Genomic DNA, 144,179 nt, shown 5'->3' on the forward strand with positions numbered 1-144,179 from the left:
TTTTCTATATCAGGGCTAGATATATTATTCTGAACCTTCTCCATGTTGTTATTTTCAATTTTAGTGGGGGGGGGGGGGATGCATATGGAATTCTTGCGAATTTGGATTCCAAAGATCTGATCTCGGGTTCCATCGATCTATTGCAGCTTGAGCATACGATTGCGCAGCCGATCATGATTCGTGATTCAAGCTAGCATAGAAACAAGACGATGATTAACGATCGATGGAACCTAAGACTTTATTTATATTTATATTTTACATCACAAAGGGCTAATCCAAGAAACTGGTAAGCTGATTATATTCTTGAGTTGTTTTCATTCACATACTCTGTTTTGTCTGTCAAAAAGGTAATCATTTCTCCATAGTCCTATGTAGTTTAGCGTCGTGCGAAGCACGAGCATGCACTAAAAATCTATAGCCAGCATCCGTTTGTGTAGAAGGCCAAGGAGGACCCCCAAAATTCAGAAAATAGTCAATAACTCATCCAAAACAGCGGATAACTTCACTCATCCGCTATGACTGATTAACCTAGTCCGAATGATTCATAGTTCTGCGAAAAGAGCGGGGCAGGGTATTACTAACTTACTTCAAGGATACTGCCCAACACCCGTAAATTTGTTATAGTACATGTATATCAGAGATCAAACAAGCAGGGGTTTAAATTTGTTTTGTCTTATCTTTCTGTTAATACCCACAATCATTATTTATATTGATTATTATGGCATATGAACATCAAGATTGACTTGACCTGAATTTTGCTAGGACCAGCAGGTGCAATACACCGGATAAACACCCTTATGGCCTACTCTTTGACGAATTGGTTTTAACATGCATAGGCTGTGACTCTCCAATACACAGGACCAACATTTGTGTCCTTTGCGATGGACGAGTTTTTTCCAACTGCATTCACACCTGCACTGAATACAGTGGCGAGGCATGCTTACACACAATGCAATAATAATTATACTTGCTTATATAGTGCTTAATACTTACTTTGTCAGAAGTCTCTAAGCGCTCTACAGTATATGCAGCATAATTACCCTGGCTTTAGCAGTGCAGCTGTTACGCGCGCTGCGTTTAAAATAAAAATTCTTGCGAGGTACCCATTTACCTCACCTGGGTTGAGTGCAGCACATTGTGGATCAATTTCTTGCTGAAGGAAATTACGCCATGGTTGGGATTCGAACCCACGACCCTCTGATTCAGAGTCCTGAGACTAATCCATTGGGCCACAACGCTCCACAATAGGCCCCTAGCATCAGATTTTTTAATATTATAGATGCCTGTTGAGAGCGTGCATAAAATAATTAAAAATTAAGAATAATTTTAGATATATTACAATTAGTGAATTTGCTGATTACAATTGCACAACTGCACTAGCATGTAAAGATTTTAAAGCCCTGGCTTGGGCCCCATGTTTTGAATTAATTTGAAATATATAGTCACGTATTGTATTACTGGACACTTATGATTCCGAACGCGCATATTACTGTGTACTAAAACAATTTCGTATCATTAGACTTCCGCAGTTCAATTTCACAGAGCAATAGGCTACATAGACCAAGACAAGGCGAAAAATCCCAATTTTACCTTACTCATCTCTAAACAGAAAATAAAGTATCAAATCAAATAACAGATTTGCATGATTTGCACAATCAATATATTTTCTGACAGAAATATGGGCCTGATTTGCCAAATTTTAATCTCCTCCGCTCCTCCTTCTGATGTTGAGGTGTGGTGTATTGTGGGTGATCGTCGACGGCTAGTTCTCGACTAGGTATTAGTATGCGCGAGGTTTACCTAGTTTAGATTTTCTACTATTCTAGAACTAGCGGTCAACGATCCAGAGCGCATCAATAAAACTTTGAGCATCACGATACGAATGAGCATAATAATATTAATATTGGAAAGTGCCATGGAACATGCAGAGAAACGCAGACTTTGCTGTGAAAACAAAAAATAAAATAAAAAATCTCGTTAGCAAACAAAGTCATTCCAACATCTGCTCAGATTCAATATAAAAAAGCAAACAAAAACTTAGAATTTATTCATATGAAGAAAAAATCACATCAATTCTTTCTCACATCATGATTGAATTATAATCAAGAAGAATATCTTCACCTGCGCACGTCCGGAATCATTGTTGTAGGACCCTAACTTTTCACGCACGAAAATAATTCTATTATTGTTTTTGGTGGAGGGGCATGAGGGGTATGCAGTCCTAGTATGCAGCAAGTGCGATGCAAAGAAAACGACTGGTAAATAGAATTATAACATAATCATGATTTTCATAATATTTGGAATAGTAAGTGCGAATTTTTCTTTATTGTATTTTCTCTAGTTGTCATTTCAAAGCACTGTGAAATAAAGCCCGGTGTCCGGCAGTATGCCGGTTGCCAACGCGAGTCATTGACTGACCGGGCCGGTCAGGCTTTGGCGTCCCAAACTCCCCCGCCGAAACGGCGGAGCTCCCTTATTCGGTCCTGTTGAATGATTGTGAGATGACAATTCAAAGCAGTGAGAGTGATCGGACTTTAACGAAATAACGAAGCAAAACTTTACCTAATGCAAGTGTAGCGAGGCATACTTGAATTGCAGTTGCTAGCCAAGAAAGCAGAAAGAAGAACCACATTTTTAATTCGTTAGTAGTTTGTTAAAATGAAGTTTTTTCTCAGCGAAATTGAAAAAGACAAATCCAATTTCGTCTACGTCGTCTTTGCTGACAAACTGTGGTGTCTTCAAGTCGAAGATTTAAAAAAAAAGCCATGTGAAAGGATAGGGTGATAAACGATGATCATCGAAAATATCGGGATGAACAACTTGAGATGATAGAGACCAACGGAGACAGGCCGAGGAAGCGGGGGGGGGGGGGGGGGGGGGGGGGGCTTCAGCCCCCAACTTTTTTCCAAAACCGTGTATAAAAATGTAAAAATGACCATATGATTGTGATTTTTTGCATGGTCAGCCCCCCTACTTTTGGCTCAGCCCTCCACTTAAAAAAACGTTCCGCGGCCCCTGGGAGAGACATTATGTACATGCAATTAGAGATACAAATTTATGTTCTAGTCTCCGAAATCAAACTCTGCTTTATGCGCCATGCAAAAAAACACTTATATTAAAGGATAAGTCCACCCCCACAAAAAAACTTGATTTGAATACATGGGCTGTGGAAAAGAGGTGGGGAGGGGCTTCAGCCCCCACTCTTCTACAAAACCCCAACTTTAAAATGACCATCTGATTGTGGTTGTTTGCATGGTACATGCACTTTAGCCCACCCCCTCCCTATTCGAAACTGTTCTGCGGCCCTTGGAATAAAGCGAGAAAAATAAAACAAACAAGCACGACCGTACCAGAAAATTTTTGTCAAAAATGGTAATAAGAATTATAATATATTTCAAGGTTTTGCTTAATTTCACAAAGCAATTTATATGAACATCCTGGAAGGTAGGTAAATGAGGGGACCAATATCACCCACCACTCACTATATAGTTCTTTTATATTTTTACATATGAAAAATGATATATTTTAATTTTCTCCTCAGTGTAAAACAAAGTTATTTATTTATTTATCCTTGAGTTTGGAGAATTAAACGTATCTTTGAAGATTGATACTCAAATAATGAAAATTAAAGTGCTTAAAATGTCTATATATAGTTATCATGACGGAATATTAAAAAAAATTAAGCTCGCTCTTCGCACTAGCATTAATTGGTGAGATATCATCTTCATGAGTCACTGCAAAATTCCTACGGTCCCTAATTCATTTGTAAATTTTGTGATTTATTTTAATTTGCTATAATAAAAACAGAAAAAAAACATTCCTACGGTCCCTTTTGGGGTAAGTACAAATTTAGCTCGCGACTTGCCTGATTTTGTGAAACATGCTTTAACAAGTCCGTCTTCGCTCCAACCTTGCCCTATTACCATGACATAATAATTCTTCATAAGTCTATTTCTCGCCTAATAGAATAAAAATGGTTTATCAAACATACGGCCAAGGCCAAATTGCAGATATTCATATAGACATAGTAAACATTAATAAACAACGAAATCACATGCATGAGAACACAATTGTCTGAAATAATAGCATCATAAGGTAACATCATCATCATCATTACTGTAATTATTCAAAAATTGATATAAGTATTGGACATAATTATATATTGGACATTATTATTATTACATCAACATAATATCTTATATTAAGTCGACTTGATCGACAAGAAAACAAATTCTTGCCATCAGTCTCAGCTATCTATCTATCTATCTTAAAATGTCTTTTTTTGGGGGGGGGTGGGAAGGGTGGATATATTTTTGGATTTATTTTAGGATGGTTTGTTTTGTCCTATACAAACTATATTTTTTGATATCTTCGTATTTTATATTTTGTGAGTATTTCTCTCTCATTTATTTTTTTTCTCATTTGATTACATATGTCTGTATTTGTACTCTGTTAATGGTTTTGTTATCTATTTTTGAGGGGCCCACATTGTACAAGCATTGCTTTTTAGTGGGTCCCTCCATTTCCATCTTAATTTAATTTCTATTGAAAAATAGTATACTTATTTTAAACCTCCAATGTGTTGCCCAAATCGTGTAAGTTTTTTTTTCACAACATATGTATTATTATTTTTGTTTCTTTGCAATGGATACAAATACTTATTTTTTATATATATGGTATACAATTTGTTTTTGTTTGATGGAAGTGAAATAAATAACATTGAATTGAAAAAAATTGAATATCTATCTATCTATCTATCTATCTATCTATCTGTCTGTCTGTCTGTCTGTCTATCTATCTATCTATATATCTATCTATCTACATTTGTATACATTGATTTACCTTTATGTTGGGCAAGTCCTGAAAGTAATATTATTTGCCACTTTGCTTCATCTTTGAACTTGTCAGCAAATAGTTTGGCAAAGTATGTACTGGTTTTATGAATTGAAAGGTACATGGAGATGAAACTGGCGTCGGGTAGCCTACGATTATTGACCCATACCCAACTTTTTATTTTTTTTTGCATCATCACCCCGCCGCCCCCTCAACAAATTTGGCCAAAATATTACGTAATGACCTTTCGCACGTGTAATTTCTTGTTTATGTTTCAAGCGCCCTCCCCGTTGACCGAATTATATGTCCAATAGAATTTGACGTCAGAAATGCGATTTGGCCACATGACAGAAAACTGACCAATCGCGAAAAGTGTCTTTTATTAGCAGCGGTAGCAGACTGACGACAGAAGCTTCGCCAGAAATCTGCATACTTCTTACTTACTAATTAGAGGCTTTTGACTGATTTTCTTCCCATGTTAACTACATTATAGGTATGTATACAGCTCATGGTTATTTTGATGTCATATTTTAATCAAAATTCTGGAGTGCATCAAGGTAGATATTCAATCCAAAATGTGTTTCACAAGACAAGCGAACGATCGCGAGCTGAAGCCCCGCCACTGCACTGGCCACTGCATGCACGCTGCGGTGCCCTTTACCTGCATATGCATGCACAGCACAGCTTTAACTTAACTTAACTAGGCCTGGGGTCCGTTGCAGAAAGAGTTGTATTTAAACGCATTTTAAAAGAATCAGTCGCATGTCCCAAATGTGCGCTGTTGATAATCAAGTTGCGCATGATTTAGAGTAGACAGCTAGCAGCTGGCAGCCGTCTGTTTCGAGGAGTTTTTTAACATTTTTTTTTTGGCAGTGTATACAGCCACACGCGTGTGTCTTTACCATCCAGCCACACGCGTGTGGTTATATCCAGAACACCTATCTGTGGATACCGCCACACGCTGCCAGTAATAACAGTAAAACGCGTATGTAGGTCTGACCGTCTATATCACGATCAAAATAACCTCATTTCTTCATTAAATTCTTACATTCTAAACCACTCTGATTTCTTTAAATCGTTTCAATTTCATTCTCACCGTCTTCTTTCCTTGCTTTTCTTGTCTTGTTACAAAAGGCCGCCTGAATAAATAGCAAATTTCCACACTTTTTCTACTTGTGTCGATTCTCTTCTGACTCTAGGCTATGTGCGTGTACGTGCGTACGTACGAAACTCGGGATTCGTGCATGCTTAACGCTTGGTACGAAAATTATTTGTACCAAACGTAAACGTAACCCAAACTGTGTATGTCTACTGCGCTGCGCTAACGCTGTATGGGTCTGCCACCGTACCGCGAAGGAAGCCAGAATCGACACAAGTAGAAAAAGAGAATTTGCTGTTAAACAGACGACCGTTTGTAACAAGACAAGAAAAGCAAGGAGAGAAGACGGTGAGAATGAAATTGAAATGATCTAAGGATATCAAAGGGGTTTAGAATGAAAGAATTTAATGAAGAAATGAGGTTATTTTGATCGTGATATAGACGGTCAGACCTACATACGTGTTTTACTGTTATTACTGGCGGCGTGTGGCGGTATCCACAGATAGGTGTTCTGGATATAACCACACGCGTGTGGCTGGATGGTAAAGACACACGCGTGTGGCTGTATACACTGCCTTTTTTTTTTTTATTTCTCCTCGTACACAGACGGCTCGCTATCGTGCAGCCACGATTAGGGGACTTGCAATGCAAAATCCCCCCGTCGGGGCTCTTCAATTTTTGTCTTTAATGAATAAAAATTTTGAAAATTAATGCGACCAAAATGCAAATTTATATTTCCTCTTGGCAGTAATTGCCCCAAAACAGAGAAAAATGAAGTTAAAACTTTAAAGGAACAAAAACAGTGACTTACCTCGGCTGTCGCGCAAATTCTTCCCCGTTTTATCCGATCTTAAGTACATAAACATATGGCCATTGAGTCCCCTGCACAGATCGCGCTAGAACTTCGGTCTCTGTATTTGGTGAGTGAAGCCAATGGAGTTCAGCTGAACTTGCAACCAACAAAACAGAGACCGAAGCTTTTGGTCTAGATTTAGAGTTGCGATCGATTGTAACTCTTTCTGCAACGGGCACCTGGTCACACCGCCCGAGCATTGTTGGAGCGGTCGTGGAGCGGAGAGAAAAAAAATCATCACCGCTTGCTACCGTTGGCCTCCGTTAAGACAACACCGAATACGCTCGGCCACCGCTGATGGTCCCTCCTACCGCTCCAAAAGTTTTGAGCTGCTCAAAAGAGCGGTGAGGAGCGGGCAATTTTCCGCTCCAGCAAAGTTGACTACCACTCTAACAACGCCCAGTCAAAGTTTGGCACCGCTAGACGAAAGTTCGTGAACGCTTGGGTCTGCTAGGCCAACGCAGAAATCTTGAACGCTGGACAAGCCGTTGCCCGGCCGATGATACGTGATTAAACGGTTCACAAACTTTGGTGGAGCGGTTGTAAGCGTTTTCCGAGTGGACACAGGATTCCTGGAACGGTGCATTCATCCATTCATTGTTAAATAATAATATCAAAGTTTTGTCTACCAGAGTAATTGTGGCGAGTACAATGAGTAGCTGCATAAATAGTACACTCTCTTTGTCATCATGATCATAGTGTTAAACCCCGTCGAGCCGACGCCCGCATGCGCAGAATGCCGTTCTCTAACAACGCTCGAGTCACCGCTAAACCAACGCTCGCCACCGTTAAACCAACGCTAAAGCTATGTTGGCAACGCCCATGTTTTCGATTTTTTCCCCAATTTTGTGAGTGGTGAAGAGAGTTGTTGAAATTCGACCCTCTCTCCCTACCGCTCCACGACCGCTCCAACAACACTCGGGTGGTGTGACCAGGCCTTTAACAGAGCAGTGTAGTGACTCGCCAATTGCACCAAAGGGTCTTTCCAAGGACCGTCATTCGTTTCGCCCATCTTTATGATGAGCTGTATGTGGGATATTTCTGAAATGTATGATAAACAAATAAAATTTGTTAGCTAGCAATTAAATCAATTCATATACAAACTCATGATATATCACATCATTTTATAAAAAATGTTTGCAGGTAAAATGCGTTTCACATGTATGGCGCATCATAGTAATGGGCGGACATGAAAGACGATTCTCGCAAAGACCCTTTCCTGCAATCAGCCCCTGGTTACATACATGTACTAGATGACTAATGTTACAGACTACAGTGCGTCCCCCCCAAAAAATATACACTATTGAAATGGCTGCCAAATAAAAAGTATATCACTTTAAGGAAAAAGACTTATATAATATGAAAAGCCAATCTTTCAAATGACACCAAAATGTTGGAAAATTATTCATGCTTGAGTGAGCACTACCCACTTAAACAAAGGGTGTGAAAATTAGGGTGAGCAGGAATTAGCCTTTCGGTTTCTTTCAGTTTTTGAGAGGCTAGTCCATTGGAACTTGCAAACTTGAGGGTGTTGTAATGCATTAATGGCCATTGATTATCAATTTAAATTGTTAGAGCAAATTTCAAGAATTATCAAATTGAAATTCCATGCGTGAGTAAGCGTGAATTGCAATCTTTATAGACTGTGGGATGGACAAGGAAAATGTCTCTAGTTTTTCATTTCCGTGGGGCGGCAAATACAACCACGGTTCTTGGACATGATAATATGTAAAATATTATGAGTGAATACATGCACAATGTTGCCATCGGTAAATTCTGCTCCTGACCTCAAAATTAAAATAATAATATGCAAAATCGTACCATTGATTCGACTGGAAATTCCGCCATTCACCCCGTGTGTTAAGGACTTCCGTGAACGCGCGCAAGCGTGCACACTGCATGTAACCTCGTTCGCGTTTTATTTTTTTTATTCGCTGTACAATACAGAATGTACGATGGCGGATAAGATGTCGTCGTCTTCGTCGTGTTTTGACAGCGAAAATGACGATTTATCACTAGCAAATATATGCTACATGCACGTCTTACCCAAGGAAAGAGGGCCAGTAAATTCCTTTCAAGTAAAGAGCTAGAACAAATTTAAGCCTTTGCTGCATTTGTTGATGTAGACTACCTGGGACTTCAGAATAAAAATAGCTATTCGTGCAGCAGAGAAGTTTGCGATTGACTTGCATGCAACCCGGCCCATCCCAGGGAGCAGTGGCTTAACAGTGCAGGGGGGGGCAAGCTATCCCCCCTGGCGGAGTTCACCGGGAACTTAAAGGGGAAAAAAGAAAAGGGGGAGAATGAAAGGGGAAAAAAGAAAAGGGGGAGAATGAAAGGGAAAAAAGAGGAACTGGAAAAGGAAAGAAAGAAGAACAGATAGATTGTCATGAAAAGGTGATTTTATTTTTTTTTAAATAAGCATGCAAAATCATAAACAAAATCTTGTTTACCGTGGCGTACAGACCAAGAAAAAAAAAGGAAAAGGAAAGAGAGAAGGGTGAAAAATATGTTATCTTCTTTAACATTATGTCAAAATCTGAAATTGGATTTTTGTAATAAAAATGTATAATTTTTTGCTCACTCGCATTGTTTTTTTTACCCGATACACCATATCGCCCCTCAAAATGTTGCCTCATGACGCCATTGCCTGCCCCCCCCCCCCCTTTTGAGAAGCAAAATACTAAAATTTGTAATGTAAATATGCCATTAAAACAAAGGTGTGCCCCCTCTTGAAATTGAAGACCCTTTTTTTTCGTGTACGAAATATACTTCATTTGTGGGTGAAAACCTTTATTTTTTTTTTTTTTGCTTGTCAATTGGTTGAAAAACCTTTTTTTGGGGGGGGGGGGCTGGTCGAAACTTTCCTCTGAAAAATTAGCCCCCTTTTGGAAAATCATGGATCTGCCCCTGATAAGACCGGAGATTTTTTTGCTCTTGCCCCTCCTGCATGGCCACCGACCCGTTACGCTCCTGCCCAGCCCGACCAGCGTTGCAGCAAGATCCGAATGGATCAAACTAACGTTATAGATGTAACGCGTTACATCTTGCTCAGAGCCAGGTCAAACATCGTTCGTATCACCAGCATTCCAGCAATCGAAGGTGAAAAAGATACAGAGGATGATTTTGAGATGGTGATCCTTGTTATAGCGATCTTTGTCCATGCCAAAATTGTTTCACTTTGTGCTTTTGCATTTCATTCTCTGCAAAAGTGAAGCAGTACAAGCTTTGATGATTTTTGTATAGGTCTAGATTTCTTAATTGAATCGATACATAATGTGACTCATGTCATGACTTACTTCACCGCCACATTTACAAGCCTATGAATAGAAGACGAAGTAAGTCATGAGTCACATTATTCATCGACTCAATTAAGAAATCTAGATGTAGACCTATACAAAAATCATCAAAGTTTGCACCGCTTCACTTTTGCAGAGAGTGAAATGCAAGAGCACAAAGTGAAAACAAATTACCTTCGATCGCTTGATTGCTCAATGCTGGTGATATACGAACGATGTTTGACCTGGCTCTGGGCAAGATGTAAACGCGGTAGGCCTACATCGAACATCTATATTTATTTTGATCCATTCGGATCTTGCTGAAATGCTGGTCGGACGTCGGGCTGGTCTCCCGGGGCCGGGCTGCATGCAAGTCAATCGCAAACTTCTCTGCTGCACGAATAGCTATTTTTATTCTGAAGTCCCAGGTAGTCTACATCAACAAATGCAGCAAAGGCTTAAATTTGTTCTAGCTCTTTACTTGAAAGGAATTTACTGGCCCTCTTTCCTTGGGTAAGACGTGCGTGTAGCATATATTGGCTAGTGATAAATCGTCATTTTCGCTGTCAAAACACGACGAAGACGACGACATCTTATCCGCCATCGTACATTCTGTATTGTACAGCGAATAAAAAAAATAAAACGCGAACGAGGTTACATGCATTGTGCACGCTTGCGCGCGTTCACGGAAGTCCTTAACACACGGGGTGAATGGCGGAATTTCCAGTCGAATCAATGGTACGATTTTGCATATTATTATTTTAATTTTGAGGTCAGGAGCAAAATTTACCGATGGCAACATTGTGCATGTATTCACTAATAATATTTTACATATTATCATGTACAAGAACCGTGGTTGTATTTGCCGCCCCACGGAAAGTCACAATTTTAGCGACCATCCCACAGTCTATTAGTGCAGCATTTTACAATGTGGGTCTCAGTAGTGTGTTCATTGGAGTCAGGGGAATAGGGGTAAGAAATGACTAAAGTGGGTGAAGTAAGCTGATGAGAAAAAGATCAACAGAACGTTTAGCCTCCCTCCTACAGGTCCGTCCCTCCCCCCTCTGTTGAGATTGATGCTGATTTTTGTCTCACCTGCGAAGCAGAGTGAGACTATAGGCGCCGCTTTTCCGGCGGCGGCGTCAACATCAAATCTTAACCTGAGGTTAAGTTTTTGAAATGACGTCATAACTTAGAAAGTATATGGACCTAGTTAATAAAACTTGGTCATAAGGTTAATCAAGTATTACTGAACATCCTATTAGAGTTTCATGTCACATGACCAAGGTCAAAGGTCATTTAGGGTCAATGAACTTAGACCATTTTGGAGGGATCAACATCGAAATCTTAACCTGAGGTTAAGTTTTTGAAATGTCATCATAACTTAGAAAATATGTAGACCTAGTTCATGAAACTTGGACATAAGGTTCATCAAGTATCACTGAACATCCTGCACGAGTTTCACGTCACATGACCAATGTCAAAGGTCATTTAGGGTCAATGAACTTTGGCCGAATTGGGGATATCTGTTGAATTCCCATCATAACTTTGAAAGTTTATGGATCTGATTCATGAAACTTGGACATAATAGTAATTAAGCATCACTGAACATTTTGTGCAAGTTTCAGGTCTCATGATTAAGGTCAAAGGTCATTTAGGGTCAATGAACTTTGGCCGAATCGGGGGTATCTGTTGAATTACCATCATAACTTTGAAAGTTTATTGGTTTAGTACATTAAACTTGGACATTAGAGTAATCAAGTATCTCTAAACATCCTGTGCGCGTTTCAGGTCACATGACCAAGGTCAAAGGTCAATGAACTTTGGCCGAATTGGGTGTATCTGTTGAATTACCATCATAACTTTGAAAGTTTATGGATCTTATTCATGAAACTTGTACATAAGAGTAATCAAGTATCACTGAACATCCTGTGCGAGTTTCAGGTCACATGATCAAGGTCAAAGGTCATTTAAGGTCAATGAACTTTGGCCATGTTGGGGTTTTTTGTTGAATAACCATCATATCTCTGTAAGTTTATTGGTTTAGTTCATAAAAAGTGGACATAAGAGTAACCATGTTTCACTGAACATCTTGTGCGAGTTAGAGTAGTATTCAAAGTCAGCACTGCTGCTATATTGAACCGCGTGATGCAGGTGAGACGGCCAGAGGCATTCCACTTGTTATTATATTTTTAGTACACATGATTTTTCGTACACATTAACTGCAGAGCGGACTGTCGATTTGATAATAAATTCTAAAAATTGGGTCATCAACTTTTACCTATCAATCATTCAATCAACAATCTGTTAGTAAATCAACTCAGTCAATGTGATCAATCAAAATATTCACCTTTTTCAATGAATTATCAATTAAACATTCAGCTTTTTTCAAGAAATCATAAATTTCATAAATCAACATAATTAGTCAAGCTCCTAATAATCATTTACAGGAAAAGAAAGACTCATCAACCATAAGTCACTTGGCATTTAAGTTTTAAGGACCATCCAGGAGAAAGAAAGGGGGTGGAGGGTGGGGTTAAGTACATGACATGTAATTTGTAAGAGAACACAAAGAAGAATACCCCTTTAACCCAGTCTTACCCTATTTCACCCCCTTGCATTTAACAGGTACCATCACATTACTCTGACTCTCACAAGCACACTTGCTAAGATCCACATAATAAACTAAAAATGCTACTCTAAAATTACAATTCCCGTTTACTCATGCATTACATTTTGATTTAGTAACTCATGAAATTTGCTTTTAAAGGAGAATGAAACCACATAATATCATTGTAAGTAAATGATAATCAAAATTAATCCACTTATACCAATTCCGATTTCCCAGAGTGGAGTACATGTACCATTTCTTCAAAGTTAGGCTTCTTCACGTTCAAAGTCTCAGAATGGAGATCGCCATTGTTGCGAGGTTCGATCAAAATTGTGACGTCGGCGACGAACAACTGCTCTCGGTACTAACTTCCATGTGCAGCAAGTCACAGGGTGAAACCAACCCCGAGTTTGCATAATATAGATACTTTTTTACAAGAAATAAATATGATATGCAAATAAAACACTTGAAAATATCAAAAAGCTATTCAAATTATTTTATGGTTTAAAAGCTATTCAAATTATTTTATGGTTTTAAAACTTATTGGACGTTTTTATTGAAATAGAACTTAGTTAGAAGGCCTGAGAGCCTACGACTTCGAGCCCCAATACTCAGCTGAAGAAATCGGTAAAATGCTCGCTACGAACAACATCATTCCTTGTGAATTTGGAAGAATTGTTGTATATCTCCACCTCTAGTGCAGCCACTCATATTTTAAAGAGATTCTTGGCCTCTTCTGCGGAGCAGGAATTTGGCAAAAGCTGCATTTTGTGCCCCTTTCTGACTAATTTTCAGCAGCCAGATCCACTCTGGCCCATGTATTTTATGCTAGCAATCATAGGCGAGTGCCGAGATCGGACACACCAAGTTGTATGTTGCTGACGTCACAACCCCTTACGGAGATATAGGGAGTATGAGCAAAATGGCGATCTCCTCGGGTCTTTCAAATATCAAAATATTGATAACTTTGACTTGGCATATCATGGGAAATAGGAAACCGTTCTTCCTCATTTTAATTTTATTTTAATCAGTGAAATGTAATCACTTTCTGACCAGATAATAAATCTATCCTTTCATTTTCCTTTAAGAAACCAAAACTGATCTCAATTCATCAGTAATTTAGCATAACACCCTTAACTTTGCAAGTTCCAAAGGACTCACCTCTAAAAAATGGAAGGATGGGTGGGGGGGGGGGTAAGTGTTCTGTTAACCCATATCCCATCAACCTACTTCCCCCACCTCAGTCCTATCCCTATTCTGACTTCCATGAACACATTGCTGAGATCCACTTGAAAGAGTGAAAATTGTATTTCAGGTTCACTCATGTATTAAATATTTAATATTTAATAATTCTTGAAATTTGCTCTGAAAGCCTAAATTGATAATAATAATAATAGACAGTTCTTGTATAGCGCATAACACATTATAAATAACGTCTCTATGCGCTTCCAAAGGACTTGGATATTATTACCCTGGCTTTAGCCCCGCAGCCTTTTTTACAGCGCGGTGGCATTTCAAGGAATAAATTCCTGCCAGGTACCCATTCACCTCACCTGGGTTGAGTGCAGCACAATGTGGATAAATTTCTTGCTGAAGGAAACTACGCCATGGCTGGGATTTGAACCCACGACCCTCTGTTTCAAAGTCCGGAGACTAATCCACTGGGCCACAACGCTCCACATAATGATAATGCTTGATAATTGATTTATCAAAACACCGTCAACTTTGCAAGTTCCAAGGGACTCGCATCTCAAAAAATGAAAGAAACTGGAAGGCTAATAATTCCTGCCCACCCTAATTTTTGTGCCCTTTGTTTCAGTGGGCAGTGCTCGCTCAAGCATGGATAGTTTTCCAACTTTTTGGTGTCATTTGAAAGTTGACTTTATTGGCTTCCATATAAGTAAGTGTATTCCCCCAAAGTGATATATTTTTATTTGGCAGCCATTTCAAAAGTGTATAGTTTTTTTTGGGGACGCACTGTAGTGCGAGGTTAGATCTAGTCAAACCGATAAATAGGTATATTTCTGTCAGATATATTATGAAGTTCCTTTTGTGGTAGACAGCTGGCATCTGTCTATTTTGAGGAGTTTTTTAACATTTCAAATTTTTTTAATTTCTCCTCGTACACAGACGGCTCACTATCGTGCAGCCACCATTGGGGGATTAACATTGCAATTCCCTCCAACGGGGCTCATTGATTTTTGTTGTTATTCCATAAAATATATAAATAAAGAACTGTACCAAAATATAGATTATTCCGTTTTTGCCTGAAATGCATCAAAACGGGGAAAAAGTAGTGACTTCGGCTGTCGTGCAACTTCCCTGTTTTTTTCTGAACTTAACACATAAAAATATAGCCATTGAGTCCCTGTACAGATCGAGCTAGAACTTTGGTCTCTGTATTTGGTAAGAGGAGCCAACTGAGTTCAGCGGAAAAACCAACATAACAGAGACCGAAGCTTTTGGTCTACTTTTTCGGCAACTACCCAAAATTGAAAATAAAAATATGGAGAAGTCGGGAAGGTTCATAAAAATAATGACATCAAAACTCACACTAAGTAGACCTTGCCAAAGTAGTTATTCTAGGTAGGATCACGATTAGGACTAGCCAGGGCATGAGGCTCCTGTAAAATCATTTACTAAGGTATGCTTACTCTCCAAGGAGCTAGGGATTGCGTCCCATACATGTGTGTGAACCGCGAAAAAAACTGAAACTTTCGCCCCCCGAGATTTCTACTTTCCTTCTAAAAGATGTTCTCTAAAATATGTTAATGGGATACAACTTCATTTCTGACATTTCTACGATATTGATTTCATTTTTAAACAAGAATTTATAAAAAAAAAAATTATGAAAAGACGGGGAAAACTTGCTGCAACGTTTACGTCGCCATCTTGTTTCCTTTTGTTCTTTGCCAACGTTATAAGACACATATTGAGTTCAGGTCGCATGACCTTTGGCTATGTTTGGGGTATATTTGGAATTGCCATCCACAACTTTGAAAGTTTATGGATCTAGTTAATTAAATGTGGACATAAGGGTAATCAAGTATCAGTGATCGTCTTGCCTACATGTCAGTCTTACATGTACATGTAGGTCTCCTGATCAAGGTCAAATGTTTTTTAGGGTCAATCAACATAGTATTTTATTATCATATGAATAATATTTTTGTGAATGATATTCTAGTCATTTTCAAAGTCAGCGCTGCTGTAATGTTGAATTGTGTAATGCAGGTGAGATTGCCAGAGGTGTTACTTGTTTCGATATCCTCCTAGCCATTTCTAGGTAGGTTTCTTCGAGGGTTACCGTACTTAGTTTGTTAATATATAAATGAAGTTGTGAAATAAACATTATTTGATATTTTTTTAAATTTAAATGTTCAATCTGATTCTGTGGTAATATATTTTACTTTGTAAAACCATTTTTTTTATGTAGGCATGTCATGATGAACACTGTACCAAAGTTACCAACCACTCCTGATCCCAAGGCTCTATTCAAGGACCTTGGAAGGCCCACGCTCAGGGGTGTCAGGAAGTGCCCCAACTGTGGAATCTACAATGGCATACGTGGCCTCAGCTGCAAGAATAAAGATTGTAACATTGTCCTTAGGGGTAAGGGAAGAAAGGGGAACCAAAGTCCTGATGCAATCAGAATCATCACAGGATCGTCTGCTATGGTTTATTCTGTCCGATTGCGTGATAGGGGGCCTGAGTATAGAGGATTTGTGGAGCTGCCGATTAGCGGAGAGATTGTCCTTCAGGGGCCTGATTCTGAGACTATGACCCTTGTGGATGTACCCCATTGCTATATTGGATCGTGTCAAAAGTTGACTGCACAAGAAAGTAACCAGGTGTTATGCCAGCATGTTGAGCTTGCCCAAAAGTGCACGACAGAGGCCCAACCGCTAACTCTGAAGAATTCGGTACTCAATAGTTTACCGGTGTCAAACGAAATGAAGCAAGCGATCTGGCTCCTCGCCACCGAGACCACCGGTCCTCTAGTGCAGCGTGTGTCTAAGAATATCATGGTTGTCAAGTGCAAGCCCCAGCAGACAAATCACCTAGGTTTCCTTCATTTTTCCTTCTCGGAGTCTCCAAAGAGGAAGGGCTGTGTGGAACATAGGTTTTATTGCTCATGCAGACTGTTCAAGAATTTCAAGCATGCACATGAAGAAAACAAGAAGAAGTGTGTCCACTTTTATGCTTGTATCTGTGCGTTTGCAAGTGATGATGTACTAGCCAAGGAATTTGAATACTTCATTAATATGGATGAGGAGAAAAAGGGTAAGTATAAAAATTAGTTCAAGCATTCATTAGCTCCAAACGTACATGTATAATGAATTCTTAATTCATTGAGAATTATAAGCGAGATGCAAGCTGAGGTTATCACATTAATGAAACAGTTGTTGGCTAAGGGCCCCTTTGTTTTTTAAACTCCATTTATTGGTCATTGTTAATCAATATTTGGCATAATCAGTAAAGATGTGAAGTTCAAGTAGGATCTTGTCGAAAGTTAACAGCGCAAGAAAGTAACCAAGTATTAATAATGATAACCAGGCGCAACGGCTAACACTGAAGAACTCGGTACTCAATAATATCCAAGTGCAACGGCTAACGCTGAAGAATTCGGTACTCAACTAAATACATGCTATTAACTTGTTTTGATGTGACTTTAATACATAAACAGCATAATAATAGTTTATGATCACTTATGAATGGAATCAAACACAGTTATACAATTATAACACAAGGAAAAAAGAGGAAGTACTACCCTGGGTACGAGTATAGTTCTGAATTCTGTAATACACATGAAGCCAGACTGCAACAAACTGATTGATAGACAAAATATTGGCTACATGTAAAGTAGCCAACAGTGTGGAGTACACCCCACCCCCTGCATTACATGCATGATTGAAACATAATAAAATAAAGTTTGTGTCTTTCTCCGGTCATTAAAAACATGAGAGAAAAAGAAGTATCTATGTTATGAACATAAATGTGAACAATATCATACATTTGAATTTTAACAGTCGTAAGCCTATAGTTATTTCAGGTTGCCATTCAATTATAATCACTGCACTTGAAAAAAAAGAGAAGCCAAACATGTGTGCTGTAAAATAAACCTAAGAAAGCCTGAAATGGGAAGCTGTCCTCTGATATCCAAGTGAAGACTGGTAACCCCATGGGAATAGAGAGAGAAGGGGGGGGGGTAGTACTTGTTACTTTTTTTCAGTTTTGTTTACTGTACATGTATTCTTGTCTTATATGCTCAAATAGACAGTTTGAAACTTTTTTGAGAGCTAACAATGGTCGCATCTTATGTTGCATTTTCAAGTGTAATCCACTCTGCACCTCATTAGCCCTACATGTACATATATAGCCAGAGCTATTTTGAAATTGCATAGCCTGGCAGCGGAGGCACAATATTTTTGCATTAAAGATTTATATAAAAAAAAATTGAGCCCCCCCCCCCGGGAAAGAGTATTAAACCACATTAAGACAACAGCTTCAGCAAAATCCTCTGTTCAGAATCCAGGCAATTGAGATTTGATCTTGTTTGCTCTTTTTTTTCAGTAGCAGCAGACATTCCTGTATCTCCTCTTGGCGCTGTTCAAATAACCATTATTGATGGTCAAGTGACTGATACATCATCAGAGGCGGTTTCCATGGCAATCGCAGTGCCTGGTGCGCAGGGGAAGAAGAGGAGGAAAGATGACACACTTGGTAAAGATCAGGCACCATTTGATTTTTTTTTGTTAACTCCTTATGGAATCAGATTTACACTGTATGTTTTTCCAGTGTATAATCAATATTGACTGAAACACAGCTGACAGACCAGTCAGTCTGCAACACATGGAGACAATTTTGTACGTATGCCTGAAGGATCGGGTATACCTGTCGCAATATGATTTTTCTTTTATGTGTGTATCTTAATGAATGGACATTGAGCTAGAAGGCTCTAGGGGATTCTTCTTTAACTTTAATTAACTGAAAGGAGCTGGAACCGTACATGTAGTTTTGAATCAGAGTCCTAGACAGGTTACTAATTGCCTAGAATCCTTTTAGTTTATTGAAATTTTATGTGATGACTGTTCATCCCCATCCCCTCCAATCCCAGCCTAGGCCAGCAGTGATTCGATCCTCTCATGAGGGGGCCAAATCCCCTATCAAGGAGACATCATCATCTATTACTTGATTTTGAATCCTGGTTGAAGATATTGCCTGGAAGCATTGCAATGTATAAAGAATTAAACCTTACTTGATGATGATTATTCTTCCCCCCCCCCACCAGCCCAGGCCAGCAGTGCTCTGTTGACGCTCCAAGAGGGAGCAACATCCCCTGTTAAGAAGACACCACCTAGGAGAAACACCGGTCCTACATTGGACCCTGAACTGTCCTTCAACAAGGGGATTCCCCAGCCCCCAACAGAGGCACTGGAAGGACCCACAGTCTCTTTCAATCACTGGTTGGGGAGCGTGACGGAGAGGATCAATCAAACCATGCATTATCAGTTTGAAGGTACATGTAGGAACTAATGATCAGTACTGACCCGTTGTGCTCACCAGGGGGAATAGAACAGTTGTCTGTATGGGGGATGTTTTTGCTACTGGTGTTCATTGAAATCATATTCAGTGTTGAGCCAAACAGCACATTACGATAATGGAATTTGGGTGCAAATTCCCATTTTCCCCAGTGGATTTTGTTTGGCTGGCTCTCACAGATGATAATGTATGCAAATGAATTTAGCTATTACATGTACAATACATCTCAAAAAAAGCAAAATAAATTGATGTATATCAAATGAAATTTTATTATAACAAGGTCTTGCCTCCAAATCCTCTTGATTTAGAAGGAATCTTGCATTATGAAATGTTATTATCAATAATATTTGTAATCTCTTGAGAATTAATGATAATGTTCTGAATATAAGTGAATAGATTGGAAAATATTTATTTAATCCCTTTCCCGCATTGGTGGATCTCCGGGGGGGGGGGGGGTTCAAATAATGACCTACATTTTGAAGCCAACCCCAAATTACCTTTACCTTCATTTTACAGTGAACCTTTTTTTTTTCTTGCTTGTAAAAAAAAATTTAGGTACCAATAGGTACCAATATGCATTTGGTTCATTTGGAGTAAAACCCTTTTTTTTTGCTTGTCTAATTTCTCGGTACCAAAATGACCTTTATCTTGTATTGAAGTCCCCCTCCCCTTTTTTTTTAGCTTGTCAAATTTCTCTTTCAAACTTCCTCCTTGGAAAAAAGCTGGTTCCGTGCTGTCCCACTAAGCTCCCATTTGGTGAGCTGAATATCTAAACCCATTAATCTAACATTTGGATTAGTTACCAATGCCATATTTTGTTTGGGAGTGAAAAAGCTATTCCAAATTCTCATAAATTTCTTGAAAAGCAAACAAACCACCCTCACAACGTGGTAAATGTATATGGTAATGAATATTGAAATCACTCATGCATGCAATTCAATCAGCAAAATACAATAGTTATCACGATGAATGCAAGGTTGATGACTTTGGCATTCCACGATGGACAAATAAAACCTTGGCAGCGCAAGGTCAAAGATACTAAAACATTAATTTTCATATTGAAACATGGAGTTGAAAACACTATGGTGCTGCAGGGCATTGACATTATTTTGATTGAAAATTGAAATTTATTTGATGGGCATTTTAATTAATGAAGGCAGGGACTGGAAGTAGCAGTGTATTCTGCTGTACGATTGCCTTTAAAAATAGTGAATTCTGATAGCTGTTCTGACTCTAAACTTATGCATCTCATGGCAGGTTGTATATGATAAATTTCAATGCAAAATGAAACATCAGACAATAAATTTGATTCATTCAAGGAGATCTCCTTGATTCATTGATGTTGTCGTATATGACATGGGGTACTCTTCTTTAGGCCCAACTTACATATTCATCGTGCTTGGAGATACATTTATGTCAGGCAAGACATCATTGTATTGCATTGAATTCCTTCACTTAAGTCATGCACATGACATTGTAAAATTTCCTTTCTTGCAGGTACTCCTGAGCCTCTGGTGTTTCACATACCCCAGGTTTTCTTTGATATCCTCCAACAGCGGATATCATCAGGATCTCGCAAGAAGAGACTCCCTAACTCTACGGTGGCATTCATCCGTAAAGATGCCCTTCCTCTAGGGACGTTTACCAAGTACACCTGGCAGCTGACCAGCATCATCCAAGTCAAGCAGATATTTGATACAATGGAGGTACATGTTTTGGCTGTTTGCATTTCAATATAATACAAATAATGCACAGGTGTAAGTGTGTTAATGGCAATGTGTTGTACCGGAAGGTATTTACAATGTGTGACAATTTGCATTACATTGTTAATACGCACAATTCCTGCAGTGCCGCCAACATGAATTCAACCTGTGCATTATGTGTTTTATGTAACGAGTTGGAAGTATGAATTTTTAGAGGAAAGTTCATTCAAGTCCCTCCAATTTTGAAGAGGCTATGTCTGCCTTCTATGACATCACAGGCGTATCCAGTTAAGTGTTGTATTTGTTGTTCCTGTCATGGTTAAAAATTTTCTATTTCAATTAAGATGTAAGAAAATTCAGGTCATTGTAATACAGAGTAATCAGATGCAGGGACTTACATATAAGTAGGTAATACAGTATTTCAATGAACTCCTTTCCAAGATACTCTATGAATTCCCTATCATCCAACATCTTACAGATGCCTCTTGAGGTGACAAGAAGCTTTGTAGAGAACAAAGATGGGACGTTCTCACGTTATTCTCCCAAGGTAGATGTACAGCATGTAGGAGAGGCTTACGGGAGAGCAGCAGGACAGATTCCAATCAAGCCATTTGAGCTTAAAACTTTCCTCAAAGTTGGTGAGTACCCACCTCTTTCACCTCTAGCGTACACTATGTAAATGTGTGATTCTCGGAATCAGACTTGCAAGATCGCAAGCATGAGGGCATACTTGCGACATTCATGCTTCAGTTGGTGCCTTTCTGTGGAAGACAGTGATTTGGACAAGAAATTTAAGAAGTATTAAATGCTTACTGTACTTACTCTGCTTCCATGGTCCGCTTGATGAGGGTTCAGAACTCAGTGTTCAATATGTATGATATAGATGAAGAATTTTAGTTGTTAGAACATGAAAGTTAAGTATTCCAGAATTTTTTAATGTTATCCAGTTCTTGAAGCGCATTTATCGAAATACTGGTTTCTGACTGGCAGGACTTCATTGGAGACAGAAAAGAAACATTTCTGACTTGACTCGGCCTGAATTTCCATATGAATTCCCTTTTTCATGTTTCTTAAATTGTTCCGTTCTCACAGGAAACACTGCAGCGGATCAGAAGGAGCCGACACCTTTCATTATCGAGTGGATCCCTGATATCTTGCCCAAGTCTCGCATCGGTGAGCTCCGCATCAAGTTTGAGTATGGTCACCAGCGAAATGGACACGTTGAGAAAAGATTGGATGAGTTACATGCTGCAATAGAACATGTTGTGTAAAGATAGAGTTGGAGAACCTTGAATTCAAACTCTACAGGCCGAGTAGAACCCTGTGGATTGTTGTCAAGTTGAACATCGGAATGTGTTCATTGGATCAAGGACATTTGAAAAGGCTGAAAGCGTTGAATGGGATGTCAGTGACACCGAATCACGTGTGGACCCAGGATTTTACTGAAGATGAGAGACAGAAATCTCTTGACAATTTTCTAGCACAAGAAAAGACTCCTCACAAGGAATACCATGAAGTTGCCCTTCCCCTACTACTACTACTACTGAGGGGAGAGAGCACTTCTGATGCAAGTCATATTCTGTATTTTCCCATTGAGTGCAGACCCCGATTGTTGTGCTCTCATACTAGTTTGTTCTTGTTAAGTAGCCAGATGAACAATGCTAGTAAAAGTTCCTCTACAAAAAATATGTGTGGCTAAAAACTGAAGGGGCTTACCACAGCCTCCTTTGCTGCACCTCCTGGTTGAAAGACTCAAGGAAGGTGCTGGGAGTGAGTTCCATATTCCGATTGCATCGGGATGAAATGTCCCCTGATATGCTTGGGTTCTGGCACAGTGTTCAGTATATAGGATAGATTCTACAAAGCTAAATGTATGTTGGAGTGCTTACAAGTTTGCATTTGACCATGTGTAAATGCAGAGCTCTACAAAGTAGGGGTTACAAAATTCAATTCAATTTCCTTAAATTGTCCACATGGAAATTTGTTTTGCTCACATTTTGAATATTTGTAAGAAAACGATACATCACTTACTTGCATAAATGCAATTATACAGAATGACAGTAGAAAGTGACAAATACTTGTACAAGAGAAATTCTCCAGGATAATGTTTTTCCAATAAAGATGTTGAAGTAAAGACTACAGAAGATTGCCCAGTCTTCAGGTGGTGAAATTAATGTATGTGCGGATGGAGACAGGAACAAAGGAATTTAGGAAACGTTGCGTGCGATAGTTTAGTGACTGAAGTCATTAATTGGAAAAGCATCAGTGATTTTTGTTTTCAGTATTTGTTGTATTTCTAGAAGAATATTTTTTTTGCAGGCATCATTTAAATTTTGGTTTTAACTGGTGATCTATTCTGCTTGTTTGGTGATTCTCTCAATTTTCCTGAATTCCTTCTTTTGACAACCCTTGTACCAGACAACGTACCCCTTCGTCTTAAAAAGTTTAAATACAATCAATTATGTCAACAGTTTTAAGAGTTGATTTAATTTTTATTTTGCTTGTTGAGGCAGAAGTTTGGAGAAGTATTTCCAGTGCTGCAAGTCTTTTTCATTTTTTAGTTATTTATTTTAGATTTCAATTTTTAAATGAATTTTTTATGTTTCCATGTGCCATAGGTGGTTGCTGAAAGCTTTATGTTTTTATTATCATAAATTTTTTATTTCTATTTATTTATTTATTTTTTTATTTATTTTTTTTTGGGGGGGGGTATTGGGTGTCTGGCCATCATATCATTTATGATGGATCAACATCAAACTTGTTCCAAGTAGTCATGTGTGAGTGACAATGATTTCATTAGACTTTGGGGTCACAAAGTCCCAAGGTCAGGTGAATAGTCTTTATATAGGTCATTATATATTGTATTCCTAAAAAATACCTTTCTCACCATGACTTAACTGTTCATCCTCAAAGACTAGCACATAAAGAGAGCCTTCAGTACACGAATCATTGTACATATAGGCCTTTCAGACTAGGTGAACGTTTTGTGCTCTGTCAGATTCTCAATAATTTGTATGTCCATTAAAAATGGAATGTTACCAAGTATTCTGGTATAAAGTTTGTTAGTAAGATCTGATATAGAATCTTAGAAAGTTTTTTCCAATTGTGTAAAAAATTAGGAAGATTTTTGGTATCTTATTAAGCACAAGAACGGGTCAGCAGTCACATGTGAAGTCGGATGTAACTTAATGGACAGCTGTATGAAATGGTTCCCTGATAACATAGGAATCTGGACTTCTGCATTTCCTTTTTTTGGGTTTCCATTTTCAAGAAAAAAATTGGTTTATTGGAGAATATCTTCTTAATAATAAACGTGAGGTACATGTATCCTGTATTATACATATTAGCAACGCAACTACATGTACTGTAGTGCTTATGGAGTTTGACTTATCCGCACTGATGCAAAATACATGTACTACTGTAAAAGTAGTTCTCATTAAATGGGGAAGGGAAGTGAATGATTTCTAGATGCTTAATAATACTATTACTCTAAAATCATCATTAAGTGAAGATTGTGATAACTTATTTTAAGATATTACACAATTTGTTCAATATTTTGTACAAGTATCGACTTACCTATAACGTGTATGAGCAGCTTTGTTTTGGATTATTTTCCTCTGAAATATACTGTGTTACTCATTTACACATGTACTACATTTACATGTATGTATGTCAACATATTTTTACTAGGCTGCTCAAAAGAAATCTTTTCCTATTAAATGATATATTTTTCAGGAATTGTATGTACAGATAATAGATATTTCAAATACATTGTTTAAAGGTTCACGAAAGTGCTGTACAAAATATACATGTAAATATTTGTGCTGGCTATATCTACACATTTGTACAATACATAGATGTATTACTTTTTGTTTTTATTTATATTTTGTTAGCATGAAGTGCTGTGACTAGAGAAATATTTATTGCTGCATTCAAATGAATTCAGTTTTAATTCAAGTTGTTCATTTCCCGACAGTATTACTTGAATTTAGTTTTTTCATGAAAATTTTCCCAAAATATCAAAATAAAGTGGGCAAGAAAGTATAGGTTTCTAGAGATTTGTTTGTGTGTTGTTAACAACTGAAAAAAGAGAGAATAGAACCGACAATATGCAGAGTACCAACATGTGACAACATCAATCTTTTTATGCATTTCAGAATTTTCATGGACCAAATTTGGGATTTGGGTGTTTTTCATCGTGCTCCATGGAGATATGGTATCAAACATGCTGAAATGCAAAAATAAAGAGTTTCTGTGATGTTTTCACTTTGGAACACTGCAACCTTTATCAGAAAAAGTTGAAAAGTATTTGTAATCAAAGATGCGATGAAAACTTGATGAAAGAATCAATCCCTCATGGTATGATACCAGGAGGGCAGTTCATAAAATAAATGATTTTCAATGACCGATGTTACAAGCTACTGAAAATCCTTACATCTGATTGGTTGCGAGCACATTAGTCAGTGAAACTCTGAAAACACTCCTCAGATCCAGATGTTGGCAACAATGACCTATATTTCTCTATGTACTTGATATGCCACAAAGGATCAATAACATTGGTTCTTTGCTGCATATATGAAGTCTTAATGAAGTTATATTAGAAACACCCAATCTCTAAATCTATCCCGGTGCGTGTTTGATTACAAAAGCAAAGGAACAGATCACATTAAAACATCTGGCGCAGGCAGATTTCAGAAGCCTATGGCAATTTCTCTCAGCCAATCACATTGCTTGCTTGATTTGAGCATGAGCTTGCAACTTTCTTTAGCTCCAAAAACTCTTGAAACAGTTTCTTGAATTGTGGGAAAAGAAATGAAAGAAAACTTTTTTTAATTGTAATTTTGGCAGATGAACCCTGGGTTTTTGTAAAGGTTGGTTTGATTATAGAGTACCAAATTTGATGCAAAGGAAAAGGATGTTTTGGTGTGACTTTACAGTGCATTTCTAATAACCTTGAATAGCTTTTGACAAAAATGTACCAGTTTGCATATTAAATTTAAATTAGAATGCCATCACCTGTATAGTTTAATCCTAATTGATGTGATTGAAATTGCTTGACAAGTCCATATTTCAGTCTTGCTAACTTCACACACTGTTTTGTGAAACACTGCAATAATCTGTAAGTGGACATTCAATCACAACATACAGCAAACACAAGGGAACATTTGATATATTTCAAATTTTAATCAAAGCAGACTTCAGCCATATTGAATAAGGCAAAATCATACATGTAGCAAGCATTTTATTGCACATTATTAATAATATTTTTACAAACCTTTTTATACAACACTGCAACAATTTGTAAGTGAACATTAAATCACCACCTTCAGCAAACACAAGGGGAAAATTTGATATATTTCAAGTTGTAATCCAAGCAAGCTTCAGACATACTGGATAAAGGCACTATTATTGGAAGCATTTAATTGCACAGTTCTCCATAGAAAAGTGAATACATATTGCATAGACCAATGCTTTTCACGAGGCAAGAAAATGAGTGATTGCAAAAAGTAAAATAATGATACATATTGCACTACTTTAAACATAGCAAGAAATACATTTCATTAAACCTCACATAGAAAACTTTACATGTTGATGTGTAACATTGATAACTATTATTAGTTATTATTTGACAATATTAGTAATTTACTCTGTTTAGTTTTTCAAGAATTTTTTCAAAGATATTTTAATACTTCAAAGATGTATAAACCATAAAATTTGTTATTTTGTTCCATGATTTATCATGATTTCTACATAAGTTGCTGCAAAATATATCAATTCTTTAATCGAGAAGGGAAAAATCAAGTAGTACTAATGCAACAATAACTGGTCTGATATGTTAATCTTATCAGCAACTCATTAAGCACCAAAATAGAATGATAAAGGACTGTCATATTCAACAAATAAAAAATCAAAATAATACATAAAATCACTACATGCACATCATAGGCTACAGTAATATACAAAACAAAATAAACAACTTAAAAGGCAATAAAGAACATAGAAAACATAACTCAGAATCATGTAATGAAAGGATGCAAGTTGTTACTGTAGTAGACAGAAGACATAATTTTGTGCACTTACAGACAATGACACTTTAATACCTTATAAGTGTTATTATAATTAAAACTTTGAAAAAAGGTATATAATACACCATCAAACAAATATACAAATATTTTGGAATAACAAATTTGACAAAATTGAAAAGAAAATCTACAGGTAAATTGCTGTCATAGGTCAAGCATTCTATTCACATGAAGAGTTCTCTTATTTGTGCTACCTCAATAATGCTTAGTTCAAATTAATGAAACAAGATACTAGGATACTTGGACCTACATGTAAAAAGAGATGGACATTTATTAGTTACTAAGACACTAACATGTGAATATCATTGTCATGGATAATATTCTCTTCATAAAAGTCTCCTTTGATTCTATAATGGTCACCATCACTTACATGTAGGCCATTGGTTGAAAGAACCATTTAATGATGAGACACTGATATTGCACAAACTGTATACAAAGAAAAAAAGCACTTAAATCCTTAGAAATCAATGTGCAGTTCTTAACTACATCTAAATAGTTCCATGTGTATTACTTGAAAAATGTACAAATATCATACGGTATAGTAAATGAAATTATGATTATCATTTATAATCGCATTTTTCCAAGTTTCCTCCAATATTCCAGAGGTACATAGTACGTAGAGAGTGTGTATCTCTTGATGTTACCGTGGTCATTATGTGTGTGCAGAATTTTGCAGATCGAGTAATAACAAATTTTATATCACGTAAATTGGCTGCTTCTCAATTTTGCCACTCCAAATCTGAAGCATGTAGATTGAAAGGCATATATATTCTGAGACAGGATATCAGCTAACAAAACCAAGACCAGGAAAACTGTTCGTTTGTAAATGATCAGATATGCCATATGGTTCTCGTCATACATTATGTTCTCATTAAGATGCACATAATCAGGTAGTGATTATCATTGCATCAAAAAAATGTTCACAATAATCGTCTATCTCTTTGTAGGTCCATGGCATACTTGCCAACATTTGAAATCTAAAAAGAGGGACAAATTTGGCCGGGCGGCCCCCTGGACCCCCGGCCGGCCGGGGGTTCAGGGGGCCGCTTAGCTTAGGCTCCCGACTTGGTTCAGGGGCAGCGCCCCAATTGGGGCCTCAAGGGGGCGTTGCCCCTTGAGGCTGAAAGAAAAATAGCACTATGGAGGGCCATTAGATGCTTAAAATGATACCAGAATCACATAATATATATATTAATAGACACTCTACACACATGCCCCAGTTCTGTAGTTCAGTATCCATGATCTTGAAAATATTCTCCCCTGTTGATCTGTCAGAGCACTGTTGCAGTGACAAAAGTTCACATGCTACCTGACCAATATTATCGTCATAAGTTTTCAGGAGTATTGGGTACAGTTTCACGGCTCCTTGATCGGTACTGCCATCTGTAGTCTGTAAGGCTGATGCTTGACTTTACTGACCAAAGCTTTCGCATAGCTGTCTGCTAGGGTACAAAGGATGTTACTTGTTTTTGTCCGAGCAGCACTGTAACCCTTAGCAATTTTTGAGTCGGGAAAAACTTGTCTGATTCTGAACAAATCACCAGCAGGCAGCATGCCATGGTCAGAAACATCAATGTTATGTTCCACGAACTTCCACCAAAAATCAGTAAATCTTACCTCGGCTCCAATGACAGAGGTATCCTCTTTGGGCATAAAGGAAGATATTTTGGACATGCGAGTCGCATCGAGATCCGCCTTTTCATTGTCGATGTGTTTTTTCTTCTCGGCGTGCCTTCTTATTTGTTATATCATTAGCTCCTCCACTCGAGTCGAGATTTCAATTTTATGTCCTGCCGGCAACACATGCAAAATGCAAATTCAACGCCTTTCGTGCTTGGCTTTATGACATGAAATCGTTGTTTGTACTCCCCTTTAAATTTCTGCAACCGTTTTCCACTCATTTTGATCAAATCCTCTCTAGTTTTGCGAAATAATCCCGTTAAATCCACGATCGTCGCATACCCCGTGAACAGCTCAGCAAGCGTTAATACATGTCCCACATATAGAGATCGGTGCTGTGCATACATGCGTTGTGCACAAGTACATGGGCACTCCGCATCGCATGCAAACAAACCACGTTTTCGCAGTCTAGTCAGTCGCATGTGTACACCGGTCACACAGCGGAAAATCGACTTGGGAGAGCGATCGAAACTTGACATACCGTACACATGACCGTACATGTACCATCGGTCAGTGTCGTTGGTGGGTCTGTAACATTACGTGTATCGATAGCTCAAACCCGGAAGTCATAGACAATACTGTACATTTCGTAATATTGAACACGCGCAAACACTTTTTTCTCTTGTTTTCTTTATTGATTTTTTTTTGTCTAGGCTCAAAAATCGGAACATTCCGATTTTTCTGCTCTACAAAATTTTAAAAACGGGACAATTCCGATAAAAACGGGACAGTTGGGAAGTGTAGGTCCATGGTATAATAAACATATTTGAATGATGAAAAGTACTGAATATGCCAAAATTTCCAAAATTCAAATTTGTGAGGAATAATTTAATGTTTTTGGCAATTCCTGTATACAGCATCATTCAGATGAGACAATGATAAATCACACCATTTATTGACATAAACAAATAATTTACCCTTCAAGTTTTAAAGATAGTCCAAAGATGTTCAGTAAAACCTACTCTGGTGTTCTGACTCGAGCCATATGATGTCATAATGATGTCATTATAATATTGATCATAGTGAATGATGTCAGCAGTTTGTGCACTGAATTCTGGACAAATTACTTCATGCATACCAATTTAATTTTCATTATACTTTTTAGATTGTTCCAGTTTGTTGTCTCCTCCAAAAAAATACTGTCATTTGTATCTAATACATTTTTTTAAAAACTGGGATCCATTTTTAACAATCATATGTGACATGGACTTCATGAAGGAAAGGTTTATGCGAAGGTTAGATTGGCATTTCCAGCATATCATTTTGTCAATACAAAGATACACATAAGCGCCAAACAATTGCAAAATCAAATAAACATTGTTGGCATATCAAAAAATAAAATTATACCATATGAATTGCAATTGTAAATGCAAATCAAATTACAGTTTCGTTCAAATAACTTAGACCCACTGCATTGGATATTGCACAATATTTATAGTTCCAAGTTTAATGTTCATAATGAATACAATTTGTGAAACACACCATCGTTGCACACATGATTGAATAAGAATTCAAAGTAAAATGATTTTATCATTCACAATGTACTTAATTAATAATGACATTATGAAGTAGTGAATTTTAAAATGTTCTGTCTTAAAGTTTACTTTTCACACAACTGACATCTTGTAGCTTATAGCATAATCATAAAATATGTTTAGTGCATAGTTGAATTTAAATTGTCTTTTTTCTATTACCCGGTAAATAAAATCTTCTTTTGACTAAGGGTGGACGTGCACTTCTAATTAAAGCAGTATGCATTATTTAATACACAGTGTCGTTGCATTTCTGAAAAACGTTTCAATAGGAATTATTGAATACATGTATGTCCCAATAAACAAATAGTTGCAGTGTATTGGCAACTTGGCATTCATCAACACACAGAACTGATTACTTGGCATACAGAGTAAACCACAAATGATGTAATGCCTTATCTTTTGAAAGTAGCTGTTTACATTTTACATGTCACAATCTTACTGATCTACATTGAATACATATGTTTTGTACAGATTTTTTTTTTCTTTTTAGTGATCTTATGTAACAATTAATGCATGCAAATGATAACTTTATTCTGATTTTCATGTTCTGTTCTAATCTTCACTGTTCAATAATGATACCTGTAGTTGACATTATTGATCTTATGTATAAAGTTAGCTGTCGAAAAGTATACTTAAATTCTTAAGTAAAACATAATTTGTTTACTATTATTGGCATTAGATGTATCAAAGAAAGGAAATAGGCATTGTGATCATTGTCCCCATTCATTGTCATGATTGTCGCACCGATCGTACGACCGTGATCACCATGACAACAATGTAACTGTACACTATTACAACACGAGATGGCGCTGCACAATGCTGTACCCCGGGGTACTACGGTACCCCGGTGTACGGCGTGGTGCATCACATATAAAGATGTACATTTTTGTCCATCTATCTTGTTATTATTTGGTACAAATCTACAACACACAATTGTTCACGTCACTTATCATGATATGTGGCCAGAAAAATGGAGTTTATAACAAAAGCATAGTGCCTAATCATAGGGCTGATACTATGCTTGATTAAATTGATCATTACATACAATCAGTCGTATTAAAATCAACTGCATGATCAATCGCTAACCTTTTTTGTTACCGGGCACAGAGTGTTGCTTATAGTCACTGATCTCTTTCAGTCAGAAAAACAAACAAGGGCCAACCAGCGACCCTCCATCACATGTCCATCTTGACCTCCACCTCCGGGAATGGAAGGTCAAGCTTCCCTTTGACCATGACCCTCTTCTCACCGTACAAATTAACGCAATCACCGATCAAATCCAGAAGCTTCATCAGCCGACGGTCAATGGCTTCCAAGTGAGTTTCATGGATGACCGGATCGATCAGATCCTTGACCAGCGTGTGCTTCATGTGGTCACTCAACTTCTCCCGACTTCCGTTGACTTTTAAGAGATATTTGAAAGTGGAATCACGAATTCTAGAAAAAAGAAGGATAGGTGGAAAAGTGACATTGAAGTATGTTCAAACTAGTCCATCTTTACTGGTGAGGGATATGTATCAGAATTTATTTTCTTTATATATTCGACTTAGTTTATTGACCATGTCAGAGATCTTTCTCCTCATCACTAATATCAAATTGAGACAGAATTGAAAATATGTTTAAAAGCCTAAAAACTTCTCTTAATCTTAATTATTTACATCCTGAAAAGGAGACTGGCCATTTTGCAAGACTTGCAATATCTAGGTATGTTTGGTGTAAGGCTGTAAGCAGTACCATTTCATTTTGTCTATATTCATGATGAGATCAAAATGGTCCCTATACATAGCCTATTGTAATTCGAGAATTCAGTAGTTAATGGGTTAAGATGGCACTGCATGACAATGTTATTTACGTATAAGACTGGGAAAGGGGTAGTGCGTATGGTACTTCTACACAACACTATATTGATGGGTGGCAAATTGGAAATGTTGTGTAAATGTGTTTATAAATGTTATGTTTATTCAGGGCTGGATTTGATGTGTTACGTCCTTGTCTCTTTGTGCGCATATACAATCTTTTGGCATTACATGAAAATTTTAATGTAAACTGTTCCTGTTTTGAACTTTAATCTAAACATTTTTCAAACCATCTACATGTATATAGCCTCAAAATAAGAGTTGTATGTGAAAACAGTCTATTTTCCTAAATATTGACAATTGTTATTTCTTATACTTGTCATACTTAAGAAAAGTCAAATATGGGTATATCATGAGCACAAATTAGTACTAATCTAAAAAAAAATAATGAAAAGTCTCCACTTTGCACTTTCAAAGTGATCCCTATTAAAATCATATTGCATGTGTGATTGCTAGCATTTAAGATAAAGATAAACAGCAAAAGTGTCTCCGAAAAGGTCACTGTTAGAGAAGGAAACTTCGACATCATCAACTGATACTTACATACAGCACTGAGCTAAAGGCCCGAGAAGATTGAGGTCATCCAAAAAAGGGTTTCCGAAACCCTTCCCGTTATCAAGAGCAACTACAAAGCCTTTCGAACCATACTTATGGAGCATGTGAAAATGGTGCCTATCGTAATTCACTGAAAAATGTAAGAAAAGGAAAACCAAGAAATGCTCAAATCAAATAAATTCATGAATATTGATTTTAAAATCAAGGCACAAGTAAGTGGCGATTGAAATGCTCATTGAAATATGAATGAATGTACTTAAAGGGATGGTCCAGGCTGAAAGTATGTATAGGTTAATAAATAGAGTAGAATTCGCTGAGCAAAATGCAGAAAATTTCATCAAAATCAGATAACAATTAATAACAAAGTTACTGAATTTTAAAGTTAAGCAATATTTTGTGAAAACAGTTGTCATGAATATTCATTAGGTGGGCTGATGATGTCACATCTCCACTTGTTCTTTTGTATTTTTTTATATGAAATTAGGTTTATTCAAAATTTTTCCTCCAAGAACTAGAAAAATCAGATTGACAACTGATTTAGTGCATTAAATATTCATTGCTGCAACTTATTTCATTGTAAGGAAAACATATTATTCACACTAGTATGAAATTATGAAAAAATTATGATTTTATGTAATAACATAAGAAAACGGAAAGTGGAGATGTGACATCATCAGCCCACCTAATGAATATTGTGACGACTGTTTTCACAAAATATTCAAACTTCGATAAAATTATTATTTGTTATTCAATCTTGATGAAATTTTTGTCATTTTGGTAGGTGAATTCTACTCTATATTAAGATATAAATATTTTCAGCCCGGACCATCCCTTTAAAGCGTTCATCTTCTGCCATGTTTTATTGTGAAGTCAGGCGATAAAATATTACATTCAATAAAGTTTGTTTCTCTGGGCTCGCCAAACATTCAACACTCAGCCTGAAGGAGTGCATTAGGTGGTCGGGTTCACTAACTTTTGAGCACAACTTTATATATTCTGAATGTAACCTATTTCCGAAAGAAAAAAAGTGCAGTTGAAAATTCCAATGTACAAAATTTTTGGGAATCAAATCCAAATTGAATTAAAATTTCACAGAATTGTTCTGTTTATGATTTTAGATGAAATAGGATACAGTAACATGAAAGACCCATCTTATAATACTCCAAAGTTTACTATGACCACACGATTCGACCATACCCTCTTTAAAACTCATGTATTTGTGTTTAATTCACTAACACAGTAATAATTATGCAACAGTTATCATGATGGCTACTCTACAAAGTGGATTTGACTAATTTAAGTGACCTTTATGTCACTTTGTATATATCTGCATGTATGTGTTTTAAAAGGGACATATTGTGACTTCTTTCCCCACATATACAGTGCGTATCAAATAAAAGTTTACACTTTGAAAAAGCCCTGGGAATTAAAAAATATACAACATGTGGGTAATTTTTTCACATATAATCTTGGGTTTGGGTCTCATCTATCTAATGCAAGTAAAAGTTTTGACTGAAAGTTACACTTGAGTGAGCACTGTCCATTTTTGCAAAGCTCGCAGAAATCTGTTTGCGCAGAAATGCTCGTTTTCACGCTTTGTGAAGGAGAAAGGGCGAAATCAAACTAACCCTGCGAAACATTTCTCATCCATTTCCCTTGCACTTTCAGTCAATTGAAATGAAACAGATACATTCAAGCATTCTGTAACAAATTTGCCACCAAAATTGAAATTTCAACACTTAATAAGAACAACTTTTACCCTTTTGTGCCAGCTGGATCTGAGGACATAACTGAATCTCAACAAAAGTTTATATCAGACATCTCCAACATTTTTTCACTAAGTTTGTATCATTCAAAGTGGGTTTACAATTACATTTCATTTTTCATTTATTACCCGTTTCTCCATAATTTTCCCAAGCTTGAAAATGATGAACAAAATGAAAATGAAGCCTAAGCCATTTCATGTAAATCACAGCTCAGTGTAAAGCAAATATCGTCACGATGGCCTCGGTGTGTGGGGGAGTGGGGTGGGGCGCAATGCACTCTTTGAAGTGTTTTTGGCAAGGAAATAAGTTAAAAAAGGTAAAATATGTAATCAAATCAATTTTACTAGCTAATTTCCTCGTGTTCTTCATGATTAAGGTCTACTTTTATTCGCATAACAATTTCAGAGTTCTGCGCAAATCAATTTTCACTAACTTTTCAAAAGTAAGTGTTGCTCACTCAAGCGGAAATATTTTTCGACAGTTATATCGTTATTTGCTTAAGTGGATCTGTACCAATGCTAAAATGTGGAAAATCTTTAGGATATTACAAACATATAATTTTACAAGATTTTTTCTAAGTGTAAACTTTTTTTTGATACGCACTGTAGAGTTATCACAAGCAGATACGAAAATAGATTCAGAAACAGATTTCCAGTAGTGGAAGTATATTTCCAAAAAGGAATGTAAAGTTGAACCCGAGTAACAAGGTATAGATGGAAATTAGCTGAGGATACTCACACATAAGAAAGTCAAAAATAGATTGCTCGACGAGATCCAACAGGAACCTGCCCTCTGCATTGGCTGAATTCTATGAATAAACATTTAAAGGGGATAGTCAACCCTTGAAAATTGATGACCAATTCTCTTCAATTTACCCACAAATTGCAAACATCCTTCAAAGAGGGCAGGGGTTCAAGTATCATCCATTTTAATGCAAAATCTTTTTGAATAGGAAATTTAATTTGATCAATCATATGATCAGATGAATGACCTATCAATAAAAGTCAAACCTGATTGGTTTATAATCAATAATGCACCTCGCAGAAAAGTCATCGTTTAAAACTGAAAAGTTCACAATGGAGTTTGTATCTAAAGAGGGCCACAATTCCGAAATCAAGATCTAGTTGCAACATAGCGTTCTCTTCTAAAATTTAATTAAGAAAATTCTGTCGCTATATGGCTATGAGTTCTGTTAATGCTTCACTAAATGAACAGAAAATATCAATAAATATTGCATATTAATCTGGTAGTAGTAACATTGGTAAGACAGCTTATAATGGGTGGTTACTAGAATGTATATCAATTTTTATCATCAAAATCAAATATAAAATATGTTGAGTGTTAAGTGAGAATTTTAGTCTCGAATAGAGAACTTTTTCAGAAAATATGTAAAATATTTCATTGTTCTAAAATATCCTTCAACGACAATCAACCCACTACATCAATGACTTGAACACATTGACAAGTTGCAAAACTTAAATATGTTTTAAAGTTAACAAATCTAACCCTAACAAACACAATTCTCAAGGTTCACAAAAAACTTAAGTTTGAATATATGAGATGATCAAAGAACTACAAGTATCAACCATAATATAATATTTTTTAAATTATTTGTCATGCAAAAAAAATATTATCTAACAACCACAATGTGTTGCCACAATTCCCCTGTACAAACATATGGTCCTGATTAGAACAATATAAAACATTGAACAGAATTTAAATTGGATTATTGGATAGGGCATGCAAAATGGGGCATTCTATTTCAGTCTACGTCAACAGTGCAGAGTATATTCATTGGAGGAATTCTGGTGACTTTTCCCCCTACAAAATACAATTTGTCATGCTTTGTTTGTTAAACAGATTGACGAAAGAACTGACGACTGAACCGAAGGATGATAACAACAGGAAACGGTAATAATCAGAGGGAAGTTCAAATAGAAAAGAATATTCTTGAATGATAATGTAACTGAGCACATAACCCTCCCCCTCCCGGGCATTCAACAATATGAAATAAGATAACTGAGAACAACCCCCCCAAAAAAAAGGAATAAATGAAAAATAAAGAAACAAAATGAAATAAACAATATAGATACATAAATTAAAAAAAATGAAATGAAATAAAGTGTCATAGTTAAAAACAATTCTAACAAAAATAACTATCAATGATAATGAAATTTGATGATAAAAAATAATGGTCCCCATACCTTTAAAATGGAAATTGAGTTTGTGCAAAGGTAAAGGACTATATATCAGAGGAAGAAAGTTAATGGAATAAGATGAAATGATAAAGATGCACTGAAAATCTTTCTTCCTGTCCTTCACCACACACTAAATACAGAAGGAAGTCAGTGGTAAAACCTTATAAGCCATATTGACCTTTTTTGTCTGGGTTTCTTGTAGTTCTGATTCATTGATGAACCTATGATTCAAGAGGGTTGTCTTCTCAAAAGGAACACACGCTGACACTTAACTTTGAAATTTGAAATATGAAGGTACATATTTATACAATTTCTTGTCCACTGCCCAATTAGCAGGGGTTTTCTTCTTTTTTTTAAAAATAAATTTATCGATGACAGGGTAGAAAGAATATGGAAAAGGATTATTTACTCACTTTTAAGATTTCTTCACAAATATTTTGTTCTTGCCATCTGTTGTACAATGAAAATGAAACACAGATGGAGTATAATATTAGTTTATACTCTTTAAATGATAAAGCATTGTACATCCTGCTGTGGAAATCAACTGAAAATAAAAGTCATTTAACCAATCTGTAAGCAAAATTAACATACAAACCTTAAACTTGTGTGAGAAAATAAGATAGCCTCCTTAAAAACATACGGATTGACAAGAGAGGCAAGAAAAAATATTTTATTCAAAAGTTATTGGTGCAAAAATGGAAAAATCTAGCAATGGGAAATAGACATGTAATTCAGAAAGTCCTGTTCAGTTGATCAAACTGTGAGTTTTGACATGAAACCACACCTTTTCCTTTAACTTAAAAGTTATATATTCACTTGGAAACGAAAGAAATCTTTGAGAGGGACTTATATCACCTGCCACATGCACCTTATCTTTCTAACAGTCTGCCAAATACCTTGCTGCTGTCGTAATTCATATGCCTACGCAGGCTAGGAAACAGTGAGGTGCCAAGGTTAGTGTATAATTAAGCCCAGTGCACACTTTTGAACAAATGAAATTGTATGAAAATCCCTTGAAGTATTACTTGTTCATATATAAGACAGCAAATTAATATAATAAACACCTTGTACAAGATGTTTGAACAGATATTAGCTAGAACTACAATGAATAAAATTAGTTGTACAAGACCCATATTGCCCTGATTTTTTTTTTTTTGGGGGGGGGTGGGTTAGGGGTTCCAATCTCATTTTGTCATCAATTGGAACAATATAATCTAATTGGCAATACCACTGGGATTGAATGCAGAACACCATCAAAATCTAGAACAAAACATACGGACATGACTCAAGTGTTACTCTGATTCTGAATATATTAGATCCTGTACTATATGTGACTATACTGTATGCGACACAGATATACAGTACACCTGTTTAAGATATCAACCTAAATTTCCTTAGACCAGTCTCAGTCAGCACTGGCCAAATGTTGTTATTGTAATTAATAGCATTACTAACCCCTTGTTAGGAAACTGTACAGTAAATTACAGGGATTCAATATAAATCCTGATAGGCTGTGTATAGTCACCACTGGAATTCCAGATTTAGATTTAAATCCTTTAAGTTTAATACTTTTTTAATCTGAATCTCAGGTATACACTATAATCTGCTCAAATTATTCAGATAGATACGTGTACCTTATTGGGAGGGGGGGGGGGACTTATAAGGCAATTCTATTCAAGAATGAAAAGTTCCTCATCTAGAAGACAAGTATTCTGTCATTAAATCAAATGAAATCTATTCATTCTGTCAAGAATTTTCTATCTTAAAAAAAATTAATGCCCCTCTGGTAAGCAACTTGTTTGGCAACTTTTACTGAATTTGAATCTGGGGGGGGGGGGGTACTTTCATTGATGAATGGATACCATGTGCGACCATTGGGTCTCAAAAAGCACCCTAAACATTTATTTTCCATATTCTGGAAATGCACCCCTTAACAAGAATAGTGTGTGAAACCGTACCCTTAATATGTATTGGAAACAAAACGATACTATTGGCAAGTATTTCCTGAATCAAACCCCTAAACAAGTACAGCGATATTTCAATTGTTATGTCACGGACTTCGGTCGTCGGTTTTACCTTTACCTACATCATTAGTACAGCCCCACCTCCCACACCTCGCACAAATCGTACTCTAAACACGTAGTGTTGACTCTTGGGGCAAAAAGTACATCCTTTATAAAACATATTAGTCTTAATTTTTTACACCCTTGCAAATTTGACGCTAAACACGTAGCTTTTCTAGCAAAAATGGATACCCTCTTTTCATTATTTTAGGGTTTTTGACAGCTTTCGAATCAAATTCATTTTAAATGCCAAAAAAAAAGAAAACAAGAGTTATGATAAACTTACATTTGAGCCTCCCGGATTCCATGACTCCATGGGTTGGGTCTATCGAAAATGGGATCCTCGTTGCCATGGTAAAATGGTATCATGACACACAGGGAGACCTCCAGCATCTCGCCCCGCCCACAAACAGGATGATCCTTGTTGCAAAACCATGGAGCACACTTCCCTTCAAAGCATGTGTTTCCCCCTGCAATACATATAACAAAATCATTTTGTTCTGATATCATATGTTGTCCCCCACAAAAGAAGACAATGAATGAGTGATGATAGAGGCATATGTTTCCATTAATTCATACATGTAAGTTATATATTTAAATACTGATGAGAGAATAATTGACAATACAGCCATGCATAATTCCTTAAACTATCAAGTTGATTTGCTTTTGGCTAAATAATATCATATGATATAATGAAAGACCACCACTCCCCCCCCCATAAAAAACGAGGCTGTTCTGATGGTTAGTGAGAGACAGATAGCAAACTCTGTATAGTCTGGAATATTGAAATTCTATCTTTTATATACGGACTTGTATATTTATCCAACATACATGTACATGACGCCCATCAATAGAGGCATTTTTTCGCTCTCTTAAAGGAGGACATGGCTATTAATTTATCTAATTGTTTAATATCATCATTGTTATCATCATCGTCATCATCATCACCCTCATCATCGTCATCCTCCTCCTCCTCACCATCATGTAATGCATCATGAAACATTGTTGCATTTTTGTAAGGAAAAAATAGGCTCTGTTCTATGCATATTTCAAATATTCATGATTTCCATCCTTCGTAAAAATGTTACCATTCCCCAAAGCAATCACGAAATTGCTACAAAAATGTGCTTCAATGTAGGAAAAAGGGTAATCCATGTGTATGATTTTCATGTTTTCAGAAAGGAAACAGGGCTATAATACTCTGATTAATAAGCCAGAGACAATTATAACAGGGAGAAAGGAACAACTAAAGCACCAAAAGCCGAGGACAATAGTGGTTATTACTTCGTGGAAACAGGGTTGATTGGTCCCTTTAACAATGGGTTCATGACTATTGGTGGGGGTAATAAGAGGACTTCCTCCATCCTTACAAAGAACTTTACAGACACCTACACTCTACCAATCTTCACCCCCTACTTTCATAGGACATATCTTTAAAATATACAATGAATTGAACATTATGAAGATGTCGAAGTTTTATGAATTAGGTCTAAATGTATATACTTTCTAAGTTATGATGACATTTCAAAAACTTAACCTTGGTTAAGATTTCAATATTGACGCAGCTGCCACCGTCGGAAAAGTGGCGCCTGTAGACTCACTTTGCTATGCAGGCAAAACAAAAACTACATCCAACATATGATTATTGAACCTAACATGAACCTATCCGTGTTATCCAAACTCTCATTGGGGTATCAAAATGAAATTTAGGCCTACTAATATGCATAATCAACTTAATCTAAGAAATTATAAGAAGAACAGATTATTACTAGTATTACAATATCTTTGTCACTTTCATAGTTCTGCATGTTTACCATTCGGGTAATAGACATGGTATAATTTATTTCTAATTTGCAGTATATGATTCCAAACATACAATATATTGCAAAATACAGAAAATAGACACATGCATGATGTAACATTTTTCTAGAATGCAGTATAAACTCACCATCACGAAAGAAGGAATTTAACAAATCTTTGTCTTTAGTTTTCATCTTTATATCAGCAGTGATATTGAGAACACGTCCAGCACATGGAGGAGACCTGCGGAAATTTAATATTCTGGGGAAGAAAAAAAAGTTTCAGAAAGTTTTCAAAGTTTTTTTTTTTAGTTCTAACAAAGAGAATAGGCCTTGAAGTGCAAAAATACATCCTGGATATATGCAAGTAACTGTAGGAAAGGATGCGAGAAATAATAGAAATTGAGCGTAAAATGATCTTCTGAGACAATCTTATATACCGTAACCAAATTGAATAAGATAACTTATTTCCACCTAAATTATGCACAACTAAACTAAAGAAGAATACACAATGAAATATGAACAGTCAAATTTCATTGTGGGGGAGCCCCCCCCCCCAATTTTTTTCCAAATCTGGTGCCAAACATGATTAAATGTTGCTGTACTGTACACATGTATCCACACCCAAATGAAGTATGATCAAATTAAAGTCTACAACTAAAGAGAGAAATATGAAAAAGACAAAATCAAAATTAACACAAAAAAAATATAAGTTGAATATTAATATTCAACCTTTTGGGAATAAAGAAAAAGAGATCATGCTCAATTTATTTGATTTTTTTTTTGGGGGGGTGTGTACTTAGTCATTGGAGGAAAGAGTTTTTACTGCTGTATACTGGACAAAAGAGTCCTAAATAATAGGCCAAATAAATTTAACAACATTTGGCATTCAATTTGCCAAACTTAATTTGCAACATGTATGACCAGTACATGAACTTTTCAGTATCAAGCACTATCCATTGGTAGCACACATCAGAGGCCTCTTGCTTACTGCCTTGATGAATATACGCTCTACTTTACCGTGCACACATGCTTGAGTCATACATCCCCCATCCTACAAGCTTTAAATTGTTTTTATTATTTATGTCCCTGAATATATCCCCCTAAGGTACGCAGTAGATTCAGATTACTTACAACTTGCATAAACAACAAGCAGCTACATGTAGTTATTACAAGTACATATTTACTGAGTGAATATTGTTTATTTTTTTGAAGATATTGTGAGAAGTTGTTAGGAAAGAAGACTGATAAAATACTGTAGTAGAATGTCAAGAAATATATCACCTGTCACTAACTGCCATTAACTAATTTGATAATCATGTACAACTCTTTTTGCTTTTCATCAAATCAATATAAATCACAAAATTAAATTTGAACTTTTTATAGCGCAACCATGAATGCAAATTTGTCAAAATAATGATGACAGTGGTTGACAGTATGTAGGCCTTCATGTATTGAGAAAGTATGGCTAACCATAATGCATAATTTTATACTGATTGTCTTTTTTTCTTCATTTTTTTAACGAGTAACAAGGAACAACCATCTACTCGATTTGAGTGACTGTTATGAAGTTAAATGACATGTATACACATTCTTGATTTTACCAAATTTAGGTAAAAGAAAAACAAAACAAAATACATTATTGTGGGCTACATGTACCTTGTGCTCCAAGTGGAAATAATTAAAGATCTTCTACGTTTAAAGGTCAAGACCACCTCAGAAAAATGTTGATTTGAATCAATGGAGAAAAATCAGACAACCATAATGATGAAAATTTCATCAAAATCGGATGTAAAATAAGAAAGTTCTGATATTCTAAACTTTCGCTTATTTTTAACAAATATGCACAATTTAGTCACATTCAAATAAAAGAATTGATGATGTCCCTCACTATTTCTTTTGTGTTTATTGTTTGAATTACACAATATCTCAATTTTTTACAGATTTGACAATGAGGACCAACTTAACTGAACAATAAAATGTTAAACAATGGTAATTCCACATGTTCAGGGAGAAACAAAACTTTGTTTCACAGGACAATGAGGAGAAAATTAGAATATTTCATATAATTAAATATATAAGAAATAGTGAGTGAGTGATGTCATCAGTTCCCTCATTTGTATATCGACCGGAATGTGCATAATTATATATAACAGTTTTGTGAAATAAAGGGAAACTTCAAAATGTCATAACTTTCTTATTTTACATTCGATTTCGATGAAATTTTCTGTGTTATTCTTGCTGGATTTTTCTCTTTTTATTCAATCAACTTTTTGTTGGGGTGGACCTGTCCTTTAAGGTAAGCTGTTTAGCACAAAACACTGACTTTTCACATTGACTGTCTCTACACATTACATTCATAATTTGATTTGGTAACATTGGTTTTACTGTGAGTGGTCAAACCAAGTTCCCCACTCTAGATCTGTCCATATGTACTCAACATGGCAGTAAGTAAAAAATAAATATTAGTTTATTCTAAGATAAAGAGGGACCTCCTGCTTGCACTAAATATTTCAGACTAACACACACACACACCTATAGCCTATATCAAGCTTGGGGAGAATCGATCTTAATGCCCAAATTGATCAATTAGTCATTAGTGTAATGCATAGCATTGGAATGAAGATATTGGTACCATATCTATGAATGGAAATGAACAAGTTACGTATTTACAGGATTACTACATGTACCACTAAGAGAAACATTATTTTTGGATGTACAAAAATATTTACAGAAGAGAATGATTAGAATGAACTACGAGTAACCTATTTGAAATGAAATGATGATTAAAGTCCACAATACTACATATCAAAGCTATTAAAATGAAAGGCAGAATTTATGCCAGAAATTACTTTAGTTATTTTAGTACATTTCCAAAGGAAAAAACAACAACTAATGAACCTCTTCATGGAATATCAAAATTACATGCAGTTTAACCAGCAGTTTGTAGATATTAATATTTTGAACTAAATTACGGTATTAGGTTGGCTAATGCATGATTTTATGAGAGTGTAGGCCTACATACTGTACCTCATTAATGTACCAGTACTCTAAAATAAGTTTACTACCAGAAAATTGGAAAGCTTACCTGTCCAGATGAAATGCAGCTATTTCTGCGTTATGTCTCTCAATATCTAACCAAAATGGCTGTTCTTCATCATAATTATATACTAGACTCCTTGGAGTTCTGAGGAAATAAATGAGATGTTTAAATAACATTTAATATCACACTGCTGAAAATCACAAAGGCTTACATCCTCTGTCTTCTTTATATTGAAGTATCACTTTACATCCAAAATTGACTGCTACCTTCAGACTCGGTCCAATGCTATTCAAGAGAGAATTTCAGGAAGAAAGCCTGGCCTTACTATCATATTGACTTTAGGCAAGTGACCAAAAGTTCAGTCAGGTCTATAGTGAGACCACATGGCTACTAACATCACAGCTTAACCGGGGAGGGGGGGGGGAGGGGGAGAGAAAATAACAAGGGAATTATTAAAATGATCCAACTAGGGATAATGTGTTACTACAAACTTTAAATGATAATGTCTGCATTCCTCATTGTAACATTGACAAGCAATATCCAGCTTTGGGAATAGCACTTAAAAATACAAGACACTGGATATGGTTGTGGCTCAGTTGTGGAGTGATGGGTTCAATCACTTCTATTAAGAAATGATGTTAATAAAACTTCAGAATGTAACAGAAGACCAGATAATAAAGCTGGAATTGCAAATGAGAGTTATTTGTTCATGATTCGAGCAAATTATATTATGTTTCTTCAAAGAATACATTTTGAAAAGTTTATGAAACAGTTTTGAAATAAAAGACAAATAAGAATACTTCCAACTGGAGGTTAAAGTAAAGAATCAACTACCAACTTTTACCTCATTGGTTTTAGCATTGCATAATTCCCATCAGCCAATTTAACATGAAGTTTAAGTTGACTCCCACCGTGGAACAAACCCACATCTACAATCTCTGTAGTGGCCAAGCTCTCGAGTAGATCATTCATGTATGGAGCATTGCGGCTATACATCTGATTCTCGTTGATATCTGCATGAAATTTTTGCCATGGTAACAGATGTGTCCTACAGGTCGAGATTTAAATACATAAGAGAGAAGGTTTTAGGATCGCACATTGACTTCAATGCAAAATGTAGATGAAATCACACTCTGTGATTCTCTATGACATTATTTATCACTGGTTCTTGGTAAGAATTTAAATATTTTTTTTAGCACACAAGATTCAGTTAGCTCACAAAATCAACAGAAGAAACACAAAGAGAAATGTAATTTTACATCAATTTAAGACTAATCTAAAGTCACTGATTGGGTTATAGCTACCTATTTGCTCATATCAATTTGTTTGCGCTCCTTTTTTGCAGTGCGTAGCGTGTTAAATTATTTCCCTATGGAGAATAATAGAAAATACGCCGTTTTTGAGGAATTTGAGCAAAGATATCTCCCAAACGCGTCAACAAGGTGATCTATCAAAACAGAATAGAATAGAGCAGATTCTCACCTTGAACATGATATGATTTTCATTTAATTTTAGTCAAATTAAGTTCTGTCACTTTTGAGGTTTTTGGAACCTTTCTTGATGATTTTGGAAATCCATTTGTACATGAGCCAATGGGCAAGTGAGGGAAACGAAACGTTTGGTGCGACTTCACATTGTTGTAAAAAAATATATACGTCACAATAGACCCTATAAAAAAAAGACATTTTGCAGAAAATGCTGTAGATTGCGAATACCTAAGAATGATTTTGATTGGATAAAAAAACCTCTGTCACTTTTCACATTTGCAAAAGCTTTTGCAATAATTGGTCACTATAGTTTGGCGGGTTCAGCCGATGGCATTGTGTGTACACAGTATAGTACACAGTACACACGCATAGCTAGGCAACGCAGCGCGTGAAGAATTTTGCACGTTTTCATTATTCGTACAGCGACGACTTGAGTGTATGTTGGATAGGACCGTACCATTTTTGACCGGGGGGTGTGCCAATGAATGCAAGTGATCAAGAGTTACAAAACTGAAGGGAGTGAGAAAACAAGGAAAGTGAGAGGGAAATTTATGAAAACAAGTAATGCGAGGAAAAATGACAAGAAAAGGAGAGAAAGGAGAAGAAGTGAAAACACGCAGCTGAGTGCGCTCACGATATGTAAGTTGAACACCCCTGCACCGCAATGTAGCAGCCCGCCACTATACACGTAGACTGCCTGCACGATGCGAAGACAGCGGCGCGTATTAGTGACTGTGCGTTAAACGTCCCATTTCTATGCCTTATAAGAGGAGCGTTTTTTGTACACAACAAATTGATATGTATATCATTAAAAAATTGAGGAAAAATGAGAAAAGGCCCAAACCCCTCATAACAACAATACATGCAATTACATAGTTACAAACAGTTTAGAAGTATACAATGTGTGCATTGTTTACTGATTTCCTTTCGTTTTCAGTCTGTACATGTAATATATATCTATATTCCTTTTCAGAGTTCAATGATTCCTTGACAAATATATGTAATTCTTAAAAATGCACATAAACTTCAGATGATCTAAGGTAGATCTAAACCAATTAGCAAAGAAAATTTCATTTTTGCAAAATCACAATTGACCTTTCTGTAAAAACAGGAGTTTGACAAACTATATGGTAGTAAAATTATCACTAATGAGATTTTGATGGTTTTTACACAAATTTTAAAGGCTGAAAGTACAACAAAACATAAAAGTGACAAAATCGTGATGTAAAATTCACCTGCCACTTCATCAGATTATTTTGAAAACTAATCACATAGACTATTTTAAAGGATTCCTGACGTTTAATGAATTCATTAGAGACTATTCTTGCTTTGATCAGTTTAAACATTTGCTCTTATTTTAGAGGGGAACTGTGGAATAAAAGCAAAAGAATGAAAGATGAATTTAGTCCTGAAAATTGTATAAAAAAATTAGGCATAAAAGTAGAAGTTATGCCTAACATTCTCATATTTATTAGAAAAGCTATATATATATATATATATATATAAATAATAATAATAATAATATGTCCATTTATATAGCGCAGTTACTATGTGCATATACTCAACTGCGCATTGATACTTGGTATCATATTATTACCCCGGCTGTAGCTGAGCCGCCATATTAATAGGCGCTAAAGCGTTCAAGGAAAAATCCTACCGGGTACCCATTCACCTCACCTGGGTCGAGTGCAGCACAATGTGTGCAGCACAATATATATATATATATATATATATATATTAATGAGGCAAAGTGGTAATGCATTGTACTAATAGTTCCAACTGAGTTTATTTTGAACTCCAAATTTATATATATATATATATATATATATATATATATATATATATATATATATATATATACACAGTCAATGAAATAACAAAGTATGTCACCCATCACAGAAAGAAAACAACAATAATCAAACTAAATGAAGAATAGTCAAAGAATGCTCAATTATTTCACTTTAACTAGTTTCGTCTTTAATTCTTCAGATATATACATATATGCACATCCTGTGGTGAAATTATATTACAGGCACGTCAACCAATAAATATTCATTTTGTATTTCATTATATGATAATCAAAGAATCAAACTTAATTCATATAACTGAGGAAAGAACAGAAGTATATCCTTTTTCATAACAAAATACAAAATAAATGTGTGATGTCATAAAGACATTATGTGCAACAATGAAGTAAAAAAATATATACAGACCTACAGACGCTGATACAATTATAATACAGGGATTTGATTGATGATGAACATGATGATAATGTAGTAGTAGTAATAATGATAATATTTAATAATAATAATGATGATAATAATAATAATAATAAAATAATTAAATTATAATAATAACCATAAAAATAGTATTAGTAATAATAATACTGATAACAATACTCAATAAATAATAATAGTAACAAAATGAATACTACTTCTCCTTATAAACTTCCACTAGGTTTTTTTTCAGTCATAATAAGAATAATAACAATAATATACAGACTAATAATGATAATAACAATAACGATAACATTTGTAATAAAGAGCTGGATAGTTAACATTTCTAGATATTGCATTGTTTGACATTGACTTTTAATGGATTTGAATGTAACATTCAGAACATTAATTTTTAAAGGATCGGGAGCAAGGGTGTGGCTCTATTCTAAGGGTACGTGCACTCACCCATTTTTCTTATCTTTGGATCCACTGGACACCCAATTTGGCCTTTCTCTCCTTTTTCCTGCAACCCACGCGTCGTAGGTACTAGCATTCTGATGGTCTCGAACTGCCCTTTCTTTGCTGGTTAGCAGATTTATTCCGTCCATAATACTGGTATTTTCTAAGGTCTTCTTGAAATTCCGATGGATACTTTCCATTCTTGCGGCAACAGGGGCTCCAACCTCTCGGAGCACTGCGAATATTGTCATCAAAGTCGTGCAACACACGAAAATTGTTCCCCAAAACATAAACCGCCATCGTAATTTCATTTTGATTATTGTAGAGTCTTCATCCACTACTTAGAAGCCTGCTAAGAAAGCAACGAAGGTTTACACTTTATTCCATCTCTTGGTAATTCAAAGGAAGACTTACAAACTTTTTCAACAAAGTCACTGTTGATCCTTTTCAGTGTATCGTTTATCCATTCCGGGCATGCAAAGTTAGTAAATTCCTCTGAATGCATTTAATGCGGTTTTAGCTCCGCTCGCGATCCGAGCTGAGCTCATTCAGTGAGCGCGAGCTGTACTGTTGAAGTCGCGTGGTTCGAGATTTCGTTTTGTACCATACCATGTGAATTAATAAATGCTCCTTCATTTTCTGCGCCTAGAAAGAGACTAGAGCCCAAAGATCATACAAACTTTCAGAAGTTTACTATAAATTGCTGTAATATTAAGTGTGTTCCTTGTATGATTGAATAGGCACTAAGGTATAAATCAACTCCATTATACTTTTAGAGAACCATAATATTTTATGGATAGTAAATACACAAAATGTGTTGATTTTGTTTTACAAAAAATGCCGGCAAAAATGTCGATCAGTATCTTTCGGACTGCATTAATAATAATTGCCCTTTTTTGTGTAAGTCATCTACTGAGTGCTTCAATTCATGCTTTCGTTATGTGCCATTTTGATTTATGTAATAGTTTGCTTTATAGTCTTCCGTCTAGTCTAATTCATATTATTATTATTGTTATTATTATTATCATCATCATTATTACTACCATTTTCATCATCATTTATCAGCGGAGCCGCGTGAAGCCTGTCGGGAGGGACAAAAAGGGTGGCATTCAGGGGTCTTTTTACTGAAAAAGAAAGAACAAAAAATTTTAACTGTAAAAAAAAGCACCAACGTTTTGGAATGTTAGAACGTTTTAGACCAGTTCCACTGGCGTATAGATGGGGAGGGGCGGGGGGCCTTAGATCCCCCAAAAGTGTACACAAACATGAAAATAGGAGAAAATAAAGGAAAGGGAAAAGGGTAAATATGACATCATTCTCTTAACATTAGGCCAAAATCTATTACAAAATTATATTAGATAAATAAATGTCATAAATTTTGCTCGCTTGCTTCACTCTCGCAGTTTTATTAGAAATTTGCCCAAAATGCCATGCCTTGTCCCCTAATTTTGTTTGGCTCACTATGCCGCTGCCCATTTCAACGAATAATAAGTTTCTTTAAATTAATCTAGGCTTAAATGTACTTTAAACTCAGTAATAACTGAACAATAGTCAGCAGGTCAGTGCATTGAATTTCCAAAAGAAAAAATGTTTTCCCCAAATATACTTAGGACTATACTCCAATACACATTTATACTTTTATTCAACCTCACAAAGCGCAAATTGTCAACTTTAATGTGTCAAAAGTACTCTGGTATATGCTTGTGAAATACTTCCATTTTGTACGTGATATCAGCTCATTAGTAATATCCTTTTCTTTTCCTGAACAAAAAGTGAATACAGCACTAGGGGAATGGAACATGAGATAAAGTGAAGGAAGAATATAGTGGAAGAAAGAAAGAGGAGAAATAGAGGGTTGTGATGGATAAAGAATTTCAGTTATTCAATTAGAAAAAAAAAACACTACTTCATTGATACACACTTTTACGTGCAAACTGCAAACTGTCCACAGTTTCCCTGATCGGTTGCTCGAAGACAGGTAAGAGCTTTTTTCTTAAAGTGCCGCCGGGGGGCGGGGGCCAACTTTTTTCCAAAATCGTGTAGAAAAACGTAAAAATGACAATATGATTGTGTTTTTTGCATGGTCAGCCTCCCCTCACTTTGAAAACCATTCCGCGGCCCGTGGGAGGTATAGTCTATACTTTAGGTTAAGTATATTTTTAGCTCTTTCTTGCAAACCTGCATGAGATATCTCATATGTTCTAACTATGCGAGCACCAAGCGCAAGCTGAATTATTTTTAAAGATCTTTAATTGAAAAAAGCCTTTTTTTTTTATGAAGACGAATACGATCGCGAAGCGCGAGCTTATAATTTTTGAGGGCCTAAATACTGATAAGAAGGGAGGGGGTATTTTAAGCACTGTTTACCAGAAAATTTGGTATTTCTTATTTTGATGGATAAGTCCCGAGAATGGAATCGCTTTTTTTTAAATAATGTACAGACGCTTGCATGGGCCTTATCATCCGAGCGCAAAGATCTGAATGCAAACTCGATATGATTGTCCAATATTGAGCCCATTGTGGCATTTAAAAAACGAACTCTTCTTTGTCCCATCTTAAAACACTTTGTCACATTTATTGAGAGGAAGAGGAGATTAACCAAAGCCTTGATCTTGGTTCCCTCGCCTCTATCTCTTTGTTCAAAACAAGTTGACCACTATACCTCGAGCCAGCTGACGGCCCGTTCTTATTGACTAATCCTCCAATAACAGGAATAAAGGAGTGGAAGTGAGGTTTATGGCGAGGCATATTGATCTAGCTAGTGCTTAAACATAATTACTTGTAATATACAAGTTCATCCATCCCGCATGGTCCCTTTGTTTCGAGGACAAGCGGCACGCGCCCATTGTAGCCAATATTCTTTTGATCGGGAGGCATAATTCTGATTACGTAACTATCTGTGGTAATGGAACATGCTGTGTCTAGCCGTGGGCTTACCATCTCTGTCCATTTTTTGTCAAACAAAGACATGAAAACAACGAGTTTAGTTTAAACACAAATCAAATGAAAATTAATAGAAGAGCATATCTTATTCCATATCATATACTTTTAGAGAGAGAAAGAGAAAAGGGAGGAGGGATTGATGCTGATGACGTAACTTACATTTAGAGGAAAATACGTTTTCATATTTAGAAAAATCTGATTATGCCGTTGTCTTTCGATCATTTGTAGTATTACGGGATATGATGCAATGGGATAATAAATGCGTGTCATCTAACCTCACCCTTTCCTATTGGAGGACCACCGTGGACTAGGGGGGGGGGGGGGGGGATTACCGGGTACATGATCAGGACAAAACAATGAAAAATGTCAAAATCGCGTATTTTTTTTATAGTCATCCGAAAATAACAAAATTCAGTGCATGGGTGAATGCGATTTTGTCCCCTTTTCAGGTCGTTTTTTTAATAAACATTCTTTTCATTCTTCCCAAGTGAATCTGTTTATTTCTTCGAACAAAAAGGAATAAGGCGATGTACAATAAAAAATATTTTGAATAAAATTATCTTATCAATGGCGGGGAAATTTACTGCTGTTTTATTTATTTGTTTGGGGGCGGGGGCGTCTGATCCTGGGTCGTCTACATTCAGATATGCTTATCAATATTCCTTGACTTGGAATTCTGTATTTATAACTTTACAATCTTCACCTGAAATTGGGGAACAAGTTAACACCAAAAAACCCGAACCAAATAGCAACAAAATTTGATCATTCTCTGTAAAGTCGCTTTTTTAATTTTTTTTTAGAAAAGATAACCATGTAGTGTGTGGAAAATAATTGCGTTACCGGCATTTCGTGGGCGTGTGAGTGTGTGTGTATTTGTGTGTGCGCCATTTACGCTGTAGTGTCGTACGTGATTGAATGCGATTTGCCTGGACCTCCTGTCCGCGAAATAATCCTGATGCCGGGTGCTGGCGAACGAACAACTGCACCTACACCGAGCTCGTCATATTACAGCGAACATTAGGGTAAGGTAGACGCTGGATCTCCCCCGAGCGCGTTCGGCGTATATGTGCTGGATTCCCGTATATTGCCTTTGGAATTTGGGTTTGACGGCGGAGGATTGAGCCAGAAAGACGACATTAATGCGACATCTATAAAGATCTCAGTCGGTAGGAGACCAAAAGACACAAGGGTGAGACTATCCTGCTGTCTTTTTTTCTGCATTAGATGGGGGATATAACCAGATACGACATTGAAATTCCGTATTCGAGAACTTTATCACCACCGGAATTGTATTCGAATCTGGACAAGCTGTCTTTGTATTCTCCAGGCTCTCCTACGATGCAAGATGACATGTTGCTTGACAAGAGTGCAGGAAAACTGCCTATGCAGCAGCTATCTCCCAACCCTGACCAAAGTTCAGATAACTCAGAAGATTATTCACAAAGTTCCAAGACAAAGTCCGGAGACTCGAGTCCTCTAACTGTACCAGATAAGAGTCGAGCACACCCGCAAATTGATCACACATCAATAACATCTGCTTTGTTACAGCAGCAGCATCACCATCAACTTCAGCAGCAGCAACAGCGGCAACAACAACAACATCAACAACAACAGCAGCAACAACAACAGCAACAACAACAGCAGCAGCAACAACAACAGCATCTTGGTCTTCATCCTCACCAACCTGTCAGTTTGAGCCAGTTGCACCAACAAGAATCAGCCAACAGTGTTATCAGCAGTAACACAGCTGCAGTTTCCAGTGTATTCAATACCCCCAGTTTTTGGTCAACTGCAAATAATTCAGATGAAACTTTCTTTCAGAACATCCCTGCAATGAATGGGGCTATGCACCAGTTTCAGAATTTCCCTCTTAATTCTTCTCCCTTATTCAGTCCGACACTTTCTCCTCAAGCCCAGCTCAACATGCAGCAGGCGGCTCATAGACGCAGTCTACCGCCTCAGCCTAGCACTCCCCAGCAGAACCTGTTCCCCACATCAAGCCAGCTTCAGCAGGCACAGTTACAAGCTGGAAACCTCCTTCTGGCAAACAAGCATTTGAGTTGGAATGCTGGTCAACCAACATCTTGGAACACTGCCGCACAACAGAGCTTGCAGCAGCAACAGTCCAACCCATGGGGCACGGTCGGTTCACCTTCGTCAGCTGCCCAGAACCATCATCGTCGATCGATGCCACCACTTTCAACCCCAACTGTTAGCCAGTCAACACCAAGCCCCAACTCTCTTGGGTTATCACCAAACAAGATAAAGGCCACCAGCAACCCCATCATCTCTCCTCCCAAGTTCCATCGCAGTACTTCTCTCCCTGGAAAGAGCTTCTCACAGCCTCATCTGCCTTCAACTGCAGGATCTCACCCCACCCATCAGGGACAGCAGCAGCAGAGGCAAAGCTATGACTTTGGCAGAGATGTCGGAGGAGATGCTACTCAGGCAACCCAGAATGGCACTCAGAATGGAACTCACCATCTCTCGAATAGCACACTGTTTCCATTCCAGGTGAGGTTTTGTTTTTGTTGCTTCCAGTTTTCTCATTGCTAATTGTTTTATGTTTGTTTTTCATTTTGATTTCTTTTTTCTTTCTTTTTAATTGATGGATTGACAATGACAATTTCCTGCTTGATGGCTCCATTGTAATTGTTAATGTTAATGTTATTTTTTTCTGATAATTGATTTGTTTGTGATGATTGGGCACTTCATATGCATTCCAGTATTACAAACAAAGGGAGTACCTTTAGAATCCTATGTCATAATCGATTATGAGAACATGGATACTAAAACTAACTGTAGTATTACTATTAGAATGAGGCATCACACAATGAGACATTATCACATCTGTAATCAATGAATGACATTGGATTCTAAAGGTAAGCCCCCAAAAGGGACCACTTTTCCTTAAAAAAATAAATTTCAAATAACATGGGGATATGATCTGACACTGTTGATTTCAGAAATTTCATGAAAAGCAATATCTTTAGAGACATGGAAAAATACATGAATTATAGAGAGTTTAATATTTATCTAAAACTGCCATTTTGAAGCAACATTGCCAATTTGAGGAGCACCATGGAAAATAAAATTCAGACTTTTTCACAATTTCACTACTTTCTATTTTATTATATTTTGGGTAGTTTGAGCGAGTACAGTAGTGTGTAGCATTAGCAGATGTATTGACCTACTCTGTACATGTAGGCCTGTGTTTACATGACTTGAGTCGTAGAAAATTACAAACTGGTGGAGACTTTGAGAGAAGGGTAAACAGTGCAATCAAGCAACAGAAAGTGAAAAGAAATCCATTTTCTGCACTTTCATCCATACTATTTCTCTGATTTAATGATGAGTTTCATTTCCTGTCTTGCAATAAATAGCCCTACAATACAGCCCTACAATACAATTTGTACAAGCATATGGTCATCTTCTCATCCATTCAATCATGTAGCCTACCTTGTAATGTATGCAGATTAAATCTGCACCTATGTAGTTACATGTACCTGGGCATTTTGAAATTGCTTTACAATCCAAAGGACCTGATATTCGAGAAAAGTCTTCATTGTATAGGCATACATGTATGTACTGCAATGTAAACCAGTCTATACATGTACATACACTGTACATGTACCTGTACATACTAGAACTACATTGTGCAGAAAATACTCTAGGACTAGGTGCATTGTAGGCTCATAATAGTTAACAATGTGCATGGTAAACAAAGCTTGCAACAATATGTTTGTATTGTATGGGTTATTATGCAATTTAGGGTTCCCTTTTAATACCAGCAGGTTTTTTTTTGGGGGGTTTTTGTTAAAACACCCTTTTGTTTACCAAGTTCCTGTGTCCTGTGGTGAGCTCTTTGTTTCAACACATGTGAACAAAAACAGATGATAATTTTCCCAAGGGTTTTTCTTATTTCAAAGATCGAGATGCAGTGCATACATGTACATGTATAATATGGGCCTTAATAGTTAAAGGGAAGATACATGTACATGTCAATGTAGCAAAATATTTTAGGGTTATAGCCTTATAGGGGGAGGGAAATTCTGCATGGGAGTGAATAAAAATTGTCACAATGAGTTGAAGTACATAATTATATGGATATATCCATGATATGGAAAAAAATCCTATAAAATATGCTTCCACAAGTTCCAGTCACATATTCTGATTAAATTTCTGATACCGGACTAAAGACCAGCATTTTCTATGAATTGGATAGTGATTTTCAAAATATTGCTATAAAGTACTATTTTGATTGATGGATAGTTACCATTTTCCAGCATTTATGATCAACCATGCAAAACTCTATTGACAGTTCACTAAGTAAAGTCCCAGTTTGAAACTTTTTAACCAGGTAGTGCATGCAGAAATGAATACCAGGCCTATGCTTTGCCAGTGCATTCCTTGTGCATTCTTTTTGTGCAGTGTGCTGTTTGCTTGTCAGGGGTTTTCAACTACAACAAGGCACACATCTCTTTGCTTAGACGAATACCAAGACAAGCATCCAGAGAATGTAACATTCCAAGCAAGCTTTCATTTTGGCATTTGAGGACAACTACTGAGCTAGAAATTCAGTTATACTCCTGCCCAGCATCTTCTGTTGCCCATGTGTACAAAGAAACTTTGCTTTGTTAGATTTGAACAAAGCATATTTTCATTTTGGCCTACATAGCTCTAAATTCAGTTTTTGTATAAAAAACTCTTACACAAATCAATCCAATTTTCATCAATAAAATCTTCCCATAGAATTGTCAAACTTGTTCCCAGCATTTCTTTTGTAGTCATCTCTATATATGGTTTGATTTTACCTTCCATGTTTTGACTTCATGATTTTGCTCAACTTTCTATACATTGATATCATTCTAATTTGCAGGCTACTTATTTTCTGGGCAACATATTGTACATGTAGATCTATGTTTGCTCATGTATGCTTTTGGTTGGTGGCCATCATGGCTAATTACTAGATTAACCAGATTCAGCAAACCTATCACTATCCTGTTTGGCTTGTGATTTATTTCCGAAACACGAAGCAATGCCTCTGTAAACCCCTGAATCCAATTTTCCTTGCATGATTTCTGGGAAAGTAACGTGGGAGTTGCAATGAGAGGGCAAAGTTGCAATAAGCAATTGAAAGGGAGCAAAGGAAACACAGTCATATAAGTAAAGTTGGAGTGATTAACATCTAAACAGAATGCATCATGAGTTAGTTGTTGAGGATGTACCTCATAATGAGGGGACATATAAAGGGGAAAGAAGGATAATACATTTTGTATTGGGAGCTTACAATTTTCATCAGGTTTGAGGGCAAGGCAGGATGAGCTATTTATAATGAACAAGACAAAGCAGTTTACCTTCCCCAAAGATGCAAAGTCCCTATAGAGTATACATGTAGATAAATGATAAACAAAAAAGTACACTTTGGTCTGTACTATAGTCCCACATGCACACCTACATGTATGTACATGTATCTGTAGACCTGAAAAGTAACCAAGGTGCAGACAATGAAGGTAAAATGAGAAGTCAAACTCATTTGATCTGACAATTGTAAGGGCACCCTGAGCATTGCAACAGTGGAGAGGAACAAACTCAGGGGACTTCCCATTCCCAAAATTAGAAATAAATGAATAAACAACAAATACATGTAGATTTAAACAAAAAATAGATATCAGAAATAAATACAGTTAACCTTTGAATCCTAAATTAATTGGGATGGTCATGACTATCATTCTGAATATTTGGGCATTATCGGCAAAAATGAAAGAACAGATGACATTTGAATAAATGACCTACATGTACATGTATTCTCATGATTCGAGCCTAGCCATGTCAGCGACACCTCACACTGCTTGTACCTGGCCCAGCTGATGTTGTTTAGCTTCCTGTACTAATGATATTCTCAAATTTTGTCTCAAATTACTGCTTTGATGGAAGTAAAATTCATACATGTACGCCTTGCCGTGTATTATCGCACAAGCCTCCTTGGTAGGGTAGTATATTTTGGTCATTTTTTATGCTAAAATGAAAGCCAATAATTGACAAAATTATAAGCTGAAGTTATTGACTGAATATCTCTAAAAGGACGTCATTTTTAAAGTAGAAATATATTGAAAATCGTAAAAATGGAGAATCATATATCACAATAAAGGAGAAAATAAGGAGAACACGATGGTGTACATCATTTATCATGGAGACCGATGAAACTCAGTTAATTGATAGTTTAAAGTTCTCTCTCTGAATGCTTCAAACACGCAGAATTACGTCCGCGAAATTGGGGATTTTTTTATGACGTCACTGTCTGTACGAGAGGCGTGATTGGCTCTCCCACGTGAAGCTCCACTTGCATGCAAAACCTGTTGCAAGGGTACATTTTCTCCACATTGTCACTGAATACTTCGATCCCGAAATGAAAGAAAACCCAGAATTTTATCTAGATTTGGATTTTCAAATTGATGATTTTGAGATGAAGAGAATGATGATGAAGTGAACAACACAGTGACGTAGTTGGAGGTAAATTGGGGGAATTACGCCGATGATCATGATGATGATGAAAATTCAACTTGCAACATGATCACAAGTGAAGTCATGTACATGCCGATTCGCTACCAATTCATGCTGCTGGAAGTGCTAGCTACACCGCGCGGGCCAAATTGAATTCATGCTGAACATGAATAACCACATCCAGACAGAATCTATCATAAGAAGGAAAATGATATAAGTGTATACTTACAAACAAGTGAATAATCCGAACCTGAAGGCAAATCAACTCAACGAATAGCAGCAGACGATATGCACCGACGATAAACTTCATGTGGCTGGGATAGATTGTCACTCGTTCTGTTAGATGTAATTTGTAACTCATTAATTTGACAAAATTACAAAACTCGGGGAATTATTTATCTATGTAAAAATATAGTAACATCTCTTATCACTTTTTGAATTACAAATAAAACCTGTTTTGAAGGAAAACGTTGAGGTAAATTAAAATTAGATGTAAAAGATCATCCCATCATGCGTAGCATTATGTGATCGTAAACAAACCATCACAACAACACATGCCGTATTGTTTGCTCGCCTTGGCTGAGACTGAGAGAATAGATCTATACACGTGTTGCACAGCTCTCAATCAGCAAGGCGAGCAAGGAAGGAATACGTGCATGTTTGAGATTGTTTGCAATGACATACAAGCTACGCATGTTGGGGGATGATCTTTTACATGTAATTTTAGTTTACCTCAACGTTTTCCTTCAAAACAGGTTTTATCGTAATACAAAAAATAATAAGAGATGTTACTATATTTTTATATATATAAATAATTCCCCGAGTTTCGTAATTTTGTCAAATTAATGAGTTACAAATTACATCTAACAGAACGAGTGACAATCTATCCCAGCCACATGAAGTTTATCGTCGGTGCATATCGTCTGCTGCTATTCGTTGAGTTGATTTGCTTTCAGGTTCGGATTATTCACTTGTTTGTAAGTACAGTTATATCATTATTTTCCTTCTTATGATAGACTCTGTCTGGATGTGGTTATTCATTTTCATGGATTTAATTTGGCCCGTGCGGTGTAGCTACCACTTGTAGCAGCAGCTGCATGAGTTGGTAGCGAATCGGCATGTACATGACTTGTGATCGTCAGGCAAGTTGAATTTTCATCATCATCATCGGCATAGTTCCCCCAATTTACCTCCAACTACGTCACTGTGTTGTTCACTTCATCATCATTCTCTTCATCTTTAAAATCATCAATTTGAAAATCCAAATCTAGATAAAATTCTGGGTTTTCTTTCATTTCGTGATAGAAATTATTTAGTGACAGTGTGGAGGAAACGTACCCACGCAACAGGTTTTGCATGCAAGTGGAGCTTCACGTGGGAGAGCCAATCACGCCTCTCATACAGACAGTGACGTCATCAAATTCCAGTCAATTCAGAGACCGATGCGAGGCATATTTCGGAGGGGCATTTTAGCGTTTTTTAATCGGCGATTTTCACCTTTTTGTATTATTTTCGGTATTTTTGAATGACCCACTGATGATCCCCACATCATTACCTTTCCATTGATATATAATAAGACCACATTCATAATCAATATATTTCTCCTTTAAAGGTCACCGGACCTCTCAAACCATTGCTTTTCGAATCACATGACTTGAAGCCGGTTTTCCGGATTTTCGGGTATACACTGTATACACGATTTACAATAAAGCCGGCCGGCTTTTCGGGTTCAAAGGGTTAGACATTCACTTTTAATACACCTAGTACATGTGATTCATGATCATTTAAATTTCACTGTTTTTGCACATGTATCTATTCACTTTGTCGATTATTGAAATGCATTGAATGTACGTCTAGATGAACTTTTGATTAATTCCCTTTTTTTCGTATTCGTTCAATTATTTTGTAATCTATCACGGTATCTGTAATTTTCATTTGTATAGGATAATCCTGGTCATCAGACACAGAACACTGGCATGGACCATTTGAAACTGGCCTCCCTGGAACATCAGCTATTTGACATCATGCGTGGCACAGACCAACCTTCAATGGAATTCAATGCACGTGGTACATGTGAGTATCTGCCCAGTTGCGTGTGGTGTTGCTCCTTGGTCCTGCACATTTGTTTACATCTCGGCTTTATACAGTATATGTACAGATATTTAAACTGTACATGTACAGTACAACTATTGAAATGGTGGAATGCATGTTAGTTGATATCTGAAGCGTTAATAAACTTACATGTTCATGTACACTGTAGCATGCTATTAAATCTCTGAAGTGTGAGTGACAGTGTACATGTACTCCAAGCATGTTAGCATGCATCGCAAATTGGTCTACTCTCAAATCACAGAGAAGTGGAAAAGCACAGTGTGTATACATTGTAAATGTACACACTTAGATATACAGGTCACTATTTCTATGAAGTGCCCATGGTGGCAAGAATTGATGACAATTAGAGGCCGTTCTCATTACGCTTTCTAAAAGTAGTTTACTGGAAGCCGATTCAGGAAATCAGTTTGGAAGATCGCCTTGCTAGCGTTCCCACTTGATCACATGAAAGTGGTTTTCAAAATAAATTCACGTGAAGCGCTCTTGTTGCTATGGAATCGCTCTCAGTGGGGTGACATGTTTCGTGCGAAATTCGAAACCGCAGCATGGTCATTCTACACCTGTCGTGTGGAGTAGCACGCTCAAAATGTGCGAAGATCGCTTCCCGAAGAACGGTTGTGTCCTCATTTACGCTAAAATCAGTTTAACGAGGCAAAGCGATCTTGAAAACTACATCGCGAGGTGGTTTTCCAAACTGATCGCTTCCAAGACCGCTTCGACCGTTCTCACTACACGTTAAAGTAGTTTCCAGTAAACTAGTTTTAGGAGCATAATGAGAACAGCCTCATACATGAAGAAACAAATATTTTGTAACCCGGTCGGAATTGTTGATCTGAATTGTTGGTTATCACCAAACAGGTAATGGCAATTTCCATATTGTTGTAAACTACTTGAAAACTACATGATAAAAATGCACAATTTGAATCTGTTGGTATGTTTTGTTTGTCCTCGCCACCTTACCATTGGGATGCATCATTTGTACGTTAGTCTGAGAGTTGCACGTGCCAGACAATTTACCACTTTCCTGTGCCCTTAATGATTGCTTCTGCCTACTCATATTTAGTCACAGGAATGAGGGGGGGTTTAGGTACTGTGGTAGGTTTTTCCTGGGATAGAAATGGAGCAACAAACCATGCAGTACACAGGCCCAATGGGCCCATTTCCATCAGACAGAGTTGGCAATTTATCCTGCTATTTCTTGTGAAAACATTTCAAATCTCATGATGTTACTCTTGAATATCTATGCCTTATTGTGGGAAATTTCATGTATTTCATCAGGAGCAGCCCATGCTGTACATGTACATCTTCAGGAAAGCGACATGATAGTTGTGCAACGGGCAATTTAGATGGACACCCAAAGCAATCACAATACCTGTAGGTGGTTTCAAACTGCATTGATCACAAGAATCCTGTTAAATTACGAGAACTTTTTTCAGGTTAAAAAAATACCAAAAATTTATTTTTGCATTCACACCGTCCTGAATCATACCCTAGGGGGAAAGTTCTTGAAGTTAGGAACATGCACAGTATGGTCTGATAAGCAGGCAAGGCGCGAGATTAAAAAATTGCTAGCTCTGCAGCAACCCACAGGGCCCGCGTCCAGCACATGCTGGGCTTAGAAAGTTCCTGTAATATGCTTTCATACTACCGAAATACCTGCGACCTTGGGAAAATCCCTGTGCAAGTTCTCGTAATTTTGAAAATTACCTACTACAATGTACATGTATTTAGCAGGTATTTTCTCTTGGGGACATTACGCATAATTTCCTTTCTCACTGCTAAAATACCTGGAACTGACAAACTTTGAGCCGGTCTGAAACCATTCATTGCCCTTGGTACATGTAGATGCGGGCCCTGACTGAAGCCGGAGTCAAACTGGGATTTTTTTTTCCAGTAACTTGCAGTTTAGTGACCTACAAGTAATTCAACTTCACAACCATTGCATGCATACATGTATCAATGGGCCCAAAGGCCAAGGGCCTACTATGCTCAGACCAGAAGTCCGTGGACACTCACCTTTGCAAAATTTAATTCTCTATAAAATCCTTTGATAAAAAAATTATAGAGGGCACTAGTTATCCCCCCTTTCAAACAACCAAAACAAAAACCCAGAGAATCAACATGAATTGCATGGCTACTGCATTTATGTTATATTGGATCATGTAAATATGTGATTGACCCTTTGACCTTTAACAAAGCTATGTACCAGTTGGCTTTTGAAGGAGGTTTGATATGTAAAGATACATGCATGAACTGATGAAAAGCAGCCTTTGAAGGAAAACCCTCCAAATGGAAAAGGAGCCCCTGAAACTAAAGTTTGAAATTAGCCCCAGATAATAAGTTTAAATTGAGCCCTAGAAAATAAAATGTTCAAAGTGGGGTTTCTTGATTCATCTCAAGTTTAATCCAAAAGAATGCATATTAGGCTAGATTTCCAAGATTGAGCATACATGTAACTGAGGCTGATGGAGAAGCACCTCATCAGATGTGATTGACTCATTGAACTTGCCACATTACTCTCACTACACTATGCTATTGTCACACATCCAATAGTAAGCATAGCTATCTCTCCATGGAATACCCCTGGTACACCTGTAGGTTTGATAATTCTGAAAATAACTTGATGAAAGAGTCCTGATTACTAGATTTAAAAGTTTATAAATACATGCTGGAAATGCATGTTCTCTTGCATAACTTGCATATTGCATGTATGTCTATACATGTGCTCTTTTATTATAAGGCCAGAAATCATATAAATACAGCCAACTTTAGGCTAAATTTATTAAGTTGACCCAACATACTCATTAAAGTGGACATGTAGGCCTACATTATGGTACAAGTTCAAGTATACGTGCTATGTTTACTTTTCATAGGCGTTCAGTGTTTTTACTCAATAGTTTTCTACTAGTACTTTCTAAAAGTGATGGTTACCACCATTTTCATATGAACACCTGAAAAGGTCCTTTTCTTTGAATACGGGTCACTCATCTTTTTCGACATTTAAATTTTCCTCTAAATCGTGATTTGAAAGACGTTTACTTATACAACTGGGATTAGAGGACACTGAACACAGTCAACACACCTTTTTGTTTAACTCATGATATTGCATTTTGTTATAGCTTTTGCAATCATGATTCAAGTTGCTGTTAAAATTTGGAAACTGACATAGAACACACCCTCAGTAACTGGAAGAATATGTAATGACCGATATTCAAAAATCTAAAGTTGTGTTTGCATCATGTTACTTTTGAATAATTTCTTAACTGTTAAACAGCTCTATGGTCTGTCTGAAGAAAGTCATCTGTTGTTTGTCAAATCAATATTATTTATTGAATATGACTCTATCTATTCTTATTTCTCTGCCAAATACAGGGCATGGTGATCTTCTTTGTTTATGTTCAATTATCAAGGGGGTTTTCAACGGGCGTGTGGTTTGCATTTTGTTATGTTCTGCAAGGTTTGTGTATTGTAATTTACAGACATTATTGATCTAATGTATGTTCACTGTACCTAGTCAAATGTCCAAACAAGTATGCCCATGGATATGGCTTTGTGATTGATTATGTGCATGGACATACTGCTACATGTAAAGAAGATCACATATGGACCCTTGGCTGGGTCCTGGCCTTTGAGCAGCCTGAAAGAGTGACAGCAGGGTGTGAATTATATTGTAGTGGTCATTATTGATTGGTTGGGTTGTTTTGCTCCAAGAGCTTTCAATTAAATATCACATTTTACTACACTAGGATTAAAATGTTTGTCACTTTATTATTTTAACTGAATATACTGTGTGTACAGTATATGTACATGTATGTTGACTGTTGATGGGGGGGGGGGGGGAGGAGGGGTGCCGCAGTAAACCTCCCATTGTTTATGACTAAATGAGGAGTACCGAAATGTGACGTCATCAATATTTCAATTTTGTATTTCAGCATTTTTTATACCATATTTTTGTAAAGCATGAAGAAATATCTCCACCTACAATATTTGGTGCGAATTGGTCCATGGGGACTGAGATATGACCTCATGAATACATTATTAGCCCCATTGAAGTCAATGTATTATTGGCCTGGTTCCTAACATTTAGAACCAGGCCAATATTATATGTTGACTTCAATGGGGCTAATTATGTATTCTTGAGGTCATATCTCAGGCCCCCATGGACCGATTCGCACCAAATTTTGGAAGTGGACGTACAGTACATGCATTTCATCATGCTCTACCAAAATGTGGTATCAAATATGCTGAAATGCATAAAAGGTTTGCTGTGATGTCATCACCTCGGCACTCTACAAAAAATTCTGTTACAAAAATTAATGCAATGATATACATGTACACAACCACAGGGTACATGAAATACATAAATGTAGTTTTTGTTTCTTAGCATACATGTAGGTATGAATTCTGGGGGTATTTCTGGCATTTGAAGGAGAAGGGCTACAGTTTTGTGCAATGTACATGTATGTGGTACATCATTCTGCTGTATGTAGGATAGTTATTCTCTAATTTTGTTCTAAAATGTTATTTGCGAGAGATCTTGGTTCAGCTCTTAAAAGATGGTTGCCCCCTTCTACTGCCCTTACATGTAGCAATCCATTTGGGGATTTTGAGGGCTGAATTGGGCAGTGATAAGGGGTAAATTGCAGCACTCTATAGTCTATACTACAATGTATCTCCTAGGTCCCTGTAGGATGTACAATACATTTAAATCTTATGTTGTACACAGATGTGTGTAGTTGGATGGTTTTTCTTTCATGCCTAATTACAGTGTAGTTAACTACCGTTAAGAAATAATCAAGTGCACTGTAGTCAACACACTGTACTGTACAGGTACCGTGTACAAGTAGGCCTGTATCACATGCTTGGCAGATCATCATGGACACTAAATCACATATTTACACTTCATTTATCATGCAGTTGACATTGTAAACCACTGGCATTGCATTTATTAACATTTTATCATTTCTATGATAATTTGTAATCCATCGCATTGGGATTCCATACATCGTATTTGTGTAATGAATACAGTGGAGCGTTCATTGACGTCATCCACTCATTAGATGACATGCATGCATACATCAATCATGTCTGGTTGGAAGTGCTCCTTGCTTCCACAAACATTGCTCTCATACATTATCTTGTGATGAGAGAGATGGGATGCCATGTTTTAATTACGTTCTACATGTACATGTATATGAGCCTAAAATTGTGTATTCCAGTAGCAGAAACATTTGTGTGTGCATACATGTACTAATGTATATTCTACTTAAACATACATGTACATGTACACGTATGCCTTTTAAGGCCAAATGTTGATTACATTGTGCTGATGAATTATGAAAATCTTAATTTCAAAAGTGGATAAATTGTTCAATTTTAAATAGATGTTTGATACTAAGCCATGCAATGTTTTCGGTGCTCAACCTCTAATGTACTGTGTTTTATTTTGAAACAAGAATTGAGACTTCTTGTGTGAACCCTTAGCAAATTGTTAACTAGAAAACTTATGTCTTATTAAAGTCATGTATTAAATTGGATTGATTAGGCCTGTGAGATAAAGCTCTTACTATTTGTACCTGTACATGATAGTTCATGAAAATTCCATAATAGCTATACATTTAATGTTGAAGTGCATATATACATGTAGTTTGTAAAAGGGGTACTCCTGGCTGAAAATATTTATATCTAAATAAATAGAGTAGAATTCACAGTGCAAAATGCTGAAAATTTCATCAAAATAGGATAACAAATATTTAAGAAGTAATTAAATTTAAAGTTTAGCAATGTTTTGTGAAAATAGTTATATGAACATCATCATGAATACATGTAGGTGGGCTGATGATGTCACATCCCCACTTTCCTTTTTCTTTTGTTATTACATGTACATGAAATCATAATGATTTCATTCTTTCATGTACATGTGTTAATAATGTGTCCTTTTTATAATAAAATGAGTTGCAGCAGCAGTGAATATCTACATGTAATCCACTAAATCAGTTGTCAATCCATTTTTGTCTCACCTGCGAAGCAGAGTGAGACTATAGGCGCCGCTTTTCCGACGGCGGCGGCGGCGGCGGCGTCAACATCAAATCTTAACCTGAGGTTAAGTTTTTGAAATGACATCATAACTTAGAAAGTATATGGACCTAGTTCATGAAACTTGGCCATAAGGTTAATCAAGTATTACTGAACATCCTATTAAAGTTTCATGTCACATGACCAAGGTCAAAGGTCATTTAGGGTCAATGAACTTTGGCCGAATTGGGGATATCTGTTGAATTCCCATCATAACTTTGAAAGTTTATGGATCTGATTCATGAAACTTGAACATAATAGTAATCAAGCATCACTGAATATTTTGTGCAAGTTTCAGGTCTCATGATTAAGGTCAAAGGTCATTTAGGGTCAATGAACTTTGGCCAAATCGGGGGTATCTGTTGAATTACCATCATAACTTTGAAAGTTTATTAGTCTAGTTCATTAAACTTGGACATATGAGTAATCAAATATCACTGAACATCCTGTGCGCGTTTCAGGTCACATGACCAAGGTCAAAGGTCAATGAACTTTGGCCGAAGTGGGTGTATCAGTTGAATTACCATCAAAACTTTGAAAGTTTATGGATCTGATTCATGAAACTTGTACATAAGAGTAATCAAGTATCACTGAACATCCTGTGCGAGTTTCAGGTCACATGATCAAGGTCAAAGGTCATGTAAGGTCAATGAACTTTGGCCATGTTGGGGTTTTTTGTTGAATAACCATCATATCTCTGTAAGTTTATTGGTCTAGTTCATAAAAAGTGGACATAAGAGTAACCATGTATCACTGAACATCTTGTGCGAGTTAGAGTAGTATTCAAAGTCAGCACTGCTGCTATATTGAACCGCGTGATGCAGGTGAGACGGCCAGAGGCATTCCACTTGTTTTCAGTTCTTGGCAGAAAAAAATTGAATATACCTAATTTCAAATAATAAAAAACAAAAGAATAAGTGGGGATATGACATCATTAAGTTGCTCATTGAATATTAAAGAAGACATAACTAGAACTGTTTCACTGGAATAATGCAAATCTTTAAAATGCCATATTAGTCTTTATTATTCCGATTTTAATCAAATTTTCAGCGTTTTGTTTGTTTGATTTTTCTTTATCTGTTAAATCATTTTATTCTTGCCCCGGAGCATCCCTTTGATATCACAATAGAAGGTGCAAGATGAGTTTTATTCTGTATCCCTACAGGGCATCGAAGATGATTAAAGATAATTAAGATAGTTTTCATGTTTTTATTTTCTTTCTTCAAAATTACTTTGATCTGTAGGGAGCTCCGCTCTGTTCCCAGGCTCAGATAATCTCCTGGATGATGGGCGTCATGATCAGATTGTTCCTTCTCTCAACTCACCGGGTCACATCTCTCCCCGCTCTGTAGACTACCCTGGAGAGAGGTACTCAAGAAAGGTGTTTGTTGGGGGACTTCCACCTGATATTGATGAAGGTAAGAAGATTGGTGGTAAGCATGATGACGATGGTGATTATGATAGTAATGATGGTGATGGTGGTGGTGGTGGTGGTGATGATAGTGATGGTGGTGATGATGGGGTGATGATGGGGTGATGGTTGTGGTGGTGACAGCAATGATGATAATAATTACCAATGATATGAAAATCATGATGTTGATGATTTTAGTCATTTTATTAACAGTGATGATAATAGTATTAATTTATGCAATTTTCTATGGTAAATTGCCAATTTCTTTTAACGACCAATTGGTCCAATCATCACTTCGTCTAATCACCTGTTTGTCTATGACCATTTTGTCTCCTGACCAGTTAGTCTAATAGCTCCTTTATTTTCATTCATTTCGCCCAATTAATACTTAAATGTAGGTCATTCCGACCAAGTTCTGGCTATTGGACTAACTGGTTTGTAGACAAAATAGTGAGTGGACGAAACAGCTGGTAGACCAAATGATAGTAGATGTTGGTAATTGGACGAATTGGCATTAGACCTACTGAAAATAACCCTTTCTACATGTAGCTCTGTGAATATTTTTTTTGCAGCATTGTGCTTTCAGTGTGCAGCACTGTGCATATTGGGTGCATCACTTGCCCCAAATTATTTTTTGTTATGATTTGAGGACCATACATGTAGTCTATGCATAGGATAAAAGATAACAAAATATGATATTGTCAGGCTGTCTTGCATTGAATCTGCAATTTACAGCATGTAGGCCTACATGTTCATATTTAAAGTCTTGATATTAGTGAAAGTTTCAATTAAATGAAAATGTCAGTCTCTGTGTACACCTCTGTAAGTGTCATTTTGAAAGGGGTCCTGAAACTTCACACTCATTTTCATGCAATAGAGTGCAGTATCTTTCAAAAATTTCTTTAAAATACAAATCTTGCCATCTACATGTATTAAGTGTAATAAAAAAAACAATTGGGATTACCAATATAAAAATGTGAATCTTTTCTCTGAATATTTGCCCCAGTGGAATTTCTCATATAGACAAAATATGTTGTAAGCAAAGTCCCTCTTTTATTGTGTTTCAGTTGCACTTTAGAAAATATGAATAAAGAATCAGAAAATGACTAGGAAATCTCAAATTTTCACAGTTTCCCTTCTTGGTTTGTTCATGTTTGAAATGTAAAAGAAATTTACTACTATGTAGGCCGTATTGCCTTTGCTTGTTCCTTTCTGCAAGAGGCAAGTTCACTGATAATACCCTATGCACATTGAACCTTGAGATACAAAGAAATTAATTTAACATATTATTCTCTGCATAGTGTTTGCTATTATGTAGTCAAGGGCATTAACAGTGTTTTCAAGAGCAGCTCAATGTCATATAAAATGTGGCCGACCCACTGGGCGTGGAGGGCTGAATACCTGGTGTAAATAAAAAAGCTACTGGGGTATTTTGGGACTACATGTACTTGTATGGAATGGAATGCTATTTTGAGTAATCAAATGATTTTTGTGGACATAGTTAAGATCAGAGATTCACACTGAAGAGCATCATGAAGTGATAAAAATCAACTAGTCAATAGGCCTAAATGCTGAAAGGGGTATCAAATTAAAAGAAACATTTGAAATGTGATCTTTATTTATTAAAAGTGGTTGCATTGATTGCATTTCTTTTTGGGGGTGTCACTTTTAAAGATTCTACGAGGTGGGACTAGAAAAAGTATTTAGTTGTTGAATAACTGCATGTAAAGGTGCGTGTGTGGTTTAGCTTGGGGATTTGGCAATCAAATAAAAACAAAATTGTTTTTTGCCGGCTAAAACTTGTTTAAAGTGAAGGCATACACTGTAAGTTGCATAGATTTTGGTTGGAAAAAGCTTGATCGAGATAGAAAAGGGGTGTGAAAGTCAAGGGTAGTTTATGGACAGTCTAAGTTATGAAATACTCAACAACCCTTCTTGATTGATGGACAAGCTAAAAACTGTTGGTCCACTGTAGGCCATCCACCACCCCCTTGAGTAAATGTTTGTTGATCCAACTCCAATATTCATTATTTTGTGTTCAAGTAAATATGGATTTTTCCTACAGCCATACAAAAAGAAAGGAATGTCGATTCGCAAAGGAGTTTGAACAGCTTTTTCAAATCTGAAGGTGTTTCAAAATGCTGTTGTAAAATTACACACGGCTTAAACAACTGAAATATCAAATGAGAAAATGTAAGTCTAGTGACTGTATTTTCAATTATTTTACATGTATCTCAATTAAGGTGAATGATATAATTTGCCCTAAAATATATATAACAGCAGAAATAATCATATTTTGAATTTATTTATTTATTTTGGTTGTATGTTATTTATATTTTCAGTGTGTATATATAAGTTTGTTCTCATTTTGTTCTTTTTTATTGAATTTGGAAATAAATACTGAATTGAATAATCACATTGTGATTTTAAATTAATATTTTTTACATTGGATGCCTTCTAAAAGTGCTTTTCAGAATATTTTGTGTTATCCTAGCGTATATCAAAGAAATTACGTTCGTGATCTTCAGGCGGTGTTGACCTCACCTTTTTATTTTTGCTGTAAACACGATCATGGTTGCCCTCTTTACAATGTTCGCCTTGGATTGAGGATTCAACACTCAAGCCGAGTCACTATGTAAAGATGGTATTGGAGGTCTGATATTACTGGTACTTGCATTGCACTGGGTGTGTACAGAGTCATTGCTGTGGTGCTAAGACAAACATGAATTACCTGTAGCACAAATATGAACTCTGAACTCTACCTAGATCAATTCTCATTGGGTTAAGAGTACTGTTGCTCTAGATAAAACACTGGAATCAAATTGCCTAGTCACCTCATGCAAGCATCGCTTCTTGAGGAGATTATCTATTCTTTTGCCTTGATCTTGGAACAATTACAATATACTGTTGTACACACATATAATGTGAATGCAGGTCTAGCCATTCTAGATGTCACAGAAACATTCATAAAAGAATGCATTGCATTTAGAAACGAAAGATGAAAATGCAAGATTAATGCAGGCCTACATATTCATGTAGCAGAAATATATATAATATTGACTGGCCTTGAGGGGGACATCAAATAAATTGCCCACAATAGAATTATATTGGCCTGAGTCTTCAGACGAAGGGCAATATATTTTATGTTCCCTGAAAAAAAAAAGCCAGTCCCTATTTTCATTATTATAATCAGACATTTAGAGCAAAAATCGTGAAATTTTAGATATTTACTCCTTTTAAAAAACTATTTTATCATGTTGAGCAGACTGGGCCTCTGAACTAAACCATTGTGACGTAGTTGAAATGTTGCGTCCCTGGCCTGGGGATGCAGTATTCAGCGTTGTCTCATCTTGATTAACATTTTGATGTATATTGTTGCTGCATGATTCTATAGGATGCATAGAAATCTCGGATTTAGCTCTGCCTTACCCACTACATTTCAATGCATTTTCTCATTGACTTTTATATTGAGCGGTCAATAATTTGAGTCCGTGGATAAACAAGTGGAAACTTTACCCACCATTTGATCACAGTCATAAGCAGGCAATAATTTATTAAAGTTCCCTGCTCAGATGTCCGTATCAGACATCTGAGCTGGTCATGTACAAAACCGTATTGCCCTACATTTTCTGGATATCGGGAAGGGATAGGTAGGCCTATATTTGTATTTTCCTTGATCTCAGTGCGTGTACAGGTATTTACTTTGCATGCAGAGACAACGCAAAATTGTATTTTCCCCAGTCTGACATTGAGGCATTTGAGGATGTAAGAGATTCACTTCATAATGATCCGTGCACCAATATACGTCATAATAAAGACAACGCTGGATCTGGCGTTTGCAAGTACAGTGTACATGTTCGTCATACTGGTATAAAAGTGCAGAATCTAGACCCTGATATTAACATGACATAATATATCTCTAAAATTAAAAAAAGAAATATCACCATTATCATGATTTTGCTCTAGATATCTGATTTGGAAGATAATAAAAATATTGACTGGCTCTTGTTCTTTTGTTGGCAATATATTTGATGTTCCCCTCAATACATGATGTAATCATAAATTTATTTATTGATTCTTGTACGATTATTCACAGAAAATGAATACTATAGATGGCACTTATCAAATGCATTTTCTTATTAATTTCTTATTAATCAGTTTTTGCCCAATGCTCTTGATACTTGACACACACAATGTTCTTGGAGTTAAAGATAAATACCAGTTTTGGTAATGATCTCAAAATGAGTTTGAACGGAATCCAATAAAATTACCACCCAAGTGTTCATATGTATGTAAGAATAATACATATGTGCCAAGTGGCTCTGGAAGAAATGTGTAATTACTTAGAAATTAGCAAAATAAGCATGGAATTCCATTAAATGTCGGGTATTTTTCTGAGTGATATTAATACACTGTCCCACATATGCTTTCCTGTGTTAGTGATCATCAGAATTATCGGTTTTTAGCTAAAATTTCATGATTTCACAAAAATACCAGATCTATATGTAGATCTATGTATGATAATATTTTATCTTCCTGTATTTCTAAATCCCTATCCAGATGAAATAACTGCCAGTTTCAGACGTTTTGGAAGCCTGGTTGTCGATTGGCCTCACAAGGCAGAGAGCAAATCGTACTTTCCTCCAAAAGGTTAGTGTATGATGGTTTGGTTTTCATTACTCTCTGTCTCTGTTTGTCTCTTCTGTCTGTCTCTTTGTCCTTCTGTCAGTTAATCTATTCTCTGTGTGTATTTACCCTTTTTTCATTTACATGTAGATGTTCTTTGAAAATTAATTGTTATTTCAGTTTGACTGCCAATGAATCAGTAATTACATTGCATGCCTGCTCATTCCCCTGCCTCTCTTTCATCACTACCGAACCGTAACGTTCATTCATGAATTCAGGTTCTGGTAATACATGTACATGTAAATGTATTACACTAATTAGATCGGCACTTTCAACGTGAGATTCTGGTGAAGGGATGCTCTGTGTTTTAATTGGATCCCTATCTCGTCCGTGTCAGAGTCAGAAGGATGCGTGCATGTATTCCAGTATACATGTATGGTCTAATGCCCTTTTGCGCTGACTGCCGAAATGACTATCTGATATCAACAGGGTGACTGGCATTTTGAGTGACCCTAGTTGGTATGCTTATGCCCTTTTTACACAGGATTTTCTTAACCCCGGACTATCGCTAACCCCGTACTATCCTTAACCCCGTACTATTTTTTTTTCCTTTTCACACATGCCAAATTGTTATTGCCAACCCCGGATAAGGAATGCTTGCTTTTCACACACGAAACTCACTAACCCCGGACTAGTGGTTTGTATCGATCATTCGTAGTACATGTACTTCACTCGTACCGCTACAATTTCCTTAACCCCATACTATAGGTGGGGCCAAATTGCCATTTAGCCCCACCTATAGTACGGGGTTAAGCTTAGCCCACTTTCGTTTTACACATGCGATCTTAACCCCGTACTATTGCTCTTAGCACCGCAATTGGTGGGACAACCCTGCTTTTTTGCAGGGCCTAATCCGTACTATAGGTGGGGTTAGCCCACTTTGCAAAAATGCTGTGTAAAAAGAAAGTGGGCTAAGCTTAACCCCGTACTATAGGTGGAGCTAAATTGCCATTTAGCCCCACCTATAGTACGGGGTTAAGGAAATTTTAGCCTGTGTAAAAAGGGTATTAATGTAGTTTGGTTGAGACCGCAGTCCAGACAATAAAATGCCTGTCCATTAAAAGCACTTACAATGTACATTAAAGCAAGGCGCATATGCCTTTATGACATTTTGGCTTTGACAAGATTATCAGGATTATCCCATTAGTGTCTGTTTTTCCTTTGTGCTGTAAAATGGATTACTCTCTATGATGTCTGTTATTATAAGTAATAAAACAGAGATTTTGGTTAAAGTCAAATTGAAACACTGGTGTAGGCCTACATTTTCATGTTTATCATTAAAGGTTAATGTCTAACTGTGCACACATAAACGTGCCAATGTCCCTCGGCTGCTCCACTGCTCGTACAAGGGAATTATGGTGTTTTGATCCATTTTATGTTAAGTTTTTGCCTCACCTGCGAAGCAAAGTGAGACTATAGGCGCCGCTTTTCCGACGGCGGCGGCGGCGACGGCGGCGGCGGCGGCGTCAACATCAAATCTTAACCTGAGGTTAAGTTTTTGAAATGATGTCATAACTTAGAAAGTATATGGACCTAGTTAATAAAACTTGGCCATAAGGTTAATCAAGTATTACTGAACATCCTATTAGAGTTTCATGTCACATGACCAAGGTCAAAGGTCATTTAGGGTCAATGAACTTAGACCATGTTGGAGGAATCAGCATCGAAATCTTAACCTGAGGTTAAGTTTTTGAAATGTCATCATAACTTAGAAAATATATGGACCTAGTTCATGAAACTTGGACATAAGGTTAATCAAGTATCACTGAACATCCTGCATGAGTTTCACGTCACATGACCAAGGTCAAAGGTCATTTAGGGTCAATGAACTTTGGCCGAATTGGGGATATCTGTTGAATTCCCATCATAACTTTGAAAGTTTATGGATCTGATTCATGAAACTTGGACATAATAGTAATCAAGCATCACTGAAAATTTTGTGCAAGTTTCAGGTCTCATGATTAAGGTCAAAGGTCATTTAGGGTCAATAAACTTTGGCCGAATCGGGGGTATCTGTTGAATTACCATCATAACTTTGAAAGTTTATTGGTCTAGTTCATTAAACTTGGACATTAGAGTAATCAAGTATCACTGAACATCCTGTGCGCGTTTCAGGTCACATGACCAAGGTCAAAGGTCAATGAACTTTGGCCGAATTGGGTGTATCTGTTGAATTACCATCATAACTTTGAAAGTTTATGGATCTGATTCATGAAACTTGTACATAAGAGTAATCAAGTATCACTGAACATCCTGTTCGAGCTTCAGGTCACATGATCAAGGTCAAAGGTCATGTAAGGTCAATGAACTTTGGCCATGTTGGGTTTTTTGTTGAATAACCATCATATCTCTGTAAGTTTATTGGTCTAGTTCATAAAAAGTGGACATAAGAGTAACCATGTATCATTGAACATCTTGTGCGAGTTAGAGTAGTATTCAAAGTCAGCACTGCTGCTATATTGAACCGCGTGATGCAGGTGAGACGGCCAGAGGCATTCCACTTGTTTGATTTACTGACCAAAATAATTTACTACATAGATGCAAAAGGAAAATTACAAATTCATGGCTTGAGGGTGTATGAATATTACAATCCCTGGTCTCACATCGTTACCCTGGCTTGGCCAATGTGACACATTATGTGTTGAGTTTTTCAATCAGTCAGACAAAATATGCATTTAAATCTTGTCTCCAAAGTGCCTCATTCAGGTAAAAATGTGTGATGGACATGAGAAATTTTGTATGAAAATATCAAACAAACAAATATTGTTTGTTGAAGCATACAATCACAGAAAAATAGAACTGTCATCCAGATTCAATTACAGTCATCGGGAAAACCCTTTGACCGATAATGCATGCCTTTGGTGTATAAGAACATCATTAAGAGTCCCATTAACCTCTTCCAATTGTTTCCCATTCCTCTTTATCACCATCATACAAGCATATCTAACAGTTGCACAATCACTGCAGGAACCTCAGCAGAATAGATAAATCTTTGTTCAATAAGTTTTGTCAATATACAACTGACCCACATTGATAAGCTTCTGTACAGAGAGTGCTTGCAAAGTACACAAGTTATTGATACGCACCTTTACAACTTTAATGGAGTATGAAACCTTTGGAACAAATAGCCTTGTGTAGAAACAGAAAAATCAAAGAATAAGAATAAAGAAAGTTTGAGAAAAATCGGACAAATAATGAGAAAGTTATGAGCATTTGAATATTGCAATCACTAATGCTATGGAGATCCTCCCATTGGCAATGCGACAAGGATGTGTGATGTCACTGATGAACAACTTTCCCTTTGGTGGACTATAAAATACCCTCAAAATGTCTCTTTTTGCTTTTTCTTACAATGATACAAACTCTTTATCCATTATGTATTCTTAAGAAATATGTATTACATGTCCTCATGTAGAAAGAACACATGATCTATGGATAGATGTGATGAAAGAGGCAATTCAAGTGAAATATATACTAAAGTAATGGGGAGAGTTGTTCATCAGTGACATCACACATCTTTGTCGCATTGCCAATTTGCTATCTCCATAGCAATAGTGATCGCAATATTCAAATGCTCATAACTTTCTCATTATTTGTCCGATTTTTCTCAAACTTTTGTTGATCTGTTTCTTTGATTTTTCTGTTTTCAAACAAGCTATCTTGTTCCAGTGGTTTTATTCTCCTTTAATGAAATATTACCCTTGCTGTTATATAGGTATCCTTCAAAGATTATGTCAACAAAAGATTAGATGTACATTGTATTCTTGAATGTTTACTTTAATTTAGTTATACAACTGTAAATATGAAATAAGGTACAAGTACAATGTAAATATTGTTATTATTTTCAAACCTGTATGTAATATACACTTGGAAATAAATACATTACTAAGATGGGAAGTTCAAGAGTATATGTAGCTTGCCTGTTTTTGTGTGATGTTGAAATTCTATAAAATGCATTTATTTAAAAAAAAAAGAAAAATGAAAGAATCCAATATGTGTATCTCTCTTTTCAATATATCTTCAGACACATTTTAGACATAAAATGAGAAAAAATATTTCCAGAACTGATGAACCATTACATGGGACTTTATATTGATAGGGCCTATTTTCGTGTCACCTCACAAAACAATAAAAAAAAATTAAGTCTTATTTTTTTTATATGGATTTTCATCATACCTTAACTCTAGTAAATTTTCTGTTGTATTAAAATGCTACTTAAAATTGTTCTGGTAAAGTGAGAAAATCATTTCAGTTTAATTTTTTGTACTAGTTTTAGGAGGTGTTGTTATGCACCAGTGCAAAAGTGAAATAAAATACAGGCGATATACATGTGTATACGAAGCAGACTTTTGTATTCCAGAATGTCCATGTTTGGGCATCCATAAAAGCAAAGAAATCCAGGCATTGCTGTCAGACTGGTATGCTTTTGTGTGAAGATGTGTCATCTTCAGTTTATGCAGTACATGTAGCTTGCATTGTGTATACATGTATATTGTCTTCTTTTTCTTTTTTTCCTTTTTATTCCATACATTTGATATGACATTGAAATATCATTTAAACCTGGATGTGTGTATTATAAATCATATTATTTAAAAAAAAACCACATGGACTGGGGCTGCGTTTATGCGACCTCGACCCAGAATCATGATTAGAATCATGATTTGAATCATGATTCAAAACAGCAGCATGAATCACGATCCGACAGAATCAGCGTTTATACGACCATCTTTCTAAAGCTGTTTCTCCCTGAATTCGGGCCGATCCAGGGCGCATCACAGTGCGCAGTTTGACCCAGGAAGTATAGGTCAACATTTTCGCACGTGTTTCTAACTTCACGTCGGCTGCTAGATTTTTGCTGCCGCCGGAGCTAACGCGCGATCGTTTGTGCAAGTGCAACGCTTACTCGGCTTCCGAAAAATAAATCTTTTACTTCCAGAATTCCGTGTATTGTACCTCGTATTGTTTTTGATCGGGAACCAGAAGGGGTCATCATCCTCCCTCCCACCTTCCGATCGATTTTTCTTGTCTATGATGGTCCTGTACTGGGCACGAATTCTGTTAATTTTGTCTCGACAGGCGGTGCCACATCTCCGTTGAAATCCCTCCCTCGCAAGCGCCGCTGAAAGGGATCGTCTTATTTCTGTGAAACCCGGTAAGGGATGCTTGTGCTTCAGGCTGAGCCCAAAGCACAAGCAGAGCCCTGAGTTCATCGTCAGTCCAATTTGTGCCTTTGGAACTTGAAGAAATGATTGATGAAAACAATGAAATATAGAAATGACGCTACAGTACAACCCCGGGGGTACAATACACAGATGATAATTCCTAAATGCTGGCAATACTGCTACACGAAAATTAACCTGCACGAAACACAGCGCGCGCCTTTGAGTCGAACCCGGAAGAAGCACGACACAATGACGTCATAGAATCATGATTCAAATCACGATATCGTTTATACGACCATTTTCGTTCGTGATTCTACAGAAACGTCTTTCCAAACGCCCCTTTTTTCGTGTTTCATGTTTGTGATTCTAATCATGATTATATTCAATTTCGACTAAACGCAATCGTGATTCTGCAGAATCGTGATTTGAATCATGATTCTAATCATGATTCTAGGGTAAAAAAGTGTCGAATAAACGCACCCTGGAAGGGTCCATGCATGGACGTATATGTGCCTCATATTCATTGACGATCTTCAAGCTGAGTTAGTACAGTATTTAAATAGTTTTTTTGTGTCCATGTACTATCAGCTACAGAGTCAAGTAAAGGTCAGAAGAGTTAAATCCAATTTAAGATAAGAACAAGATAGGCCTACTTGGGCTATTATCTCTTGTGCTTCAGGATTTGCTGATGTTTGTTAAGTGTAGATGCAGTCCTACAGAATTACAAATCGGGATCCTCAGATGAACTCTGATGCCATAAAGATACCCTTCCAAGTACAGGACAAACAAATCTGGATTGCCTTTTAAAGATTCTTCTAACCTGCACTGTTATCTCAACCTTTAGGCCCTCTATTGAGTTATGTCTGCTGAAACTATCCTGTGTTGCCAAACAAGGGTAATAGGCCAGACAAATATAGTCATGTCTTTTTGTAATTTGTATCATAGGCCTTTTTGTTCTGTTAAAACATTCTTGAGATGCTTGTTTCCAAACAATGAAAAGAAGGCATCTAATTGGAGTTGTAATACCATGGCATGTAGATGAGAAGAATATCATAAAAATAGCCCTTTCTTTTCTACTAATATTAACAGTTAACACAGGTTTCAACGCAGGAATGACAAAATTTTATACTTTGAAATGCATGTGTGCTACATGTATAATTGTAAGCCATGGTGGCTTTTAATGAGTACCGTAATGATAATAATTAGCATACGCCCTGTGCAGAGTTGATACATGTATGTGTGCTTTCATCATCATCATCATCATCATTGTATGGAAATTGGAAACAAGATGAACAAAATTAACCCCCCCAGAATACACGCTTTTGAAAAAATGAGAGATATGATTGGTCATTAGGTTTTATCAAAACTTGAAGTATAATTTGCAGTATGATTTGAAGAAATTAACATTCCTCTCTTGGTTTTGACTGCCAACATTAATCTTATTAGATTGAAATTCTTTCTTTAATTTCTTTTTTTGATTTTCAACTGTATCATAAAATTGTTATCCTTTTTTATATGCAATGGTGTTTATGATATGAAGGTTTTGTAGAATGTGATATGAACCAGAGATTTCAGACTTTTTGCGACAAATTCTGTATGATTTCCTGTGAATAACCAGCTACTTCTTCTATCAGGTTATCTTTGAGAGATTCTAATTTCTGTGAAAGGTGCCCATTTAAATATTTTTTGAGAACACAAATTACTAACCTTCCTTCTTTTTTTTGGTCACCAGGTTATGCATTCCTGTTGTTCCAAGATGAGAGGTCAGTACAGGCATTGATAGATGCATGTATCAAGGAAGAAGACAAGCTATATCTCTGTGTATCAAGCCCAACCATCAAAGACAAACCAGTGAGTACTCACCATTGAATAAACAATGGAAAAGACCCCTTGTAATTCTAATTGGCAAAAGAGCCACATCAAACTTGCCAGCCCCCCCCCCCCCAAGAAAGTCATATTAGTAGTCAAAAATATAAAGTAGAATTTTCTGTAGTGAAATATAAGAAATCCTCCCCAGTGAGTCATGTGTTTGTAGGTTTACCATTTCCTTCCAAATCTTATTACAATTTTTTTTATTACAGATAGATAATTATTAGCATTTTGTGCAGTCTGTTTGCGTACAAGTCTACAGCTCTACATATCAATTTTAATCTTATACAGACAATTATGGAATCCCAGATAGGGGATGACCTTAAAAATAACAAATTCATTACAAAAAAAAATCATCAATTTGAAATTAATTGATTTTGGCTTGCTTACTTTGCTGAAACACAAATTAGCCAAATTGTTGACATCGCCCTTAAACTTATTTGCCTGTTTTCACTGATAGTTCTGGATTGCAATAAAAAAGAGATTGGCGATTACCAAAATTGGTTGACCAACTTGACCCCGTATTACCTTTAACCTTTTGTGACACAAACTTAGTGCCAAATAATCAAAAGTATTGGGTAACTGTACAAGGGCAGATTTTATAGAATTTAGATTCTGATATAATGATATCTACCTTTGTTCTCTCTTTGTGTGTGATAAGGTCCAAATTCGACCTTGGAACCTTGCTGATAGTGACTTTGTATTAGATGGATCCCAGCCCTTAGACCCAAGGAAGACAATTTTTGTAGGAGGTGTTCCAAGGCCTCTCAGAGCTGGTATGTATTTTTTGTTTATATATCTATAGATATCTTGGTTGCCATATTTGTTTATTTTTGTCTTCTTTGTAGTTTCTCCCTTTTTTTATTGCTTCTGTATATCTTATAGGTTGTTAAAAATTGTTGAATTTGTCTGTTTGTTTTTACATTGTGTATTATTTCAGTGTTTATTTTTATTTTATAAGATACACCATTTTTATTTGCTTCTTTTATTCAGTCATGCATTTATACTTTCCTTTGAATGAATAATTTTTTCTCTCTTGTTTGGAGGGGGAGATGCTGATGGCTGGGGCTTTTTCATGTTCATGTACTTACTATAATGTACTCACCTGTGTATGACTTGAAATATAGAAACGGTTAATAATGATATTAAAAGAAACTGAAAATATAACAAGCAAAAATTTGGAAGTAGTTTAAAGATGTAATTTATCATGTTACTAAGCGAGGAAGATTTTCTATTAAACTACCCAACCTCAGACGACAACAAAAGGGGCAAGCAATATGCTGTACAAATGTATTACCATAACAAAGTATGTCAGGAGGCACATGTAAAACATATTTGAAAATTGATATTTTCTTTGCTTAGGTTTAAAATCCAATACACATTTTGCGCTGTAATTTTCAGGCCAGCTCTGTGCTGCTGGTACACACTACCACATGTGTTGTTGCCTGTTGTTTTAGTTAGACTAATGCTATGGTTACACGTACATCCTGTCTTTCAACAAACAAGCCAGCTAGCGTGTTTCTGGCCTGCCCTTCTCTATGGGAGGATGGTATGTAGAAGAAACACAGGCTCTCATCCGGCCTAGAATGACTATGGAGAAGGAGCCAAAAGATTGCTTGGCCTTGCCAACATCCTGTGTTGTGATTTCAAGATTTTCCTTCATAGGAGAAGGGGATAATTAGCTCACTTTGAACTTTCATACTTGAGAACAATTAGTGGTCAATTTCAAGATTTTCAGAAGGGGATAATTACACTGTAGCTCATGTTGAACTTGCGTACATGAGAACAATAATATTTGAAGATTATATAAAGTTTGTTGGAATGATGGGAATATTCATTGCGAGCTATAAATCAAATTATGTTTATGGTATTTAGGAAGAATATCATTATAAAACTGCAAAAGATTCCTCTTCAAATGCCCTCGCATTCAAAATACAGAGCTGAATCTGTTTGCAGACAATTGGATGTAATCTCATGCATGCAGCTACCTGCAGCGTATGTGGCCTTCAGAAGAATGGAGTCAATTTGTTTAATTTGTTATCATTTTGGTGATTTCATTGTTTTACAGTGAACAACAGTTCCTGGTGCTTTATAAACAGCTTTTTCACAATCACATTGTTTATTATGCACATTGTTTACATTCACAATCTGTTATACTTTATCTTGATGAATTTATGTTTGCTATTAATTGAGGGGTTTTTAGTTACAAGCTTCCAAAAGGGTGCCATTGTTTCATGTTCTACACTGAATGAAATGCAAAAAAAAAAAAAAATGGCTGGTCTTCATGTTAACCTGATTAAATATATGTTATTAATAAACTTCTTCAAAATATCCATGCCATAACTACATGTATTTATTCATGAAGATATTGAACACATTTTTGGTACTACAGTGTATTCAACAGATGTTTTTACTATTTAAGTTGTATAGAAAATAGTTACAAAAATCAACATTGAAATTGACCCTTCACCATGGTAAAATGGTTTTAGAAAATGGAGAGGAAATTGATGGTTGAAGGGTAAGGGGGTATTTTGAAAGGATGATAATAATTTGTAGACAAAGAGAGAGAAAGATTAGATTTGAACTTTGAGGGAACCCCACTCCTTTTAATAACATCCTTTGTGTGCAGTCATGTTGTATAAAAGAATAAAGAATTATAAGGGTTATTTTAACAAGTGGTCAAGAGTGTGTTTGGTGAAAGTGAATTGTGCTGCCTACCAATGTCAGAGTCATAGGAAGTTCCAATTACCAACTTCCTTCCACCCTCTCATGCATTCCCAAATGAACTTCGAAGGAAAATCACAAGATCATTAGTCTCACAAAACGGCTTGAAATCACATAAAACTGGAGCCAACGTGCTCATTTAGAGGTGCTTTGTTTTGTATTTCAGTTAATCTTATGAATACATATAACCTATGATCATTATGATATTCTTTAAAAAAAATTCTTAAAAATCAATAGAATAATTTAGAACAGTAACCTTTGTGTTGATGTACATGTGCATTTATACACCATCTTGTACCTGTATCACATTTGATTTTTGTAGCATTATCATAAAGTGCATCTACAGTAGGGCTCCATCATGAGGCATGCATGTAGTTGCTGCACATGTTGTGCACATCGCTGTCTTTCATGTGAAATTAATGAATTAATCATCATCATTTCCATCATATCCTGACAGTGTTCATTCTCTGGAGATTTTTTTTTATTGTTGTTGTTGAGACTGTCTCCTTATTGCTACCCGCCCCACCCCCTCTCTAGGAATCCCCTCCTGTATTTCTCCTAGCTTCCACACATTATACACTACCATATATTCCCTGATACATGTATATCTTCCCTAGACTGAAGTTCAACTTCGCTCTCTTTCTTCTTTCAAATTCCTTTATTTCTCATCTTCCCCTTGATTTCATGTTTTCATCTGATAACGACCTTTTGTATGAAGATATTTTTTTCTTCATTTTTTATCAATTCACTATCATGAAGGCAATATTCATTTTATTTGTTGTCATTGCGAGTCCTGGAGAAATTTATCAAACAATTAGAGAAATTATCCAATACTTGAATGGTCATATACTGTTAATATTTACTGTTCATTGTACACAAAGGGCAGTGTTATACATGTCTATACATGCTTCCATTAAAACCTGGCTTAAGATACTTTGCATTGTGAAATATATTTGAGATTGCACACATATCCCTTCTGCCGTTATAGTGCTATTGCTACTTAAAAGTATAACTCGCATCCTATATAAAGCCTGTACAGTGTGCATGGTGTCTACGAAAGCAATTTTGTTAAAAGCTTGTGAGTAGATGAGGCACCCATGGGAGACTCGTCTTGCTCATCCGTGCAAGCAGGTGGTATTACCTTCATACGATCTTCTGATCATAGTAATGGAAATAGAAGACAGTCGTGTACACATGTACATGTATCCTCATTGCCAAGCTAATAGATCATGCCTTGTATATGCACACCAATAGTTGCCATTAACCTCTGTGAGTACTATGGTGTCTCCAATGATGCCTGTATTGTATAATGAAGTCAAGACCTACCCAATAGCCAACACTTATAGACTGCTTACATGTGCAGAGATACATGTACATTACTCTGCAAGTTAAATTCCTGATTCACATTCATTGCTTGGACCCCAAAATTGAACATGAGTGTATTTTCAAGCATTTATGTATCATGTGTAGGTTTAATTAGAAAAGGAAATTCACATTTGAGGTAAACATTGTCAATCCATTATTCACATACATACATGCATGCAGCCTGCCTGCAGATCTTTAATGCATCTATTTTCATGTATGATCTTGACTCAATTAACTACATATTAAACTGATTTTCAGTATTGAGATGACTTAGAAAATAACTAGATCTATCATAACCTCTCACGTATGATTGTTTTATGGAAACTTATTTAAATACTGGTACTACACCCCCTTCCCTCTCTGTAACTTCCTGATATGTTCATTCTGCTGGTTCTTATGCTATCAATGTATAAGATTACAATATGTGTAGTTTTCTGTTTGAATTAGATTTGTTATGCAGAGTGGAAATGTATGGGTTCAATGAGTGAGATTGACAGATTAAAGAAAAAATGTACTTTTTGTATTCATATTTTTGGGGTTATTATGTAATTTATTCATTCAATGAATCAATTATTCAGTTTATTTATTCATCCCAAATTAAAGAAAAGCTTTATTTGGGTGAATTTTCCCTTTTCTGTTCTTGCACTTTAAAACAATTCATTCTACATCTATGCAAATAATGACTTGAATATGGACAAAGGCTCAATTTTGAATAGCGAAAATATTTCCCCCAAATTTACCCCCTTCTCCCTCCAGACTAAGAAAAAAGTTAATGATGAAAATTAAAACAGGTTTTCTTGCCAATGCCTTTATTGTATTGATGCTGGGAATCAGTCTATGCTGTAGGCTTTGCTTCATTTACCTGGGGAAAATTAATTGGAGATATTGGTCCACAAGCCAGGTTGCTATTGCATGAAGAATGCACAAGTCTTTGAATTTTATTGTACATGTATGAGCAATGTTTATATCAGGTTCAAATAGGATACATGTAAACAGCTTTTTATGTTTATTTCACAACTCGGAGAATCCATAAAATGACAAAGCTTCATTGCTGTATCATTTGAAGTCCTTGCAGAATTATCTAAATAAATTGAATAATTGATTCATCTATACATTTTCTCAACACAGTCATGCCCATATTATATTTAATAATCTGAATTTTATAAATACTAATTTTTTTATCATATTTGATATATTTATTAAGCAAAGTACATGTATATTTAGTCATTGCATGGTTCAAGGCATTGCATTAAGATTTAATAGGACTTTAAGAAAAAAGGTATTATTAATGAATTCATGATCATGAAATAGGTATAATGTTTATTAATGATGAAACAACAAAGCTTTAGTGTTACCATACCACCTAAAATTAGTTAAATGGGAAACACAATATAGTGCCATGAGACATATACAAGCAATATATTTTTGAAGACCAAACTAATAGATCCACTATTAAAACAAATTGTATCACAGACTGCCAAAATAAAAAGATATAATTATAAAGAAAGTACATTTCAATTGCTCACTGTAGAACACTCGATGATTCTGGTAAAATTTACCTGTGTACTACAGTGTACATGTAGGATACTGCATTTATACTGCAGAGAAGATGAAACACATATTGAGAATGCAGATTGCATTCATTTGCCATATGGTGTTGTTTGTAGCAGGGACTACATGTAGGCCTACATGTATACATCATGTATGTACATGTATACAGTGCCACACTTATGGATGTGGTGTGTATTCAATGTTTACATGTTGTTTTTATCGCTGCTATACTGCAAAGCTTCACAAGCTTTGTTCTGTAATTTCAGATTGTTCTTCTGGTCATTAGAAATGGCATTTTCTGTAGATGAATGGGTGACGTTACATGTACATGGTGTGGTTATCAGTTGGGATCAGCTGTGTGTTATCATCTACTCCTGATAGCAGGGTTATAAACCTCCTGAGAATTAGACTAGTTTGTCCATCATATGAGTGCGCAAACAGTTGGCATGGGAAATTATAACGGATAACACAGATTGTTTACACAGTAATGCTGAATTTAGAATGCATATCTGACAGTAGTAAAGATAGCTTATCATCTTGCATCGTCAACGTATTATGGGTTCATCAGCATTTCTTGCTCAAATTTGTAATTTCAGGTTTAAGGTTTATCAAGCTGTAGTGTAATGTGTAAAGATCTCATTTTTCACCTTGTTACTTTAGAAGTATTATAAAATGCCCATTCCATACTTTACATGTAGGCCTATATATACATGCACCTAGGTCTACTTGTTAACTGCAATATATTAACATACATATGCAACACCATTTTCCAATATGTTCTTGGGTATGAAAAGGCATTTTATTGACAGACATTTTTGAAGAACATCCCCACATAGTACAGGTGTACATGTAAGACCGATGGTGCCAGTACATATTCACGTAATTTCACAAAGTGCATTATCGTATACACTTCTTCATGTTGAGAGTGTCTTCATAAAAACCCACACCTGAGCGGTAGTGTGTAATTTCACAAAGTGCATGATACACTTTTTCATGTTGGGAGTGTCTACATAAAAACCACACCTGAAAATCACAATTTTGTCATGAGCCACCATATGTTACAGTACTGCTGCATCCCATATATACATACATGCATGGTGCCATTAGAAACAAAAAACAGTGGAGGTAAAACAGCTGTTTCCCTCTTCTAATTCATCAATAAAACAGTGGCCCATGCAAAATACCCCAATGCAAATGAGATGTTAATGTATGGAGAGCCCTCATTTATCATTGTGTGGGTTGTATGGGATGGTAATTGCACCTTACACAGGATGCCGGCTGGTTAGCTGAGTTGACCGGCCGGCATGTCTTCGTTGGTGACGATGTACCTGTGTGAAATTCCCTGCATAGAGAAGCTGTCAGGGTGATGATATTTTACTGGATGCCAATCAAGTGAAGAGAGGATGGCACTGGTTAGGGGCTGGTGGTGTATGCATAGGCATTTCATTTCGTATTGGATTCATTCCTCAGAAAGGGGGGCGCACACACACACACACACACACACAGCCGGCCATGCCATGCATGTATGTATACATGCATGAGTACAGACACACACTATTCATCCTGCAGTCCCTACCCTACTTTTTTCCTCCTCTCATTCTCCGTCTTTCCCTTTAATTCATCTCTTCCTCCAGCTTTTCTATTCTACCCCTGACAACATCTTCAATATCTCTCCTACCTATTCCCACATCCCTCTCTCACTTCCCCTTCTTCCCATTTCCCCTCCCTTCTCCCCCTTTCTCCTTCTCTTTCTCCCCTCTTTATCCCTCTCTCCCCCTCTATCTCCCTTTCTTCTCTGTTTCTCATTCTCTCTCTCCTAACTATATTGAGCCCCCGAGTGTCTCTTTAGAATACCGCACATCAGTGACACACTATGACTATGTGAATATATAAATCTGAATTGGGGAAGGTGGTTTTCTGAAAAAGACTTCCCAGGTTCCTAATCCATATGATATGAACATGTAGATGTGTATGTACATGACATTCATAATGCAGACAACTTTGCCCTGGGGTTATGCAATCTAATTAAACACGATGTGATGTAGAATGTGTTAATGTTTCACATACATTGTACATGTATGTAGCTGATGCATGCAAAACCAATTTATAGACTTTGAACATTCATGACCTACATGTACTGCAGTGTGGTCAGACCTGCATGTACAATTGGACCCCCACACTCCACTACTACATGTCAGTAATACACCATCCATTAGCTTTTGGTATTATACTTAATGGTAGATTTTTTTTATAGATCCACCCAACCTCCCTTGGATTGAAGCATACACAGTCAAGATGCATTAATAGTTTTGCATTTCAAACAAGCCAGGATGTGACCACAAAACCATAAACTTCAAAATACATGAAGAATGTTTGTACCCGGTATATTCATCTGTGGTTTCTTATTATAAACCTCAAAGCATATTGACAATTTAAAAAGAAAATGTATTTTTGTTTGAATTGATACAAGTTGTATTGTTACTACCTGTAGGTCCTTTACTGTATACATGTAGTTCTTCGTATTTGTATCTACATGTACATAGAGCTAGAGAACATTTTTCTAAAACCTTTCTTTATGAAGTTAACTTTCTTCTGTGAAATAAAAATGTTAGCTGATGATTCATTTTTGTGCTTTTTCTCAAAATGTATGCAGATTAATTGTATTACCATACTGTCATTTTAGTTTATTGTGTATATATTTTTTAAATTTTACTGTGGTACTTTGCAATGCTTTCTTTTATTGATTGATCAAAGATTTATTTTTAATTAGAGAGAGAAGCTCCTGCTATGCTGGACACTGAAATGACATATTAGCATTTAACCTACCTTTGTGCTCTATATTGTGTATTATTACCGGTACACTCCATTTGTGTCGGCATCAATTGACACCGAGCTATTGATTGACCTGATGAAAAGCCATCTCTTCAATTTTAAGTGAAGAAACATGTGTAAAACACAACACCCCTTCACCCATGCATTTCTATTTTGATTTGTGTCTTTTCCCATGTGCAGTTGAACTGGCTATGATAATGGATCGGCTGTATGGCGGGGTATGCTACGCCGGTATTGACACCGACCCGGAGCTGAAGTACCCCAAAGGAGCAGGTCGCGTGGCCTTCGCCAGCCAGCAGAGTTACATTGCCGCCATCAGTGCTCGTTTTGTGCAGCTTCAGCATGGCGACATTGACAAGAGGGTGAGTGATATGTTTATGCATTTGGCAAATCACAGACATGTGTTTCTTTGACATGGGTGGGTTATTGTATGGGAGATGAGCAGCTTGTACGTGTACCGGTAGCTCTGTAGTTTAAAGTCAGCTTACAATGTGCAAAAATACACAGGTACTTAGGAGTATAGGCAGTTACGCACAAAACTGCACTCATGCATACTATTGTTAATTTACGATTTATTTTAAGCCAATTACCGAGATCAAAATACATTTTAATTGTCCAAACTAGAGCACATTTCAGAATTTTTATTCAAAGTGATAAAAAATATGATGCATATTTCAAACTAGCCAATACAATGTCAATTACTTGTTGATCAGTTATTTATTTATCGAATTTTTGCTTTATTGTTTAATGATTGGTTGCTGAAAACCATACTACATGTATTACTCATTTCTCTCTCTTTTGAGGGGATGGGGGTCTAATTTTTTATGGGAACATTGTTGGGTGGCTAAATATAAAGAAATTTCTTTTGCTTATGAAACCAAGGTTTATTCATTTTTGATGTTCTAGTTTTTCTGGTATCATGAAATGAATATGTGGGTTTTTTTCTTTTAAATTGATGAATTGACAGAATATTCACCTCTTGTCAACAAACTGATCATGGCAAAATGATGTAACTCAACACAAGTATATATGTGCATTCAGTAAAAGTGAAATTGATAGAGTGTAGAGTGAATACAAGTTTTGCCCACACACTGCCCAAATTGAATTACACCCACTCACGCTGCTCCATAACTTAGCCATTATATTTGATGGAGCTCACCACCGAGAGCTGTTGATATAGCAACCTTTATTAAACGTACATGTATAACAATGAGGGCTTGCTTCATGGCAAAATGACTCTTCTTTGGTTGCTATGGTTTCTTCACTCGCTTTCATTAGTTATTGAATGATTATTGTGCTGCATGAAAAGCATCATGATGTTTTTTTCCCCCTGAATTTTACATTATGAAGGAAAAAGAAAAGAAAAACTTTGACCTTGAAATAGGAATTTGATTTCAATTCTCTGTAGATTATAACACTCCGATGCTTACCATTTGTAGTTAATTTGATGTTACCCTTTCCAATTTTCATTAGATTTCATATTCAGTGCATGCAGTTCATATACACGAATGTACATGTATATTTCACTCAGTAGTTAAAGATAAATACCAGTTGTGGGAACGATGAACAAAATCCAATGAAATTACCACCAAAGTGTTTGTATGTATAAATTTGAAAAATATGTGCCAAATAGCTCTGGAAGAAAATGCGTAATTGCTGAGAAATGAGCAAAATAAGTGCGGAATTCCATTAAGTGTCGGGTATTTATTGAAGCAATATTAATACACTGTCCCACAATATGCTTTTCTGTGTCAGTGTTGAACAGAATTATCGATTTTTGCTAAAGTTTCATGATTTTACATAGATAAGTTAACATAAATATACCAGATCTATAAATGTAGATGTATGATAATATTTTGACAATAAACCTTGATTTAAAGACTTTCTCATGAAACAACTGTTTGCTGCAACTACTGTCTTTTACCTTTAACGATGGGAATATGAATTAAGTACATGTGTATATTGATGTTCAGATGGGGACATATTGATGCTTATATTGACACTTAAAATGCTTCAGCTGACATATGAACAAAGCTGCCTCCCATATTGCTCTTGAATGCTAGAGTATGTATCAAAGTAATAACCAGCCCTCTTTCTCATGTTGCTTATTGAAGCCTTGTACGTTACATGCCGGATTACATGCTCACATTGCATTGCCAGAGTGCAAAGGCTAAATATAGGACACAGATGCATTAGAGTGAATGCTAAGTGCAATGAAAATCCCATAGTCTACGTCACAAGTGCGTGAGTAGTCATCTACCAGAGACGAGTGGGAGTAAAAGAGATAGACTACCATATGGCTGCATGCATACAACTCACATAGACAGTAAAAACAAAAATCAATCCTTCTCTTTAAAATGGAATGGGGGGGGGTACTTCAATAATGGACAGAAGATTTTATTTCAGTAAATGTTGCTGTACATGGATAGCATTAACCAGGGGATTGGTTCTCAGTTCTCTGATTTTACTCTAAGGTGGATCTTACTGTTTTAGTATGATAGGAGTATTTATGTCTGCTGCCATTTAGGGAAAATTATTTTGTTTGATAATGTATTCTATTCTCTAAGGTTCTATAGGGCCTATATGATCATATGGGTCTTATAAATTCTACCTGTCCCATAAGCTTTATTATAATTCCAATTCCAATATTGATGAGGCCTGAATGAAGATAAATATATAAATCCTAAAATGATAACCTTAAATAAATTAATATTGTGTCAAATTCTTCCTGTTTTCATCTGTATAGGTTGAGGTAAAGCCATACGTGCTTGATGATCAGATGTGTGATGAATGCCAGGGCACCCGGTGCGGGGGAAAGTTTGCGCCTTTCTTCTGCGCCAACGTGACCTGCCTACAATACTACTGTGAGTTCTGCTGGGCCACCATCCACTCTCGTCCAGGCAGGGAGTTCCATAAGCCGCTGGTCAAGGAAGGGGGAGATAGACCACGCTCTTTCCCTTTCCGTTGGTAGACAGACCCTGACCCCTTCCCCTCGCCCCCATCCCAGCCTGAGAGCATCCTTAGGGGCGAGGGAGTGTTCACATCTACTGCAGATTACGCGATAAAATGATGATGAATGGATCCGACAGACCTGTTAAAGTCACGTGTAGTTCCATGTGGTAGACCAGTTTAGGTGAATCCTGTCTGGCGTCTTTTGCTTTTCGGTTTAAATCAACAAAAATAGTGTTTTTGATGAGGCATTTGTGTGATGTGATTTTCAGTTACCTTATTTTTTCCCTTTTTTTTCTTCAATTTTTGATTGACTTAAATTTTTGGACAGTGATACAACTAGTGTGGCATAATTGACGTAGTGCCCCTACGAAATTGATGTTGATGTTTTGTGGTGTGTTTGTTCTTTCAACTTTACCATAGCCAGGTACATGATTCCTCCTAACATGTCACATTAATCTCGTGTATTTTGCTGATGAAATTATTACGTGAAATACCTTGTGAAGAAGAAATATCGCTCAAATGAGCCATCAAGAGAAGTCAAGGTCTTTGTTTTCTCCATTATTTAATTTCCCTTTACAGGAATGGATTCTTGCCATATTTGTGCAAAGGAGACATCTAATATATGACAGATTTTATTTTTTCAATAAAGAAGTTGCACACATTCTTTTTTTACATGGACCTTATGGAGCATTGGGCAGTTTTCAAAGTTTTTCTTATAGACTTAAAGAGCAAAGAAAAAATAAAGCATTCTTTGCTTTCAAAAAAATAATTCATTTGTGACCAGGAATGATTTATATTTCCTGAATCAAAATAGATTGAACGTTAATGCCAAAGCTTCTATTTAAATATTATTTCAGTGCAATTTGTGTAATCACAGTACACACCAGAACAGAGAGAATGCCATTTTCATTATTTTCGTATTTTATGTATTCTTTATATATATATATTTCTAAAATTATTTTGGAAAAAAAGTTTATAAAACAGTCGCTGGTTCAGCGATTAAAAAAATATTAAAGAGGAGATGAAGTGATTAGAAATATGCTTATTGTGTCAGGGATTGATGAATTTTGTTTTGGAAATGGGATGGTGTGTCGATAATCACATTGATTTGTTGAGAGTACGTTAGATTGGAGAAAAAAGCGAGTATTTGTGTGCACAGTATATTCTATATCAGATTGAAAAGGTATATATTCACTGTAGAATCTTATAATTCTCTCATAAACTGCTGCTCGTACACATCATTGTTATATTCATGTATTAATGTGTCCGTGTGTGTATGTATAGTCAACATATTATCAACATTCTTTGGAAGAAAAAAAACACGAGTATTTCCAGAGAGGGAGCTATAATGAGTGGTGATTTCTTTCAAAGGGACCTGATTTTAGTGGCATAGTGGTTAGATAGATTATCTTGTAATCTTTCAAGAGTATTTTTCGAATTCACAAGTTATTTAGTCCGTTGTGCAATGTTTTTCTTTATTTTTTGTAACAGCATACAGTAGAATACAGATAAATTGAGAAAAGATTTGCTGCATCGAAAAACAAGATGAAATTATCTCTGAAATACAGAATGCAAAGTGGTTATTACAAATAAAAACCAGTAGTAGTATGAAAAAGAAGCAGAAAATATAGCAAAAGTGACTGAATATTGTCCTCTCGTAATATTTATCTTATCAATATTTGACGCTCATCGCCAAGATGATAAGTCATAATAGCGCTGTCATTTACATTACTAAAGTCATTGATATACATGTACATGTACTGCATGAAGTGAAACAAATGATATGGGAGCCATGTAGATTTCAATGTTCTGTCAATGTGTGACGAAAGCAAAGATATTAACAAGGTAACTGTTTGGTATGCGTTTTTGGAGTGTTTCGATATGTAATTGTTCTTAGGCATACTAAATCAAACAGGAGAAGTTATTGCGTATGTGTTCACTGTGTATTGTACATGATAGCACCCTTCCCTGTTGTGTGTGGGTAATTGCAGGAAAGTATAATCAAACAGTTATAGTCTTACAATGTGACACAATATCACTTCATATATTTGTGACAAACTTGTAGAATGGTGGAATGAGCGTTGGGCATTGTTAGTGAACATTCGTGCGATATTCCCTCAATATCTTTACCACTGTAACTTGTATTCACGTCTTTGTGAATGATTTTCTTGGTTTTTACAGTCAAAATCAAGGTTTAGTATTTATCAGCTGTGAGACAAATATTTATTTACAAAAGAGGGCATACATGTGTCTCAGTATGGGGTTGTCTCTGCCCCATATTAATGTAGAATATTGGACATGCATTATTGAATTTAATAATACAAATTTGATTTTCTATGTGATTACAGCTTTGACATTTCATTGCAATAGATTTGTCAATTGTTACTTTTGTGTGATTTGCAGATATTGCAGCCTTTTATTTTTTCTAGTTATTGTATTTAATGCCACGTTTTGGCGACATTGCGAATGAATAGATGTCATTTTGAAGTTTTTGTAGAACAATATTTTTATTGAATTTATGTGATAATTGTATGTGTGCATGAGTGTTTGAATGTAGTGAGGAGAAAAATAAAAGAATACTTTCAGCTTTTGCTTTTTATATAAATATTTCTTAGCATATATTCTCATGGAACAAATGTATTTCATATATATGTTTGAATCTATACCTATTTTTCTTGGTACAGTATTTTAGTATCCGTTTACAATTGCTACAATATATTTGTCTCTCTTAACTTTTATACGGAACCAGTAATTTCTTAATAATTTAGACTATAACATTTGGTACACATTTTGCAAATGCTTTAGTATTACATTTTTGAAGAAAAAAAATCCTTTCACACTGAAATTTATATATATGCATGTATTTTGATTATTTATATAACATTATCGATTTGCAAAGTGAAGTGATTCAGAGTTTGTAATTTTTTATTTTTCTTTAATGGTATAAAAAAAATTAAAAAGAAAAAAAAAACCTTTGAGAACATTTTCACATTGCCCGTTTTCCAGAGTGTGTATTAAACTTTTTTATTATTGGATAGTTTGTTCATATAAAGACAGAGTTAATATATATGGTTTCAGAAGTTGTAATCAATTTTCTGCATTTTTCTAGCAAAGTGTTATTAAACTGCTTACTTTGTGAATCTTTTCTACCTTCTTGTGTGTTTTTGAACAATTTTTGCCAATGTTTTCATATAGGGTTGTACACTAAGCGGGTAGTAGTGTATGTATGGAGTAGTTATTACATGTCTTTATTATATATCTGGTGCTACACTGTACAATGTAGTATGTGATTTGTGTGAGCGTATAGAGGTCAGATGTTCATATAATTCATGTGTGTATGTTGCATTCTGAATGGTTTTGTTTCATTTTTTTTTCTTTCAGTGCAATATAAGATGAATCAATAATTTTTCTACAATCTATTTTTAAGTTATTGCCTTTGGCCCTGATGATTTTTTTTATATGAACTTTCTTTTCATCTAAACTAATTTGATTTTTTTTTAATTGGGGATCATTTAGCAGTTGGTCTTTTGGGGAGCTAAAAAAATACCACATGAACTTTTCTTGATACTTCTTAATCTATTGAATCAAATTAATTATTTCTGTATGGTTAAAACTAAGAATTTACTTTGTAATTGTGTTTAACTGGACATGATATATTCATGACTTTTAAAACAGTAATTTGCCTATCAATGTGATACAAAGGTATTTTGAAACCTAAAATTTTGTAATCAAACAGTGTTTGCTTTTTTGCCATAATGACTATTGCAGAGTTCAGCATAGCTCTTCCATTTTGTTACAATTTTGCATAACAAGATATTTTCACTTTAGCTTTTATATGAAGGATATCTTTGCTAGCTTTTTACAGTTTTCATCATTTTAAAGATGATCTTTTGCATACAAGTGTTCTGAATGCATTTTTTTTGGATTGTTAAAGATTTTATTTACTGAATGTAAATAAGTAAAACATGTCATGTGTCTCATTTTATTCTTTCTCATTGTCATTCTCTAAGTTCTGTTTTCTCTCCCTAATACAGTATTTTTTTTCATTAAAGAACTGGGGCAGTTGTGTTATATCCCTGTTGAATGTGCATCCTATCGATGGGATGAAAACCAGGTATGAGCTATTCAATAGCTGTGTGTATTGATGAATCTACTGGAAGGACAGTACAAACTTAATGAAGGAAATTGTTATTTCAGCAGCCATTCACTTTTAGTTTAGTAACACGCATCTTTCTCTGTAACCACCTTGTCAATTTGAATCAAATATAGATAAATTCATAGTGCTGTGCATTGGAAAAAATTGCAATAAATCCACAAAGCCTACTTGACCTCAATTGCATCCTTCTTCATCTTCAATTTATTAATATCAATGGGGAATTATTTTCACTGGGTCATCTGGCATTGTTAGGTTTGTTTAGGATGGATTCAAATAATTTAGTCAGAATTTTGATTGCAGCTTAGCTTTTTTTTCTAAACTGTATATTTTGGCGTAAACAGAATTTAGGAAAAAGTTGAGGGTTTTCATTGATTTTGACTCATCCAAATTCATGATGATAAGTTATTTTTTAGTTTGAGTTTGTTTTGCTCTGATATTTTTGCTTGGTTTCATTGTTGGTAAATTGGCATTTTGTTATACTTGTGATGAAATATTGAATAGTTATTATCTTTTAAAAATATATGATTGAGTGATGATTTTGGGCTGTAGAGACATTGAACAAGTGTGATTTTTAAGCTTCAAATTTCCTACCAAAAAGAAAAAAATGATTTGAATCATTGAAAATTTTCGTAGTTTTTGTAGTGTGATTATGCTATTACATGACAGTTGTTTGTTGCTTGGTTTTTTACATTTCTTTCCTTTCTGTTTTTCATTAGAGCTTGACAGCCTCTTTGCCTGTTTTTCTTGGGCAGCATTTTATACAACTCTTAGTAGCTATATTGATATATTTTTCATAGAACTCTTGTCACATTTATTATTCTTATTACTATATATATAGTACAGTGTATACATCTTTTGAATGAAGTGTTTGTATTTTTCCAGTGGAGCATGATTTGAATGCATTTTTTTTTCCTCTCTAGGTAGAGTATTTGAAATAAAAAAAAAGAAAATTGAGAATTATTTTTGAACTCGCTTTACAACATTCCTATTCTAATATGTAAAGATCCGAGGCACTCTTTTCTGTGCAGTTTAGTTGTGTATTTTTTCACAGTTTTATTACGTATTTATATCAATGTTCAAGGTACGAACTTGGGGAATGGTAACCTCACTTAATATGTTATCCTCATGTAAGACTTGAAGTGCAAATGCAGTCCATGTAATAGTTTGCTATAAAAAGAGATTGATGTTTATGGTATTATACAAGCTATGTATTACAGGACCACAAGCTTTCAAGCAGCATATTGATGTGTATGTAACTGCTGCTAGCACAAGACAAATAACAAATCCAATTATCCATTGTAAGCAATATATTCCAAATTGTTATGATAACCACATTAGTGTATGTTTATACAATATAACTTCTGACGTTGTCTACAGCAAGAAAGCTATGTGTTTATAACAAAATATAAGCAAGTTGTGTGGATGATAGTTTTTTGATATAAACTTCAGTGCACATTTGAAAGCACATCAATGGAAATTAAAAATTCAAACAGATCCTGCCTTGTGTTGGCAATCATACCACTTAACCGATTCCAAACTAAGTTAGTATTGCCTTTGTGTGGTCATTATCAGTTTGGTATCGGCCGGTCAATATGACTGTACTGCAGGTATCCAGTGCATAACTTTTTTTTGATAATTCATTCTTTTGTGTGACAGTTTTGAGTTGATAGAGAGATTGAGAGCTTGTTTCAATACATTACCTGCTTTGCATTTGAAGTCTTGAACCATTATCGAGTGGAAAACATCATATTAGGTGGCGCCCTGTTCTGACGTGACGGTTGCGTTCCATACACAAGTTGAGCATTGTTTTCGTTTGCTTTGAAACTTGATGTGATAAACCTCAAATAAATGTTGAACGCTAATCTTTTGGATTTGTCATGAACTTGTCATTATTGCATTTTCAGGATTACTTTTGAGAGAGAGAGAGAGATGAACAACTAGATGATGGGAGTAGAGGAAGAGGAGGGTGAAAGATAGGGGGGGAGCGCGAAGGAGAAGGCGAGAAACAAATGGAAATAAATGGGAGGGTGGGGTGCGCCGGAGGGGCGGGGCAGAAAGGGGTCTTTGGGTTCGAGGGAGCCATCAGATTATATTCCTCCAATTACTTAATTTCTTGATCTTCCTGACATGAAAGATAGCAATGTTTTTAAAAAATGCGCAAAGTCCACAGCTGATAATAAAATTTGATTGGCAGCTCATTTTTGTCAACCTATAAATGCAATTACACCCTCAATGTCTAGAATATTTCATCTGCCTGTCTAAATATTTGTGTGTTTTGATTTCCAACGCACAAATTCAAACAGCTGTCGACATTCTCTAGTTTTTCTTTCTATCTCTCCCCCTCTCCATTACTCTCTCTCCTTGTCTCTCTTTGTTTCTTTACGGACGGCAGGAACTAGGAAATGGCAATTGTGAATTCTGTCGGGCGGCGAATAAATCGCACATTGACCCGTTTTCTGTAAAACGCTTATCTTTTTTAAATATTTTTTTTAGAACAACAAATGGATAAGGAATAAGTACTCACTTCGCCATGAATTCGAACCCTGCGCATCTTTACAATTTTTTCTCTTACGATAAGGATTTTTTTCCTCAACTGTGCTTGAATTTCCAGACGCAAGAGATAAATACAATCAAATGGAATATTGTACATCATGAGTCATCATTTTATTCGACTGCGGTGTGAAACGAAAAACAACATCATCTTCACTTCAGCATTATAATTTTCAGCCTTACACAACCCTCCATTTCAGTCGAGTTTATAAACGAGATGACTTTGACTTTTTTTTTACATTAGGCCGATTTCAGTATCTCAAATCAGTGTAAACATAGTTAAGGTCTTCATTTTTTTAAATTATTTTATTTGGTTAATACAATGTCGTTCTTTTGTATTGGTTTGCAGTGGCGTATAGCCAAAAATGTTGAAGGGGGAGGCACATTAAAGCGTATATGGGAAATTTTTAAATAGTTTCGAGTCAATAAAGAAAATATTTTGTCTTTTTTGGAAGAAAAGTCATTTTTTATAACAGATTTCGCAATAACATTCAATAGTAAAATTCAATAATATCCGATTTTACCTTTTCACCCTTTACTTTACTTAACCTTCCTTTTCTCATCGCGGAACACTTTGGTCCCCTAGCGCCATGTGTTGGTGTGCAGTGCTACTTTTTTCATCGAATTTCCTTGAGTATGTCGTAGGTCCTAGGACAAGTCCATCCCAACAAAAAGTTTATTTGAATAAAACGAAATAACCATCCAGAAATAACAATCCAATATTACGCAAATCAACATTTTTCTGGGGTCAACTTGACCTTTGAAATGCCCTTTTTTACCATATTATTAGTAATAATGAGCTCTGTTGCTTCATTTTCTTTCACTCGTTTTGCCACAAAACCCACATTGATTCACCTGTATGATATCAATGTATGATATTCATATTTTCCCTTCAATTTCATCTTTATTTCTCATCCAAGAATAATATAGTAATAATAACAACCCCATAGCCGAGAGCATTATGAGTAGTCATCATTACCGAAATACCGGGATATGCAAGTTTTATGTGAGGAATTTGCAGAAAACTGAAGTATGAAAAAAGGTGACATCTGCATAGAACCCATCTGTTGCATGGCCAAGGTAAATATTTATTCAATAATTCTAAATTAATTCTAACCTTCGTACTTGATTCTGTTTTGTTTTAATCGTTGATGAGGATATGACGTTTCTGGAGATCTTTTTTTTTTCTTTAAAAAATGGGGGGGGGGTGACATAGAAATCGATGTCATGATAATATAATTGAAAAATAACTCTCCCGCGCCTGTTATAAATTGGGAATTTATCTAGAGGGTAAACTCTATCAACTCGAGAAAGGATTTATAAATCTTTATCCTATATAAATGTACCCTCATAGTCTATAAAGTATCGGCGAAAATGCTCTTGTTTACGACGAAAGAAATTAAGAATCTATTTCTCCATGAACAAAATCCTACGCACTTAATTGACATTGTTATGCATCCGAAAAATGAATACATACATTTCGTAGACGTTATTTCACAAGGTCTCCTTTCTGGCGCAAAAGATTAATAAATATAATGGCCTACAGATGAGGAGGGGGGGGGTTGGGGGTCATGGACCCCCCCCCCCCGAAGAATGTAGAGTATAAAAATGCAATATTTTTATGTTCCTGAAATACAGGATGATTTTTAAAAGACTTTGGAGTTTGGACAACGGATTTAAGAATTTGCGAAGAGATAGGCATGACAGAGAAGAAGGTATAATTGTAGAGCAACGAAACTTATCTGTCGTTCCAAAGAAAAAAAGTATACATCAGAGAGACAGAGAGAGAGAGAGAGAAGTTATTGCTGTATTTTTTTAAACACGTCAAACACAAAATGTATCAATGATTCAGTTTAAGTGCCTCATTTTAATACAAAATCAATCATGATGGCTCAACAAGAGATATCGTATGTCCTCGATTACAGCTATAGGAGACCATAATGGATGGGGTAACATGAAATTCATTTCCTTTCAACCACATCTTTTTTATATTCGAAGCCGCCAGCAGAAAATATGTCAGGCATGCGCTTGTCTGAAATTGGAGATTGGCAGAATAAAACAGGTCCCAGCCATATTGCAGTTTTAAAGGTCACTCGCAAAAGGAAATAATTATATATCATTTTTCGCTGATAATGATCCGGCGATCAATAAGCAATTAGGTTTATTTCAGCGGGCATGCATTATCACGAGTTCGTATAATATTTTCTGCAATATGTATATATTTTTCTCAAATTTGGAAGTTAAGACAGAGGGGTATGGTTTGAAAATGATTAGAAAATGCATGTTCCTTTCCTGAAATGGCACTGTTTGCCTCCATCAAATTTAGACCCTCTATTTGAATAGAAACAAGAAACAAGAAAAACTTCCCATATCACACATGCTCGGGACGGATTATGGGAATAACAATCATCCAATTTTACTAGGAATTGAAATTTTCTATTTGTAATCCCAATTTATAATTTTGTGTATATGGAGCAATTATATTGTCAAGCCGATTGTGTTGATATTATTTTGAAAGATTAATGGTCATAATTGGGCCATAATTCATCCAGAAGTGTAAAGTTATTAGGTTCCTGTCAGAATATTAGTGTATCTTTGAATTATTGCCTCGATCTCATTTTAATATAATTGTGATGGTATTATTTAAGAGGAAGTGAGGAGAAAGAAAAAAGGGTCAAAATGGAGGAGAGAATGACATGGACAAGCAGAAAGGGATGGGAAGGAAAGAGGAACAGAGGAAGGGGGGTTAGAAAGATCAGTCATGATAAGAGTAATTATTTTAAATAATGATGATGAATGATTAATAAATAATTATGGTGGTTGTGGTGACGGCGGCGAGGTGGTGATGATGATGATGATGTGAAGATGGTGATGATAACATTATAAAGATGGAAAGAATTATATCTGTTTAAGAATAATAATAATAAGAAGCAGGGGCGTCGATCCATTTTTCAGTTTGGGGGGGCAAAATCATGAATCAATTTTCCAAAGGCGCTCGATCTCACCCACACACATATGCCTATATATATGTGTACATATATATGTATATATATATACACACGCACACTCACACACACAGACACACACACACATATATATATATATATACATATATATCTCACCAGCAGATTAATGCGAGCGCGAAGCGCGAGCTGAAAATTTTGATATTTCGATGATCTGGAAAAAAAAATTGAGTTTAATGGACGTTTTTAATAAAGAACAAGATATATATGTATATATACATGATATATCCAACAAAAGATTATTGCAAATCGAAGTGGGAGTTCTTTTGAGGTTAAGAACTGAAAACGGGACCATATTCACCTATTTAATCATGGAAAATATGGGTTTTTGTTACAAAAATGATGCGAGCGCGAAGCGCGAGCTGAAATTTTTTGATATTCCAATCTGAAAAGTGGACATTTTGAGCACGATTTTAGACGAAGAACGAGTTGTGTATCTCAATCTCGCTTGCTGATTTCTGTGTAACATTACAATCTTATTTTACTTTTAGCACATGCGGAATTATTGGGGGGGCAAAATGATATGTTTGCCCCACCAATATTTTCATTGGTGGGGCGATCGCCCCCCCTGCCCCCCCATAATCGACGCCTCTGAATTAAGAAGAAGATGAGGAGGAAGAAGAAGAAGATGAGGAAGAAGAAGAAGAGAAAGAAGAAGAAGATGAAGAAGAAGAAGAAGGAGGAGGAGAAGAAGAAGATTGAAAGTATATTAATAAAAGAAATTATGTAGTAAGGGGAAAATCATGTGGAAGGGAGAAATCAAGATAATTAAGGAGGACCTGTCATTACAAATTCTGGAAAAACTGTTTTCAGTATGAGATAATAGAGAAAATACGTAAAAATTAATGAAAAGGATGGTATGGGCGGAAGAGCTTAATTTTAGAATGGATTGTAACAGAGAGTCGTTTGATTTTTTAATCATATGCCTGAATATACTACTATAATGATATCCCAAATAACATGATAAAATTAAGGCTGTATGAGGTTCGTGATCCGTTTTTAAATGATGTGTACATAAAGTTCGATCGATTGTACACTCGATGCAATTCAGCGTGAAGAAGATGACCTATCAATGGCACCATTTTGTCTCGAGATGCATGGGGTATTCGTTTATAATGGCACACCCACACCCGAGAAAACCGCCTAAAAACCGATAAAATCTGTTATATACTGACATATCGGTAGGGTTGTTACCGAATGAAGTGGGTTCGTATGTGTGACTTTTTTTATTGAGTATATTTTTTATTGACTGAACTTAAGGATCGATATCAAAGACAAAGTGAAAATCAAATCGAGCATATTCCAAAGCAATGGAAGATATATATATTTATATATGTGTTTTGTTTTGTATTATTTAATTTGTTTGTTGAAAGAAGAATGATGTTGATGGAGAAAATAGGAAGGAAATTACGACCGTTTGTTGGCTGATAAACTATTGATAGATTTATTTATTTATCTATTCATTATATTTATTTAAAAACAGGGAAGCCCATTCAACAAAGTGTTGGTCTCCCATGAGGCCCTGGGACAGTGTACATAGCATAACATAACAATTATAACAATTCATTTACAAAGCAAAATCATAAGAGAGCCATGAATAAATTAGTAAGTACATGTGAAGGAAATAAGGAAATATACAATTAATAATATAAGTACAATTATTTAAAAAGCAGATGACGTGAAAGTAATAAGACATGTATATTGTTACAATTACAATTAATAATGACAATAACAATATATAGCATTTATGAGGCGCCGATCTATCTAGTTGCCTATTCAGTGGCGCACTATATACCCCGGCTGTAGCTCCAGCTGCTAAAGGCGCTTGGTGCATTCAAGGAATCATCCTGCCGGGTACCCATTCACCTCACCTGGGTCGAGTGCAGCACAGTGTGGATAAATTTCTTGCTGAAGGAAAACACGCCATGGCTAGGATTCGATCCCACGACCCTCTGTTTGAAAGGCGAGAGTCAGAACCACTAGACCACGACGGTCATGAAGGTCAAGTGAGTGGGAGAGGCCTCCAAACAATGATACAGGCCAGTTATGATTTTCTTTTCGGTACTCCCCCCCCCAAAAAAAAAGAAGTCTGGGGGATCAGATTAACAAAATAACAATCGTAAAAGTGAGCTCTGCGATAAAGGGATAATAATTGAATACAATTTATGTTTAAATGGATAATGAATCTTTACATGGTTCATTAGTTGAACTCTTTAAACTAAAATCTGATGTATGAAGGGGCAGCGCCAATATATTATCACATTTAATATTGGTATGATGTGTTTGGTTTATTTTTCAAAATATGAATGCATGGTATTTAAAAACAAAACCATTCTCTTCTTTACTCTTTTTCCATGTTCTCATCATTACAAAACTCAAAGAGGATGCCCCGAGCACGTTGCTTGGTTTATATGATCATGATGATTGATTCATCACAGTGGCATAGTGAACCGAAATGCTTTAAAGGTCTGGAAACTTTTGGTTGATAGAACGGGTATAATTTCTATTTTCCTAAACAGCGAGCGCCTCTTAAAATAACAATTAAGTATGATTATTAATAGAGTTATGTATATTGATTTATTTAAGAAAGGATTAAAAACCAATCATGATTATAAAATGGAGTGATTTAACCTATTAGATAATTTTGTCGGACCCCATCAAACTAAGTCAACTCATTGAACCATACGGTTGTTAAGATTGATAGCAATGAAAATGTTGATTTAAAAAAAAAATCAGGCCATAATTCATTTCAATCTAACGGATAATTGGATATATGTAGGCCTATTTATTTCCCCATTTCCTTCTTACTGGATTCTATATCCGAAAGACAGCTGCAATGACCAATAAACAGATAAGCATTTATAACAAATAGGTGTTGTCTAACAAGTTAGTAATTATCACTTGCAGAATATTATTCAGATTCGAAAATTAGGAATCTGATTAATCTTGAAACAAAATAAGAGGTTAAAGAACAAGAGTGGAAGATAAGGAAAACGATTTTTAGTCCAGTTTCAATAAAAAAATCTTATCAACATTATTTTGTCATAAATGCACCCCAAAGTATCCTTCCATGCTGTATATAATCAGGGGCGGCGGAACCGTGGGGGGGGGGGGTTGCGTGGCAAGTGCCCTACCAAAAAAAAATCCCGTAGGAAAAATGCCCTTTTTTCAAAATGGGAAATGCCCTTTTTAAAAAATACCCTGTTTGAAGTGAAACATAATACATTTTAGGTTCGAAAATCACAAAATTTTTGTCTCGCGCTTCGCGCTCGCATAAAAAATTAATTACAAAAATACTCATCCTGTTCATACAATAATGCTTAGAATGTCCAGTTTTCAGGTTGGAATATTACACATTTTTGGCTCGTGTTTTGCGCTCGCACCAATTAATGTTTACTAAGGTATATTCATTCTATTCCCTGTTAAATAAATTGCCTAGAATGTCAATTTTTCGGGTTGGAATATCACAATTTTTTTTCAGCTCATACTTCGCGTCCACATTATTTGATCGGTGAGATATGTAGCCCGCATCCTATTCATGAGTCACAAATACAGTCTTTGAAAGGTTCCTTTTCTGGTAAGTATATTCAAAATTTCAGCTCGCGCGAAAATTCCTTAGTTACAAAACTGCTGGGAATGTTTACTTTTCATGTCTTATTACATGATATTTCCAAAAAATTGAGCTCTTGATTTGCGCTCGCAGCATCTCACAACATTTAAGAGTAATTAGGTCCATAATGGACCCCAAAAGCGAGTGTTACAACTTCAGATTTGAAAATTTTTCTAAACCCTCGCTCGCAAAAAATGAAACGTAAATTGAAATTTTATCAATCAGAAATCACTTTAAGAAAAAAATGCCCAGCTTAATTACTCCAGAACGCACAACTTCTTCACACAGATGAAAATCTCTCGGCGAAAATATCCGTTTGCACCAAAATGCCCTTTTTGGCATATAAGTGCCTTTTTTTTTTGCTCTGCCCCCCAAACGAAAATAGGTTCCGCCGCCCCTGATATAGTACGAGCACACTATCCGCTTAAAATCCTTGGATGAACGCGAATCAGTTCGTTCAACCTGAGGTGAAATATTGCAATTCAATACTACTTATCAATAAATTAGCTACTTTCAAATTGCTCGAAGTTATTCCCGATAGAGTACAGCTATACATTTGACATAATCTCTTCCATCTTCAATATAATATTTATATCTTTGAGATGAATTCAGCTACAGAATATTCATGATAATTTCTGGAAGGCATTTGAGTTATACTTAAACTGATTTCTTAAAAATATGATATTCTTTAAATCTTTTAATAAATTTTAAATTGCAGAAGCACATTAAGATCCAATTGAAAATGGTTTGAAAATTGTATAAAAATACTGACAAAATAAAAAAGAGGGTTTGACTAAATACAAAAAAATAACCCATAAAACGAATGGTCACAATTTTTAGGACTTGCCATATACGTCATGGCATACACATTAAGCAATCATTACTATTATTGGTAAAAAGTAATACATTAATGAAATTTGTATATCTTATAAACTGCTCTGTTTCTTACAAAAAACAACGAGATGTTTGCACGTCGTTGCAAGTATATTTGATATCCCAAAGAGTTCATGGGCTATTCAGGACGCAGCAAAATGCAATTATATCTCGATATTGATATTTCCAAAGTGCTAACTATGCCGATAGAGATTATAAGGTTTATATCAAAGATATAAGGTTTTTATCAAATTCATTGTGGTTTATAATCGAGTACTTCGGTGATTATCTTTTGGCAATTACGGGGTATTATTTTTTGTTTTCTCTGTATATTGACGCATTTACTTAAACATCCCTATAATGGTATTTGTATCCTTTTTTTAAAGTCACCCTTCTATCACCATACATTCCACATTCTAAAAACAGGGGCCCGTTGCAGCAAGAGATGCAATCAAACGCAACTCTAAAAAATCATGCGCAACTTGATTTTCAACCAATCAACAACGCGCATTTTTGACTTGCAATTGATTTTTTGACTTGCGTTTAAACGCAACTCTTTCTGCAACGGACCCCAGTTTACCCAATATTGTGTGAAATGGGAACATGTATGCTTGCTTGGTAAAATGGTACCAAATACTTTGTAAATTCTACGTAATGTTGCGTTGAAATTTACCCTTTTAACTTGCATTTTGCCCAATATAGGGGAATAATCAACAGCAAACATGCTCTTTCCCTTACTACTCAACTTTGGTAAATATTTACTCAATGTCACTCCCCTTCCATTCTCCCCTTCTATATCTCCCTCCATTTATCTATATTTCCATCATGTCTTCCTTTCCACTCATCCTCTTCTTTTCTCTTTGTCCATCACATTCTTTTTTTAACCTTTTTTGTTTCCGAACTTTTCGTATAAATTTTGGTTTAATATATATTTAGCAATTATTGCGAGCGCAAATCGCGAGCTGATTTTTTTTGGTTAAACTGTCATTAAAAGAAGGGATTTCGAAGTAGTGTGTTGTAGAGTCTAGATTTTATTTGACAAGAGCACTAATTCATATACAAAATAAAATACATACAACAAATAAAAAATCTCATCTGTCTCATAGGCTGATCGGGGGGGGGGGGGGCCGCCCCCCAAATTGGAGGAGCCAAATAAAGGGGAAAAGAAAGAAGAGGAGAGTGAGAAAGAATATTTTCTGCCAACTAAATCTGCATGTATCTATTTCAAAATTTAAACTTCTTGCACGCATTTCCCATAAAGTGATTTTGAGAATTCACCAGTATAAAACAGACGCTTATATATACGTTTCGAGTGAAATATAATGAAATGAACTGACGTTTAAGGGGCTCAATTTCTCTCTCTGTCTGTCTTTCCCTTCTCCTCTTTCTGTCTTTTCGATTTCTTGATTTACCATCTTTCTGTCCTACAACATTCTCCTCTGTTCGCATTTTTATCACACGTCCTTCTCATTCATTGTATTTTTTTTTCGATCGAACGAAATATAATGAGCTAAACTGAATCATTCTTTCTATCTTTTCATCCATCTTTCTCCCAATGTCTCACGATCTATCTATAGTATAGTATAGTATTTACTTTCCGTATAAAAAAAAACAGCAAAAAAAGCAAAACGGATGGATAGCCCATTTTCAGTTTAGTCGACATGACTATACTGTTCTTCCATGGGGTCCATATACAATACAAAGTAAAAAGAAAACACATATGAAAGAGCATATATACGGTAGATCAAACAAAATAACAAAAGTGACATGATATATGTCACTTTCTACTCTCTCTCTATCTATCTATCTATCTATCTATCTTTATTTCTTTCTATCTATCTTTTTTGCGTCGTCCCCCACCTTTACCCCATCATGCCCTCTCTCATTTATTATCGCCAGTCACTAATGACTTGTGATTGACATCGAATCTGTCGGTGTGGGGCTGGTGATGAAGTTTCGCCTTATGGACTATGCGGACAGTGGGCAGAAAACCAAAGAATGATAATCACAATCGTGATAAATAGCCAATGGTTGGCTTATAGGAACCCCATTTCATATTGACAGTTACTTATTCATGAATTCTGAAATAAACAAGGCCACAGCTCAGGAAAACGAGAAGACCCTTTCCGAGAATCGTACATCAATTAGGGATACCCCTCATTCTTATATACGTTTAATAAAAAAAAAGGTGGGGAAGGGGGGGAATGAATCCATTAATGCACTTTTAACAGTTTAAAGTACGTTTTGTCATTCGTCATGTTACAATCACAAAAAATATGAGTGAAGGCTCCCACCACCAATCTCCACTGGTTTCGTGACTCATACTTTATACTCTCAGATTTTTTATTCAACCTATATAATAGGTAAAAAGGAGCAAAAATTTCACCCTAATACTGTTTTGACATTGTTGCTTGCATGTCCAGGATTTGCAAATGGCAAAACCATGGAGAAGTGTATACCTTTGAGCTTGAAACTGTATCACCAAACCCAAATCCAATCATACCCAATTCAAGTTAGGTTCACCAGCCAAGTGTATATTCCAATCACTTTAAAGGTATACGGCTATCGGCCCATGAAATTAAAACCTGCAAGGCTTATAGGCCTATTTTAGGCCATATTGTGTCCGATATGGCAGCGATTCCGGCCGTTTAGGAGTATAAAGCCATGAAAGCAGTGATCATGTAACAGACGGGGTGTCACGCATGGCCTGTATAAAACAGCATGGTAGATCGTAAAAATAGCCACATGCAAAGAGAGATAAAGAGAGAGAGAGAGAGAGAGAGAGAGAGGGGGGGATAAGAGGGGGAGAAGATAAAGTAGTGGACAAACATTTTCTCTCCTAGTTCCTGTTATTTCAACGAATTAAGATCAATCGAAAAGTACCAAAAAAATTGTGGATTGTTAAAGAAACCCCATTGCTTCTTTCATGTATTCATTGCACCCCCAAAAACATTCGTTATTCATAATTTTCAAAATCGATCAAACAATAATGACCATCTTAATCAGCGAAATATCGTTTGATCACGTCGTGATGGCCGTATGGTGACAAAAGCTGCTTCGTGGTAATCCCCAAGGACAACTGACCATACGAGATAGAAATTTTGCATTTTTGTCGCAGATCGGAAATAACCCATTTAGATATTAATCTATACTATCAGCCGGATGAGCGGTCACGTGATGTATTTTGCTATTATTCATTCATTTACATAGCACACCTTCTGGAGAATGCCAAGGTCATACCAATAGATGAATCATTATGACCAGGCATGGACAGGTATCATTGGCGAAAGACCATCACGGGTGACACGGGTCCATCACCGACACACTTTCATCTAATTGCCAGACAGGAGTGTTAACGGTACTTATAGGCGAAAAAATTCTGATTTTCAAGCACATACTATACATTGACGTGTTTGGCGGTAGAAAAAGGGGCAAATTTGCTAGACATATACAGTAGTTTTAAAGTACCATATGGCATCAAGTGTTGATTTTAGAACTGGAAATCAGACATTGTGATTGAAAGTTCCTATACAAGTCATGTATAATGCTTGAAAGTTCCTATCAACTACTCGATATAATATAGATCTGTTTAAACTTTTATTGATTTAGAGTGACTAAAGAGATTATTCGAGGATCTTTTGATTAATTGATTTTGTTTACTCCAAATACACACATTTTTACAGCGATTTCACTTTGACATGTTTACCACACGCACTCCTACTATTTAATTAATCCAACTAAAATGTTCTTAGATTATGAACTTGCTATAGGCGACTGTTATCAACAAAATTCATAGTTCGTTTGCCAGCGATTATTGCACCCATCGGTTGATTTAGTTCAAGTTGTAATCAGTTCAAAGGGTGGTTGAATAAATTCTGAGAGTTTAAATGTTTAAAGGCTATAAAAGACAGTTATACTAAATAAGTCAATCATTTTATCGCATGAGCTATCTCCATTAGATATGAACATGTTCTTTAAATCTAACGGAGTGAATTCTGTCTTTATTTCACTCGGAAGAATCGTCTTTCACTCTTAACAGATTGGTAATGCACCCATATTCGAGTGGCCAATAGATTAGTGCTTCATATTATAATTAAGGACTTCTCACTTCCAAGGGCACAATAGACTAACGGGACCAGTCAAAGTTTTAAGCTTATTCGCTCATTTTATTGACCAGTTAAAGGAATATTACATTGATATATCAAGCAGAAACCAAAAGGCCATGATACTTTTAATCCTTTTTTTTTACATTTTCGACAAATATTACATTAAACACGTTTTATTTACCATATCATTGTTAACTGCTCCTCAAGAATCCTTATACTTGTCCTTTCAAAGTTAACGAAATAAATTACGCTCTGATTTGCCTCGAAAGGAAATTAAAAATGCCTTTCAGGTTATTTAAGATGTTTCCCGATTACAGCTTGTCCCTTTTTAACGCCATTGCGTCACGAAAGCATCATCTCTACGTCAGCTTAACGCACGAGAAACTAATTACGATATACACGTGGGTATTAATGACAGGAGGTATATATATGCTTAACGACTGGAGGTCATTCTACACTTTATTGCAGTGGCGTATCTGTACAGGGGAGGGGTGGCGTTGTTTTTATGCCTTAAAAAGGAGAGAAAAAGAACATTCTCTTGGCTAACAACTCCAGCCATGGAATTCATGTTTAAAGAATTCCATTATATTTCATTGATATGAACATGATGAATGTACATTTTTTTATATAAGCACTTAAATGCCCACATTATTTCACTTCATTTCATTTCAGTCCACTCTTTTTGCCCTGAAAAAGTTGTTTTGAATTTTGGAAATCATCCTCTTTTCTATGGAGAAAAAAAATCCTCTCGGATTTCCAAATAGTATCGATCCGACTGATAATGTAATGATATAATGAATAATCCACTACATTGTTGTTTTAGAAAAAAACCCACTTTACTCCTGAGTGGATTAAATCCGACTATAGTCATGATAGTCCTTTTTTTTAATATCTGGACGACTCGAGTAACATTTACCCGGAAAAGAGTCTGTTGGGGGTCTTTGGGCCATGACCTCCTCAGTCCTAGGTCAGACAGTGTACCGGTAAAGAAAACTGTGACCCGGCAACAAGTCGTTATTACCAAAATATTGCAGGTAATTTTTAGAGCAGGCGTGAAGTAAAGTCCCGATTCCAGACACATCTGACTAATGGGATGTTGCAAGAAACCTGCGATCAATTGCAAGTCTATTTTCGTTCTTGAAGATCAAGCATATGCCGTGCAATTAATTGCGAATTTGCGATTGATTGCTAATCTGCTCCATGAAACAAGAAGTGTGATCTGATTTGCTACAGTTAAAAGCGATCAATCAATTGTAAATTGCAACAGAATATTTGCGATTGATCACAAATATTTTCTTGCAACACCCCCTTAGAGTGTTTAATAGTGCACGGTGAGATCTGGAAGATTGTATCCCCTTTGTTACACTAATTTCTATTCAGTAGATAATGAAAGAGGTCAAGTTCATACGCAAAATTCGTTTCCATGCGAAAGGGGTGGGGAAAGGATAGGTGGAAATATTTTCTTAAGTAAGTGAGGGGGTGAAGGAAGCGAGGTTACCTTTTTTAAAGTTTGTAATTTGTAAAGGATTTGATGCCCATTATTTTTTACGGGCATTCTGCATTAATTTGCAGTTGAAAGGGAAATAAGTATGGGTTTTTTCATATTGAGGGTGGGGGAGGGAGTAACTCTTTCCAGACACCCCCTCGACTCCGTTGCGTACATGACAGAGAGATGAAGGCCATAAGATCTGATGAGAGGTTTAGACGTCTGGTGAGGTCGTTCTCTGACACGTCTATCTCTTTCTCTATTAGCTTTCCGTCTATTAACACTCAGTCAAAAACAAGATAATTATCATTGCTGGTCTGAATGGGCAATAGAGCTCGTGGAAACTTAAGCACGATTTATACAGTTAACTTATTAACAGCTTTGCAGATAATAAGTATTTGCAGATAAAAATGGATACAAAATAATTTGTTGTCAAAATTAGCAAAAGAAAGAACAGTTTTTCAGTGGATGAACACGGGGGCGTTGCGGATTAGGTGGCGATAGCAAGATGAGTCCCTGTAACATGTTGTTGAAAAAACATAGTTATTCAGATTGAGTGCCCTTTCCAATAGGGCCTATCCCTGAATATTACAACGTGGAACCATCGTGCATTTAGTGGTGACGGACGCCTAATACTAGATTCGCAAATGTTTGATACATTTTTCAAATTTTCATGGGGTTTCTTCTCTCTCGGCTAAAATGTCACCCTCCTTCAAGATCGTCAGTCAACATCGGAGTAGAACCACACGGAGGGACACTTTGAACATGAGAACTGCTCTTTGGTCAATATACAGGAAATACTATGTATGTATGCACTGGTGTATGCAGGGGGGGGGGCTGGAACATTGAACCTTCAACACTTCATGGCCAAGGAAAAAAATGGGAGAATAGGGAAGCACACACACTTAAAATGTTGGGCAACATATATATCGTCCACTGTGTTGGGTAATGTATGTTGGTAAAAGATATCTATATTCTGGGCAATTATCCATTGAGCAAATTTATTATCCAATTATTAGTTCTTATTGCTAAATTTGGGCAGATTTTAACCAATAGTTTTGTGGACAATTTGTTGCCCAGGGTTAGTTAAAAGTTGGGCATTTTTTGCCCAACTAAGAGTGCATGAAAAACAAGGGATGAAATATGGTAGCTGTAATGCCCCACCCCTCTAGAATATATCCTCCTATCCAGAGTTTTAACTTCTCCAGCAGTCCTATATTGGTAAACACTTAAATGTAATGAGAATGTCATCATTGCTCTGGGTTTTTTTATGGCCGCTCTATTACTTGCATCAATAATATTAAACGGAACAAGGAAAGATCATCGAATAGTGAAAATTGCAGCTACCAATCTTTACTATTCAATGTGGATGATTGACGTGCAAGGATGATGGACATGATAATGTGTTAAATTGATGGACATTAGCCATATTGATGCTAATACAATGCAGATCATTCGAAAAAATGTTATTGAAAAACAATTAAAAAGAAAGAAAAGAAAAAAAGTGTACACTTAGTTACCCCCTCCTCCCTAAAAAATGCATATATAGCATTACAATTGAATTGAATGAAGGATAAAAGAGCACTGTTGATTAAATACCTTGCTCCCAGGCACAGGTGCCGTGGCCAGGGATTGAACCCCGAACTCTCAGATAGTCGCTTTAGACCAACCGGCCACGGCACCTCCACCAGTGAAATTCCATAAGGAGAGAGACGACCTATCATGTAGTAACGTCAATAGAAAAAAATAACTTCCTAAGTCTCTGTTTCTGACCTATTTTTTTTATTTCTCTTTTCATCTTCACCACCTCAAGAAAACCACAGGAGCCAATATTCCCTATATACTTGTAGGGCTGCCCCTGGGAAATTTAGATAATTCTTGTGAAATCCAGAAGAACGAAAAATCTCAGAAAAGAAGATATTTCAACCAACATGACCAAGGTGAAGGGAAAAGTGATCAGCTTTTGATTCTTTTCTACCCTATTCAAAAATAAATTAAAACCTCCAATTAAAAAGTACCGAGTTAAAACTGTATTAACCTAGTTTTTGCAAGGGTTGATGCCATCAACTTCTTTCACGGGGGGGGGGGTGACTTTAGTAAGTAAATAATTTAAAATGCCCAATATGAATTAAAAATCAGAAAGACTGATGATAATGAATGTATAGATACAAACTAGAATCGAAAGAAATGAAAGATATGCGTAGGTTAATAAAAAACCCTGTAATTATAGCAATCAATCGTCTTAATATCAAATAATGCAGAACGTAAATCTCGTTTCATCTAAAATTGTAACTACCGATTAAAACTTGACAATTTAATGAAGTAATGCCTCATGGCACAATTTTCATTGGTTTATTTATTATTATCATTATTGTTTATTCATTTTCACTATTAGTGGATAACTGCGTGGGGTTGGCTGTAATATCAATCTGATCAAAACAACCCAATAAATCTCGTTGTTTATAACGAAAACTACAGTGTACTTTTCAATTTTTGATAAAATAATGAACGATCGGGGAAAGTATCTTTCAGTGCACGTTATAGTAGACGGAAGAGTGCATTGATACATTAGTCATGTTAGTCGGTATACAAGTCATGTATAGGGGAAGTCGATGAGAAAGGCACAAAATCTACTTGAATTTACTAGATTGGTAATAAATTTTCGTACAAGCTTTCTGTGATTTCGGAGAATTTGTCTTCATTGTGAAGGTCAATATGACTCAGGAACGATAAATAAAACCCATCTATTATGCTTACATCGGTAGCATTTGAGACACCCACACACACCCACACCCACACACACCCTTGCATCTCCTTTCTGTGTCTCGCTCCAGCACATCACATATTTTCTTTATATTTACCATCTCTTTGAATGGCTGTTTGCTGACCACCCCTTTTAAATAAACTCAGATTCCATTTTTGTATCCCCTCTTCTTAATCATGATTCTCTTATTTGCCTATCCCATAGTCTTGTAGGGAAGAATGAAATAGTAAACATTCTCTGAAAATAAAAAATGAAGAAAAAATGACAGAGTGATACTAGGTCTACCTCTTATATTTACTTTTCTTCAAAATAATCGTATATCTATATCAAACTGTAGACTCTGAATAAAAAAAACACACCCAACTGCCTCTTCAATAAGCTCACATTTTAGCCTCAAATTTTTAGCTTCAGAAGAAGCCAGAACAACCTAATTTGACGGCTATTGATAATATATAGCATCTCAAGATCCCGTTCCACTATACTGTTTCATATAAAATTTCCTGCCAACGAAGATATTCCCGCGTGGAGTTTTTGTTTTAAGCGAACCCATTAAGCTAATAAGTTCTCAACAAGAATCGATATAAATATAGTGTCTGCTTGAGTGAACGAGTCAGAATGTTTTTCTCGTTATTATAATTATTTTAATATCCCTCTGGAAATCTAAACCCAGGGAACTCAGGAACCAGTTTATAATCGTCAAATATAAAGAGTTGGTTACCAACGTATTCATGGTGTGAACTTTCCTCTTCTGAGCAAAATTTTTACATTTACACTAAATGTGTTTCTTGCCTTCTGTCCCCATCACATGGCAGAAACCCAAGGCACAAAAAATATTTCAACCTTTCTTTAAATATTGTCAACCATAGAATATCGTGAAAATAATAAAAGCATGTTACTATAGCGACAATGCAGTTTGCATTAATTATAGGCAATAATCATGTATAATTTGAGATCGATTTCCATCGTGCCCTTCGTCATGTTCGTGTGCTATTATTGTTAGAATCACGAACACGCTCAGTTTTATTTGCGTTATAACGATACATGTCACTATCATTAAACGATGGTGTAACTTAAACAGACTAGGTATATAATAAACGATTGATGTGAGCGCGAAGAGCGAGCTAAAAACTTTTGACATTTCTACATAAAGAATGGACATTTTTAATCAATTTTTGTAATCGTAAACAGGATAGCTATGTAACTAAACAATTGATGCGAGCGCGAAGCGCGAGCGGAAAATTCATATAGTGACATGAAAGATTCTTTTTATTTCCATGTCTTCCCTCATCTTATTTTATTCACTCGTCTCCTCTTCCTTTTCTCTATTCTTTTTTCCCTCTTTCTTTCCTCTTAAAATAAAATTGATATTAGACCAACGTAGTTATGAGACGAAATGGTCAAAGACGAACTGGTGATAAGACGAAGTGATGGCTGGACCAAATCGTTATTGGACCATGGTTGTTAGGCGAAAAGTTAATGGACAGACTTGCATTATACTAAATGAATGTAGACCCTGTTGTGAGTGGACGAATTAGCAGCAGGCGAGTTGGTTTCAACCCGGCCGCATACCGCCCAGGCAAGCAAAACAAATTCACGACGAAATTCACGACGAAATTCACGACGTCGTGAAAATTCAAATTGGCGACGTCGTAAATTACGTCGTGAATTTCGTCGTGAATATTCGCGATTTGGTCTATATGCCATGTCCCTTCAGGGCCACCATATGTTGTCGAAGTACTTCCACGCAATAGACTATTTACCGACATTAAGATAATAAAAATGCATAAAACGAATTAAACTGTAAATCTAGGGACCATCTTACAAGAGTTTAAACAAACACATAAAATCATTTTCTTTAGCCCGTCTTAGGGACAGATGGGGGGGGGGGCGTTTCATCAACATTTTTGTCCGACAAGCTGTCAGATCTGACAACTTTTCTGGATTTTGATTGGCTGAGAAGCACTGTTTATGTGGTAACTGTCGGATAAAACGTCTGACAAGTCTTTCCATGGAACGCTCCCCCGCCGATCGATTCAATCAAACTCAAACTGAGATTTATATAAAATATTGTACAATTAAGAGATGGGAATTGACACAATCTCGATAAAAGTTTGATTAATGTATCATGATTGATGTCACAGACCAAAGGCGTTCTTTTTGTGTGCTTGCATGATATTTGCTAGATATATACGAATATGAAATGCATTTACTTTTGGTAGCAAAACTGGTTACTAGTATTTTGTTTCCATTTCAATTTGTTTTAGCAAGAATTTTGACCTGCAATAAGAAATGAAGTTGGGGAAGGGGTAGAGTTCCATAAATATAGGGCCCATTGCCCTACAAAATATTCAACCCAATCTTGAGGTAAAGTGACCCCATCTCCCCATCCAAAATAACATTTTTCTCTACGGTTGGGATAGAAACTATAAATAGTTGTTTACAGTATATACCCTTTTCAAAGTCAAGGCATGCAGGGCTTATCACAAAATTCCTTTAAAAAAAAGCAAATCGGTGTTTACCTGTTATTCACAAATCTCAATGCATACGACATGGCCCGAGGCTATCGGGGCAATGGCGAGGGGTGGGGGGGGGGGGGGCTTATTATATTCCCTTTTTCCCCCTGGAAAACGGCGCAATATAGAGAATATTTTGACATTTCGAAGCACTCAGGCGGACAAATCCATAGAGTAATCTAGCAATATTGCGTTTCCAACGGTGAAATTCTAATGGAAATATATACTTTCCCTATGCGTCTTATTTTCCTTGATATGCTCGTGTCTTATCCGTTCTGACGTGGCTAATATGTGATCCAGGTTCGTAATGCAAAGAATACAAGCATCCTGATTACAAAGTTGTCCTCGTCGTGTATATTGTTTCTCGAAATATGTGCGCCAGAAGTCGCCCCCAGAAAATGTGGGGGCGGCTTCCCGCTGAATTAATCTGCACTCGTTATTGCCTCTCTCTTCTCTTATTGTCTATAGTTGTGACAAAGAAATATGGTAATTTGAACTGTATATGCCACAGTCAGCCCCAACGATGTATAAGTGTAACTTTAATACAGTATAAGAATGATCTTATTGTGGCAATTTCATATTCTCAGGAACCCTGGGGAAAATAGCTAGAAGTAAGAAAATACTTCCATGACTTATTCATTTTTTAATATAATTATGTTTTTATTGAAAAAATAAAAAAATTACAATATTTACAAGAATTATTGCATGATTAACAATGATTAAAGTACATCGTATTGTTTGTTATAGACATATCACTTCTGAATGCTTTAGATCAACCCAAATTGCTTTTATTTTGAGTAGCAGTCCTGTATTGTATCAATACAATCAGGAATATTTTCAACACCGTACGGTAATCCTATAAAGATTTATTATATGATAAACCTGTATAGAAACACTAATGTCGCAATTATATATATATATTTTGGTACCAATCAGCATTAACACGCGAATATCAGTGATAAAAATAAAGTAGTTTACTAAATGAGAAAGATGTATATCAATCATTGTAGTAAGCACACAAACACAAATAAAAAACGTATTTTAAAGAATACAAAGAAAATAAGAATCTTCCCCCTCTATATCTTCTGTGACCCTTAATGCAATATCATATTCTTTTTTCATTAGGATGTGGGCGCCCATGTATAATTTAATTCAACTCCTGAGATATGACATTTGCATTAAATTCCATATCTTGGATGCCAAAGTTAGCCAGCATGAAGAGGCGTTTATAAATTGAATTCCAATGTCGAGTGAGTGAAGACTGAGTAGGCCTATGTTTTTTATATCATTAACGATGCAAGTTTGCAAGTAAGGCTTTGATTGTGGGACAGGCCCGATGCATCATGCATTGGAAGGTGCCGGGGGAGGACGGGTCGGGGAGCCGGAGAGGATGGGGGGGGGGTGGACTTACGCATTCACTTATCTTTGACTCCTTGGCCCATAGTCGGGTTTAATTTAAACTCTGGTTTAAAGTTGTGGTTTAACTATGGACAGCCCATGGTTGCATAAATCTCTAACAATATAATATAACTGTCTCAGCTCATTTTCGCTCAAATCATTCTTAACTGTTTCGGAAAGATAAATGAGATAACTTTATTCACCATTCACGAGTTAGGACAGAGCACAGTAATCATAAGAAACATACAATGTAAGGAAAATTTTGACATGTTTGGTTTCCCATAATTTTAGCACAGAGTTAGACCATGGTCTATGCGGGTCGTTGTATTCATCATGCTTATATTTAAAATTTAGAGTTTTTTTTTAATCATGTGCGTTCTTCACCCTTCTTCTTTGATAAGCTTGCTCACTTATTTGTAAGTTACTTTTAAAAAAGGTACTTTTGTTGATTTTTGTTCTTTTCATTTTTGCTTTTTTCATATCAAAGTGGATTGGTAAATGTTTTTTTAATGATTATTGAAGAATGTAAATCAAGAATATGTCGTGATAGGTCAATGTTTTTTTTATCCCTACATCCTTACAGTTACTTCATGAAGTGTACCATTATTTTGTGTAGTATTCGTTATATTCAGAAATCTTTTGATTTTTTTTATTTTATCGACATATTGTATTTTTTTTTCTTAAATGTGAAATAAATCAACTTGAATATGACTTTGGTTAAAAGACTATACAAGCAAGTTGATTTTCAATAGATTTTGGAATCGCAGATCACATCATAATAATGATGATCGTTATTGACTCGAGCCCGTATTTTTTAAGATGCGGTTTCAAGGAGTAAAACCCAGAAAACCCACAAAACCACAAGTTATTACCATTTTTATGCAGTGTGACTCTATCGGCAAATTACTTGGCTTTCGTTGTATTATAATTCACTTATCCAGCAGTTATATCGTGAAATGCCTGTGGAAAATTATGATCCATTGAATAAAAATTAAATGGGATGTACAAATGGAGAAAAATGAAATCGTCGCTACGTTTTTCATTTTCTCCGACGAGTGTGAGAGAAAGAAAGAATGAAGAAAAATGTTGTGAATGTGTAAGGCAGGGGCCGCAGAACGGTTTTCAAAGTTGGGGGGGGGGCTGACCTTGCAAAAAATCACACAATCTTATGGTCATTTTTACGTTTTTGTACACGGTTTTTGAAAGGGGGGCTTAAGCCTTCAGCCCCCCGCTTCCGCTGCCCCTGTAAGGTGTATTTTTTGCCTCTCGATTTAAAAAATTGCTTTTACTTCATCTAAATTTACAAAATAAATGATACCAATACTTTTGTTTTTATGTATGCCAAAATGATATTAAGGATTATTTATACATGTATAATGAAAAATCACAACATTAATTTTATTCTAATTAGCCAACCCCCTCCAAAAAATGTAAAAAAAAGAAGGTTAGGCTTAGTTTAAATAGCTTCATGAAAATCACAGAATTAATGTCCTGTATACTATTATAAATATATAAAAAAATGAAAAATAATTTCAATGATTTTGTTTCATTTAAAGTCGCCTTTTGTCTCTCTCTTTCTCTCTTTCTCTTATTATTTTATTATTATTTTTTTTTAGGGGGTGGTTATTTACTAAATTCGATTAAAAATATTTTGACTGACTAATTCTAACCCAGACGCTGATTTATAGAATAGAAGGAGAGATTACTAAAGGAGAATGAGAAGAGAACATGGAGAGGGAAAAAACTATGAAAGTGGGGGAGTCTTCTCTTAAAAGCAATTACATTATACAAGGACTCGTCACCCCCACAAACTACGTGTATTGCATTAAAAAAGCAAGCAAAGTAGGACGGTGGGAAAAAATTCGTCTGAAAAAAAAGAGTTTGATAAAGATAAAAGAAATGCAGTGATAGATTATGGCTGTGCATCTGTTTTTACATGAAATGATAAGGTATGTATTAAAGCCATATCATTTTCCTTTTCTACTCGATAATCATCTTGAAAGCCTCTCTGGAGGCGAGAAACATTAATGCAACATTAGATGATCAGCACATACAGCCTGATTACATTTCCTAACGTATTATTGCCGAATCGTATAAGGGTTTATAAAAACAAAACAGATAGAGAATGTCCAATAAATCATTCAAGGATCTATCAGTGAAATGTTATAATAAAGAAACAGATCTGTCATCCTGTTCAAGGAAAAGTTTATTTATTTGAATACAAAGCGTTGTATCCTGCATGGCTGTGAATGTATTTGCTGAGAATGATGAGGAAAAAAAATGAACGTAGATAAAAACTATACTAATTATCTTTTACAGATCACTAATTGAAAGTGTCGCTACATAAACCACCACCTGCTATTTCGGTAATGCAACGCAGGCAGATATAAAAATGCCAAAGCTAGACAGAACGAGGAGAGTAGCCCAACGTGTCACTGGATGCAATGATGTAGATTCGATGACCATTCTACATATATATAAGGAAAGAGTATAGTGGCTAAAGTAGAAAGAATCATGAATGACACCACCCATCCACTCCATATATAACTGCAATAGGTCGGGTTTCCGCCTTTGCGTATACCGAGAACTGCCCGAGCAAGGACAAGGAAATCTTTCACCCCAAACTCGATCCAACTCTTCAACGCTACTGCACAAAGATACTGATCAATTTGAAAATTAGCCAATGAATGAATGTATGCCCGGACTCTTGATTTTTTTTATACTTTAATCTCTATTCGAAAGTTATAATTATTGTTACAAGATTTTGACCATGCAAACCCTATGTTTAATTAAGTTTATATATTATTCCTGCTTACTTGTTGTTTCATTCATATTTTGTCATCTCATTTGTAAACTTCATTTCCTGGTAAGCATTATTTTGTATTTGTTATGCATCAGTGAAAGGCAAATTTCCCGTCAGGGGGATAAGAAAGTTATCAATTTAATGCAATGCAGCTAAACAAGTCAGCCAGTTGCCCTATCGACCACTCCACTTTCTCTCTTCTTTCTTTCTCTCTCTCTTAACCCCTCCCTCTATAAATAATTATTTTCTCAAATCAGGGTCCCGTAACACAAAGGTTAGTGATTAATCGTACGCTTGATTTTCACGATTGATTGTACATTGTAGTCAATGCAATCAATCGTACAAAAATATTGTTTTGCTAAGCTTTGTGTTACGGGCTCATGTTCACACCTACAAGTCTAACTTTTATTACTAAACATTTCCCCTTTACACTTTTCTTTCTTTTCTCGAAAAATATTTTGTTCTTTTTTTTTATATTATTTTCTTCTGTATTGTTTACCTGTTATAATCGCATTTAAAAAATCCAAATTCCTATCTCATTTTGGTCTTTCTTCTGATCTCATTTTTTATTTTTTTCTTTATTTCATACTAAGTTTACCTCTTTTTTTCTTTTTATCATGGTTGGTTTATTCATTCACTCATTCAATATATGTGCGTCAATCACATACGCTGGTGATCAATCTACATTCCTTTTCCTTACTTTTTATGAATGAAATGACATATACGCGAAGTTGAGCATGATTTTTCCATCTCCGTGCCCTATGGACAGTGAATGAATCTCATGATGCCATACGTCTGCCCTTCAAAATACTTCCACTCTGGTTCCCCTGCGATAATATTCCGAAAATATGCTTCATCGAAAGTTAATTGGGTTGACACAGGGCGAAAACACAGGTTGCTTAAAGGCGGAGTTGGATTTGGGGGCATACAATATTTGCAAAGGAAAAGTGGAGATATTGCATGCATGTAATGATGTAGATTTACACAGAGAAGGTGGTGCCATAAAATTTAAAAAGAAAATTGTATACTTCCGATAAAGTTTACACTGATTTACACGGTGACCAATGCCATGAAAGTTTAAAATGAAAATTGATCTGTTCTATGAATATTGAAATGCTTTAAAAAAAAGTCCAAACATAAATGCAAAGTTGGTGATTGTAATTCGTAGGGAGAGTCGTTTGATATAAAGATACCTCATGGCCATTATGATTCAAACTTGAAAGGAATTCTTAGCAACATATAATATATTATAATCGCAGAAGGTAATGTGTCATGAAAAACAATCATCGTTAAGAAATACTTTCTGCGAGGAATAGAAGAATAATGGGCTATATTTTAGTGAATAAATTAGTAATTATTCAGTATACTACTCAGTAAGGCATAAAGGTAGTGTTTATATGCTATAGATAAAATTCTACGTATTGTGATTTTTTTAATGTACAATATTATGAAGTTTAGTCTTAGATTTGAATGCAAAAATTGAACGTCACATGTTTCAAAACCCAGGATGTGAGAACTTACACATGACAAACAAAGGTAAAGAGAATATCCCAAAATTAGCTCCACATTTTCATCCTTTCCTTCATTTTAAAGAAAATATTTTCAGGGGTTACAGTGTTTCGTTCACACTCGTCAATAACAAGATGATAAGTAAGCACTAATGATATTTCACTTTTCATTAGACCTCCAACTTTCTCTTTAACCATTCCCCTTTCGGCTACAAGTGATTCATCCATTAAATCGGCAATGGGATTTCTCGGCTGCATTCATAGTCGAAGCCCCAGCACTGCTCACTTTAAAATAATCATAAATGAAAAATTCAAAGCACAGGGGTTCGGTGTCTGTATTGTGAAGCCCCAGGCAAGTATACATTGTGTATACAACCACACAAGGTTGTGGTATATGGTGGTAATGACTGCAAAGGAATGAGAGTGGTAAAGGAATGTTCTCCTGTCACTGTCAGTGACTATCGGTGTATGTTGTACGTTCCCACCCCCATTGATCTTTATCAATTTCTCTCCTTCTCTCTTTTTCCCTTTTACATTTCATCTGCTGTTTCATCACCCCATCTTCTCCGCGTCTCATTTCTGCTCAACCTTTCTCCTCTTCATTTTTCTATATCTTTTCTATTTCAGTTTTCACACACACACCCACACCCTCACACCCACACATTCTCTCTCCTCTTTCAAACGATTTCTCTCTCTCTCTCTCTCTCCATCTCTCACTTTTACCCTCCAAAATTCTTCTTGTCCTCCAAGCATCTGCTCTTTCTGATCCCACCCCCACTCTCTTCGCTATTTTTACGTCTACTTTCTGTATTTTTCTCCCCCACAGACATTAAAAGTCTCTCTTCATTTGTCTTGATCATAAAATGTTTCAAATTTCACTAAATTTTCAACTAATAACAGTTCGATCAGGTACTGGTATTCCAATGACCTGTAGATAATCATATTCCATATTTTCTCTCTCTCGATCTTGCAGAAGCCAAGTTTTGTTATCGGAATACCTGAAGTCAAAACAATATCCTCATTTACTGCTCGAGGTAGAGAACTTAAAGTGATCAGGTGTGGAGAGTGTAACTCATTATCATCACGTGTAAACTCGAATAACAGCATCACGCGCTATTTACTCTCACTTGACTAGTACTAGTATAACGTAGGAGGTAAAAATACAGAAAAGGCTTATTAAACTGTGAAGACAGATGTGACCAGGCAGGATGCCGTCTGAATAGATCATAAAATATTCAGATAAGGCGCGGATCAAGGGGTGGGTAAGGAGCAGTGTGCACTCCATTTTATTTTATAGGAACTTTTTTCGTTTTCAGATATTGTTTTTTAAGCGAAAGAGCTAGTGGTGGTAAATACTTCGCTCTTTTTTGAAAGAGGGGGTGGAGGGGTTTATTAGAATGTTTGCCCCCCTCCCTTTCAGGTAAATCCTGGATCCGCCCTGGTTCGGGCAATTCACCTCCAAATGAAGAGCATGTTCTTATATCTTTATGAGCTTACATACTGAGCAAAAACTTGAGACATACATACCTGCATGCCAGCATCAATATACCATTGGATAGCATGCGTAAATGACAAATACTCAAGGGAAAAGATCCAGAGAAAGAGAAGAAGTGATGGAAATTTATACATGAAAATCTTTTTTTTTCAGTGCGGAGTGTTAAGGTGCCATGCTTGTCACCTGCGAGTAAACATTAATGGTTCTATTAGCACATAGGATGTCATGTACATGGGGATCTACGGTAGATGTGAAGTTATCAACACCACTACCACCACCATCATAATCAGGATGAGTGTTATCATCATGATTGATACCCTCTTCTTTATGGACGTCCTCCACCTCCTCGTACCTCTCAAATCACAACCATTATCTCCCATCTCCTCCTCACCATCGTCTTCATCCTCCTTCTCCAAATCATCACCACTATAATCATATTCCCTCGTACTTCCCTTTTCATCATCATCTTAATCGATATGATCATCATTATCATCATGATCATCATCATCGTGATCATCATCGTGATCATCATCATCATCATCATCATCATCATCATCATCGTCATCATAATCGTCATTCATCATCATTATCATCGTCATCATCATCGCCATCATCGTCATGATCATTATCATGATGATCCTGATCATCACCATCATTCATCATCATCATCATCGTCATCGCCATCATCGTCATGATCATTATCATGATGATCCTGATCATCATTATCATTCATCATCATCATCATCATCATCGTCATCAAAATCGTCATTCATCATCATAGATATCACGAATACTATGAACTAAATAAGTACAATATTATTATTATCATCATCGTCGTCGTCGTCATCATCATCATCATCATCATCACCCATTACATTACCAACAGCATTGCTGATGTCATAATCATCAATCAAGCTTTTGAATCGATACTATAGTATTCAGAGTCATCAGTGTCAATAAATAGTATCAAGACCGTTATCGGCACCGGCTTCTTCTTTTGGAACAATTGGAATAATTTTGTACTCCTTTATCACGCCAATCTTCGCCAAGGGGACTTGGAACGGCAATATTCCCGTCGATTAAACAGTGCATGGGATCATTTCCATTTTCAACAGAACTGAGTGGGTATGATGAGAATATGGCCTAAGAGAACGTGAAGAGCATCTTGGACAAAAAAACAAGTCCTGATAGGAATTCTAATGCGGCAAGCACCCATAATCCAGGGAGGAGGACTCGTATGGGGTACTCGGTTAGAGAGCTAGAAGATGATGTTTGATCAGGTCGTGTCTTCAAGTTTGCGGAGGAGATGAGGGGAAAAGGGAAGGAGAGATCAAACAAGGAGAGAATAATTCGCTTAGAAAAGAAAAAAATATTTTACTAATAAACTAGAATTACATAAACATGATATGCAAAATACTTGGAAAATTCTTAAACAAGCTATGAACATAGCGGATAACAAAATTGATATTACAAAAATATCATCAAATGATATGGTTATTCAGGATTGTGGTAACATAGCAAATATTTTTAAATCTCATTTTTCTTCCATAGGCAAAAATTTGGCCAACAATATACCGCCCTCTCGTGGGCATTTCTCTGATTTTCTTGGTCCCTCTAACCCAAACTCGATCTTTTTAAATCCAACGCATATTTATGAAGTCATGGACATTGTTTCTCACTTTGGAAATAAGATAAGCTCTGGATATGACGATATTAATAATATTATAGTAAAATCAATTATTCCTTTCATTGCTGTTCCCCTAGTTCATATTTTCAATTTATCTTTAACTAATGGGCAAGTTCCTGATTCTATGAAAAAAACTAAAGTTATCCCATTGTATAAAAAGGGGGACAGGTTGAGTGTTAATAATTATCGTCCAATCTCTTTACTACCGTGTTTTTCAAAAATTTTAGAAAAAAATATATATGTTCGAACTTTCACTTTCTTAAAAGATCATGATATATTCTCAAATTTTCAATTCGGCTTTAGAGATAAACACAGTACCGTTCATGCTCTCCTGTCATTTATTGAAAAGGTAGCTCATGCCTTAGATAAATCTTCTCATATTTTTGGTATATTCCTAGACTTCTCCAAGGCCTTTGATACAATCAACCACGAAATATTACTCAGCAAACTTTTTCATTATGGCGTACGTGGCAAGGCCTTGGAGTGGTTTAGGAATTACCTTTCCAATCGATAACAATTTGTTTCACTGAACGACCATTCTTCCAACTTATGTAACATTAATTGCGGTGTGCCACAAGGAAGCCTTTTGGGACCTCTCCTTTTAATAATATATATTAACGATTTTTGCAGATCATCTGAAATTTTTTCTTTCATAATCTTTGCTGATGACACCAATATATTTTTTTCTGATAGAGACCCACACACTCTTGTTCAAACACTCAATCAAGAACTGTCTAAAATACTCGAATGGATTAGAAGTAACAAACTTTCTCTTAATATTGAAAAAACAAAATACATGTTGTATAGTAACACCTTAACTTCATTACCTAATAGTATTAAGATTGATAATTTTCAATTGGAATGTGTATCGAATATTAAATTTTTAGGTGTCATTGTAGATAATAAGCTTTCTTGGAAGTGTCATATTGACAGTATTTGCAAAACAATGTCTCGTAATATTGTTGTTATGAATAAATTAAGAATGTTCCTCCCATCAACTTCCTTACTCACACTCTACTCTTCTTTAGTATTATGCATATCTTCACTACGGTCTGCTTATATGGGGAAACACACATCAAACTTTACTTAACAGGATTTTATTGTTGCAAAAGAAAGCACTTCGTATTGTTTTTTCTTCTCACGTACGTTCCCACACTGATCCTATTTTTTTCGAAAACAAAATTTTGAAGATCAGTGATCTTTACCTACTCCAGCTTGGCCAATTCATGTACCAATACAATAATAATATGCTTCCTTTTATTTTTCATGACATGTTCTTAAAAAACAGCTCCTCTCACAATTACCCTACTAGAGGTCGCGACGACCTTCATTTGCCCATGCTCAGAACACTGTTCGCCCAAAATACATTTATATATAGGGGCCCAAAATTTTGGAATTCTCTTCACCCTGATATCCAGTTTTCCCCTTCTCTTAATTCATTTAAAAGAAAATTAAAATTTATTGTGTTACAATCTTACAAAACTTCACATTGTTTCTTTTCCTCTATAATTTATTTGTTTATTTATTGTTTACCTGTCTACAGGTTGCCCTCGGTGTTGGTGTCAGATTGACTACACTTCTACCCCCCTCTCCTATCTTTGACTTTCTCTTTCTCCATTTATCGCTTCTTCGGTTTTCGCAGATTGTGCAGCAATGTTTGTTTTTTTTTACTCTTGTTTTTTGTGTTTTGTTTTTGTTGCTGTTTTTTTTGTGTGTGTCTTCATGTAGTCTTTTTGTCTTTTGTCTCTGCTCATCTTTTAATTCTAATTTCCTTTATTATAATTATTATTCATATCTTTATTTCATTATCTATTTTGTATAGATATATAGTTATTTGTGTTATACTTTTTTTCGTCTTGAGTGGTCCACACTTTACAAGCCTTGCTTTTCAGTGGACCACTCCATATTTCCAACATTTTTGATATATTATCCTCTGTATCAGGTGCATATTCTTTATATTTGGTTTATTTGAATATTTATCATTTGTATTTTCTGATGTTATATTTTATTTATTGTAATTATTGCTTCTTAATTTTGTTGGAAAAATTGAATAAATGAATGAATGAAAACTAGCGGGAAAAGTTAGTTGAGAGATGAAGAGAGTGAAAGAGAGAAGAGGTGCACAGAGAGATAGATAGATAAATAGATAGATAGACAGATTGATAGATAGATAGATAGAGAGAGAGAGGGAGTGAGAGAGGGGGAGGGGGAGGGAGAAAGGGGGGGGGGAGAGACGGAGAAAGGGCAGAAGTGTTGTCGCAGAATGAGAGGGATAAGTAAAACTAACTTGAATATGAGGTACGCGCACAGATTACAAATAACAATGTTGCAGAGAGCCGATAGTTCAGAGTGAAACCAGGGGGAAGAACCCGCCCCAGAAAACATAATCAGCAATGAAAGATGCGAAACAGCCTATACAATCTCACCAAACAACATTGATGTTAAAAAATACTGTAAGACATCATGGTGATGAAAATCATCATGAGAATCAAATCAATAATTATCCAATCAGCAGAAGGCAGTGTGATACTTGTTTTTCTCATCCCATTACAATCAAATCGATTCGACTCCCCCGCATCGCTATACCGTCGCCGTGAAGAGAAGGGGAAATTTGAAAGAATGTTTGGAGTGACTATTATTGCATTAAGATATTGATGAGCAATTGCCGGATGATTGGTTTTCCATAGAAACATAATTGAATAGCGTAGAGCCGTTTTAAAAACGGGTTTGAAACTGTTTCAAGGATGAGTAATACATGTATCTTATTCGTGCAAAGAGCAGGGCTGGGGTGCAACAACGAACAACAAGCCACATTAAAAAAAAAAGAAAAAATAATTAATCCGTTTCTTGTCTTGAAATACCTAGAATAAAACTGGGTACGTACATTCTAGAATATATTCATCGATCATCACATTTCAAAGGATAAACTTCTGTCATTATACGCCATTATCTTTTGGAAAAAAGATCTCATCTGGTTGATTATAATGTTTATCATAAGTCAAAATTTGGAATGACAAAATATTAAAGTTTTTATTTAAATTGGTGTGAGAAAGCGGGGGAAGGGGTTTTATTTAAAAGGGATTAGGATAAATTATGACACTTCATATTCAATAAAAATAATAACATGCGTCCTTAAAACGAATGAATTTCGAGTTTTCTGGCATTCTCTTTCATAAGGACATTTGAAGAGCTGAACATGATACATGTGAGATATTACTTGTCTTCGCGGGAAGTGCACAGTCATAAATGATGCATTCCTATGCATCCTCCTTCTCAGCATATAGCATTGGTAAATGGGAGGCTTAAAAGAGCAGACGGGTGCGGATTTCCTTCATTCCTAACGGGTGCATTATCCATTGTTTGGGTTGTACATTTCAGGGATACTTCAATCCCCAAATAGATAGAACCTTGGTGAGATGTTGGTGGACGTAAGTGTCTTTTTGTTTGCATTGTTAAAGAAGAGGGAGAAGACGGGATGGAGGCAAGGGCACCTTCCGTTTTGGGATTCTTTACCTTTGAAATGTCACAGGATGCATTCCGAAATTGTCCCAGAGGTTGCGATGAGATGGAGGCACGGACCAGATAGATGAGAAAATGTTTGAGGTGATAGATCAATGGAAGGAGGGGTGGGACTGATTGGGGGAGATGCAGAGAGGATGAGAGTGAAATGTAGGTCGGTGATAGGTGTCATGCCGCAGTCACACGGAAGATCCAGACACCAGATCGACGTAATTCATTACGTTATTACCAATCGATCGGTTTGGAGTCGGTTCGGTTGGTGTGACCGCAGTACAAGGCGGAGGGAGAAGATGGAAGAAAAGGGGTTGGAAGGAGTCTGAAGATCGAAGAATCGGGGAATGTGATCATGATGGAGGGTTTGCACGAACGAGGAAAGGATAATAATTTTCGTTTTTATTTTTGACAAAGATGGAATATGCTCCGAGATGACGACATTGGATGACAGATTTTGGTTCAGATTGGAGAGGAGGGATGAGAGATACTATCTGAATGATGTCCATTCATCAGGGGTGTCGAACAATAAGGGAAGAGGATGAAGAGTGTATGGGGAATGGTGAGTTCGGGAAATGAAAGGGTAGAAAAGCATAGGGAAAGTATTTTTTTGAGAAAATAGAAAGAAGTGTGAGGAAAAGGGGTGGGGCAGAGTGTAGCCGAGTGAGATAAGGAGAGATGTGAGAGGCAGGATTGAAGAGTGGTAGAGAGAGGGGTAGTGAGGGGGTAGAGAAAGCATAGGGAAAGTATTTTAGAGAAAATAGAAAGAAGTGTGAGGAAAAGGGGTGCAGGGCAGAAGTGGGTTGGAAGGGGGAGAGGTGGACAGAGGAGGAGAGAGACTAGAGAGAGAAAAAAAGAGATAGAAAGAGGATGACAGTACATGTAGCCGAGTGAGATAAGGAGAGATGTGAGAGGCAGGATTGAAGAGTGGTAGAGAGAGGGGTAGTGAGGGGGTAGAGAAAGCATAGGGAAAGTATTTCAGAGAAAATAGAAAGAAGTGTGAGGAAAAGGGGTGGGGCAGAAGTGGGATGGAAGGGGGAGAGGGGGACAGAGGAGGAGAGAGACTAGAGAGAGAAAAAAGGAGATAGAAAGAGGATGACAGTACATGTGGCCGAGTGAGATTAGGAGAGATGTGAGAGTCAGGATTGAAGAGTGGTAGAGAGAGGGGTAGTGAGGGGTAGAGAAAGATAAAGAGAAAGGGAGAGAGAGAGAGGGGGGGGGGTGGAGCTGAGGAAGATGGGATGGAGAAACAGCTTACGAATGATAAATCGATTGCCTTGACACAACTTGACAATAAATGGTTCATCTAATTAGACGATGATGGATCGATCAATTACATTCATAAACGACTGATTAATCATTTTCATAATATCAATGTTTATAGCCATGTATTAAGGGCTTGAGACGATCTAACCTAATTTAGGATGTAAATGTCATGACACGAGAACCGTGGGCTTATCATTACATCAACCAAGTTCAACCTCTCATCATCATGTTAATAGCTTTTAGGCATGGTGTGTGTGGGATGCCGACGTGAGAACTTCAGACAAGCACTGTCTTGGTGATGTTGGTAGAACCTCAAACCTAAAACAACAGCTTCATGATGATACACACAAAATAATATCAGTCGTGTCGGTGCAAGAACTAAAAGATAAATGAATCCTTTTTATTGGCAACAACACAACCCAAATAATGGCAGTGCACTATTATGAACAATTAATGATAAGTAAAAATCAAAATGTTGACGTGCTATTTATAACAGTAAGCATTCCTACTTACGTGTTAAATCTAGCGGAAAATATATCCACTTAACAAAATGAGATACTTAGTAAACAGAAAAAAGTAGGAATTTAGGGTCTATCCGTTCGCCCAATGTAAGGTCTGCAAGTGAGAGAAAATTTTGAAAAGGGATTTTTGATACTGACTTTACTAACTTGTACTTTTTACCGACTCACCAAAGTAAACAATGTCACTTTTTTATGATGTAACAAAATGTAAACACATTATAATCAAAATTATTATTTTTTTTATTATAATCTGCCTCAATCCCAAGTATTCTCAGAAATATTATTCCAAAATCATGTTTGGATACAGATTTTAGATATCTATGCAAACATATCAAATTAGACATTAAGAAGAGCGGGAGTATAACAAACTAAATAACAGAAACAAAAAGTGAAGTTAAGCAAAGAAGTGGAAGTACGTATGTTTACAAGCACGCAAAAAATTACATGAATAATGAAAAAAAGTGAAAAGTTTTCGAAGTCAGTTTTCGAAGTCAGTGATATTTTCATAATAGAAATAGTACAAATATTTGAAACGAATTACCACAAACATGTATAATTAAATGATAACCAGAGTGCCATGATATCCAGTAACGCTGTATTAATTATCATCATCCAACCAGCGCATCATGCGGAGTAAGTAATGAGATCAATGAAAATGGTGTCATTCTCGTCATATTTGAAGTATATTGAACCAGCTGTTTCCGTTCAAATACAAAGCTTGATTTGAGGAAAGGTCGAGGACTTCTTTTCAGTGTTGGTGCTACGGTGGCCTGCATTAAACAAAGAAAAAAAGAAATGAAATGAAATGGTGAGAGGGAAACGGAACAGCACTAAAACGAAAGCGTAATGAAATGAATTACATAATAAGATTTTAATTTTTTCTAAATCTCAAGAGATAGATATGTAGGTTTATTACAAAAAACAACTAAACATCATATATTTATTTCAATTAAATTTCATAAAGTGTTTGAATTACATGGTTGTCAGTGGTCACATGTGAAATTTCTGTATCTGATATTGAAAATTATACTCTTATGGTCTTCAAAGATACAGATATGTGTCATAAGACTGTGGAATCACACCCTAAATAACACTTGCGTACAGAGTGAGGGGGCAGGTAATTACTGCCCCCCCCCAAAAAAAGACACGGCCGAGAAAAAATTTGGCTAAGTGATGAAATCGAAACATGATACAAGATGATCAAATGTGGAATTAAAACAAACACCGATACATCTACGGGGGGGGGGGGGGGGGGGTCTTACCCATTCTATAATGGCGCCACCATTACATGACGAAAATTCAGCAGCACGGGGGTTCCTTTTAACCTATAGCTTTTCCCCACGCCGATCTTCATTTTCACTCTGCCCACGCATCACGTCTCACTTACACAAGATACATGATTCAACCAACAAGTTTAAGCCATTTCACGCGGTGCCTTTTCTAGCCTTATGATCCAGTCACACCCACCAAACAAGCACCAAACCGTCCGATAGTGTCTCATTGGAAATAACGTAATAGTTTGGATCAGTCAGGGGAAGGTTTCATTGGTGTGACTGTACTATCACTCTAACAACATTCAGACGGTCATGAATACATTGGGAATTTTCTTTTCAGCCTCTAACCTGAAATTGTCTCATGTGAAATGAATTAATAATAAGAATCGTTTTGAGAGATAAAATATGAGGCCTGTATTGGGAAGGAAGATACATGTAGGTAGACAATCCAAATTAGAACAGCCAGGAAGGAAAAAAAGCCGATTCCGGTGAAAATGATGATATTGTTTTTGTTCAGGTGATGGAAATCTGTCTATGTGTTTTTTTTTAAAGCGTCCCCTTATCATACAAATGAAATAAAAAACGAGTAAAATTAGATAAATGCACCACGTCATATTTTCAAAAAATTATAATGCCGTTAAGTCCATTTTGTGATTTTTATATCACCATTATAACTACAACTAATTTATCAACATTTGAATGAAAACTTTTAAACGCCTAAGCATTGAAGCGCAGCTCGTGAAACAATCTTATTTTTTCCCCAAAGCATAAACATGGAATGACAGTGATTTTATTAATAATAAGAAACTTAATAGATGTATAACACAAACATTAGAAGATGATATACCATATACCATGAAGGACAGGAGCAGACCCAGGATTTTACAAGGGGGGCATTATTTTACATGAAAATACGACCAAAAACAAAAAACAAAACTAAAAACACAAAAAGGGTTTTCACCATTTAATCGAGGTCATTTTGTTGCATGAAAAATTTGACAAGAAAAAAAAAGGGGGGGGGGGGGGTCGTTAATAACCCTCCAATCTAATGCAATTAATTTTGTTCCAGGTAAAAATTGACCCCCCCCCACAAAAAATGGCATTCTACTTGCGTAGGACGGGCTGGATGTGTCCCCACACTGGATCCGTCAGTGCTGTACTATATAGGAAAAAAGGTTGGGGCGTTCAATATTATTCATGCTGTTAATCGTAAGTTACACACAATAGAGATATATTATGCATATTACTTTGCGAACGACTAGAACGTTTTTGAGGCCTATTTCATAAAACTTATTATAAAAACTAATTTAAAATAATGCTTTAAAGCTACCGAGATCACTCGACTTGATTGACTGTTAGTTTAAGCTTTTTTCTGAACTTTTAATAGTAATTTTGTAATTACAACAATTCTTTCTGGAGAGCTAATTCAGCTGTCATGACAGGAAAGGGCAAACAGTTGTGCGTAAACTCATGCGTAATTTACAAACAGCTTGCCTTCACTTAACGATTCCCTGCAAAAGTTTTTGTTTTGTAAAGCATTATTAAACTTAAACCGATATTGACATGATACGATATTCAAGATGATATAGACCGTGGTTCTGAGAATGAAATTAAATAGGACCATATTGATGCAGCTCGATCAGAGAGGGCGCTATAGATGTCAGATGTGCTTTTCTCGAGGTGCCTTGGCCGAGTGGTCTAGGTGCCTGACGAGACATTGACAGTCCGAGGTTCTCGACAGTGCTCTCTTATCCTGCATCAATTAATTGGAAATGCTACATACAATTTTGTTAAGTAGGAGTGCAGTTGTCTATTTCGAAATTCTCGAGGAACGTGGCATAAGACTTCTGGGGAGCATTTCATGAAGAGTTTTATCAGTATTTTTCAACAACTCATTTGCTTTCAGCCAATCAGGTGCAAGGATTGTCAGCGAAAGTCACAAAAAAAAAATCATGAAAAAATCCCCTGTTTGAATGCTGTCATCTTCCAAGAAGCACGGTTGAAGAGATTTAAGAAGCGTGTGAGGTTTGTTTTTCGCCTAATGCAATTAGGACATCAAGATACAAAATAAACCTCTTTCTAATGTTTTTTCTAACAAACCCATCACTGAAATATAAAATAAAGCCCACATGCTAAATCTAGAGTTAGACTGTTTACATCTAATGAAGATCAACCAACACTTACAGATTGTCAGAGTTATTGCCTGACGCAATTTTCCTGATATTGATAATCCTTTTTGAGATTATCTGCAACCTAGCTATGGTGCAATATTTGAAAATAGGAATAAAATTCTATATTTATCCCTTATGCTATATATCACGTATTCTTCGCCTACGCCTGTCCCCATTGGAATAGGAAAGGATTCTCGTTTGAGATTTTTGGATAATCATAACAATGTCACCGTTTTCCTTTTACCTTGTTTAGTAATCACACACAGCAAAGATTGTGGTGTTAACTGGTGTACATAGAGGACAACACCAGTTATTTTACACCGGTGTTAAATTGGTGGTGTTAGTTTTACACCTATAGGTGTTATTACAACACCTTTTGTTGTTACATTTACACTCTTTGGTGTTATGTTTAATCTTTAGGGTGTAATTTTAAAACCTCAGGGTGTGGTCCTCTATTAACACCAATTGGCGTCAGTTTTTACAGTGCACTTTTACTCCTCGGTGTTCAAGCCCGAAACCACGTGCATATAAAAAAGGGGCAGATTATACGTCAAAAATATCAGTCGTAGAAAAATGCTGCCTGTGATATGAACTCTTGTCAATGCAAGATTGAATCACCATGCATGTTCCGCTCCTGAGCAGGGAAGAGAGTGGGAAACAATGATTCTCCATCTAAATTCTATCATGTAAACTAAAACGAGCTAATTGGACTCGGCTTGTCGGGTTATTCATGAGTAAATGTACTTGATATTTGACGGAGAGCTGTTTCCAATGTCGAGCTTTCCTGAAAAGGTTAGAGGTTGCCCTCGGATCAAATGGGAATATCCATGAAGATGGTAATGTCTATCAGTCTTCTTTTAATTGATGTTGTATATTTTTTCCTTTTTCAATCACCACTTACGCGATTTACTCTTGCATGAGGCATATCCGTGTTACCTACGTAGTTTCACGAGGAAAAAGGCTTAGCTTGATCAATTTCGGACAGGAAATGACTGAAATCCTACAAAAGCGTCTGACATAATCATAATAACATAATTATGTTTCTTAGTTTAATGTCAAATCTACCCACTATCTTTACCTTGACAAACAGATAGTTAATAATCGATAGGAGATACGCGTATTTCATTCCATTCTTTTTAATTTATTTATTTTTTCATAAAAAATCAAGTAAATATAGAGTCGATTGAAAAAAAATTCAAGATGATAAATAAGATTAGTTTTCAAATCAATGCGATAGATAAAACTGATCAATACGATAAATAATATTCTTGATCTCGATCTTGATCTTCTTCCAACCATTCTTGTTTCATCTATGTATGTCAGGTTCAATTCAATTTTTTTATTCCATTTCCATTTAAAATAATACAAAGTAATATAAAGTAATACAATCAAGTACAATTTTACAGAAGAGCATTCTTGCTTCGTAAAACAACAACAACACAAAAAATAATATAATATTGAGCATAAATGGAAATGAGGGGGGGGGGGTCCACTAAAAAGCACAGCTTGTAAAGTGTGGATCCCCCTTGGAAATGAAGAAAATATAGTCGACTTATTCATCATATGCGTAAATATACAGGAAAGAAAAAAGAGAAAAAGGTTGTTAAAATATATACCTAATCATCATAATTTACTGAACAAAAAATCATACCGGATTATGTATAAAATAAAGACTCAGGAGATAGGCCTATTAATGTCAATTTGAACTTTTATATATATTCATTATACTTGCATAATGTTTACATTTTGTAATACCAATATGTTACTGTAGTACAATTATAAATTCAAGTATAAACAATAAATTCAACAGCTCAAGTTAACCCACCCGTAAGCATATCCCCTCCTTCCCCTTCTCATTACTGAATTTTATTATGAATCCAATCGACTCGTTGATATGTGCATAATTATTATCTCTTGTTTTACATTTGTTTATGTATATTCATTTTATGTTGCCCTGTATCATATTCGCCGAGGGGCCTGTTGCAGAAAGAGTTGCGTTTAAACGCAAGTCCAAAAATCAAACGCAAGTTGAAATCGACCGCAACTTTCTTTTTCTGCGACGAAGATGTGCGATACAGATCGCAGGTTAAGTAAAGACATCACCCGCAATGTTCCTGTTGACCTAAGTTACATCATTTCGATTGCAACTTTTGCTTTCTGCAACGGGCCCTATAGAACAGAATACTCGTGTTATTGTTGTATTGTTTCCCTTTTTATCAATAAAATGTGATTTGTTAAAAAAACAAAACAATGTTTGACTTTTAGAATCATTTTGATCAAACATACTGCAATGGATCAACCACCAGTTCCAGTTATGAGGGGTGTGTGCGTGTGTGTGTGTGTATTTGTGTGTAGGGGAGGGGCAAATACCCAAGCATTTTTGCTTTGACGATCTTGTTCAATTTACGACTTAATATGATACATGTATTCTTTAAAGTGGTCTGTCGTGAATGAATCCGGAAGGGGGAGGGGGCACTCACGTATAATAGCAGTATATGCGCGGACTTTAAAAGACCCCATTTTTATTCTGAAAATATTAGCAAGCGTCACAACGATCTACGTTATTCTTTCAGACCTCGATCAGAATTTGTTTCCATCATACTCTTCTAATTCTTTATATCAAAGAAAACAACCCTATTATGCAAAAATGGACATTCTCTTAAACATCAGGAACGACGTAGTTTACAACCCAATATCCGGATCGATATGACGCCACAATCGATATCGGATATAATTCCAGCCAACACACATAGAATATGATTCTCATCATAACGAAATATATAATATAATTATCGATACTAGTCAGCAGGTGCAGCTTTTTTTTACTGAAAGGAGCTAATAGGAGTATCGACTCGGGCAGGTGAATGTCCTTTGAAACATAACGATATTTAGATATTTGTTCTTATTAAATAACATTTATTCATGTCAATTCATCATTAATTTAAACATCGCTTAAAGGTATACTGTAGATGAAAAGAGATAAATGTAGATGATGTGAGGTAAATTCCAGTCCAAATTATATGACTAATTCTGTTGATTTTACCACCACTGATTGGTGACGGAGTTGGGGAACAGTTTCTAGAAATGAAAAACGGCTTCTTGTTTGATAATGATTTTTAAACAGTGTAGCATAGGATTCTTCTATGGAATGGTGAAAACAGGTTGGGTTCACAAAGGCCCAATTTATAACCATCACTTGGCAAAATACTGTCCACACAATTATTGGTTGAAATCAGTGCTAATTGGGTAATAAAAACTAATAATTGTGTAATAAATTTGCTCAATTGGATGATAATTACCCTAAACTTCGCCTTACACCTAGTCCCAAACCTATAACATAAAACCATATTGCAACATTAATCCCAGCCCCGAACAATATTGTCGTCGGAACAAAATAATGTCGTGTCACCAAAGTAGTCATAGTCCAGGATAGGCCCCATAGAAACTTGACCAAACCTTGTTTTTTTATATATACAATATTTTTTGATGGTTTCTTGTCAATTCGAGGGTGCTGATTACGAATCTGGATGATGCTACTCTTGTAACCTTGAGCATTTTCCGCAAATTGGCAAAATCCAATATGGCCGCCAAAATATGCAAATTACCCATGAAAATCCTAAAATTGTCCGCATATTGGCTATGAAATGCATGAAATCGTGTGGCAGGAGTGAAATACTCTCTGAAAAAATAATTTTTGACAAAATATTTATTTTCCTAGTATTCAAAATGGCCGCCATAAGCCATTGTATACTCTATTATGTACAATAATGAATAGGGAAAACTAATTTTCACAAAAATTAGCACTAAACCGCAAAAAAATCGCGATGTATGAAAGAAGTAATATATGCAAATCGTCATTACTAACGAGATATATCATTTTATTATGTTATTATATGGGGATATTGCTGTATTTTGATATCTAAAATAGCCGCCACTGGCCCAAAGAGTATGTAAAATGGCAATGGCCGGGGCCAAAAAATGACAAGAGTGAGCACTAAAATGCATATTATTAAGATAAACGAGTGGAATGCTGAATAAAAACATCATTGCCATTAATATGCCATTTATGTGATAAATGCAGTATTTTGACATTCAAAATGGCCGCCAGCCATAGGCCCTATATTTGTCATGTACAATGCAAATGGACAAACTAATTTTCACAAGAGTGTATTGCATATAATTGTGAATTGTGAAAGGGTGAAATATTGTCTAAAACCATGGTTTCTACCGAGATATAATCATATCATGTGTAATTAAGTTGATAAATGCTGCATTTTTAAATTGAAAATGGCCACCATAGGCCCTCATCGTAAAATATACAATTTGAGTGGAGATAAACAATGTTCACAAAAAGGGCATATGGCAGCCATTTTGAATGTTGAAATACAGTTTTTATCACCTAAATTGCATAAGATATGATATATTTTGTTATAAATCATGTTTTCAGGCAATATTTCACTCATACATCACCATTTGGCCAAGTAAAGCCAAATTCTGTTGAAATAATTTGTTCCCATTCACATTGTGCATATACCATAAGGGCCTGTAGCGGCCATTTTGACTTTCCAATAACAGTATTTATCACCTAACTGGCAGAATAAATGATATATCTTAATAGAAATTATGCTTTCAGACAATATTTTACTCATTGATCACTATTACGTGCATTTATGGTGCTCACTCCTAATATTGGTTTCCCACTTTGCATTGTACATAATACTGTTAATGTCTATGGCGGCCATTTTGAAAGTAAAAATACAGTATTTAACACAAACTTGAAACCTGAATGATATATTTCGTTAGAAAATATGTTTTTAGACAGTATCCCATTAATTTATCACATATATATGCATTTTAGTGCTCTCTCTTGTGATTTCTTTGCTCCTCTTTCTCATTGTGCATTATACTTTAAGGGCCTTTGGCAGCCATTTTGAATATAAAAATAAAACATTCATCACATACATGGCATATTAATAATATATTTCGTTAACAATTATGTTTTTAGTCAGTATTCCACTCGTTTAATCTTAATAATATGCATTTTAGTGATCACTCTTGTGATTTTTTTTGGCCCCTATTGCCATTGTACGCAATACTATTTGGGCCAGTGGCGGCTATTTAGATATCAAAATACAGAAATGTTCCCATATTATGATATAATAAATGATATATCTCGATAGTAATGATGATTTGCATATATTACTTCGTTCATACATCGCGATTTTTTGCACTTTAGTGCTAATTTTTTGTGAAAATTAGTTTTCCCTATTCATATTGTAGATAATAGAGTATACAAGGGCCTTTGGCGGTCATTTTGAATATCAGGAAAATAAATATTTTGTCAAAAGTTATTTTTTCAGAGACTATTTCACTCCTGCCACCCAATTTCATGCATTTCATAGCCAATGAGGAATTTTAGGATTTCCATGGGTAATTTGCATATTTTGGCGGCAATATTGGATTTTGCCAATTTGCGGAAAATACTCAAGGTTACACGAGTGGCATCATTCAGATTCGGAATCAGCACCCTCGAATTGACAAGAAACCATAAAAAAATATTGTATATATAAACAAGTGGAATGCCTCTGGCCGTCTCACCTGCATCACGCAGTTCAATATAGCAGCAGTGCTGACTTTGAAAACTACTCTAACTCGCACAAGATGTTCAGTGATACATGGTTACTATTATGTCCACTTTTTATGAACTAGACCAATAAACTTACAGAGATATGATGGTTATTCAACAAAAAAAGCACAACATTGTCAAAGTTCATTGACCTTACATGACCTTTGACCTTAATCATGTGACCTGAAACTCGCACAGGATGTTCAGTGATATTTGATTACTCTTATGTCCAAATTTCATGAATCAGATCCATAAACTTTCAAAGTTATGATGGTAATTCAACAGATACCCCCAATTCGGCCAAAGTTCATTGACCCTAAATGACCTTTGACCTTAATCATGAGACCTGAAACTTGCACAAAATGTTCAGTGATGCTTGATTACTATTATGTCCAAGTTTCATGAATCAGATCCATAAACTTTCAAAGTTATGATGGGAATTCAACAGATACCACCACTTCGGCCAAAGTTCATTGACCCTAAATGACCTTTGACCTTGGTCATGTGACATAAAACTCATGCAGGATGTTCAGTGATCCTTGATTAACCTTATGTTCAAGTTTCATGAACTAGGTCCATATACTTTCTAAGTTATGACGTCATTTCAAAAACTTAACCTCAGGTTAAGATTTTGATGTTGATTCCTCCAACATGGTCTAAGTTCATTGACCCTAAATGACCTTTGACCTTGATCATGTGACATGAAACTCTAATAGGATCTTCAGTGATACTTGATTAACCTTATGGCCAAGTTTCATGAACTAGGTCCACATACTTTTTAAGTTATGATGTCATTTCAAAAACTTAACCTCAGGTTAAGATTTGATGTTGACGCCGCCGCCGCCGCCGTCGGAAAAGCGGCGCCTATAGTCCCACTCTGCTATGCAGGTGAGAAAAAACAAGGTTATGCCTATTCTATCCTGGACTATCACTCAAAGAAAAAATATGCTAGTAATGCAGAGCTATCATATAACACGAATGATGTTACCATAGCAACACACTTTACTGATCGTTGGAATTCCTCCCACATTATCACCCATATCATCTTAAAAATACAATGAACTGAAATATATAATTTCATTCAGTGGTTAAATATCCAATTTGAAAGATTTTATCGTATATACGAGTAACAAGTAGTTGACAATGCAATCTAATCTTCGGTGGAAGATTGTAGCTGTATGATTTATGTTTAAATGGATTTATTCTTAGTCTCTGATGCAACCAAAATGTTAATCAAACATCTCGTGCAACCTTATTTGCAACTTGTTATTCAGCAAGTTGAGATCCCCCCGATCAGTATGTTTAATAACATGTTGATTGAACGGAAAAAAATATTGCAAGAATCAAATATTAAATCAACTATACTGTATAGCCATCTGATTTTTAGTAATATATTGCTTCATACTATATCTTACTATTTCAAATGGATTTCATGTTGTTGGATCCGGCATTGCCGCATTGGATAGACATGATGGACAGCCAGCTGTCACTTCACTGTTGAAAATAATTTAAACAAAGCTGTTTACTATTTGAATCGCACAGTAGTTGTTTAAACAGTTTAAACAAGTGCTTAAAATCTTAAACAACCATGTTTAAATCATTGCTAACTAAATATTTGAATTGACCTTTGTTGTTTAAGATTTGTTTAACAATTGTTTAAAATGTTCAAACAACTATGCTATTCACATAGTAAACAGCGTAATTCAAATTATTCTAAACAGTGTTTTTTTCATTCTCTGGTAACCATCCAAACCATATAACATCCAAATATGTATGCATTCATTAATTTTTTAACAAAACTCATTGTAAAAAAAGTGTTACATGAGTAATTACATTCGATAGTACAATACTGACAAAATTTTCTGTATATGTTCGGACTTTGGAATAAACTACGAACAACATGGGCCTATAGTAACTCCAAGGTTTGCAATAGATAACAAATATGAAAGACCGATTCTTATTGGCCCCTGTTCGAGAAAGTCGAATAAAATACGAATGCAAGAAAGATCTTGATTGGTCATTGCCATTTTATGATTGATTGCAAACCTTCGTGTTACAGAGCCCTGACAATTTATCGTCTGCATTAGGCGAGGCCTTAAAACAGCGAAATCTTTTTTTTACCAGACGGAGGCCTAAATTATTGTAATTTGGTAAATCTGGTATTACACATACAGCTAGCTTACATCTTGCATGTACACAGACGGATCATATATCTAGTCTAACAAGTAATGCGAGAATCTCTATTTAAACTTAGTAACAAAATTCGATCCTTCTTATTGTCATTATTTTGTTTGACATTCACTGCAGAACAACCGAGGAGTAAGGTATCCCTTATGGGCCAGCCTATAGATTGTTTCAGGATTTTGTAGCCGACGGGGAAAAAGATCAATGTCGATGTATTACATTCAGTAATTGTAAGAAGAATAATCATGAAAAAAAAACACACACCAGACGATGAAGAAAAGGGAGAGGGAGAAGAAAGAGATGAAGAAGGAACGAAAAAGAAGAAGAAAAAGACGAAGAAGAAGGAGTAGGAAAGAATAATGCTGATGATTTAGATGATGGTGATAAAGGAGAAAAGAAAAAAAATAAGAAAAATGGAAATAATAATAACAATAATCATACTTGCTTATATACCACTTAAAAACTACTTATCAATTAGAAGTCTAAACGCGCTCTACAGTAACGCAGCAAGAGTAGCTGTTAATCGCGCTGTGTTCCAAGGAATAAGTTCCTACCAAGTACCCATTTACCTCACCTGGGTTGAGTGCAGCACAGTGTGGGTAAATTTCTTGCTGAATGAAAACACGCAACGAGTTGAAATCGAACCAACGTCCCTCAGATTGAAAGACGAGAGTCTTAACCACTAGACCAATGCGCTCTCACAAAGTAGAAAAGGAAAAAAAAATATGGCATAAAACGTGTTGCTATTAATGGTATTAGACCTAAACTCAAAATAAAACTGAAATTCTCTGGAACTATAAAAAGATAGTAAGTTTCAAATTAACAAACTAAAATGGTCAATGACACATGACACAAATATAAACACATTTTCTTACTGTTCACGTCACATGACTATATAGAGTGATTTAATCGGTTATCCAAATCTCATCATTGAGCCTAACTGTGTACAATATCAAAATTAGAAATGAATACTTAATGCACCGAGTATGCCTAAATTGTTCATAATATTGGCGGAAATACCAGTAGGAACTCACATTGTTAGGGGTGGCACAACTAAAATGAATTTCAGCAATCCCTTCAAATGGAAGAAATACAACGATCACAACTAAAATGAATTTCAGCAATCCCTTCAAATGGAAGAAATACAACGATCACAACTAAAATGAATTTCAGCAATCCCTTCAAATGGAAGAAATACAACGATCACAACTAAAATGAATTTCAGCAATCCCTTCAAATGGAAGAAATACAACGATCACAACTAAAATGAATTTCAGCAATCCCTTCAAATGGAAGAAATACAACGATCACAACTAAAATGAATTTCAGCAATCCCCTCTTCTGTCTCAAATAGTCAGGCTTACACTTTTTTTTCAATAAACTCATAATGGAAATTTTATTGTATTAACACACTCTTGTGGCTATAGGTGGGAAAAGCCTAGGAGGTGAATAGAAACTAATGAAGTATAAAGGGAATATAATTATGATCATGGGAGAACTGCAATCTAATTTGAATTTGAATGGAAAAGACCCAATCAGGGGCGTTTTGTTCAAGAAATATAAAGAATCGGATAATTTTTGTTTGCTCAACATTATCGTCAAAGCTCACTGCGGGCGTGGCATTAGTCTTGATTTGGGGTTTCCAATGTTATTTTCTAAAAACGGAATACATTGCTTGTCTTTTCAATGCCCTTGTTTTATAAGCAATTTTATCGGCTACATGAATTTCTTACATTTCAGAATTTGTATTACATTTTACAACGGTAAACCTTGTCTATATTCAATTATATCTATGTTATAAATGTCTTTTTGGTTCTTTTTCTGTTTTTTCTCTTCTGTAATATAAAGATTGTATAACTTTGACAAACTGCATGGTAACTTACGTAACACATTTAACATGTTTTAATCGCATACAAAACTACAAAATTATTGATGAGTATCAAATTAAAGAGCAGATACTGAACTTTTTGAAAATGTGGTTTTCTTTTTGAAACCCAGATAAGCCCGCCAAATGACTTTTTGGTATCTCCTCTTCAAATCGTTTTTGCTCACTCATGCATGAATGAGGAATAATCTAAGTAATATCAGATAAAAGAGGAGATTCTAAGCTTTACAATGGTAGGTCATTTTGTCTATTGTATTTGTGAATAAGTTATGATAAATCATCAATAAATCTCGGTTTCGTTTTTTGTGAGACGCACTGTATAATCAATCGTGGAAATAAAGCGTACAGGCCCCCTCACACCTTACCGAATTGCCTGAAATATGCCTTGCGATGGCTGGCGAGAGGCATTTTTTAAAAATCGTTTTTCAATGGTACACACTAAGAAATAAAGGTTCAAAATTGAACCCCGAAAGGTTGATGCAAAATCAGCACCCTATGGGTTCAAAAATTGAACCCTGCGGTTGGGGTTCATTTTTGCACCCTGCGGGTTCAAAACTGCACCCCTGAATTTGAAATTGAACCCCTAGGGGTGCAGTTTTGGACTCGCAGGGTGAAAAAATAAACCCCAACCGCAGGGTTCAATTTTTGAATCCCAGATCAGGGGTTCAATTTTTGAACCCATAGGGTGCTGATTTTGCATCAACCTTTCGGGGTTCAATTTTGAACCTTTATTTCTTAGTGTGTAACTGATAGTAAATCATATTTACCCTTCGTGCTTGGGTTCGGATATCTTCTGAACTAACAGCTGCGATTATTCAAATTCGTGCGAAAATTTTGAACATGTTTAAAATTTCCCGACGAATTGAAAAATCGTTGGTCATCTGTTTTAATTCGCATCTCTTATTTAGTCTGCGGTAATCGTTCGTGTGTTTTTGTCGCGCATATAGTCCCTCTTCGCGTTTTTGCTGAAGTGGACCGAAAGAACCCGTAACGAAGCAACACGATGACACAACGAACAAGATTGCCAGATCTATTCCCTCGTCTTCGTTTCTAATCGCACGCCATATCAAACCATTGCTCACTGTTCCTTCGTCTTATTGGGTTATATCAACACTTCGCTCGACTTCGGCAGCAATTTTCTCAAAGAGGTGAACCGAAAAATCGATATCCATTGCATGTCATATTTATCCTTCGCTTACCGTTTTTTGATGAAATTTCATAATAGTTACTGTTCACATGATTTGACAGAAATTTTATTTGAATTCGTTGAATTCGCGTTCATTTCGTTCATTTTTCCCATTCGTCCGCCTACATTCGGTCAGGTGTGAGGGGGCTTTACGATCAATCGCTAACCTTTGTGTTACGGGACCCAGATAATACTCTCTTGCATTTAGAAAGTAGACAGACACAATAAAAAAGAAAACAACAACTTATAAACTAACAAGGAAACAAAGAAATCAACGGTAGTGATATTTAGGTTTGTGGTTTCTCTCATGTGTCTCTTCTCTAATTGAAAACATGTTTTTCGAAACTGGAGATCAAATAAAAGTAAAGTTTGAAAAGCGAGCTCCAATTCCGTCCCACACAAAATCTTTCCGGAGACTATGATTAGGGAAATTCCCTTGTCTCACCTAATCTCAATATTCAGACCTCAGCAATCTTTAGTGATAAAGTCAACATTGCTATTATTGACACGCCTATTTTTGAATAATCACTTAACTATAACAACCATTTCTGAAAAAAGATTGCATTATTCCACAAGCCGCAATCCCTCGTGCGAAATCAGATTTTCAAATATCATTGAAATCATGTCAGTCGAGTCGATTGTTTTTGCTGTATAGTGATTAGTCAAAAATAAAGACAACTGTCTTCCCTTCAAGTATCAGCTTAAAGAACTTTGATGAGAAAGGACAAAGTCCCTCTATAC

General features: G+C 35.9%; 4 protein-coding genes across 5 annotated transcripts in view; 2 read left to right on the forward strand and 2 right to left on the reverse strand.

Annotated features, from left to right (window-relative positions):
* The window catches only part of LOC121425182 (protein TEX261-like), a 9,550-nt gene extending 6,809 nt beyond the window's left edge, over positions 1-2,741 (reverse strand). Inside the window, exon 1 of the mRNA XM_041621187.1 lies at positions 2,563-2,741. Coding sequence (XP_041477121.1) covers positions 2,563-2,632 — 70 coding nt within the window. The 5' untranslated portion in view covers positions 2,633-2,741. The remainder of the gene's footprint in view (positions 1-2,562) is intronic.
* A 2,451-nt stretch (positions 2,742-5,192) lies between these two features.
* Positions 5,193-29,489, forward strand: LOC121425684 (uncharacterized protein C2orf42-like). 2 transcript variants are annotated; one of them, XM_041621844.1, is made up of 8 exons: positions 5,193-5,326; positions 16,108-16,955; positions 18,246-18,395; positions 18,964-19,191; positions 20,712-20,920; positions 21,396-21,555; positions 22,010-27,947; positions 29,425-29,489. In XM_041621844.1, exons 2-7 carry the CDS (start codon positions 16,115-16,117, stop codon positions 22,186-22,188), a joined length of 1,767 nt encoding a protein of 588 aa, XP_041477778.1. In that variant the 5' UTR covers positions 5,193-5,326; positions 16,108-16,114; the 3' UTR covers positions 22,189-27,947; positions 29,425-29,489. The 2 variants fall into 2 exon arrangements, with proteins under 2 accessions (XP_041477778.1, XP_041477779.1); XM_041621845.1 differs by having other exon boundaries at positions 18,249-18,395.
* A 1,828-nt stretch (positions 29,490-31,317) lies between these two features.
* On the reverse strand, positions 31,318-48,191 carry LOC121425685 (extracellular serine/threonine protein kinase FAM20C-like). The gene is made up of 9 exons (XM_041621847.1): positions 47,664-48,191; positions 44,340-44,543; positions 43,541-43,639; positions 40,602-40,714; positions 38,940-39,123; positions 37,004-37,040; positions 35,131-35,200; positions 32,615-32,756; positions 31,318-31,652 (listed from the first exon to the last, which is right to left on the reverse strand). The coding sequence occupies exons 1-9, from the start codon at positions 47,966-47,968 to the stop codon at positions 31,391-31,393; spliced, it is 1,416 nt and encodes a 471-aa protein (XP_041477781.1). The 5' UTR covers positions 47,969-48,191; the 3' UTR covers positions 31,318-31,390.
* Positions 48,192-51,485: 3,294 nt separating this feature from the next.
* Positions 51,486-95,861, forward strand: LOC121425103 (cytoplasmic polyadenylation element-binding protein 2-like). Its single transcript, XM_041621080.1, has 8 exons — positions 51,486-53,114; positions 59,048-59,177; positions 66,536-66,709; positions 71,263-71,352; positions 78,283-78,401; positions 79,081-79,195; positions 87,072-87,253; positions 89,638-95,861. Exons 1-8 carry the CDS (start codon positions 51,825-51,827, stop codon positions 89,860-89,862), a joined length of 2,325 nt encoding a protein of 774 aa, XP_041477014.1. The 5' UTR covers positions 51,486-51,824; the 3' UTR covers positions 89,863-95,861.
* Positions 95,862-144,179: the final 48,318 nt, after the last annotated feature.

Source organism: Lytechinus variegatus, chromosome 12 (assembly GCF_018143015.1).
Source record: "Lytechinus variegatus isolate NC3 chromosome 12, Lvar_3.0, whole genome shotgun sequence".
NCBI classification, from domain to species: domain Eukaryota; kingdom Metazoa; phylum Echinodermata; class Echinoidea; order Temnopleuroida; family Toxopneustidae; genus Lytechinus; species Lytechinus variegatus.

What these genes read in the sequence shown, in the direction of transcription:
- LOC121425685 (XM_041621847.1), bottom strand. Translation starts at nt 47,968, where the DNA reads ATGAAATTACGATGGCGGTTTATGTTTTGGGGAACAATTTTCGTGTGT. An exon ending in GGAATCCGGGAGGCTCAAAT is followed by an intron (nt 37,041 to 38,939) that starts GTAAGTTTATCA and finishes ATTGTACAACAG; the next exon opens with ATGGCAAGAACAAAATATTT. An exon ending in TATTTTTGACTTTCTTATGT is followed by an intron (nt 32,757 to 35,130) that starts GTGAGTATCCTC and finishes TACATTTTTCAG; the next exon opens with TGAATTACGATAGGCACCAT.
- LOC121425684 (XM_041621844.1), top strand. Translation starts at nt 16,115, where the DNA reads ATGATGAACACTGTACCAAAGTTACCAACCACTCCTGATCCCAAGGCT. An exon ending in GAGGAAAGATGACACACTTG is followed by an intron (nt 18,396 to 18,963) that starts GTAAAGATCAGG and finishes CCCCCCCACCAG; the next exon opens with CCCAGGCCAGCAGTGCTCTG. An exon ending in AGATATTTGATACAATGGAG is followed by an intron (nt 20,921 to 21,395) that starts GTACATGTTTTG and finishes AACATCTTACAG; the next exon opens with ATGCCTCTTGAGGTGACAAG.
- LOC121425103 (XM_041621080.1), top strand. Translation starts at nt 51,825, where the DNA reads ATGGGGGATATAACCAGATACGACATTGAAATTCCGTATTCGAGAACT. An exon ending in TCCACCTGATATTGATGAAG is followed by an intron (nt 66,710 to 71,262) that starts GTAAGAAGATTG and finishes ATCCCTATCCAG; the next exon opens with ATGAAATAACTGCCAGTTTC. An exon ending in ATGGCGACATTGACAAGAGG is followed by an intron (nt 87,254 to 89,637) that starts GTGAGTGATATG and finishes TCATCTGTATAG; the next exon opens with GTTGAGGTAAAGCCATACGT.